Genomic DNA, 125,000 nt, shown 5'->3' with positions numbered 1-125,000 from the left:
CACTCTTTAACTGTGACTCTCTGCGCTCTACAGTGTCAGTAAAGCATTGCACATAATGTTGCTCCATGTAAAATACAAACCTGTTGTATAAAATAACACCTAATTGTACAGAGGACTTTCTTAGGACTAGACTGTAGTTCAAAGCTGTTGATTGTTCATCCTGCTTTACTGTAACCTGCTATTTCATCCCAATGACGGATATAGATTAAACCTTAGACCTTACTAATGTGTTAGTATTTGTATTTGATTGTATAGACTTTGAGGAATTGGGTGGTACATAGGAGTGTTTCAAATGTCCCAATAACTCCAGTAGTGTGCTAGAAGTACAAAAGTCAAATCTGATGGAAAAAACAAAAAGATATTGTTTCCGAAACATCGCTATATTCATGTTTTTATTATTATGACCGAATCAGTGATTTTAACCAGGTTTTGAGGACATCTTCAACATGACGCTCCCATCTCTTTCCTGTTTACATATGTTTCTTGTTTTTCTTGTTGTCTTCCTCATGTTCTCCTCCTCTTCCTCTTCCTCTCCTGCAGGTATGTGCTGTACATCCACCTGGTGATTAACGACATGATCATGCTGACACTTTCTCTGGGGCTAGTGATCGCCACCTACACCGGCAACCCAGGATTCATCCCCTGCTGCATCATGCTGGTCGTCTTAATCACCACCAACAGGTAGGTTTTCATCCTGGAATAATCACATGGGAGGGAGTCAGATCTTGTACTTGAGTAAAAGTAGAAGCACTCAGATCTTGTACTTGTGTAAAAGTAGAAGTACTTAGATAGTGTACTTGAGTAGAAGTAGTTAGATCTTGTACTTGAGTAAAAGTAGAAGTACTCAGATCTTGTACTTGTGTAAAAGTAGAAGTACTTAGATAGTGTACTTGAGTAGAAGTAGTTAGATATTGCACTCTTGTAAAAGTAGTAGTCAGATCTTGTACTTGAGTAAAAGTAGAAGTTCTCAGATATTGCACTTGAGTAAAAGTAGTAGTCAGATCTTGTACTTGAGTAAAAGTAGAAGTACTCAGTGTCACGATCTGTCTGTGTTGTGTTTTGTCTTGTCTTTTTCTGTCTTTGGTTTCCTGTTTTATTTTTGAAAAGTGTTCACCTCCTCCCTCCTCACCTGTCTCTTGTTTGTTTGATTAGTCATGTGTGCATTTAGGTTCTGTGTTTTCTGTTAGTCTTTGTTAGTTCCTTGTTGTAGTTTGACGTTGTTCACGGGGAAGAGTTCTGTTTTGCTCTGTCTTTAAGCCTTGAAATAAAGGTATTTTCTGTTTATCTGCATTTGGGTCCTGCCTGCTTCGCTCTCAACCCTGACAGAAGGAACTAACCAAGGATGGGCCCAGCAGATCCTTTTGAGTTGGAATTACTTCGTTTTTCCTTTTCTTTGGCTGGCTGTTCTGATAAGAGGAGGGGAGCGTCTGGAGTTCAGCAGTGAGAGGCTGCTCTGGCTAAGGCACACCAGATGGCTATGGAGAAGCCAGATTTAGTGAAATTCTTACCTGGCTGGATTTTGGATTTCCTCTCGGTGTGTTATCCCCTGCCTGCTAGCCCCAGCCATGCTGGCTCCCTGCCTCCCAATTCCCATTATGACACCACACGCATCGGTGTGTTCCGTCTGGAGTCAACCCTTGCTTCTGCCCCAGTTCCTGCTCCTGTCCAAGAGTCGTTCTCTGGAGTCTGGCTTTTGGAGGTCCACGGAGCCTCCAAACGGCTCCTAAGAGAAGGAGTTGCAGGTCCAGGCTAGCAGCCCTAGTCACAGAAGCCATGCTTTGGGCTCCAGTACAGGCCCCAGCAGCCATGGTTCCAGCCCCAGTTCCGGCCCCAGCAGCCATGGTTCCAGCCCCAGTTCTGGCCCCAGCAGCCATGGTTCCGGCTCCAGTACAGGCCCTAGCAGCCATGGTTCCGGACCCAGTACAGGCCCCAGCAGCCATGGTTTCAGCCCCAGTTCTGGCCCCAGCAGCCATGGTTCCAGCCTCAGTCCTGGCCCCAGCAGCCATGGTTCCAGCCCCAGTTCTGGCCCCAGCAGCCATGGTTCCGGCCCCAGTTCTGGCCCCAGCAGCCATGGTTCCAGCCTCAGTCCTGGCCCCAGCAGCCATGGTTTAGACTCCAGCCCCTCGTCTCCAGCCGATGCCAGCTCCCCGTGTCCTGTCGGCGTACCGGCCGACGCCAGCTCCCCGTGCCCTGTCGGCATTCCGGCCGACTCCAGCCCCCCGTGTTCTGTTGGCCAACCGACCGGCTCAAGTCTCCTCTCAAATTCCTTCTCAAGTCCCCTCTCAAGCCACATCTCCAGCTCCCTCTCGAGTCCCCTCTCAAGTTCCCTCTCGAGTCTCCTTTCAAGTCCCCCCTCAAGTCCCCTCTCAAGTCCCCCATCGAGTCCCCTCTCAAGTCACCCCTCGAGTTCCCTCTCAAGTCCCCCCTCGAGTCCCATCTCAAGTCACCCCTCGAGTTCCCTCTCAAGTCTCCTCTCGAGTTCCCTCTCAAGCCTCCTTTCAAGTCACCTCTCAAGTCACCTCTCGAGTTCCCCCTCGAGTCCACTCTCAAGTAACCTCTCGAGTCAACTCTCAAGTCACCTCTCGAGTCCCCTCTCAAGCCTCATTTCAAGTCTCCTCTCAAGTTCCCTCTCGAGTGTCCTCTCGAGTTCCCTCTCGAGTCCCCTCTCAAGTCACCCCTCCAGCTCCCTCTCGAGTCCCCTCTCGAGTCACCTCTCGAGTTCCCTGTCGAGTCACCTCTCAAATTCCATCTCTAGTCCCTTCTCAAGTCCCTCCTCTAGTCACTTATCTAGTCCCCTCTCTGGTCCCTTCCCGAGTCCCCCCTCTAGTCACTTCCCATGTCCCTTCCCAAGTCCATTCTCTAGTCCCATCTATAGTCCCTACTCAAGTCCCTCCTCTAGTCAATTCCCTAGTCCCATCTCTAGTCCCACCTCTAGTCACTTCTCTAGTCCCATCTCCAGTTCCCTCTCAAGTCACCTCTCGAGTTACCTTCTCGAGTCCCTCCTCTAGTCCCTCCTCTAGTCCCTCCTCTAGTCCCCTCTCTAGTCCCTCCTCGAGTCCCCTCTCTAGTTCCCCCTTGGTTCCCCTCTCGAGTCTCCTCTCAAGTCCCTACCCAATGTCCTGGTCCGTTGGAGGTTCCGCTGGGGGTCCTGCCAACTCCATGTCCTGTCCCGTTGGAGGCCCCGCCGACTACTCCTCTGCCGGGGGTCCTGCCAATCCTATGTCCGTGCAGTTGGAGGTTCCGCTGGAGGTCCTGCCAACCCTATGTCCTGTGCCGTTGGAGTTTCCGCTGGGGGTCCTGCCAACTCTATGTCCTGTCCCGTTGGAGGTCCCGCCAACTACTCTTCTGCCGGGGGTCCTGCCAATCCTATGTCCGTGCCGTTGGAGGTTCCGCTGGAGGTCCTGCCAACCCTATGTCCTGTGCCGTTGGAGGTTCCGCTGGGGGTCCTGCCAACTCTATGTCCTGTCCCGTTGGGGGTCCCGCCGACTACTCTTCTGCCGGGGGTCCTGCCAATCCTATGTCCTGTGCCGTTGGAGGTCCCACCGACTACTCTCCTGCCGGGGGTCCTGCCAACCCTGTGTCCTGTCCCGTTGGCGGTCCCGCCGACGACTCTTCTGCCGGGGTTCCAGCCCACCCTATGTCCTGTGCCGTTGGAGGTTCTGCTGGGGTTCCTGCCAGCTCCATGTCCTGTCCCGTTGGGGGTCCCACCGACTACTCTCCTGCCGGGGGTCCTGCCAACCCTGTGTCCTGTCCCGTTGGGGGTCCCGCCGACGACTCTTCTGCCGGGGGTCCTGCCAATCCCATGTCTTGTTCCGTTGGAGGTCCCGCCGTCACCTGTCTCGCCGGGGGTCCTGCCAACTCCTGGTCCTCTTCCATGGGGGATCCTGCCGAAGCCTGTCCCACCGGCTCCGGTTCCTGTCCGGCCGACACCGGGTCCTGCCCGGCCTCCAGAGCTGTCCCGTCAGCGCTTTCCTGCCCGGCCTCCGGAGCTGTCCGGTCTTCGCCCTCGAGCCCGGCCCCCTGAGAGCCGCAGTCTTCGCCCTCGGGCCCGGCCCCCTGACTCTTCCTTGGATTCTGCCTTGCTCCCGGGCCGTCCGCCCGAGTACCCCACCTTGGACTCTGCCTTGCCCCCGGGCCGTCCGCCCGAGTTCCCCTTTTTGAACTCTGCCTTGCCCCCGGGCCGTCCGCCCGAGACCCCTTCCTGATCCTCCGCTGTGCCCCTGGGCTGTCAGCCCAAACCTGTCCTCCAGACCCCCTCCACCCACCCTGTTGACCCTAGTTTTGTGTTTCTCTCTCCCTCCAGGAACAGCCCTCTGAATCTGGCTGGTATGGCGTTGGAGCGTTACATCGCCGTGTGTCTTCCTCTTCATCACGTCCAGATCTGCACGGTGCAGAGAGCCCACCTCCTCATCGCTCTCATCTGGCTCGTGTCCTTCATCCCTGCCTTCACTGACATCATCATCATCCTCATCACTCAGACTCTGTCTGTCTTCTCAAAGACGGTCTTCTGTAACGCCTCCTTGGTCTTCAACACACCGTACCACGAGACCCTCAGTCTAGTGGTGGAGGTATTTGTTATCTCGTTGAATTTCTCTCTGATATTTGTGTTTGTCACGCCTTTCCCTCCGGCAGTGGTGTAAAGTAACTAACTAAGTACATTCAGTCAAGTATTTAAGCACACTTTTGAGGTACTTCACTTGAGTATTTGTTCTACTTTGTACTTCTACTCGACTACAGTTAAGAGGTATATGGTGTACTTTTACTCCACTACATTTATTGAATAGCTTTAGTTACTTTGTAGACTTTTTACTTTTACTTCTTACATTTTGAACACAAATACCTGTACTTTCTACTTCTTACATTTTCAAAACAGGCTGGTTACTTTAGTTTAATCTGTGTTTGGTGGCGTGATCATTATTATTTAGAGTCATTGTGTCACGAACTTGGAAACACAAGGTAAAGCACTCAAATGCACGAACCGGGAGACAGAGATAAAGTATGAGTAAAATACTTTATTCCAAATAGGTTTACAAAAAAGAGCGACACTCTTAACGAGATGAAAAAAGGGCTCAAAAAAGGCACAAAGAAAATCGCTCACTAAGGTAGGAACAAAAATTACAAAGTAATTCAGGAGCATGAATCAGGCTTGAGACAAAATAAGTGATCGCTGGTACGCAGACTACTGGCATTGAGATAGGACAAGACGAACTGACACAAGGGAAGGGAAGGCTGGGGAATTTAAACAAGAGGTAACTGGCACAGGTGGAAACAATCAGGGGCGGGGCAGACGCTGATGAGAGCAGGAGACACACACAAGGATAGGGAGTGAAGGGATCTGGAATGAAACACAAAAGGTGAGCACCAAAATGAAACAGGAACTGGGAGACATGATGGAACACAACAGTACCCCCCCCCCCCCCCCCCCCCCCCCCCTAGGGCTGACTCCTGATGGCCCAGGCTGATCATACAAGTCCTGAATGAGGGTCTTGTTCACAATAAATGATGCAGGTACCCAGCATCTTGCCTCGGGACCATAACCTTTCCAGTCCACCAGGAATTGCTTGCCCAGACCCCTATTGTGGACCTCCAGCAGCTTACGGACCTTATAAACTTGACCACCTTCAAAGAGCTGGGGCGGTGGAGGGGGCTTGGAGGCGGGAACAAGTGTGCTCTCATACACTGGTTTGATCTTGCTGACATGGAAGGTGGGATGTACTCTCATAGACCTCGGAAGTCGTAGGCGCACAGACACAGGATTGATGACCTTGGACACCGGGAATGGACCCACAAACCTAGGAGCCAATTTATTGGAGGTGACATGAAGAGGTAGGTCCTTGGTGGAAAGCCAAACCTTCTGACCCAGTCTGTAGAGGGGAGCAGCCCTGCGATGGACGTCTGCTACAGCCTTCAACTGAGCCGAACTTCTGAGTAGGGACTGGCGAGCACCAGCCCAGATTCGGCGACAGTGTCTAATCATGGCATTGAACGATGGTACCGCTACTTCTCCTTCGTTGACTGAAAACAGCGGAGGCTGGTAGCCAACTGATCCTACCAGGATCAGTTGGTGCATTAACAGCTCGTGAATGTTTACATCTATTAATACAATCCTCCCCCACCCCTTAATTTTCCGGGAGCGCCAGTCAATGTGTGGGTTGTGGATCTTTAGCCATGGGAAACCAAAAATAATCGGGTGCTGAGCAGATTCGAAAATGTGAAACTGCAACATTTCTGTATGGTCCTTATTTACAGTGGTCTGAATAGGCTCTGTGCAGTGGGTAACTGTGAACAAAAGACGACCGTCGTAAGGCCCTGACACACCAAGCAGTCACCAGAGAACTCGCCGATGCCGACGCCGACTGTTGCGTCGGCGTGTTCTCCTGCGTCTTGGCCATGTGTCGCACTGGAACACACCGCAAAGACTTCAGCCGAGTATGTACGAACTGCGCATGCGTGAGTGGCAATAACTCTCCTTACCAGCAGGTGGCGGTAGTGTGTATTCGTCATTCAAAAGAGGGCAACAACCGGAAGACAGAGAAGAAGAACAGACGTGATATAAACAAACAACAAATAGCGTGTGCGTTCCATTTTCACTCTCGTCAACATGTTGAATCGGGCCGTGCGTCGGCCATGAAAGGCCAAATAAGGCGTTGTCACGGCCGACAGGACACACCAAATTTGAGTTTGGGCGACAGGGCACGCTTCGTCGTCCGACTAACGAAAACGGCCGATTTCGGCCTGGTGTGTCAGGGCCTTAAGGCACTGGCGTTAATAGGGCGGGATAGCGGAACAGTTTTTATCTTTAGCTGTTTGACTATGCCCCGGTCCATAAGACCTTCGTCAGCCCCTGAGTCTATTAGCACCCCTTGGTCAATGGCCTGATTGTTTATGAAAATGTTTACCTGGGTAACGGGACGAGGAGAAAAGTCTGTGGAAAGCTTGCTTACCAGCTCCCTCCTCTTGGCTGGTAAGCTCGGTCTTTTCCCGGACATGAGGCGAGTTGGTGATCCAGCTGGCCACAGTAGAAAACAGCAGCCCTCCCGCAGACGGCGCTGCCTCTCCTCCAGAGAAAGCCTGGTCCTGACCAGCTGCATGGGTTCGTCTGAGTCAAGCGGAGGCGCTGTCCTCCGGTGGTCCGAAGTCGTGGGCTGGAAAGTCCTTCCTGGTGGAAGGTTTCTCTGAGGGAAGCCCTAGAAACTGGGATGTCTGTCACCGGTGCGCAGGCGCTCTCTCTCCCTTTACTGAAGTCGGTTGTCGATCCAGATTGACACAGCGATGAGAGACTCCAGGTCCCGCTGCACCTCCAGAGGAGCCAGCTGGTCCTTTATCGGATCTGAAAGTCCAGTCATAAAAGCGTCACGAAGAGCCGGAATATTCCACCCGCTGTCCGCTGCCACTGTGCGAAACTCGATGGCATAATCAACCACCTGACGGTTGTGCTGGCGCATCTGAAGAAGTCTTCTGCTGGCCTCTGTAGCAGGCGACGAGTGGTCAAATATGCAACTCATAGTGTCTATGAAGTCGGCTATAGCAAAGCTCTGAGTCTCTGGACCATTCTGCAGTAGCCCAGGCTGCAGCTCTTCCCGTTAAATGGGACACGATAAACGCCATTTTAGCATGGTCTGATGAAAAAGCCCCTGGGTTGTGTTGGAAATGCAGATCGCACTGCACGAGGAAGGCTCTGCAGTTCATGAAGTCTCCGGAGAACCTCTCCGGAAGAGTCGGCCGTAATGAGGAAGAAACAGCCTGGATCGAATTGACAGCGTCAAGAGGATCCTCATGGGTACTTTTTACTTAAGTACATTTCAAAGCCCATAGTTCTTTACTTTTACTTGAGTATTTTTAAACATGAGTATCTGTACTTCTACTTGCGTAAAGGACGTGTATACTTTTGCCATCTCTGTTAATAAGTACTCCCCTCTTCCTCCTCAGGTGCTCATGTTCTCCTTCGTCTTCCTCACGGTGGTCCTCACCTATCTGAACGTGCTCCTCGCAGCTCGGGGGGTTTCAGGTGTGGGTCGAGCCTCGATGAGAAACGCCCGAAACACCATCCTGCTCCATGGGGTCCAGCTGGTCCTCTGCCTGCTGTCCTTCATCGCGCCCTTCATCAACCTCTTCCTCGTCTCCAATTGGCCCCACAAGAGAACAGACATCTTCTTCAGCACCTTCGTCTTCACCAACATTCTTCCTCGTCTTCTCAGCCCTCTCATCTACGGCCTCAGAGATAAGAAGTTCCGCGGAAACATCCGGAAGCATTTCTGCTTTAAAGGATGCAGGACAGTGGAGGAGAAGATGAAAGTACGACCGAGGAGAACGTCCAAACCGGCGATACACTGAGAGAGACATTCAAAGCTTTATTGTCATAGGCACAGCTACAGTGGAGATGTGGCAATGAAAAACTCAAGTCCCAAGCTCCTCCAACAATGCAACATAATATATAATAAGTAGGGCCGGGACTCGATTAAAAAAATTAATCTAATTAATTAGAAGCTTTGTAATTAATTAATCGAAATTAATCGCATTTTTAATCACATATAAATATTTGACCTAAGAACAGTGAGAAGGAATTTTTTTCACATGGATTTTAGTATACCATTAGGCGCATTCACACCGCAGTACTTTTCCCACAAAGGTTCATGAGAATTTAGTTCATGAGAAGTTGAGAACTCTTTGAACATGGGGGTGGATTAGGCAAATGAAGCCGCTGACGTCACTTCTTCTTCTTCTGCTTTGGGTTTACTGGCAGGCCGCAAACCACTTCACGGCGTATACTGCCGCCCAAAGTCCCCGGCCGGAAGTCCCCGGAGTTGGGGACTGGCTTCAGTAGAAGCTGCTGGGAGTCCCTGCAGCCTTCCGAGTAAATCGCCAGAACGCCGACACCTCCTCATCTCCACCGCTCCCATGTTTTATTTTGTGTTGCCATAAATTAGTCTCTCTGCGTTTCTGCGCAGGGCTAATGCTAATAATGCTAATGCGAGGATAATCAAATTCACAAAACTGTTTGGGAGTTTTACGGGGTGTGGTTTGCAATCCGCCCAGCCAATCAGAAATATAGCTCTTTTCTCACAAGAGAGCCGTACGAAAGTCCCTGCTCTCTAGCAGCTCTCTGCTCTCTAGCAGGGACTTTCGTGGGGGTAAAAAGGTTCTCATGAACTAATTTTAGTACCGGCTCTTTTTGGTGTGAACGTGATAAAAGAGGCTAACGTCCACGCTAGCTTCCACGCTAGCTGCTATATGTTTTGCATTGAGGTGATACTTGAGGCTTGATGTGCTGCGGTGATATGCGAATTCCTTTTTGCATAATTTGCACACAACCGTGCTCTTATCGACGCTTCCATCCGTCCGTTTTTTAAAACAATATATCCCACTGTTGTTCACTGTGGTTTGTTGTTGTCTGAAGTCATGAACGTTAGTTGGTGCTCCAGTATAATCGGTACGCCTGAAACTCATCCAGTGAGAAACGTTCCGCGGTGCAAAAATAAGTGCGATTAAAATGCGTTAATTTTTTTAACGCGTTAATTTTTGTGTAATTAATTAATCTTAATTAACGCGTTAAAGTCCCGGCCCTAATAATAAGACATAAAACAATAAAACAAATGTAAAAAAAAAAATCAAATCAAAACCTGGGATTTGCATGTTTAAATCAAGGCTGCAATTAAAGGTCCCATCATGCCATGGCCATTTCTACTGATCATAATTCCATTGTTGAGGTCTACTAGAATAGATTTACATTGTTACATTTTCCAAACTCACCTTGGTTTCTCACAGCATCTCTGTATAGTATGTGTGTTCACTCTCTGTCCTACACGGCTTGTTGGAGCTCCTGCCCCCCCCTCCCTATATGAGCCCACTGTGCTCTGATTGGTCAGCTCGCCCACTCTGTTCTGATGAGTCCACCACCGTTACAGAGGAACATCAGTGTTTATGTGTTACAATGGCGTTTGTTAGCAACCAGGAAATGACACCAGTAATGACAAACAGATGGGAATGCTGCGTGGGGTCTGGGTGGCCGTGTTGGCGGGACGTTGCGGGGCTCGCTGCTCCGCCCTTTGAGGCTTGAGGAGCCGACAGTGTGAGCTGGATTACTGGTGTCGTTTCCTGGTTGCTGCGTGGGGTCTGCGAGACAGCGAGGACACCCGCGAAATTCAGCCTGAGCACACACACGTGAGTGTGTGGCAAACTGTGAGCGGAGATCCACGCAGCTGCGGCTGAGAAAAGCTCTATGCAAGTCAATGGGACTCCCTGATAGTTGAAGATCGACGCTAAAGGTGCCCCCACTGCGTTTGATAGTGACGCTAAGGGATCCTGGTTTGTGTGAGGAGCTCCACGGATTGGTCCATCGTTACGTCACTTGGTTCCCGGAAGAAAAAAATGGAAAAAGAACAATCTCCAACGAGGCGTTCTGGGGCAGCACAGACAGGTATTTTCTGTGTTAGAGTTGTACTCGCTACAGGGTGTACTTTGAGGGTTTGTGACTCTGCAGACCGTTTACAAAGCTACATAACACACAGGGGGTGGTTTATCATACTTACACTTTTTTGTTCAGCAGGATCAGCTCTACATTATATTGTGGAAGAAATAAAAGGAAATGTTATTCAAGTTCTTTGCAAGCCTGGAAGTGGAAGCAGACACACACACACACACACACACACACACACACTTTAAATCAAATGTAAATATAATCCTGAATGCTTCAAAACATTTTAATTTCAAAGTCGGTAAATTAATGCAAATGTTGATTACGGGGGAACATCCTCACTAACTTTAATGATCAAAAGTTCACAATGCTCCTCACACACACACACACACACACACACTCACTCACACACACACACTCTCACACACACACACACACACACACACACACACACATTATAAAGGAGCTGACTGGCAGCTTTCATTTATTCGACTCTGTATAATTGTTACTGTAGCTAAAACGGCTAAATCGCTTTGAGAGATTTTAAATCTCAGATCTGCTCAGGCGAAACCTGCTTTACAGCTCTCAGCACTCAAGCCTGCATTATTAACATAGGCAGGGCCAGTCTATTGTCGCCCATCAGCTGTAGATAGTTAACTAATTAACTTCAGCTGTGAGAACTGAGCAATCAGGCGTCCATTTCGGGTAGCTCTTTCCTGGAGCGGCAGCTTCAGCGGCAGACAGGCTAAGACTGACAAAGACATTAGAGTCCTACGGGAGTCAAAGAGGAGGCAAATCCTACTCTGATCGAGCTGGTGTCTTATTTCTCTTTTCTTTAGTTTTCTAACCCCTCATGCTATAATCATGTGTATTTTCTCTATTCCTGTTCATGTGTCTTCTCGCAATTATCACTGGCCCCGTGTATCTCCTAATCGATATAACCGGCCTGCTCTCGTCTATCCCACGTGCTCCACTGAGATCCATCATCTAGTTTCAGGCGGCCTGTGGAACTGCCAGTCAGCTGTTCCTAAGGCTGACTTCATCTCTGGCTACACCTCCCTGCAGTCTCTGGATTTCCTTGCTCTCACTGAGACCTGGATTACTCCATCCAACACATCCACCCCAGCAGCTCTCTCCACTGCATATTCCTTCTCCCATACACCCAGACCCACTGGCAGAGGAGGTGGCACTGGTCTCCTGCTCTCTCCCAAATGGAGCTTTTCCCTCTTCAAGCTACCTAACTTTACTCCTTCCACCTTTGAGTTCCATGCCGTCACAGTAACCCATCCTATACAGTTAACCATTGTTGTTCTCTACCGTCCACCAGGCGCCTTGGGGGACTTCTTGGAGGAATTAGATCATCTCCTCTCACACATCCCTGAAACTGGCCCTCCCGCTGTACTTCTCGGAGACTTCAATCTCCAGATGGGGAAGATAGACGAACTAACATCTCTGTTAACCGCCTTTGCTTTCTCACTCTCTCCGTCCCCACCGACTCATAAAGCTGGCAATGTCCTTGATCTCATATTCTCAAGGAACTGCACTACTTCTAACCTCTCTGTAAACCCGCTCCACACATCCGATCACTTCTTCATTTCATTCTCTCTACCACTTTCCAAACATAACAAACTAATCTCTTCCCATCCTACACTTGTCCGCCGTAACCTTCGCTCCCTCTCTCCCTCTACCTTTGCATCGTCGGTGCTCTTCAGCCCTCCCTTCCTCTGATTCGTTCCAACTCCTGCCTCCAACTCTGCTGCAGAAACTCTCCTCTCTACTCTCTTCATCCACTCTGGACTCGCTCTGTCCTCTGACATCTCGGCAGGCTCGTCAGTCCCCTCCGGCTCCCTGGCTAAATGATGCACTGCGTGCTAATAGAACCGTCCTTAGGGCAGCAGAGCGGAAATGGTGGAAATCCAAACACCGTGATGACCTCCTAACCCAGGGGTGGCCAACCCGCGGCTCTCGAGCCGCATGCGGCTCTTTGCCTAGTTTCATGCGGCTCTTCAGTTCATATCTAATTGTATATGTGTGAGTTTGGGGGAGAGACACTGACTCCTGACTAGTGTTGCACGGTGTACCGATACTTGAAAGGTACCGCGATACCCTGCCGTTAAAAATGTTACGATTCCTCCGTTTCATTAGTATCGGTACTTTAAGAATGACGGGGGAAAGTACTCCGGTGAGAAAGCGCCGTTTTAATAAGAGCCGTGTGTGTTCAGCGCTCTGCTTCCACTCCCTGCACTGCAGCCGTGCCTGCAGTCCCGCCCCTCTTAAGCACGCTCTAAGTCCCTCCCCTCTCTGGTGCACGCGCTAGCTGCCAGAGCATGTGAGAAAACGAGAAGCATGGCTGCAAGTGGGAGTGCAACTGCCGCTGCGCCTCGGCTTGTTGACAAAAAAGACGCCAGAAGCGAAATTTGGAAGTATTTTAGCTATATCTCTGACAGTGAGGGCAAGCCTACGGACACCACGAGGCCTGTCTGTAAGAAATGTATTAATTTGATTTAATACGAATTATTGTCATTTATTTTATTTATTGTTCTCATTGTTTAAAAGTTTGTGTTATGGTTCTGGTGTGAAATAAAGCACAATAAATTACATTTAATACTGTTTCCCTTTTTTTAAGAAAAGTATCGAAAAAGAATCGGAATCGCAATTCTTGACTTGGTATCGAAACCAAAATGTTGGTATCGTGACAACACTAGCTACTCCTGACAGTTAAACCTGATATTTAGTAGGTCTGTTAAGTATTGAATGCTGATCATTCTGACGTAATTTGGCCGGTCAAAGTTGTTTGGGCTCGGATAAAATCGCTCCGTTACTTTCGTCCCGTGTTACTTTCGTCCCGTGTTACTTTCGTCCCGGCTCTCCCTACGTGTGTATGTGTGGTGTCAGGTGTCAGTATGAGAGGATGACAGCGCGTCTAATTTTGATGTGGCCCAAGAGCCAATCACAATAATACCTGCGATGCAGTGAACCAATTTGAGGGGGGGGAAACCTATCGTTGATTAAACACTATCCAGTGTTTCCCCTACCATTGTCTTGGAGGGGCGCTGCGCCCCACCAACGGAGCCCCGCGCCCCCCCCTGAAATTCAAGGTGTTTAAAAAATATATATAATTTTTTTTTTTAAATATATATATAGCACCAAATTCCAAATAATCTATAATTACTGTCACTTTTCACATTGAACATGTGCTCTTTTATTAAATAAACTAAACGCTTTCATTTTAAGTTGTGAGTTTAGTGTTTTTGACCCTAAGAAACACTATTAATCAATAACAATAATCCACAGCTACTCTCTCTGCTCCAGAGGATTTAAAAAATATATATCCCAATGCCACAAAGATCACATCAGTGACGTGGTTGAAATCTTGTCTCCAGAAAACAAAAAACTGAAACAAGCGGTATCAGTGACTGTGTGTTTGATGTGGCTCTTTGCAGAAACATAGAAAAAATGTGGCTCTTAACCTCTGACTGGTTGGCCAGCCCTGTCCTAACCTATCAAGCTCTCCTCTCCTCTTTCTCTGCTTCGATCTCTCAGGCAAAAAGCACTTTCTTTCAAGATAAGATCCAATCTTCCTATTCCAATCCTAAAAAACTATTTTCCATCTTCTCCACCCTCTTGGACCCTCCAAAAGCTCCACCCCCCTCCTCCCTTCTGTCAAGCGACTTTGTTACCCACTTTGAAAAAAAGGTTAATGATATTCGCTCTTCTTTTTCTGACTCACCTTTACTCACCACTGGGTCACCAGACCTTCCTTCCACCAACACACTGACCTCCTTTTCCCCTCTCTCTCCAAGTGAGGTTCTTACCCTCATTACCTCTGCCCGCCCTACCACCTGTCCTCTGGACCCTATCCCTTCAAACCTCCTTCAGACTATCGCTCCTGATATTCTACCGTTTCTCACCCATTTCATCAACACTTCTCTAACTTCTGGTCACTTTTCCAAACAGTCTCAAGGAGGCAAGAGTAAACCCTCTCCTAAAGAAACCCACTCTCAACCCGTCTGATGTTATAAACTACAGGCCTGTCTCTCTCCTCCCGTTCCTGTCTAAATCACTTGAACGCGCTGTCTTTAAACAACTCTCCTGTTAACTCCATCAGAACAACCTTCTGGATCCGCACCAGTCTGGTTTCAAGGCAGGTCACTCCACAGAAACTGCTCTCATTGCTGTCACGGAGGAACTGCACACTGCCAAAACTGCATCCCTCTCCTCTGTCATCATCCTGTTGGACCTGTCTGCTGCATTCGACACGGTGAATCATCAGATCCTCCTTCGCACTCTCCAAAAACTTGGAGTTTCAGGCTCTGCACTTTCCCTCCTCACCTCATACCTGAAAGACCGTACCCACAGGGTGACTTGGAGAGGGTCTGAGTCCGACCCTTGTCAATTAACTACGGGGGTCCCTCAGGGCTCTGTTCTTGGTCCCCTCCTCTTCTCCCTGTACACAAACTCGCTCGGATCAGTCATTAGCCCGCATGGTTTTTCTTACCACTGCTACGCTGACGACACCCAATTAATTCTGTCCTTTCCCCGCTCAGAGACCCAGGTCGTCGCACGCATCTCTGCTTGTCTAGCTGACATCTCTCAGTGGATGTCTGCTCACCACCTCAAGCTCAACCTTGACAAGACTGAGCTGCTCTTCCTCCCGGGAAAAGATTGTCCAACTCTTGACCTGACAATCAACATCGGCACCTCAGTTGTTTCCCCGACTCAGACTGCAAGGAATCTGGGTGTGACCCTAGATAACAACCTGTCCTTCACTGCAAACATCGCTGCTACAACCCGTTGCTGCAGATACACGCTTTACAACATCAGGAAGATACGTCCCCAGCTGACTCAGAAAGCGACTCAGGTTCTGGTCCAGGCTCTCGTCATCTCACGCCTAGACTACTGCAACTCCCTCCTGGCTGGTCTACCTGCATGTGCCATCCGACCTCTGCAGCTCATCCAGAATGCAGCGGCTCGTCTGGTTTTCAACCCTCCTAAATTCTCCCACACCACTCCGCTCCTCCGCTCCCTTCACTGGCTTCCAGTAACTGCTAGAATCCACTTCAAGACACTGGTACTTGCTTACCGTGCTGCGAATGGATCTGGCCCTTCCTACATCCAGGACATGGTTAAACCGTACACCCCCAGCGCGTGCACTACGCTCTGCATCAGCCCAAACGACTCGTTGCGCCCTCGCTGCGAGGGGGACCCAAGTTCCCATCGGCGAAAACACGTGGGTTTGCTATCCTGGCTCCAAGATGGTGGAATGAGCTCCCCATTGACATCAGGACAGCAGATAGCTTGCACATCTTCCGGCGCAAACTGAAAACTCATCTCTTTCGACTCCACTTCGAGCGTTAGAACTATTAACGAAGCACTTTTATACTAATAAAGGACTGGCTTATCTAAAGCCAGTTGAGTAGCACTTGAAATGTTTGGCTCTATGAAACCTGATGTACTTTATGATTCTGTTTTCTTCAAGGTTGTGTCTTCCTGGTCGAATGTACTTATTGTAAGTCGCTTTGGACAAAAGCGTCAGCTAAATGCAATGTAATGTAATGTAATGTAATGTAATGTAATGTAATATTATATATTTAAATGATAACCTAGTCCGGTACTTTTTATCCAAACATTAAGACTGTTCTCCTGATTCACAAATGTGTTAATAGATTAAGGATTGGACAATATTTAGAACTTTATAAGAAAAAATAGCAATTAGTGGACTGTGGTGAATTTCTGTCTTGTCCTCTATCATGATAGAGAAGTTTAAATGACAGCTTGATACAAATAAATCCATTATCGAATATTTTTCTTAATGTATTAATCCTTTATTATCACAGGGATGCCTTCAAGCTAATGCTTATTATTTCAGATTGTTTGTTTTTCACCCAAAACCGATATTTAAAATGTGTGTTTTACCGATGCAATAAAAACATTGTGAGATAAATTATCCAGTATATTTTGGTCCCAATTTCTAGGGTTGTTTTGATAATATTGGGGACTTCTAGGAAATATTGTTATGGTTTAAATAAGTACAGGCTTTTTGTTTGTGTGATAACAAAGGCTCTTCTTTCCGTACTGTTTCATGTTTTTGTGGAAAAGCCCAGTCTTCATTCAAATAAAGAAATAGATGTGTAGGAGAAGCTTACATGAGTGAACGTAACATATTATATTTACTATACCAGATGCTTTTTTCTACATTGTCAAGTGTCAACTCGACCAACCAATAGAGACATAGAGATTGGAGTTAAATTATTGAGCATTAATTGGATTAAAAAGCGTTTTCTTTTGTCATTCCCCTCACAGTTCCTGCTGGTTAGCGAAACGTTCACCACGATGTTCTTTAAGAATCTGATGGTGGTTCTGTTCTGGCTGCTGCTCAGCTACATCAACGGCAGCCTGGTCGCCACCTTCTTCAGACACCGGGTACACATCACACACACACCCACCCACACACACAGAGAGACACACACACAGAGACACACACACACAGAGACACACACACACAGAGACACACACACACAGAGACACACGCACACACACAGACAGAAACACACACACACCCACCCACACACACACAGAGAGACACACACACACAGAGACACACACACCCACACAGACACACACACACACAGAGACACACGCACACACACAGACAGAAACACACACACACAACACACACAGAAACACACACACACAGAGACACACACACACAGAAACACACACACACACACAGACAGAAACACACACACACACACAAACACACACAGAAACACACACACACAGAGACACACACACACAGAAACACACACACACACAGAGACACACACCACACACACACACAGACAGAAACACACACACACACACAAACACACACAGAAAACACCACACACACACACAGAGACACACACACACAGAGACACACACACACAGAAACACACCACACACACACAGAGACACACACACACACACAGACAGAAACTCACACACACACACAAACACACACACACACAGAGACACACACACACACACACACACACACAACACACACAGAAACACACACAACACACACAAAGACACACACACACAGAGACACACACACACAGAAACACACACACACACACAGAGACACACACACACACAGACAGAAACACACACACACACCACACACACACAGAAACACACACACGGACATCTGAATAGCCTATTTGAAGATTAACAACCATTTTAATAGTAATTTCCAGTCAACTGTAGTACAAACATTGACTCATTCCAGTTGCCTTAAATGCAAAAATGTGCTATTCGATATCATGTAAATGCAAAAGATTTGCAATATTTATATCCTAAGCAGTTTGAAGATGTGACAACAGGCTCTGGGAAAATGCGAAGGGCGTTTTTTTCCACTATTTTCTGACGCTTTAACAGATTATAAAAAATATCTGCAGCCCATTGACACACACACGCAGCCATCTGTCTCAGTAGAATTATGCAGTATATTTAATTTGTGTTTGCTGCTTGATAAGTGCTTGTATTACCTGCACCTTTTTAGTAAATACAGTATTTTTGTGGGTTTAATAAGGAAATGCCTCAAAGTTTGTTATTGTGAAGCAGCTGAGACAAAAACCCACACTCTTTCTCCTCTCTCCCTCTCCGACTCTCATTACCTCGCTCCACTACACTTCTTAAGTATAATATGCCTGTCTGTTCTTATTATATTATAGCAAGCTGAATATCCATGGGACATTTATAGACAGAAAACTGTTTAATTATAAAAAGAGACGTGTATTTTGTCTACTATATTTCATAAAATTGACATTGGATTTCTAAAAATGAATATGTGAAAGTGGTGTATTTTTTTTTTTTTTGCGTTAATTTACTTTTTTAAAAGCCTGTATGTGTACACAGTAGCTGATGAACATTATTAGTATTATAATATGTGTGTAAATTAGGTTCCTGTGGTGGCTGTGTAGGACTTTTTTTTTTCCACAGTGGTGTAAAGTCCTCACATTTATTATCATGAACTATGACGACAAATATTCAAAGCTTCATTCAGAAATTGGAAAAAAATTAATTTGCTACAGCCTTACATTTAATGTAAAACCAATGTATTCATATATCTGGAATATTAACTGATAATGATTTGCACTACCTATGGTTGTTTGTTTCATCACAGTTTTGTTAGAAACACAAACTCTCTGAGAATGTGTATTCTGCCTTAAAATGAACACAGCATGCTGATCAACCATTTTTAATAAGAAACTATTAATACTGTATTTCCATGACAGGTGAGGGTTAATCAAGAGTTGATTAAGGAAGCCTGCAAACAGTATTCTACGAGATCCTCTTAAAGGGGACATATTCTGCTGATGTTCAGGTGTATATCAGTTTGTAGTGTCTCTACTTTAAAGAGTCCTCTCCTGCTGATGTTCAGGTGTATATCAGTATGTAGTGTCTCTACTTTAAAGAGTCCTCTCCTGCTGATGTTCAGGTGTATATCAGTATGTAGTGTCTCTACTTTAAAGAGTCCTCTCCTGCTGATGTTCAGGTGTATATCAGTATGTAGTGTCTCTACTTTAAAGAGTCCTCTCCTGCTGATGTTCAGGTGTATATCAGTATGTAGTGTCTCTACTTTAAAGAGTCCTCTCCTGCTGATGTTCAGGTGTATATCAGTATGTAGTGTCTCTACATGTCTCCAGGCTTTAATGTTCAAAAACCTCTTTATTTTTCTCATACTGCCTGTGCTGCAGCCCCTCTTTTCCCCCTCTGTCTGAAACCAGAGCCCATTCTGCTCTGATTGGTTAAGATAACATGGATTTTAGCCTTTGCAGACCACAGAAAAGGGCTAATCCCAACAAGCATAAAAGGGCCCCTTTAAGAAACTAACACCAAGTTCATTTTAATATTGTTTTATTGATAATGAGAAGATAATTTCCTCCACACTCATGCATCCCTATTAAGGTTCCTGACACCAGAGATGGCAAAAGTACACACATCCTTTACTCAAGTAGAAGTACAGATAATCGTGTTTAAAAATACTCTGGTAAAAGTAGAAGTACTGACTAAACTTCTTTACTTAAGTAAAAGTAAAGAGGGCTTTGAAATGTACTAAAGTAAAAAGTACCCATAGCTAGCAGCTGCTTTAAAGAGTACCTGACCTCCCTTTATATTAATAGAACAATAATGTCATTGTTAGCTAATGAATGTTTCCATGCTGAACAACGGCAACATGACAACGTTTCCATTGGTCCCTCTTCTTTAGAGAAGACCAGGAAATGATGGATACACGGATCGTGTTCAAATCAATAGGCACGCAATGACTCTAAAGAATAATGATCACGCACCAAACACACATTCAGACTAAAGGAACCAGCTGTTTGGAAAATGAGAGAAGTAGAAAGTACAGGTATTTGAGTTCAACATGTAAGAAGTAGAAAGTACAGGTATTTGGGTTCAACATGTAAGAAGTAGAAAGTACAGGTATTTGAGTTCAACATGTAAGAAGTAGAAAGTACAGGTATTTGAGTTCAACATGTAAGAAGTAGAAAGTACAGGTATTTGTGTTCAAAATGTAAGAAGTAGAAAGTACAGGTATTTGAGTTCAACATGTAAGAAGTAGAAAGTACAGGTATTTGTGTTCAACATGTAAGAAGTAGAAAGTACAGGTATTTGAGTTCAACATGTAAGAAGTAAAAAGTACAGGTATTTGAGTTCAACATGTAAGAAGTAGAAAGTACAGGTATTTGAGTTCAACATGTAAGAAGTAAAAAGTACAGGTATTTGAGTTCAACATGTAAGAAGTAGAAAGTACAGGTATTTGTGTTCAAAATGTAAGAAGTAGAAAGTACAGGTATTTGAGTTCAACATGTAAGAAGTAGAAAGTACAGGTATTTGGGTTCAACATGTAAGAAGTAGAAAGTACAGGTATTTGAGTTCAACATGTAAGAAGTAGAAAGTACAGGTATTTGGGTTCAACATGTAAGAAGTAGAAAGTACAGGTATTTGAGTTCAACATGTAAGAAGTAGAAAGTACAGGTATTTGAGTTCAACATGTGAGAAGTAGAAAGTACAGGTATTTGAGTTCAACATGTAAGAAGTAGAAAGTACAGGTATTTGTGTTCAACATGTAAGAAGTAGAAAGTACAGGTATTTGAGTTCAACATGTAAGAAGTAGAAAGTACAGGTATTTGTGTTCAACATGTAAGAAGTGGAAAGTATAGGTATTTGAGTTCAACATGTAAGAAGTAGAAAGTACAGGTATTTGTGTTCAACATGTAAGAAGTAGAAAGTACAGGTATTTGAGTTCAACATGTAAGAAGTAGAAAGTACAGGTATTTAGTTCAACATGTGAGAAGTAGAAAGTACAGGTATTTGAGTTCAACATGTAAGAAGTAGAAAGTACAGGTATTTGAGTTCAACATGTAAGAAGTAGAAAGTACAGGTATTTGTGTTCAACATGTAAGAAGTAGAAAGTATAGGTATTTGAGTTCAACATGTAAGAAGTAGAAAGTACAGGTATTTGTGTTCAACATGTAAGAAGTAGAAAGTACAGGTATTTGAGTTCAACATGTAAGAAGTAGAAAGTACAGGTATTTGAGTTCAACATGTGAGAAGTAGAAAGTACAGGTATTTGAGTTCAACATGTGAGAAGTAGAAAGTACAGGTTTTGAGTTCAACATGTGAGAAGTAGAAAGTACAGGTATTTGTGTTCAAACATGTGAGAAGTAGAAAGTACAGGTATTTGTGTTCAACACTGTGAGAAGTAGAAAGTACAGGTATTTGAGTTCAACATGTAATAAGTAGAAAGTTACAGGTATTTGAGTTCAACATGTGAGAAGTAGAAAGTACAGGTATTTGAGTTCAACATGTGAGAAGTAGAAAGTACAGGTATTTGTGGTTCAACATGGAGAAGTAGAAAGTACAGGTATTTGTGTTCAACATGTAAGAAGTAGAAAGTACAGTATTTGTGTTTCAACATGTCAGAAGTAGAAAGTACAGGTATTGGGTTCAAAATGTAAAGTAAAAGTACTCCATCTACTTCCTCTGCCTGACATTAACATGTTATCCCTGATCCAATTTTTTTCTCATTTGTCTTCCTGCAGACTTTCTATGAAGACCCTCGCTACATCCTCTTCTATCCACATGGTGATAAACGACAGCATCCAGCTGACCGTCACCATCACGCTCTTCCTCCCTCAGCTACATCCTCTACCGGATCAACGTGTCCCTCTGCTGCTTCTTCATCCTGGTGGCCGTCTTCACCACCAGAAACACGCCCCTTAATCTAGCCAGCATGGCCATCGAGCGCTACATCGCCATCTGTGAGCCTCTACGCCACACACAGATCTGCACCGTGCGGAGAACTTACATCGTCATCGGGATGATTTGGTTTATTTGCGCTGCTCCAGATATCACCGATCTATTTGTGACGCTAGCAACAGAATCCATGAGCTTCTTCCACGAGTCGGTGTCCTGCTTGCGGCAAAACGTGTTCAAAGACCCGATTTTGGCTCAGAAAAGACTAGCGTTCGATGTAATTTACTTCTCCTGTGTGTTCCTGACGCTGGTCTTCACATATTTGAGGATATGTTTGCAGCACGGGCTTTATCGACGGATAAAATGTCGCGAAAAGAGCCAGAAACACCATCTTGCTTCACGGGGCTCAGTTGGCGATGTGCATGCTTTCCTACATTTCTCCGAGTGTGGAGATTGTTCTGAACTTGATCTTCCCCGGACGAGGGGTGGAAATCAGATTCGCAAACTACCTGATCGTCTATCTCCTGCCCCGGTTGCTCAGCCCCATCATCTACGGCGTCAGAGACAAGAAGTTCAGGAAGTACTTAAAAATATACTTTCAGTGCAACAGGTGCCGGGTCAACGTGAAGATGATGGTGGCCCCGGCAAACAGAGATGACGAGTAGAAAGTGCATGTATTTGTGTTAAAAATGTAAGCATTAAAAGTAAAAAGTTGTCAGAAACATAAGTAGTGGAGTAAAGTACTAATACCAGAAAAATGTACTTGAGTACAGTAACAAAGTATTTGTACTCCAGTACTTCCCACCTCTACTTCCTGGTTCCCTCGTCTGGAGGTCAATGGTTTTTTGGCCGTGTTTTTTTGGTTTTTAATCCTGAAATAAAGTCTGTTGTTAACACAAGCTGAAGACATCAAACGTTTTGTTTACAGACATAAAATATGTCAGTAAATACCCCACTGGTGAATTTATACACAGAGGTTGCTAACAAGTGTCTAAATGAGACGACTTAACGTCATCAAGCCCAACATTAGCCCCCTTTAGCTTAGCGGTGGTGACGTGAAGTCATGTGACCGTGCTGTAGTTCCTTTATAGCCCAACATTAGCCGCCTTTAGCTTAGCGGTGGTGACATGAAGTCATGTGACCGTGCTGTAGTTCCTTTATAGCCCAACATTAGCCGCCTTTAGCTTAGCGGTGGTGACATGAAGTCATGTGACCGTGCTGTAGTTCCTTTATAGCCCAACATTAGCCACCTTTAGCTTAGCGGTGGTGACGTGAAGTCATGTGACCGTGCTGTAGTTCCTTTATAGCCCAACATTAGCCACCTTTAGCTTAGCGGTGGTGACGTGAAGTCATGTGACAATGCTGTAGTTCCTTTATAGTTCAACATTAGCCACCTTTAGCTTAGCGGTGGTGACGTGAAGTCATGTGACCGTGCTGTAGTTCCTTTATAGCTCAACATTAGCCACCTTTAGCTTAGCGGTGGTGACGTGAAGTCATGTGACCGTGCTGTAGTTCCTTTATAGCCTAACATTAGCCACCTTTAGCTTAGCGGTGGTGACGTGAAGTCATGTGACCGTGCTGTAGTTCCTTTATAGCTCAACATTAGCCACCTTTAGCTTAGCGGTGGTGACGTGAAGTCATGTGACCGTGCTGTAGTTCCTTTATAGCCCAACATTAGTCAACTTTAGCTGAGCGGAGGTGACGTGAAATCATGTGACTGAGCTGTAGCTCCTTTTGGTTCAGAAATCATAAAGTGGTGTTAATATGTGGAAATTATCCTGCTGAACAAAACTTGTAAGTATCATAAAGGTTTGTTTGACACAGAGATCATTTTCTGACATTATCCATCCCATTTGCGATGCTACCTTTAGGGTCGGCCTACAAGGAAACGTCACTACAGCACAAACATTGCTGGAAAAAATATTATTTGTGTTTTTTATATGTGTATTTATTACAATTAATAAAATACAGTTCAAACTGAACCAAGTCATTTATTTTGTCATTTCTAAAATATGTATTTTAGACACATGTCATTTACTAGAGCACATAACAAAAAGCAATGTGCTCAGGGCCGCCCCTCCCTACAGGCCGATCATGCAGACTGTGTGGGGCCTGACATTGTGGAGGGAGCCTCACCTGAGCCTCAACAGAGCCGCACCTATGCGCTTATGCGGCGCAATTAGTGTGGCGCGGCACGGTTTCGCCGCTGCGAGGCTCCACTAGCTATATTTGACATTAACAAATGTAATGCTACAAATGTGCACTTTTTTTTTTTTTTTGAGACATATTCATTTTAAAGACGGCAAATTAATGCAAATGTTGATTGAGGGGGAACATCCTTGCTACCTTTAATAATCTAAAGTTCACAATGCTCGTCAAACACACACACGCACACACACACACACCTGGTGCTTCCTGAAGGTGTGTATCAGGGTGCCGTTGATGTAGTTGATGGAGATGCAGAGAACCGTCACGATCACATTCTTGTAAACGGCCGCAACGATGCTCCGACACACACACATACATACACACACACATACATACACACACACACATACATACATACACACACACACATACACATACACACACACACACACACACACACATTATAAAGGAGCTGACAGGCTGCTGGAGGAGCCAGAGACTCAGCAGGTGAGAGAGGGTCTCTGTTGCTTTATCTTTGAATATATTATATAATATACATTATTATTATGAATGCTTTATTTTCTTTAAGTTGCAGCTGACATGTGTTTCCTCTGTTCAAAAGAATGAAATGGTATTATTTTGCATTTTTGTATCAAACTTTCTAACTGTATTTATATTATGGATTTAAATGTATAAGTTAATACTAGGTGAACAAATAGTGAAATTAAATCGCATTTTAATCAATATTCTGAACTCATGCATTTATCATTTTCATTACAGACTACAGAGTGAACATGTATGAACTGCTGAATGATGTAAATTGGTATAAAATGTATGAATATAATGCTTTTTTATAATACTATACAAATACAGTCCGACAAAACCACTAAGTTAAGGTGCCTTAAATGTTTAGGTGTTGTTATATTTAGATTATAATTTCCTCTTCAAAAGGCCTTTAAAAGCCTCGAGAAGCTTCAACAAATGCAGAAAAACATTTCCTGATTGTGTTTTGTTTGTTTTAATATTTTATATCAGAAAGTAAAACAATAGAACAAATGATTTAATGTCACTTAAAGTATCGTGAATGTGTGTTTTGTATTGTCCTCATGCAGATGTTAACAGGCCATGAACTCCTGACGCTCTGTGGCTGCAAGTGTGTGAGCAGGTTAGTATTATAGCTATTATTATAAAAAGGTAAATATATCTGTGCATTTAGATTTGAATGTCTGTATTTGTTCACATTTGATGCATTTCAGTTGCAGTTGTACTTATATATGTTTAGTAATTGCAAGGCAGTAAAAAGCGTATATTTTAAATACATGCTCGTCTATATAATATACAGCTGTGTAATGTATTCTGTCTATTTCATGCATTATATTATGTTATAATTCATCTACATTCCTTAAGATGCTTGTGTGTGCGAGTGAAAAGCTTTTATTTAATATATGCATGTTCTTGTTTAAAATAAATATGGTAACACTTTAGATTAAGGTGCACATATTCACCATCAACTAGTTGTTCATTAACATGAGTCAAACTGCTAGCTTATTGGTTATGAACAAGACTTCACTTTAAAATAGGGAACATATTCTAAGTTACAATTAACACTTATAGTTTCATGTCTTGCTACACAAGAATAGACCATATTTGTTAGGTGTTATTAAGAGAGAATGCCTTATTAGGCCCATATTGAGCATATTAAGACCCAAACTCAAACACAACAACGTCCTTACTTACAATAAATAAACACTAATTAGAGGGTTATTAAGGACACAAACTCTCAACTAATGGCCTAGGAGAATATGGTCATGTAGAATAAGGCATTAAGTGCTTTATACTGACTGATAAAGAGCCAATATACTGCTAATATTCATGTTAATTAACAACTAGTTGATGGTGAATTTGTGTACCTTAAAATAAAGTGTTACCATAAATATATAATATGAGCAAATGTGTGTTTTACAATTGTTTGCTATTTAATATCTTACTCATCATTATATTAAGCTTACATGCAGGGCTGCAGAATAACACAATACATCAAATTATTATTTATTATTTTGACTATATTTGTACTATTTGAGGGAATGATAATTAAACATTATTCTCATTTAAGTTAAAAAATATAATGAAAGAATCACGGTGTGTTTACTAAGATGATCTGAACCAATTAAGAATGTTCTATCAAGTCTGTAGAATGATATTGATTTGTTAACTTCAGTCAGATATGTTGTACATATTTTACCTTTAATGAATATTGTTCTTATGTCCTAATGCACTCGTCTATTTTGCCATTTCAAATTTAGAGAATTGACTAATTGTTCAGCAGTAGTGTCCATAATTAGAATACATATATTACTATACTACTATCATTTAAATAAAAGGACCGAGCCTTCTCAGCGGTAGCCCCAGGCTCTGGATCGACCTTGTATCTTTTCTTATGTGTGCCTTGTATCTATTCTTGTATTTATAATGTTATGTTCATTGTGAAGCACTTTGGCAAACCCTCTGTTTTTAAAATGGAAAATATTGGATTGGATAATGTTATGGTAGTGTGTTTAACAGAAGAACAGATAACTATATATATTAAAATGACCTCAGTGTTATTTTAAATCTGCAGCAAAAAGGAGATTTTACAAAGTCCATAGAATTTATTTCAGATTTGTTTTACAGATCTTTCCCTAATCTAATACTGCACTGACTCATCTGGCCTTTGCACTCGTCCTTATAGCCATTTTGAATTACATTTTGATTAATGGTGCAGCCCTTACATGTGTGTAAAACCTCTCTGCTGCTCCACAATACTTCAGTCAGATATTTGTATATATTTTAGCTTTAATACATATTGTTCTAACTGCGATTTGGACGTTGCACTTGTCTATTTTGCATATACGAAAGAATATTGATCAACTGTCCAGCCCTACTGTCAATAATTATACAGTCATAGTGTCGTGTGTGACATAAAAGGAGTTCATTATGATTGAAACATATATTAAAATGATCAGTATATCGCACAAAAAAGGGGATTTTATTAAGTCTGTAGAATTTATTCCATATATTTTTTTACACATCTTGCCTTTAATAATGCGTTGACTTATCTGGATAATGCACTAGTCCTTATAGTAATGTTTGAATTAAATGTTGATTTATTGTGAAGCCCTTGTAGAAGAATATATTAAATTAATCATAGTGTTAATATTTTGCAGAGGATCTGTACTGAACAAGAGATTTCTGTATAGATATAGATTTGCCTGTCCCACTGTTTTGGCCAAACTTGACCCACTCTACCATGCTGCACTGCGTTACATATCAAATGCACCCGATAGGACTCATCATTGCAAACTGTATAGTAACTGGATGGTCCTCACTTACTATGCGTAGGATGCAGCATTGGTTTTTATTCATGTATAAAGCCATTTTAGGTAAGCTTCCACTGTACATATGTGCCAGATTTGCTCCAGTTTGTGACTCTTACAACCTCAGATCCAGTGCCTGGATACGGGTCCAGGTTCCTGCCGTGCGGACTGAGGCTGGAAAAGGAGTCTTTTTTATTATGGTCCTTGGTCTTGGAATGACCTTCAATCACGCCTCAAACTGACAGCACTTGTCCCTATAGCCTGTTTTAAATTGAAGTTTTTTGTCTTTTGTTTTCTTAGTTATGTTCTCTGTATTTTATATGTTTGTGTTATGTGTTATGTGTAACGTTGCTGCCTTCTTGGCCAGGTCAGCATTGAAAATGAGATTGTATCTCAATGCTTTTATCTGGTTAAATTAAAAAAAATGTAGAATTTATTCCAGATATTTTCACATATAATCAAATATTGCACTGACTTAACTTGTCCTTAAAGCACTTTTTAAATTTGATTAACTGTACAGCACTAGTATAAATGCATGCCTTAAAACAAGATATCAAGTGTGTGTGTGAGTGTGTGTGACCCCTCTCTCTGTGCTCCAGCAGGTTTATGAGCAGCTGCTGGAGATGCTGAACTCCTCTGATCCTCTTCAGCTGCTTCCAGGCAGTAATAACAGCTCCTTGCTGACAGGGGGCGCTGCTGTGAATCTGAACAAAGATGACTTCTCCAGCGCGCTCACCAAGAACATCGTGGCCATGCTGGTGTGGCTCGTGCTCAGCGTCATCAACGGCAGCATGGTGCACACCTTCCTCAAACACAGGTAACTGTTTATTCAAGATTGTTTGTGATGTGTACAGATCTACAGTGTAGTTATGACAATGGAGATCTTAGGTCACAGGCTCCTCCAACAGCGCAACACAATAAAACAGATAAAACAGTGCAAGTAAATAAAATAAAATATAATAGAAATTGTGCAGAATAGTCTATAGGCCTATATACAGTAATTGGAATATTGATATTTAAAAGTTGCAAACAGATGAATGTTATGGATGTTCTTTCAAAAGTTCAGGTGTTTAACAGTCTTATGGCCTGTGGGATAAAACTATTATTTCTAGTCTTTTAATTTCTCTTATGTACATTTCCTTGTCTTTTTATGCTGCTGCAACACAAACATTTCCCAAATTGGGATCAATAAAGTACTTCTTATCTTATCGACAATGTAATAATGGTATTGTTTTAAATCTATATATGTTAATTTACCTTTATAATGCTGCTACTTGTTCTGATACATTGGATGTTTACTTATTTGATTTTCATTTTCTTAATGTCAGCTTCTTTCATTCAGATGTTTTTCCATTTGATTTCCCTTTTATCTGAACTGGCCTCTTGCTATAACGATGTTCATGTTCCCGCTGTGGAAATAAATACGTTTTTTAACTCAGAATTTTAGCAGCTCTCCTGTAGTCTAAGTCTCTAACCTCTTGTTTTTCTCTGACTGCAGACTCTTCTATGAGAACCCACGCTACATCATGTTTATCTGCATGGTGATAAACGACGCTCTGCAGCTCAGCCTCGTTACAGCGCTGTACGTCGTCAGTTACATCTTCAGGAAGATCCACGCCTCCGTCTGCTGCTTCCTGGTGAGCCGTGCATCTTTAAGAGGCCCTATTTTACAATATATGTATAGAAGTTTAGCCAGTACTTCTACTTTTACCAGAGTATTTTTAAACACGAGTATCTGTACTAAAGGATGTGTTTACTTTTGCCATCTCCGTCATTATGTGTAAGTGATTCTGGGTTGAAAAGTATTGTTATTTTAATTAAAGACTACCTCCCCCCCTTTGTCCCCTCAGATAATGACGGCGGTCCTCACCACCCGCTCCACGCCTCTCATCCTGGCCGGCATGGCGTTGGAGCGTTACCTCTCCATCTGCTTCCCTTTGCACTACATCCACATGTGCTCCGTCCCACGCACCTTCCTCCTCATCTTCATCATCCTCATCCTCACCGCCACGCCCCCCCCTCACAGACCTGCTCATCACTGTCGTCCACCAGCCTCTTTCCTTCTTCAACACCCCCATCTTCTGCGACCACCCGCTGCTCTTCCGCCACCCGTCCATCTACTATAAGAACTGTGTGTTTGACGGGGTTTATTTGTCCTTCGTGGCTCTGACTCTTCTCTACACCTACTGTAAGATAATGCTCGCGGCCCAGGCTGCTTCTACTGGTCTGGCCTCGGTGAAGAGAGCGAGAAACACTGTGCTGCTCCATGGACTGCAGGTGGGTTTATGTAGAAAGATAAGAGAAGTACTTTATTGATCCCATTGCAGGTGGATGTACTGGAGATAACTCTGACACTTTTCTTAGGAAGGGCAAGAAGGGATACTAGTTTTACCAGGATACATGTTCTATCAGGGTTAGGGTTAGCTTCACAAAAGATCTTCTTTCCACTTTCTCTGACTTTAACTTATATTGCTGCTCCACAGGTGAAGAGCAAGAGGATACATGTTCTATCAGGGTTAGGGTTAGTTTAGGGTTAGCACAATTGAGGCAATGATCTTCCTTCCACTTCCATTTTTCTCTTAGAACTAACCCTAACCCAACCCAACTTGAAAACCAAAAGCGCCAAAATTGCCAGGAAAATCTTTTAAGATCTGTTGAAAAAAACATTATTTCATTTTTGAGACAAGAAATAAGGTTTTTCCAGGTGAAGAAAAAAGAGTTTAACTTATATTTTCACAACCGCTTCCCTTTAAGATTTAACAGGTAAATGTACGGAAGACGGCCACATGTGAAATTATTCATAGATCTGACCAACAGTTATTTTATTTATTTATAATCTGTTATTATTGTCAGTATTTAGAGATTTTGAAATCCACAGAAATCTGACTTTTTCTCAGATTTTTTGAACCCATCCCAAAACTGTTTCTCCAATGTGGCCCTAATCCTCTTCCTTGTCATTTGAATGTTAAAGTTGAAAAACACAAATAGTGGCCTCTCAATTAAACTGTTTACGATTAAAGATGGGGACTAGTAGCTTCATAATCTATACTTTAAATTATTTATATAATACCCTAGAAGACCACATTGTGTGTTGTAAATGTTGTAAATAACTAAATATACTTTTCTATTTCTCTGATTTTCTTCCAGCTGCTGCTGTGCATGCTGGCCTTTGTAGTTCCTTCCCTTCAGGCGGCTCTCATCTCTCTTTTCCCTCGCTTCAGTCTGGAGATCCGCTACATCTTCTTCCTGGTCGTCTACATCATCCCCCGTTTCCTGAGCCCCGTGATCTACGGTTTTAGGGACGAGCAATTCAGGAAGTACTGGACCCGGTACCTGTCCTGTCGGGGGAAAACTGTGTCAAGGGTCAGACCGGTGCTGCAGAAAGGGAACATGTAGGGGAAGTAGAGCGGCATAGTGATGGGAATTACGGCTCTTTGAAGGAAGCCGGATCTTATGGCTCCGTTGCTTTCAGAGAGCCGTTCAATTTGTTAAGGGGCGGGGTTCATAGGTTCATCTGCGAAATAATCACCTGGATAATCAAAGTCAAGTCAAAGTCAACTTTATTGTCAATCTTCCAGAGAGATCGAAATACTCACTCAGTTTCTCACAATCCCGAATATAAAACAAATGTATATAAAAAGATGTGTGCAAATATGTATATACTTATAAATACAGAATCAAAGACACATTTTTACATGTGCACACATTAAGACCTAAATAAAAACACAACAATCAATATATAAAATAACAGTCACTTCAATATTTGAGAATGTGCATTAGTGCAAGATTGTCCATAGCAGCGTAAAAAGAGTCTGGTGCTGGATTTGAGTGTTTTAGGCTCTCACCAAGTACGACTCGGTTACCTTCGTTCGTACCAAAGAGTCGTTCAAAAGAATCGGATCGTTCGCCAACATCACTAGCGGAGAGATGACGTATTGTTGTAGTCCGACCTGGAAGTTAGAATCTCCTCCGGGATTTTCACCATTGGATTTTGGACTATTGCAGAAAATAACATCTGTGGTTTATCATACTTACATGTTGTTCAGCAGGATCAGCTCTACATTATAATGTGGAAGAAATACAAGGAAATGTTATTCAAGTTCTGTGCAAGCCTGGTTTGTACATCAGCAGAAATAAAGCACATCATGGAAGTGGAAGAAGTTCTCTGTTTAATTCAATGTTAAGTGCAATACAAATATTGTGTTGCCAAAACCTTAACAGCCCAACCCCAGACAGACACACACACACACACACACACACACACACACTTTAAATCAAATGTAAATATAATCCTGACTGCATCTATACATTTTACAAAGTCAGCAAATGAATGCACATTTTGATTAAGGGGGAACATCCTCGCTACCTTTAATGATCAAAAGTTCACAATGCTCGTCACACACACACACACACACACACACATTATAAAGGAGCTGACCGGCAGCTGGAGGATTCAGAGTCAGCAGGTGGGAGTCTGTCGCTGAAGTAAGAAGTGTGAAACGATTTAATGTTGCAACGTTTTAAAAACGTACCGTATTTATATTGTGGATAGTTTAAATGTAAGGTATGACTCTAGGTGCACAAATAGTGAGATTAATTCATTTTAAAATGTCAAAGTTAACTTTCCTTAGATGTTTACATTTTGTTATATTTGTATTATAATAATACCGTTGTCTGACTGTGTTCTTCTTCAAAAGGCCTTTAAAAGCCTCGAGAAGCTTCAACAAAAGGCGGGAAAACACATCTAGATGTTCTGAGTGTGTTTTGTTTGTTTTCATATTTTATATCAGAGCGTAAAACAATAAATAATAAATAGAATGTTATTTTTAATCCCACAAAACCACTCTGTTAACATTCATTAGTTTACTTGTTGTTATATTTGTATTATTGTTATATAATGAACTGCTGCTCTTCCTGTTCCTCGTACAGCAGGCATGTTTAGAGCTCAGCTAAGGAGTTTGATTCACTAAAGAACAACGAAGGCTCTTATTCTCATTTCATCTGTGTTTTTGTGTCTCCAGCTCTGAGGACAATATGAACTCCAGCAGACGTTTCGACAGCTATAACGAAGCTTTCACAAAGAACTTCATCACCTTTGTCCTGGTATTCACCATCATCTGCATCAATGGAGCTTTTGTCTACACATACTTCAAGAGCAAGGACTTCCAGCGAGACCCCAGGTGATAAACAGATATGTGAACATAGTCACAGTAAAACAGATTGTACTTGATATTCAGATCTGCTTAAATGTGGAGGTAAAGGTTGGAATCAGCTGTTGTATTAATGCTTTGCTCTAAAACAAGTATATTCAAATAGATTGAAACTTTGTTTAGGTGACAGCAAATGTCCTTTTAACATATGGAAAGCTTGTCGCCCTAAAACAAGAAATACTAAATGATTGAAACGTGGGCTGCACAATTTGGAAAAAATAAGTATCTAAGATGAGTTGAATGATATTTCAACTGATTATTATTCACAATAATTGGAGAGATTGATCATTTCTGCAGGATATGAATGGCTCTGATATCTCTGCAGCTCCAAGGTTCTTCGTTAAACTTTGTATTTGTATGTTGCTTGTAAAGCACTTTGAGCACCAGGAAAAGCGATATGTAAATAACATGTATTATTATTATTACTATTTAAAAACATATTTAGCCTTTTACAAATATTTTTTATTTAGCCTTTATTTATACAGGTGTAAAATCTCATTGAAACTCGTATTGCACTTGTTCATATAGTGCATCATATATATATGAATTGTGCAGCCCTTATCAAATGTTGTTTTAGTCACGGTGATCCATGAGAGGAGATCATTCAGATTTGGATTGGATTGTAAATGTATTATCTCTTGGATTTCCACACGGCATCTATTGCACGTCTGTCCGTCCTGGGAGAGGGATCCCTCCTCTGTTGCTCTCCCTGAGGTTTCTCCCATGTTCCCTTTAAACTGTGGGTTTTCTCCAGAAGTGTTTCCTTGTACGATGTGAGGGTCTAAGGACAGAGGGTGTCGTATTGTCATACTGATATTCTGTACACACTGTGAAGACCATTGAGACAAATGTAACATTTGTGATATTGGGCTGTATAAATAAACATTGATTGATTGAGTTTCCAGAAAAGCGTTTTTTGGGTCCTTTGCAGTCTCAGCAGGGGTTCAAATGAAGAGGTTTAAACTGTGAACTAAATCAACACATTGCATGTTGATTACAATTGATCGGAGGCGTTATAGACACTGAGACATGAAGCTGCTCCGGTTTAAATCTGCACTAATTTAGATTTCTAGCTTTGCCTTCTCTTACCAGTGACTGCTGACTTATTTTACTGTCACTCTTTAACTGTGACTCTCTGCGCTCTACAGTGTCAGTAAAGCATTGCACATAATGTTGCTCCATGTAAAATACAAACCTGTTGTATAAAATAACACCTAATTGTACAGAGGACTTTCTTAGGACTAGACTGTAGTTCAAAGCTGTTGATTGTTCATCCTGCTTTACTGTAACCTGCTATTTCATCCCAATGACGGATATAGATTAAACCTTAGACCTTACTAATGTGTTAGTATTTGTATTTGATTGTATAGACTTTGAGGAATTGGGTGGTACATAGGAGTGTTTCAAATGTCCCAATAACTCCAGTAGTGTGCTCGAAGTACAAAAGTCAAATCTGATGGAAAAAACAAAAAGATATTGTTTCCGAAACATCGCTATATTCATGTTTTTATTATTATGACCGAATCAGTGATTTTAACCAGGTTTTGAGGACATCTTCAACATGACGCTCCCATCTCTTTCCTGTTTACATATGTTTCTTGTTTTTCTTGTTGTCTTCCTCATGTTCTCCTCCTCTTCCTCTTCCTCTCCGGCAGGTATGTGCTGTACATCCACCTGGTGATTAACGACATGATCATGCTGACACTTTCTCTGGGGCTAGTGATCGCCACCTACACCGGAAACCCAGGATTCATCCCCTGCTGCATCATGCTGGTCGTCTTAATCACCACCAACAGGTCGGGTTTCATCCTGGAATAATCACATGGGAGGGAGTCAGATCTTGTACTTGAGTAAAAGTAGAAGCACTCAGATCTTGTACTTGAGTAAAAGTAGAAGTACTTAGATAGTGTACTTGAGTAGAAGTAGTTAGATCTTGTACTTGAGTAAAAGTAGAAGTACTCAGATCTTGTACTTGTGTAAAAGTAGAAGTACTTAGATAGTGTACTTGAGTAGAAGTAGTTAGATATTGCACTCTTGTAAAAGTAGTAGTCAGATCTTGTACTTGAGTAAAAGTAGAAGTTCTCAGATATTGCACTTGAGTAAAAGTAGTAGTCAGATCTTGTACTTGAGTAAAAGTAGAAGTACTCAGTGTCACGATCTGTCTGTGTTGTGTTTTGTCTTGTCTTTTTCTGTCTTTGGTTTCCTGTTTTATTTTTGAAAAGTGTTCACCTCCTCCCTCCTCACCTGTCTCTTGTTTGTTTGATTAGTCATGTGTGCATTTAGGTTCTGTGTTTTCTGTTAGTCTTTGTTAGTTCCTTGTTGTAGTTTGACTTTGTTCACGGGGAAGAGTTCTGTTTTGCTCTGTCTTAAGCCTTGAAATAAAGGTATTTTCTGTTTATCTGCATTTGGGTCCTGCCTGCTTCGCTCTCAACCCTGACAGAAGGAACTAACCAAGGATGGGCCCAGCAGATCCTTTTGAGTTGGAATTACTTTCGTTTTTTCCTTTTCTTTGGCTGGCTGTTCTGATAAGAGGAGGGGAGCGTCTGGAGTTCAGCAGTGAGAGGCTGCTCTGGCTAAGGCACACCAGATGGCTATGGAGAAGCCAGATTTAGTGAAATTCTTACCTGGCTGGATTTTGGATTTCCTCTCGGTGTGTTATCCCCTGCCTGCTAGCCCCAGCCATGCTGGCTCCCTGCCTCCCAATTCCCATTATGACACCACACGCATCGGTGTGTTCCGTCTGGAGTCAACCCTTGCTTCTGCCCCAGTTCCTGCTCCTGTCCAAGAGTCGTTCTCTGGAGTCTGGCTTTTGGAGGTCCACGGAGCCTCCAAACGGCTCCTAAGAGAAGGAGTTGCAGGTCCAGGCTAGCAGCCCTAGTCACAGAAGCCATGCTTTGGGCTCCAGTACAGGCCCCAGCAGCCATGGTTCCAGCCCCAGTTCCGGCCCCAGCAGCCATGGTTCCAGCCCCAGTTCTGGCCCCAGCAGCCATGGTTCCGGCTCCAGTACAGGCCCTAGCAGCCATGGTTCCGGACCCAGTACAGGCCCCAGCAGCCATGGTTTCAGCCCCAGTTCTGGCCCCAGCAGCCATGGTTCCAGCCTCAGTCCTGGCCCCAGCAGCCATGGTTCCAGCCCCAGTTCTGGCCCCAGCAGCCATGGTTCCGGCCCCAGTTCTGGCCCCAGCAGCCATGGTTCCAGCCTCAGTCCTGGCCCCAGCAGCCATGGTTTAGACTCCAGCCCCTCGTCTCCAGCCGATGCCAGCTCCCCGTGTCCTGTCGGCGTACCGGCCGACGCCAGCTCCCCGTGCCCTGTCGGCATTCCGGCCGACTCCAGCCCCCCGTGTTCTGTTGGCCAACCGACCGGCTCAAGTCTCCTCTCAAATTCCTTCTCAAGTCCCCTCTCAAGCCACATCTCCAGCTCCCTCTCGAGTCCCCTCTCAAGTTCCCTCTCGAGTCTCCTTTCAAGTCCCCCCTCAAGTCCCCTCTCAAGTCCCCATCGAGTCCCCTCTCAAGTCACCCCTCGAGTTCCCTCTCAAGTCCCCCCTCGAGTCCCATCTCAAGTCACCCCTCGAGTTCCCTCTCAAGTCTCCTCTCGAGTTCCCTCTCAAGCCTCCTTTCAAGTCACCTCTCAAGTCACCTCTCGAGTTCCCCCTCGAGTCCACTCTCAAGTAACCTCTCGAGTCAACTCTCAAGTCACCTCTCGAGTCCCCTCTCAAGCCTCATTTCAAGTCTCCTCTCAAGTTCCCTCTCGAGTGTCCTCTCGAGTTCCCTCTCGAGTCCCCTCTCAAGTCACCCCTCCAGCTCCCTCTCGAGTCCCTCTCGAGTCACCTCTCGAGTTCCCTGTCGAGTCACCTCTCAAATTCCATCTCTAGTCCCTTCTCAAGTCCCTCCTCTAGTCACTTATCTAGTCCCCTCTCTGGTCCCTTCCCGAGTCCCCCCTCTAGTCACTTCCCATGTCCCTTCCCAAGTCCATTCTCTAGTCCCATCTATAGTCCCTACTCAAGTCCCTCCTCTAGTCAATTCCCTAGTCCCATCTCTAGTCCCACCTCTAGTCACTTCTCTAGTCCCATCTCCAGTTCCCTCTCAAGTCACCTCTCGAGTTACCTTCTCGAGTCCCTCCTCTAGTCCCTCCTCTAGTCCCTCCTCTAGTCCCCTCTCTAGTCCCTCCTCGAGTCCCCTCTCTAGTTCCCCCTTGGTTCCCCTCTCGAGTCTCCTCTCAAGTCCCTACCCAATGTCCTGGTCCGTTGGAGGTTCCGCTGGGGGTCCTGCCAACTCCATGTCCTGTCCCGTTGGAGGCCCCGCCGACTACTCCTCTGCCGGGGGTCCTGCCAATCCTATGTCCGTGCAGTTGGAGGTTCCGCTGGAGGTCCTGCCAACCCTATGTCCTGTGCCGTTGGAGTTTCCGCTGGGGGTCCTGCCAACTCTATGTCCTGTCCCGTTGGAGGTCCCGCCAACTACTCTTCTGCCGGGGGTCCTGCCAATCCTATGTCCGTGCCGTTGGAGGTTCCGCTGGAGGTCCTGCCAACCCTATGTCCTGTGCCGTTGGAGGTTCCGCTGGGGGTCCTGCCAACTCTATGTCCTGTCCCGTTGGGGGTCCCGCCGACTACTCTTCTGCCGGGGGTCCTGCCAATCCTATGTCCTGTGCCGTTGGAGGTCCCACCGACTACTCTCCTGCCGGGGGTCCTGCCAACCCTGTGTCCTGTCCCGTTGGCGGTCCCGCCGACGACTCTTCTGCCGGGGTTCCAGCCCACCCTATGTCCTGTGCCGTTGGAGGTTCTGCTGGGGTTCCTGCCAGCTCCATGTCCTGTCCCGTTGGGGGTCCCACCGACTACTCTCCTGCCGGGGGTCCTGCCAACCCTGTGTCCTGTCCCGTTGGGGGTCCCGCCCGACGACTCTTCTGCCGGGGGTCCTGCCAATCCCATGTCTTGTTCCGTTGGAGGTCCCGCCGTCACCTGTCTCGCCGGGGGTCCTGCCAACTCCTGGTCCTCTTCCATGGGGGATCCTGCCGAAGCCTGTCCCACCGGCTCCGGTTCCTGTCCGGCCGACACCGGGTCCTGCCCGGCCTCCAGAGCTGTCCCGTCAGCGCTTTCCTGCCCGGCCTCCGGAGCTGTCCGGTCTTCGCCCTCGAGCCCGGCCCCCTGAGAGCCGCAGTCTTCGCCCTCGGGCCCGGCCCCCTGACTCTTCCTTGGATTCTGCCTTGCTCCCGGGCCGTCCGCCCGAGTACCCCACCTTGGACTCTGCCTTGCCCCCGGGCCGTCCGCCCGAGTTCCCCTTTTTGAACTCTGCCTTGCCCCCGGGCCGTCCGCCCGAGACCCCTTCCTGATCCTCCGCTGTGCCCCTGGGCTGTCAGCCCAAACCTGTCCTCCAGACCCCCTCCACCCACCCTGTTGACCCTAGTTTTGTGTTTCTCTCTCCCTCCAGGAACAGCCCTCTGAATCTGGCTGGTATGGCGTTGGAGCGTTACATCGCCGTGTGTCTTCCTCTTCATCACGTCCAGATCTGCACGGTGCAGAGAGCCCACCTCCTCATCGCTCTCATCTGGCTCGTGTCCTTCATCCCTGCCTTCACTGACATCATCATCATCCTCATCACTCAGACTCTGTCTGTCTTCTCAAAGACGGTCTTCTGTAACGCCTCCTTGGTCTTCAACACACCGTACCACGAGACCCTCAGTCTAGTGGTGGAGGTATTTGTTATCTCGTTGAATTTCTCTCTGATATTTGTGTTTGTCACGCCTTTCCCTCCGGCAGTGGTGTAAAGTAACTAACTAAGTACATTCAGTCAAGTATTTAAGCACACTTTTGAGGTACTTCACTTGAGTATTTGTTCTACTTTGTACTTCTACTCGACTACAGTTAAGAGGTATATGGTGTACTTTTACTCCACTACATTTATTGAATAGCTTTAGTTACTTTGTAGACTTTTTACTTTTACTTCTTACATTTTGAACACAAATACCTGTACTTTCTACTTCTTACATTTTCAAAACAGGCTGGTTACTTTAGTTTAATCTGTGTTTGGTGGCGTGATCATTATTATTTAGAGTCATTGTGTCACGAACTTGGAAACACAAGGTAAAGCACTCAAATGCACGAACCGGGAGACAGAGATAAAGTATGAGTAAAATACTTTATTCCAAATAGGTTTACAAAAAAGAGCGACACTCTTAACGAGATGAAAAAAGGGCTCAAAAAAGGCACAAAGAAAATCGCTCACTAAGGTAGGAACAAAAATTACAAAGTAATTCAGGAGCATGAATCAGGCTTGAGACAAAATAAGTGATCGCTGGTACGCAGACTACTGGCATTGAGATAGGACAAGACGAACTGACACAAGGGAAGGGAAGGCTGGGGAATTTAAACAAGAGGTAACTGGCACAGGTGGAAACAATCAGGGGCGGGGCAGACGCTGATGAGAGCAGGAGACACACACAAGGATAGGGAGTGAAGGGATCTGGAATGAAACACCAAAGGTGAGCACCAAAATGAAACAGGAACTGGGAGACATGATGGAACACAACAGTACCCCCCCCCCCCCCCCCCCTAGGGCTGACTCCTGATGGCCCAGGCTGATCATACAAGTCCTGAATGAGGGTCTTGTTCACAATAAATGATGCAGGTACCCAGCATCTTGCCTCGGGACCATAACCTTTCCAGTCCACCAGGAATTGCTTGCCCAGACCCCTATTGTGGACCTCCAGCAGCTTACGGACCTTATAAACTTGACCACCTTCAAAGAGCTGGGGCGGTGGAGGGGGCTTGGAGGCGGGAACAAGTGTGCTCTCATACACTGGTTTGATCTTGCTGACATGGAAGGTGGGATGTACTCTCATAGACCTCGGAAGTCGTAGGCTCACAGACACAGGATTGATGACCTTGGACACCGGGAATGGACCCACAAACCTAGGAGCCAATTTATTGGAGGTGACATGAAGAGGTAGGTCCTTGGTGGAAAGCCAAACCTTCTGACCCAGTCTGTAGAGGGGAGCAGCCCTGCGATGGACGTCTGCTACAGCCTTCAACTGAGCCGAACTTCTGAGTAGGGACTGGCGAGCACCAGCCCAGATTCGGCGACAGTGTCTAATCATGGCATTGAACGATGGTACCGCTACTTCTCCTTCGTTGACTGAAAACAGCGGAGGCTGGTAGCCAACTGATCCTACCAGGATCAGTTGGTGCATTAACAGCTCGTGAATGTTTACATCTATTAATACAATCCTCCCCCACCCCTTAATTTTCCGGGAGCGCCAGTCAATGTGTGGGTTGTGGATCTTTAGCCATGGGAAACCAAAAATAATCGGGTGCTGAGCAGATTCGAAAATGTGAAACTGCAACATTTCTGTATGGTCCTTATTTACAGTGGTCTGAATAGGCTCTGTGCAGTGGGTAACTGTGAACAAAAGACGACCGTCGTAAGGCCCTGACACACCAAGCAGTCACCAGAGAACTCGCCGATGCCGACGCCGACTGTTGCGTCGGCGTGTTCTCCTGCGTCTTGGCCATGTGTCGCACTGGAACACACCGCAAAGACTTCAGCCCAGTATGTACGAACTGCGCATGCGTGAGTGGCAATAACTCTCCTTACCAGCAGGTGGCGGTAGTGTGTATTCGTCATTCAAAAGAGGCAACAACCGGAAGACAGAGAAGAAGAACAGACGTGATATAAACAAACAACAAATAGCGTGTGCGTTCCATTTTCACTCTCGTCAACATGTTGAATCGGCCGTGCGTCGGCCATGAAAGGCCAAATAAGGCGTGTCACGGCCGACAGGACACACCAAATTTGAGTTTGGGCGACAGGGCACGCTTCGTCGTCCGACTAACGAAAACGGCCGATTTCGGCCTGGTGTGTCAGGGCCTTAAGGCACTGGCGTTAATAGGGCGGGATAGCGGAACAGTTTTTATCTTTAGCTGTTTGACTATGCCCCGGTCCATAAGACCTTCGTCAGCCCCTGAGTCTATTAGCACCCCTTGGTCAATGGTCTGATTGTTTATGAAAATGTTTACCTGGGTAACGGGACGAGGAGAAAAGTCTGTGGAAAGCTTGCTTACCAGCTCCCTCCTCTTGGCTGGTAAGCTCGGTCTTTTCCCGGACATGAGGCGAGTTGGTGATCCAGCTGGCCACAGTAGAAACAGCAGCCCTCCCGCAGACGGCGCTGCCTCTCCTCCAGAGAAAGCCTGGTCCTGACCAGCTGCATGGGTTCGTCTGAGTCAAGCGGAGGCGCTGTCCTCCGGTGGTCCGAAGTCGTGGGCTGGAAAGTCCTTCCTGGTGGAAGGTTTCTCTGAGGGAAGCCCTAGAAACTGGGATGTCTGTCACCGGTGCGCAGGCGCTCTCTCTCCCTTTACTGAAGTCGGTTGTCGATCCAGATTGACACAGCGATGAGAGACTCCAGGTCCCGCTGCACCTCCAGAGGAGCCAGCTGGTCCTTTATCGGATCTGAAAGTCCAGTCATAAAAGCGTCACGAAGAGCCGGAATATTCCACCCGCTGTCCGCTGCCACTGTGCGAAACTCGATGGCATAATCAACCACCTGACGGTTGTGCTGGCGCATCTGAAGAAGTCTTCTGCTGGCCTCTGTAGCAGGCGACGAGTGGTCAAATATGCAACTCATAGTGTCTATGAAGTCGGCTATAGCAAAGCTCTGAGTCTCTGGACCATTCTGCAGTAGCCCAGGCTGCAGCTCTTCCCGTTAAATGGGACACGATAAACGCCATTTTAGCATGGTCTGATGAAAAAGCCCCTGGGTTGTGTTGGAAATGCAGATCGCACTGCACGAGGAAGGCTCTGCAGTTCATGAAGTCTCCGGAGAACCTCTCCGGAAGAGTCGGCCGTAATGAGGAAGAAACAGCCTGGATCGAATTGACAGCGTCAAGAGGATCCTCATGGGTACTTTTTACTTAAGTACATTTCAAAGCCCATAGTTCTTTACTTTTACTTGAGTATTTTTAAACATGAGTATCTGTACTTCTACTTGCGTAAAGGACGTGTATACTTTTGCCATCTCTGTTAATAAGTACTCCCCTCTTCCTCCTCAGGTGCTCATGTTCTCCTTCGTCTTCCTCACGGTGGTCCTCACCTATCTGAACGTGCTCCTCGCAGCTCGGGGGGTTTCAGGTGTGGGTCGAGCCTCGATGAGAAACGCCCGAAACACCATCCTGCTCCATGGGGTCCAGCTGGTCCTCTGCCTGCTGTCCTTCATCGCGCCCTTCATCAACCTCTTCCTCGTCTCCAATTGGCCCCACAAGAGAACAGACATCTTCTTCAGCACCTTCGTCTTCACCAACATTCTTCCTCGTCTTCTCAGCCCTCTCATCTACGGCCTCAGAGATAAGAACATCCGGAAGCATTTCTGCTTTAAAGGATGCAGGACAGTGGAGGAGAAGATGAAAGTACGACCGAGGAGAACGTCCAAACCGGCGATACACTGAGAGAGACATTCAAAGCTTTATTGTCATAGGCACAGCTACAGTGGAGATGTGGCAATGAAAAACTCAAGTCCCAAGCTCCTCCAACAATGCAACATAATATATAATAAGACATAAAACAATAAAACAAATGTAAAAAAAAAAATCAAATCAAAACCTGGGATTTGCATGTTTAAATCAAGGCTGCAATTAAAGGTCCCATCATGCCATGGCCATTTATACTGATCATAATTCCATTGTTGAGGTCTACTAGAATAGATTTACATTGTTACATTTTCCAAACTCACCTTGGTTTCTCACAGCATCTCTGTATAGTATGTGTGTTCACTCTCTGTCCTACACGGCTTGTTGGAGCTCCTGCCCCCCCCTCCCTATATGAGCCCACTGTGCTCTGATTGGTCAGCTCGCCCACTCTGTTCTGATGAGTCCACCACCGTTACAGAGGAACATCAGTGTTTATGTGTTACAATGGCGTTTGTTAGCAACCAGGAAATGACACCAGTAATGACAAACAGATGGGAATGCTGCGTGGGGTCTGGGTGCCGTGTTGGCGGGACGTTGCGGGGCTCGCTGCTCCGCCCTTTGAGGCTTGAGGAGCCGACAGTGTGAGCTGGATTACTGGTGTCGTTTCTTGGTTGCTGCGTGGGGTCTGCGAGACAGCGAGACACCGCGAAATTCAGCCTGAGCACACACACGTGAGTGTGTGGCAAACTGTGAGCGGAGATCCACGCAGCTGCGGCTGAGAAAAGCTCTATGCAAGTCAATGGGACTCCCTGATAGTTGAAGATCGACGCTAAAGGTGCCCCCACTGCGTTTGATAGTGACGCTAAGGGATCCTGGTTTGTGTGAGGAGCTCCACGGATTGGTCCATCGTTACGTCCCTTGGTTCCCGGAAGAAAAAAATGGAAAAAGAACAATCTCCAACGAGGCGTTCTGGGGCAGCATAGACAGGTCTTCTCTGTGTTAGAGTTGTACTCGCTACAGGGTGTACTTTGAGGGTTTGTGACTCTGCAGACCGTTTACAAAGCTGCATAACACACAGGGGGTGGTTTATCATACTTACACTTTTTTGTTCAGCAGGATCAGCTCTACATTATATTGTGGAAGAAATAAAAGGAAATGTTATTCAAGTTCTTTGCAAGCCTGGAAGTGGAAGAAGTTCTCTGTTTAATTCAATGTTAAGTGCAATACAAATATTGTGTTGCCAAAACCTTAACAACAGCCCAAGCCCAGACACACACACACACACACACACACACACACACACACACACACACACACACACACACACACACACACACACACACACACACACTTACACACACACACACACACACTTTAAATCAAATGTAAATATAATCCTGAATGCTTCAAAACATTTTAATTTCAAAGTCGGTAAATTAATGCAAATGTTGATTACGGGGGAACATCCTCACTAACTTTAATGATCAAAAGTTCACAATGCTCCTCACACACACACACACACACACACACTCACTCACACACACACACACACTCTCACACACACACACACACACACACACATTATAAAGGAGCTGACTGGCAGCTGGAGGATTCAGAGAGTCAGCAGGTGAGAGTCTGTCGCTGCAGCTGATATTAAGTGGTTCTTGTGAAACGATTTAATATTGCAATGTTTTAAAAAACGTTCTCACTGTATTTATATTGTGGATAGTTTAAATGTCATGTGTATGACTCTAGGTGCACAAATAGTGAAATTAATTCATTTTAAAATGTCATTTAAAGCAATATTCTGAATGTATGCATTTATCATTTTATTACAAACTACAGTGAACATTTATAAACTGCTGATTGATGTAAATTGGTATAAAATGTATAAATATAATGTTATTTTTATAATACTATAGTGTAAAAATAAATCCAAGAAAACCACTAAGTTAACATTCATTAGTTTACATGTTGTTATATTTGTATTATTGTTATATAATGAACTGCTGCTCTTCCTGTTCCTCGTACAGCAGGCATGTTTAGAGCTCAGCTAAGGAGTTTGATTCACTAAAGAACAACGAAGGCTCTTATTCTCATTTCATCTGTGTTTTGTGTCTCCAGCTCTGAGGACAATATGAACTCCAGCAGACGTTTCGACAGCTATAACGAAGCTTTCACAAAGAACTTCATCACCTTTGTCCTGGTATTCACCATCATCTGCATCAATGGAGCTTTTGTCTACACATACTTCAAGAGCAAGGACTTCCAGCGAGACCCCAGGTGATAAACAGATATGTGAACATAGTCACAGTAAAACAGATTGTACTTGATATTCAGATCTGCTTAAATGTGGAGGTAAAGGTTGGAATCAGCTGTTGTATTAATGCTTTGCTCTAAAACAAGTATATTCAAATAGATTGAAACTTTGTTTAGGTGACAGCAAATGTCCTTTTAACATATGGAAAGCTTGTCGCCCTAAAACAAGAAATACTAAATGATTGAAACGTGGGCTGCACAATTTGGAAAAAATAAGTATCTAAGATGAGTTGAATGATATTTCAACTGATTATTATTCACAATAATTGGATAGATTTATCATTTCTGCAGGATACGATAGGCTCTGATATCTCTGCAGCTCCTTTGTTAAACATCGATATATTATAAAACATATTTAGCCTTTCACAAACATGTTGCATCCTGAGATTTGAGTATTGCACTTGTCCATATAGTGCATAACATATATATTAATTGTGCAGCCTTTATCACATGTCTTTTTAGTCACAGTGATCCATGAGAGGAGATCATTCAGATTTAATTTGGATTTAGTTTCCAGAAAAGTGTTTTTTGGGCCCTCTGTAATCTCAGCAGGGGTTCAAATGAAGAGGTTTAAACTGTGAATGATCAGTCCATGGTATGTTCAGCTAATATTCTAACAGTGATAACCTTAGACTACAGTATTTATATTGTGAAATCTGAAAAGCTTTACTAAAGCAACACATTGCATGTTGATTCCAATTTATCGGAGGCATTATTGAAACTCAAACAGTTTAAATCTGCTCTCAACTGCTGACTTATTTTACTGTCACTCTTTAACTGTGACTCTCTGCGCTCTACAGTGTCAGTAAAGCATTGCACATAATGTTGCTCCATGTAAAATACAAACCTGTTGTATAAAATAACACCTAATTGTACAGAGGACTTTCTTAGGACTAGACTGTAGTTCAAAGCTGTTGATTGTTCATCCTGCTTTACTGTAACCTGCTATTTCATCCCAATGACGGATATAGATTAAACCTTAGACCTTACTAATGTGTTAGTATTTGTATTTGATTGTATAGACTTTGAGGAATTGGGTGGTACATAGGAGTGTTTCAAATGTCCCAATAACTCCAGTAGTGTGCTAGAAGTACAAAAGTCAAATCTGATGGAAAAAACAAAAAGATATTGTTTCCGAAACATCGCTATATTCATGTTTTTATTATTATGACCGAATCAGTGATTTTAACCAGGTTTTGAGGACATCTTCAACATGACGCTCCCATCTCTTTCCTGTTTACATATGTTTCTTGTTTTTCTTGTTGTCTTCCTCATGTTCTCCTCCTCTTCCTCTTCCTCTCCTGCAGGTATGTGCTGTACATCCACCTGGTGATTAACGACATGATCATGCTGACACTTTCTCTGGGGCTAGTGATCGCCACCTACACCGGAAACCCAGGATTCATCCCCTGCTGCATCATGCTGGTCGTCTTAATCACCACCAACAGGTAGGGTTTCATCCTGGAATAATCACATGGGAGGGAGTCAGATCTTGTACTTGAGTAAAAGTAGAAGCACTCAGATCTTGTACTTGAGTAGAAGTAGTTAGATCTTGTACTTGAGTAAAAGTAGAAGTACTCAGATCTTGTACTTGTGTAAAAGTAGAAGTACTTAGATAGTGTACTTGAGTAGAAGTAGTTAGATATTGCACTCTTGTAAAAGTAGTAGTCAGATCTTGTACTTGAGTAAAAGTAGTAGTCAGATCTTGTACTTGAGTAAAAGTAGAAGTACTCAGTGTCACGATCTGTCTGTGTTGTGTTTTGTCTTGTCTTTTTCTGTCTTTGGTTTCCTGTTTTATTTTTGAAAAGTGTTCACCTCCTCCCTCCTCACCTGTCTCTTGTTTGTTTGATTAGTCATGTGTGCATTTAGGTTCTGTGTTTTCTGTTAGTCTTTTCCTTGTTGTTCCTTGTTGTAGTTTGACGTTGTTCACGGGGAAGAGTTCTGTTTTGCTCTGTCTTTAAGCCTTGAAATAAAGGTATTTTCTGTTTATCTGCATTTGGGTCCTGCCTGCTTCGCTCTCAACCCTGACAGAAGGAACTAACCAAGGATGGGCCCAGCAGATCCTTTTGAGTTGGAATTACTTCGTTTTTCCTTTTCTTTGGCTGGCTGTTCTGATAAGTGGAGGGGAGCGTCTGGAGTTCAGCAGCGAGAGGCTGCTCTGGCTAAGGCACACCAGATGGCTATGGAGAAGCCAGATTTAGTGAAATTCTTACCTGGCTGGATTTTGGATTTCCTCTCGGTGTGTTATCCCCTGCCTGCTAGCCCCAGCCATGCTGGCTCCCTGCCTCCCAATTCCCATTATGACACCACACGCATCGGTGTGTTCCGTCTGGAGTCAACCCTTGCTTCTGCCCCAGTTCCTGCTCCTGTCCAAGAGTCGTTCTCTGGAGTCTGGCTTTTGGAGGTCCACGGAGCCTCCAAACGGCTCCTAAGAGAAGGAGTTGCAGGTCCAGGCTAGCAGCCCTAGCCACAGAAGCCATGCTTTGGGCTCCAATACAGGCCCCAGCAGCCGTGGTTCCAGCCCCTGTTCCGGCCCCAGCAGCCATGGTTCCAGCCCCAGTTCTGGCCCCAGCAGCCATGGTTCCGGCTCCAGTACAGGCCCCAGCAGCCATGGTTCCGGACCCAGTACAGGCCCCAGCAGCCATGATTCCAGCCTCAGTCCTGGCCCCAGCAGCCATGGTTCCAGCCCCAGTTCTGGCCCCAGCAGCCATGGTTCCGGCCCCAGTTCTGGCCCCAGCAGCCATGGTTCCAGCCTCAGTCCTGGCCCCAGCAGCCATGGTTTCGACTCCAGCCCCTCGTCTCCAGCCGATGCCAGCTCCCCGTGTCCTGTCGGCGTACCGGCCGACGCCAGCTCCCCGTGCCCTGTCGGCATTCCGGCCGACTCCAGCCCCCCGTGGTCTGTTGGCGAACCGACCGGCTCAAGTCTCCTCTCAAATTCCTTCTCAAGTCCCCTCTCAAGCCACATCTCCAGCTCCCTCTCGATTCCCCTCTCAAGTTCCCTCTCGAGTCTCCTTTCAAGTCCCCCCTCAAGTCCCCTCTCAAGTCCCCTCTCAAGTCCCCCATCGAGTCCCCTCTCAAGTCACCCCTCGAGTTCCCTCTCAAGTCCCCCCTCGAGTCCCATCTCAAGTCACCCCTCGAGTTCCCTCTCAAGTCTCCTCTCGAGTTCCCTCTCAAGCCTCCTTTCAAGTCACCTCTCAAGTCACCTCTCGAGTTCCCTCTCGAGTCCACTCTCAAGTAACCTCTCGAGTCAACTCTCAAGTCACCTCTCGAGTCCCCTCTCAAGCCTCATTTCAAGTCTCCTCTCGAGTTCCCTCTCGAGTGTCCTCTCGAGTTCCCTCTCGAGTCCCCTCTCAAGTCACCCCTCCAGCTCCCTCTCGAGTCCCCTCTCGAGTCACCTCTCGAGTTCCCTGTCGAGTCACCTCTCAAATTCCATCTCTAGTCCCTTCTCAAGTCCCTCCTCTAGTCACTTATCTAGTCCCCTCTCTGGTCCCTTCCCGAGTCCCCCCTCTAGTCACTTCCCATGTCCCTTCCCAAGTCCATTCTCTAGTCCCATCTATAGTCCCTACTCAAGTCCCTCCTCTAGTAAATTCCCTAGTCCCATCTCTAGTCCCACCTCTAGTCACTTCTCTAGTCCCATCTCCAGTTCCCTCTCGAGTCACCTCTCCAGTTCCCTCTCGAGTTCCCTCTCAAGTCACCTCTCGAGTTACCTTCTCGAGTCCCTCCTCTAGTCCCTCCTCTAGTCCCTCCTCTAGTCCCTCCTCTAGTCCCCTCTCTAGTCCCTCCTCGAGTCCACTCTCTAGTTCCCCCTTGGTTCCCCTTTCGAGTCTCCTCTCAAGTCCCTACCCAATGTCCTGGTCCGTTGGAGGTTCCGCTGGGGGTCCTGCCAACTCCATGTCCTGTCCCGTTGGAGGCCCCGCCGACTACTCCTCTGCCGGGGGTCCTGCCAATCCTATGTCCGTGCAGTTGGAGGTTCCGCTGGAGGTCCTGCCAACCCTATGTCCTGTGCCGTTGGAGTTTCCGCTGGGGGTCCTGCCAACTCTATGTCCTGTCCCGTTGGAGGTCCCGCCAACTACTCTTCTGCCGGGGGTCCTGCCAATCCTATGTCCGTGCCGTTGGAGGTTCCGCTGGAGGTCCTGCCAACCCTATGTCCTGTGCCGTTGGAGGTCCCACCGACTACTCTCCTGCCGGGGGTCCTGCCAACCCTGTGTCCTGTCCCGTTGGGGGTCCCGCCGCCGACTCTTCTGCCGGGGGTCCTGCCAACCCTATATCCTGTGCCGTTGGAGGTTCCGCTGGGGTTCCTGCCAGCTCCATGTCCTGTCCCATTGGGGGTCCCGTCGACTACTCTCCTGCCGGGGGTCCTGCCAACCCTGTGTCCTGTCCCGTTGGCGGTCCCGCCGACGACTCTTCTGCCGGGGTTCCAGCCCACCCTATGTCCTGTGCCGTTGGAGGTTCTGCTGGGGTTCCTGCCAGCTCCATGTCCTGTCCCGTTGGGGGTCCCACCGACTACTCTCCTGCCGGGGGTCCTGCCAACCCTGTGTCCTGTCCCGTTGGGGGTCCCGCCGACGACTCTTCTGCCGGGGGTCCTGCCAATCCCATGTCTTGTTCCGTTGGAGGTCCCACCGTCACATGTCTCGCCGGGGGTCCTGCCAACTCCTGGTCCTCTTCCATGGGGGATCCTGCCGAAGCCTGTCCCACCGGCTCCGGTTCCTGTCCGGCCGACACCGGGTCCTGCCCGGCCTCCAGAGCTGTCCCGTCAGCGCTTTCCTGCCCGGCCTCCGGAGCTGTCCGGTCTTCGCCCTCGAGCCCGGCCCCCTGAGAGCCGCAGTCTTCGCCCTCGGGCCCGGCCCCCTGACTCTTCCTTGGATTCTGCCTTGCTCCCGGGCCGTCCGCCCGAGTACCCCACCTTGGACTCTGCCTTGCCCCCGGGCCGTCCGCCCGAGTTCCCCTTTTTGAACTCTGCCTTGCCCCCGGGCCGTCCGTCTGAGTCCCCATCCTTGAACTCTGCCTTTCCCCCGGGCCGTCCGCCCGAGACCCCTTCCTGGTCCTCCGCTGTGCCCCTGGGCTGTCAGCCCAAACCTGTCCTCCAGACCCCCTCCACCCACCCTGTTGACCCTAGTTTTGTGTTTCTCTCTCCCTCCAGGAACAGCCCTCTGAATCTGGCTGGTATGGCGTTGGAGCGTTACATCGCCGTGTGTCTTCCTCTTCATCACGTCCAGATCTGCACGGTGCAGAGAGCCCACCTCCTCATCGCTCTCATCTGGCTCGTGTCCTTCATCCCTGCCTTCACTGACATCATCATCATCCTCATCACTCAGACTCTGTCTGTCCTTCTCAAAGACGGTCTTCTGTAACGCCTCCTTGGTCTTCAACACACCGTACCACGAGACCCTCAGTCTAGTGGTGGAGGTATTTGTTATCTCGTTGAATTTCTCTCTGATATTTGTGTTTGTCACGCCTTTCCCTCCGGCAGTGGTGTAAAGTAACTAAGTACATTCAGTCAAGTATTTAAGCACACTTTTGAGGTACTTCACTTGAGTATTTGTTCTACTTTGTACTTCTACTCGACTACAGTTAGGAGGTATATGGTGTACTTTTACTCCACTACATTTATTGAATAGCTTTAGTTACTTTTTAGACTTTTTACTTTTACTTCTTACATTTTGAACACAAATACCTGTACTTTCTACTTCTTACATTTTCAAAACAGGCTGGTTACTTTAGTTTAATCTGTGTTTGGTGGCGTGATCATTATTATTTAGAGTCATTGTGTCACGAACTTGGAAACACAAGGTAAAGCACTCAAATGCACGAACCGGGAGACAGAGATAAAGTATGAGTAAAATACTTTATTCCAAATAGGTTTACAAAAAAGAGCGACACTCTTAACGAGATGAAAAAAGGGCTCAAAAAAGGCACTAAGAAAATCGCTCACTAAGGTAGGAACAAAAATTACAAAGTAATTCAGGAGCATGAATCAGGCTTGAGACAAAATAAGTGATCGCTGGTACGCAGACTACTGGCATTGAGATAGGACAAGACGAACTGACACAAGGGAAGGGAAGGCTGGGGAATTTAAACAAGAGGTAACTGGCACAGGTGGAAACAATCAGGGGCGGGGCAGACGCTGATGAGAGCAGGAGACACACACAAGGATAGGGAGTGAAGGGACCTGGAATGAAACACAAAAGGTGAGCACCAAAATGAAACAGGAACTGGGAGACATGATGGAACACAACAGTAACCCCCCCCCCCCCTGGGGCTGACTCCTGATGGCCCAGGCTGATCATACAAGTCCTGAATGAGGGTCTTGTTCACAATAAATGATGCAGGTACCCAGCATCTTGCCTCGGGACCATAACCTTTCCAGTCCACCAGGAATTGCTTGCCCAGACCCCTATTGTGGACCTCCAGCAGCTTACGGACCTTATAAACTTGACCACCTTCAAAGAGCTGGGGCGGTGGAGGGGGCTTGGAGGCGGGAACAAATGTGCTCTCATACACTGGTTTGATCTTGCTGACATGGAAGGTGGGATGTACTCTCATAGACCTCGGAAGTCGTAGGCGCACAGACACAGGATTGATGACCTTGGACACCGGGAATGGACCCACAAACCTAGGAGCCAATTTCTTGGAGGTGACATGAAGAGGTAGGTCCTTGGTGGAAAGCCAAACCTTCTGACCCAGTCTGTAGAGGGGAGCAGCCCTGCGATGGACGTCTGCTACAGCCTTCAACTGAGCCGAACTTCTGAGTAGGAACTGGCGAGCACCAGCCCAGATTCGGCGACAGTGTCTAATCATGGCATTGAACGATGGTACCGCTACTTCTCCTTCGTTGACTGAAAACAGCGGAGGCTGGTAGCCAACTGATCCTACCAGGATCAGTTGGTGCATTAACAGCTCGTGAATGTTTACATCTATTAATACAATCCTCCCCCACCCCTTAATTTTCCGGGAGCGCCAGTCAATGTGTGGGTTGTGGATCTTTAGCCATGGGAAACCAAAAATAATCGGGTGCTGAGCAGATTCGAAAATGTGAAACTGCATAGTTTCTGTATGGTCCTTATTTACAGTGGTCTGAATAGGCTCTGTGCAGTGGGTAACTGTGAACAAAAGACGACCGTCGTAAGGCCCTGACACACCAAGCAGTCACCAGAGAACTCGCCGATGCCGACGCCGACTGTTGCGTCGGCGTGTTCTCCTGCGTCTTGGCCATGTGTCGCACTGGAACACACCGCAAAGACTTCAGCCGAGTATGTACGAACTGCGCATGCGTGAGTGGCAATAACTCTCCTTACCAGCAGGCGGCGGTAGTGTGTATTCGTCATTCAAAAGAGGCAACAACCGGAAGACAGAGAAGAAGAACAGACGTGATATAAACAAACAACAAATAGCGTGTGCGTTCCATTTTCACTCTCGTCAACATGTTGAATCGGCCGTGCGTCGGCCATGAAAGGCCAAATAAGGCGTGTCACGGCCGACAGGACACACCAAATTTGAGTTTGGGCGACAGGGCACGCTTCGTCGTCCGACTAACGAAAACGGCCGATTTCGGCCTGGTGTGTCAGGGCCTTAAGGCACTGGCGTTAATAGGGCGGGATAGCGGAACAGTTTTTATCTTTAGCTGTTTGACTATGCCCCGGTCCATAAGACCTTCGTCAGCCCCTGAGTCTATTAGCACCCCTTGGTCAATGGCCTGATTGTTTATGAAAATGTTTACCTGGGTAACGGGACGAGGAGAAAAGTCTGTGGAAAGCTTGCTTACCAGCTCCCTCCTCTTGGCTGGTAAGCTCGGTCTTTTCCCGTACATGAGGCGAGTTGGTGATCCAGCTGGCCACAGTAGAAACAGCAGCCCTCCCGCAGACGGCGCTGCCTCTCCTCCAGAGAAAGCCTGGTCCTGACCAGCTGCATGGGTTCGTCTGAGTCAAGCGGAGGCGCTGTCCTCCGGTGGTCCGAAGTCGTGGGCTGGAAAGTCCTTCCTGGTGGAAGGTTTCTCTGAGGGAAGCCCTAGAAACTGGGATGTCTGTCACCGGTGCGCAGGCGCTCTCTCTCCCTTTACCGAAGTCGGTTGTCGATCCAGATTGACACAGCGATGAGAGACTCCAGGTCCCGCTGCACCTCCAGAGGAGCCAGCTGGTCCTTTATCGGATCTGAAAGTCCAGTCATAAAAGCGTCACGAAGAGCCGGAATATTCCACCCGCTGTCCGCTGCCACTGTGCGAAACTCGATGGCATAATCAACCACCTGACGGTTGTGCTGGCGCATCTGAAGAAGTCTTCTGCTGGCCTCTGTAGCAGGCGACGAGTGGTCAAATATGCAACTCATAGTGTCTATGAAGTCGGCTATAGCAAAGCTCTGAGTCTCTGGACCATTCTGCAGTAGCCCAGGCTGCAGCTCTTCCCGTTAAATGGGACACGATAAACACCATTTTAGCATGGTCTGATGAAAAAGCCCCTGGGTTGTGTTGGAAATGCAGATCGCACTGCACGAGGAAGGCTCTGCAGTTCATGAAGTCTCCGGAGAACCTCTCCGGAAGAGTCGGCCGTAATGAGGAAGAAACAGCCTGGATCGAATTGACAGCGTCAAGAGGATCCTCATGCGTACTTTTTACTTAAGTACATTTCAAAGCCCATAGTTCTTTACTTTTACTTGAGTATTTTTAAACATGAGTATCTGTACTTCTACTTGCGTAAAGGACGTGTATACTTTTGCCATCTCTGTTAATAAGTACTCCCCTCTTCCTCCTCAGGTGCTCATGTTCTCCTTCGTCTTCCTCACGGTGGTCCTCACCTATCTGAACGTGCTCCTCGCAGCTCGGGGGGTTTCAGGTGTGGGTCGAGCCTCGATGAGAAACGCCCGAAACACCATCCTGCTCCATGGGGTCCAGCTGGTCCTCTGCCTGCTGTCCTTCATCGCGCCCTTCATCAACCTCTTCCTCGTCTCCAATTGGCCCCACAAGAGAACAGACATCTTCTTCAGCACCTTCGTCTTCACCAACATTCTTCCTCGTCTTCTCAGCCCTCTCATCTACGGCCTCAGAGATAAGAAGTTCCGCGGAAACATCCGGAAGCATTTCTGCTTTAAAGGATGCAGGACAGTGGAGGAGAAGATGAAAGTACGACCGAGGAGAACGTCCAAACCGGCGATACACTGAGAGAGACTGTACATTCAAAGATTCAAAGCTTTATTGTCAGAGGCACAGCTACAGTGGAGATGTGGCAATGAAAAACTCAAGTCCCAAGCTCCTCCAACAATGCAACATAATATATAATAAGACATAAAACAAATGTAAAAGTACAAATAGTGCAAGAAGTCAACCAAGGCCTGGGATTTGACCCTGTTTAAATCAAGTCAAAATCAAAGTCAACTTTATTGTCAATCTTTCAGTTTGTGTGTACAGACAGAGAGATCGAAATACAGTTTCCCACAATTATCACGCACAAGTACAGGCACGAGCAAAAAATAGGACTCAAGAGCACAACCAGGCAATAAGGTCTTTAGTCAAGCGTTTAATCCAAAAGGTACAAATAAAACAGGCAATGATCAAAAAATGTACTGACTTGAAGTAACGAAAAACAACCAACTAAGTTGGCGGAAAACTACTAGAGAAGCAACAAAAAAACAACCAACTAGGTTGGTACAAATGCTAAGCAGCTAGAACAATAGCTTACGTCAGAAGAGAAACATGGAGCACTTTCTGCTATACAGACAAGACCAACTGGCACTGACCAAGGAAACAGCACAGACTAAATACACAGTTGAGGAGTGATCATTAGGGACAGCTGAGGCTCATTGAGACCAGGCAGGTGATTAACAGGGAGCGAAAATACACAGGTGAGGGAGTGAGGCGATCAGCCAGGGCCAGGATGTGACAACAATCCCGAATACAAAATACCAATATATATATAAAAATATGTATACAAATATGTACATACCTGTATACACACAATCAACAGACACAGGCTGCTATTAACCATTAATGTCATTATGGATTAATATTCCTATTATTTTTGTCTACTGAATGTGAGAAAAGGTTTGTATAATCCCTTGCATCAAGACACTTATTTTTTGTATTACAAGTTGTCTGAAATTGTATGTTTAAATATGCAAATGTATGTTTTGATATGAAAATAAACATATATAAAACGTATTTTCCATTTTCTGCTCGTTTACTTTCCAGTCTACCCCAACACAGAGACATATTTTAATTCTGCATTTATTCAATAACAAAAGATGCAAGCTACTTTTCAGGTTTAAATAATGATACTAAAGATTCATCAACTTGTAAACAATGCTGCCTTTTGAATAGATTAAACTTGCCAGCAGTGAATTAACAAGTTAATATTAACTGCATCAGCTGTATAATATATACTTTATATATATTGTATTATAGAATAGAATATAATAGGGTCATTTAAACATTGTGGTATTACTACTTTAACTCAAATGAAATATCAGAATACTTTGTCCAACCCCCCCTGTGACTCAAAATTAAAAGAGGATGTAATACTATGTGTTGGCCACTAGATGGATCCACCTTCACACAATTAAAGTCAATTAAATGTAGCATCCAAAGAGGAAATATGAATTAAAAAAACAGACAAAGGCATTTCTGGAGGTACGAGTTCAGAAAAAGGTGTTTTCTCTAAAAATCTCAAATACAAAATAATCTAAGCTTTTCTGCACTTTGTTTAACATCAAGTGTTGGAGAGAAAGTGTTTATTCTCTGATGAGTAACTGAGGAAAATGTAAAGTCAGCTGCTGTTAGTGAGTGGGAAATGAAATCCCTTGGTTGCAATACAGCATGTCTCTATAGATGGTTGAGGCATAATGCTATACTTTAAAATAAACAATAATAACACTGAGGCCCATTTAATCACACCATAGGAGCTCACTCATTAAGTTATAAACACACACCTGAGATAGCAGGTATATTGCTCAGGAAATAAACTCCCATTAAGAAACACAATTTATTATTGTCTATGGAGATCTTACAATAAAGAAATATAATTAAACCTGATCTAAATTAACCACTGAGCGTCGCAAAGGCTCCATAAAGACAGTGTTGGTGCATGTTTAGCGCAGAGGTGTAAAGTACATTTACTCAAGTTCTGTACATAAGTACAAATTTGAGGTACTACTACTTCCATTTAATGCTACTGTGTACTTCTACTCCACTACAGTTCGGAGGTAAATGGTGTACTTCTACTCCACTACATGTATTTAATACCTTTAGTTCCTTCACAGATGTGGATGAATGATGTGAAATCTAATCAAGTGTTGAATCATACTTTAGTTCCACCTGGAGTAAATCCACCAGCTACCCTGCAGTATACAAAGTCATTCAAACTAGCTGCTCCTTCACCAGCTTTGAGAACACTTTCATGATCAATCATTATAAAACATATCATATATATTATTCTGAAATAAACCAATCTGCACAACGACTACTTTTACTGTCGCTACTTTCACTATATTTAGATGAGAATACTTTTCTACTTTCACTTGAGGAACATTTTGAATGCAGGACTTTTACTGGAACAGAGTATTCATACACTCTGGTACTTCTACTTTTCCTCAAGTACAAGATCTGAGTACTTCTACTTTCACTCAAGTACAAGATCTGACTCTCTTTTTTCCCAGAGTCCCTCCTATGTGATTATTCCTGCCGTACTTTACTCAAGGACAAGACCTGTGGTCTACTTTTACTAAAGTACAAGATCTAAGTACTTCTACTTTTACTCAAGGACAAGACCTGAGGTCTACTTTTACTAAAGTACAAGATCTAAGTACTTCTACTTTTACTCAAGGACAAGACCTGAGGTCTACTTTTACTAAAGTACAAGATCTAAGTACTTCTACTTTTACTCAAGTACAAGATCTGAGTACTTCTACTTTTACTCAAGTACAATATCTGAGTACTTCTACTTTACTTAAGTACAAGATCTGAGTACTTCTACTTTTACTCAAGTACAAGATCTGAGTACTTCTACTTTCACTAAAGTACAATCAGAATCAGAATACCTTTATTAGTCCCCCAGAGGGGAAATTCACGTAGTTACAGCAACAACAAAAAAGAGCCACCGCAGCTTAATGTTACATATGTTACATGCATTAAAAAGTATTTCTGATCTAAGATCTAAGTATTTCTGCTTTAACTCAAGTACAAGATCTGAGTACTTCTACTTTTACTCAAGTACAATATCTGAATACTTCTACTTTTACTCAAGTACAAGATCTGAGTACTTCTCCCTCCTCTGGTTTAGTGTAATAAGGTATTTCTTGATCGGAGAAGCGATCGTCTTCCGGAATTATCCGGAAACACCCGAAGATTTCCACGGAGCGAAGACAGAGGAGCCGATCTTCAGATGGAGGAAACTCGAAACACAGCGGACTGTTTTCTCTTCTCTTCATTTTCACGGGAAGACTTAACGTTGTCATTTTACGTGGTTTAGCAGAAGAAGCTCGCTGTTTTCTGTCGGTTTTTGTCGATTCTTGAGTGACATGTTGCCTGTTTTTAAGGAGTGAAAGTAAGAAACTTATAAACGCATCATGGGGTGAATGTGACTTCTGAGGAGGATGATCATCCGGTGACCAAACCACAGCAGGTAAGTGATAATAAATACTATTAATATTTCACAAACCTGTTGTTATAATGCAGACTAATAGATATATCTATGTACTGTATTTATCTAAAATTGTGATTTCTGATGTAACATCAGCAGCAGGTTATCAAGGCATTGCCCAGGGGTAACAAAAACACAGGAAGCATATCAACACTAAAAACACATTAACAACAGGATTAACATAAAACACGTGTTCAAAGAAGTGAAATTGATCATCAGAATATAGTGGTATCGTAATAATAATTGGCGTTTAATTATATATTTGTGTCTGTTTTGGTAAGAACTATTACAATGAAGGACTCTGTCCTTGTGAGAGATGTAATTAAGATGTAGAATTCTGAGTTTTATTACAGTAGAAATGTCAAAATAGATAATCTTTGTACAGCTTCTGCATTCACTGCTGTGTCTTAATATGTGTGTCTTCATGTTGTCTCCATGTTGTCTCCATGTTGTCTCCAAGTTGTCTCCAAGTTGTCTCCATGTTGTCTCCATGTTGTCTCCATGCATGTTGTCTTCATGTTGTCTTCATGTTGTCTTCATGTTGTCTCCATGTTGTCTCCATGTTGTCTCCAAGTTGTCTCCATGTTGTCTCCATGTTGTCTTCATGTTGTCTTCATGTTGTCTTCATGTTGTCTTCATGTTGTCTCCATGTTGTCTCCATGTTGTCTCCATGTTGTCTTCATGTTGTCTCCATGTTGTCTCCATGTTGTCTCCATGTTGTCTCCATGTTGTCTTCATGTTGTCTCCATGTTGTCTCCAAGTTGTCTCCATGTTGTCTCCATGTTGTCTTCATGTTGTCTTCATGTTGTCTCCATGTTGTCTCCATGTTATCTTCATGTTGTCTTCATGTTGTCTTCATGTTGTCTCCATGTTGTCTCCAGGTTGTCTCCATGTTGTCTCCATGTTGTCTTCATGTTGTCTTCATGTTGTCTTCATGTTGTCCTCCATGTTGTCTCCATGTTGTCTCCATGTTGTCTTCATGTTGTCTTCATGTTGTCTCCATGTTTGTCTTCATGTTTGTCTTCATGTTTCTCTCATGTTGTCTCCATGTTGTCTCCATGTTGTCTCCATGTTGTCTTCATGTTGTCTCCATGTTGTCTCCATGTTGTCTTCATGTTGTCTTCATGTTGTCTCCATGTTGTCTTCATGTTGTCTCCATGTTGTCTTCATGTTGTCTTCATGTTGTCTCCATGTTGTCTCCATGTTGTCTCCATGTTGTCTCCATGTTGTCTCCATGTTGTCTTCATGTTGTCTTCATGTTGTCTTCATGTTGTCTTCATGTTGTCTCCATGTTGTCTCGATTTTGTCTCCATGTTGTCTCCATGTTGTCTTCATGTTGTCTTCATGTTGTCTCCATGTTGTCTTCATGTTGTCTTCATGTTGTCTCCATGTTGTCTCCATGTTGTCTTCATGTTGTCTTCATGTTGTCTTCATGTTGTCTCTCATGTTGTCTTCATGTTGTCTTCATGTTGTCTCATGTTGTCTCCATGTTGTCTTCATGTTGTCTTCATGTTGTCTTCATGTTGTCTCCATGTTGTCTTCATGTTGTCTCCATGTTGTCTTCATGTTGTCTCCATGTTGTCTCCATGTTGTCTCCATGTTGTCTCCATGTTGTCTTCATGTTGTCTCCATGTTGTCTCCATGTTGTCTCCATGTTGTCTTCATGTTGTCTCCATGTTGTCTCCATGTTGTCTCCATGTTGTCTTCATGTTGTCTCATGTTGTCTCCATGTTGTCTCATGTTGTCTCCATTGTCTCCATGTTCTTCATGTTGTCTTCATGTTGTCTTCATGTTGTCTTCCATGTTGTCTTCATGTTGTCTCCATGTTGTCTCCATGTTTGTCTTCCATGTTGTCTCCATGTGTCTTCATGTTGTCTCCATGTTGTCTCCATGTTGTCTTCATGTTGTCTTCCATGTTGTCTCCATGTTGTCTTCATGTTGGTCTTCATGTTGTCTCCATGTTGTCTCATGTTGTCTTCATGTTGTCTCCATGTTTGTCTCCATGTTGTCCCTTCATGTTGTCTCCATGTTGGTCTTCATGTTGTCTCCATGTTGTCTTCATGTTGTCTCCATTGTCTCATGTTTGTCTTCATGTTGTCTCCATGTTGTCTCATGTTGTCCTCCATGTTGTCTTCCATGTTGTCTCATGTTGTCTCCATGTTGTCTCCAATGTTGTCTTCATGTTTCTCCATGTTGTCTCCATGTTGTCTCCATGTTGTCTTCATGTTGTCTTCATGTTGTCTCCATGTTGTCTCCATGTTGTCTCCATGTTGTCTTCATGTTGTCTTCATGTTGTCTCCATGTTGTCTCCATGTTGTCTTCATGTTGTCTCCATGTTGTCTCCATGTTGTCTCCATGTTGTCTTCATGTTGTCTCCATGTTGTCTCCATGTTGTCTTCATGTTGTCTCCATGTTGTCTTCATGTTGTCTCCATGTTGTCTTCATGTTGTCTCCATGTTGTCTCCATGTTGTCTTCCAGGTTGTCTTCCATGTTGTCTTCATGTTGTCTTCCATGTTGTCTTCATGTTGTCTCATGTTGTCTCATGTTGTCTCCATGTTGTCTCCATGTTGTCTTCATGTTTGTCTCCATGTTGTCTTCATGTTGTCTTCATGTTGTCTCCATGTTGTCTTCATGTTGTCTCCATGTTGTCTTCATGTTGTTCTCATGTTGTCTCCATGTTGTCTTCAATGTTGTCTCCATGTTGTCTTCATGTTGTCTCATGTTGTCTTCATGTTGTCTCCATGTTGTCTCCATGTTGTCTTCATGTTGTCTCCATGTTGTCTCCATGTTGTCTCCATGTTGTCTCCATGTTGTCTTCATGTTGTCTTCATGTTGTCTTCATATCATCCCCATGTTGTCTTCATTGTGTTTGTTGATGCGTTTTCACACCGCTGGGATTTGAAGCTGCAGTGCTTCCTTCGTGCTGAATTATAGATCAACCTTATTTCTGTATGTGCAGCATGGACCCTCCCCCGAGAGCTCAGCACGGACCCTCCCCCGAGAGCTCAGCATGGACCCTCATGTAATTATAGACAGAGAAAGAGAGGGGGAGATAGAGAGAGAGTCAAAGTGTCCCACTACTCTCTTTACCTTTGTTTGATGCTTGCAAGATGTTCAAGGATCCTAGGATCATGTTTTGCTGCAAAGCGTGCTGCAGTTGTAGCTTAGCTCATCACGCTCGTACTGTTTATTCTGCAACAGGAGGAATGTAAACAAACAACAACAATGGGGGATTTCCTGTAAAGATATTAATGGTGGTATTTTTAACATTGACAGGATTCTTATTCCCCCCCCCAAAAAAATAGTCAGGAAGTGTTGAGTTAGTTGGATAATTAGCCTCAAGCCTGTGTTAGCATGTCTTGTTGGAAAGTCAATCAGACGAGCACAAAAGGATGCAAAGACAAATATACAAAACACAAACAACCACAATGGACATAAAACGACTAAGTAGAAAGAAAAAAAACAGGAACAAACAAAAAACAACGCCTAAGAGACGTAAACATCTACAAATAGACATTACAAAAATGAGACACAAAACATCCACAAATGGACGTAAAACAAAACAGAGACGCAAAACACCAAGAAGAGATACAAAACAACGGACAAAAAGTTCTACAAATGGAAATAAAACAACAAAATAGACAATTAACTGAACTACAAAACAACTACACAAATTAGACCAAAAAGGAGTTTATGAAATGTTGGATCTGCAGACCTTATTCTAGATTGTTATCAAAGGTTAAACAGACAATATAGAGATCTTCAAAGTATGGCTATCAAAAAACAATATAACAGAACATGGAATAAATCTACTAAAATACCTTAAATCTGCTCTCATCAAACACAGCTTGAGTTATTAGTTACTAACATGCTTCCCACATGCCCTCCACTCCTCCTGCATGAAGACACATTTCTGCTGCCTCAGTGAACTGTGAGCACTTGACGGATTAAATCTGATCCAGAGACAGACGGTTATAACACCGTTATATCCACATTAGGTTAACACCTGTCTGTGAGGCCATTTCCTACACTCTGCATTTAGACAATATAACATTACATTATATCTGCACTTTACTGCAGCCTCTCCCTCGGTGAGCTGCAGATATTAAGATATATGTACACCAGGAGGCAAGGGGTTTCAGTTAAAGGGGTCCTATACTGCAGGAGAGGACTCTTTAAAGTAGAGACACTACACACTGATATACACCTGAACATCAGCAGGAGAGGACTCTTTAAAGTAGAGACACTACATACTGATATACACCTGAACATCAGCAGGAGAGGACTCTTTAAAGTAGAGACAATACATACTGATATACACCTGAACATCAGCAGGAGAGGACTCTTTAAAGTAGAGACACTACATACTGATATACACCTGAACATCAGCAGGAGAGGACTCTTCAAAGTAGAGACACTACATACTGATATACACCTGAACATCAGCAGGAGAGGACTCTTTAAAGTAGAGACACTACATACTGATATACACCTGAACATCAGCAGGAGAGGACTCTTTAAAGTAGAGACACTACATACTGATATACACCTGAACATCAGCAGGAGAGGACTCTTTAAAGTAGAGACGCTACATACTGATATACACCTGAACATCAGCAGGAGAGGACTCTTTAAAGTAGAGACACTACATACTGATATACACCTGAACATCAGCAGGAGAGGACTCTTTAAAGTAGAGACACTACATACTGATATACACCTGAACATCAGCAGGAGAGGACTCTTTAAAGTAGAGACACTACATACTGATATACACCTGAACATCAGCAGGAGAGGACTCTTTAAAGTAGAGACACTACATACTGATATGAACCTGAACATCAGCAGGAGAGGACTCTTTAAAGTAGAGACACTACATACTGATATACACCTGAACATCAGCAGGAGAGGACTCTTTAAAGTAGAGACACTACATACTGATATACACCTGAACATCAGCAGGAGAGGACTCTTTAAAGTAGAGACACTACATACTGATATACACCTGAACATCAGCAGGAGAGGACCTCTTTAAAGTAGAGACACTACATACTGATATACACCTGAACATCAGCAGGAGAGGACTCTTTAAAGTAGAGACACTACATACTGATATACACCTGAACATCAGCAGGAGAGGACTCTTTAAAGTAGAGACACTACATACTGATACACACCTGAACATCAGCAGGAGAGGACTCTTTAAAGTAGAGACACTACATACTGATATACACCTGAACATCAGCAGGACAGGACTCTTTAAAGTAGAGACACTACATACTGATATACACCTGAACATCAGCAGGAGAGGACTCTTTAAAGTAGAGACACTACATACTGATATACACCTGAACATCAGCAGGAGAGGACTCTTTAAAGTAGAGACACTACATACTGATATACACCTGAACATCAGCAGGAGGGGACTCTTTAAAGTAGAGACACTACATACTGATATACACCTGAACATGAGCAGGAGAGGACTCTTTAAAGTAGAGACACTACATACTGATATACACCTGAACATCAGCAGGAGAGGACTCTTTAAAGTAGAGACACTACATTACTGATATACACCTGAACATCAGCAGGAGAGGACTCTTTAAAGTAGAGACACTACATACTGATATACACCTGAACATCAGCAGGAGAGGACTCTTTAAAGTAGAGACACTACATACTGATATACACCTGAACATCAGCAGGAGAGGACTCTTTAAAGTAGAGACACTACATACTGATATACACCTGAACATCAGCAGGAGAGGACTCTTTAAAGTAGAGACACTACATACTGATATACACCTGAACATCAGCAGGAGAGGACTCTTTAAAGTAGAGACACTACATACTGATATACACCTGAACATCAGCAGGAGAGGACTCTTTAAAGTAGAGACACTACATACTGATATACACCTGAACATCAGCAGGAGAGGACTTTTTAAAGTAGAGACACTACATACTGATATACACCTGAACATCAGCAGGAGAGGACTCTTTAAAGTAGAGACACTACATACTGATATACACCTGAACATCAGCAGGAGAGGACTCTTTAAAGTAGAGACACTACAGTACTGATATACACCTGAACATCAGCAGGAGAGGACTCTTTAAAGTAGAGGACACTACATACTGATACACCTGAACATCAGCAGGAGAGGACTCTTTAAAGTAGAGACACTACATAGTGATATACACCTGAACATCAGCAGGAGAGGACTCTTTAAAGTAGAGACACTACATACTGATATACACCTGAACATCAGCAGGAGAAGACTCTTTAAAGTAGAGACACTACATACTGATATACACCTGAACATCAGCAGGAGAGGACTCTTTAAAGTAGAGACACTACATACTGATATACACCTGAACATCAGCAGGAGAGGACTCTTTAAAGTAGAGACACTACATACTGATATACACCTGAACATGTGGATAATGATGCCCCTTTAAACACGTTTTAAAAAAATAGGATGATCCACATTTCATCTTTATTCCATCAAACTCCACTTGTTGCTAAGCAATATTAAAAAACAACAAATAGGCCAAATACATTTTGTTTCTTGGCACTATTACTAACATGTTACTGCAATAAAAATATATTTTAGGAACACTTTGCGGCAGGAGAGCGACTTAAAAACTTCACAACACTTTTCACAGTTTGAGTTTGATATAAAGTTTGTTATTAATCATCTGTGGAGTGATTTCATTATTGTGTGTGTGCAGAGTGGGTGTTCAGAGGAGAGGAGAGAGAGTGGGAGTTTTGGCTGCTTCTATGTGTGCTTTTATAAACCTGATCACATGAGGACAAGATGCTTTTAGCCATGATAATGTTGATATGAAATCAATCCTCACAGAAGCACAGCTCTCTATAATCTGTGTTGTGGCTCATTTTACAGAAAAACACCCAAACTTCAAAGATCTGAAATCCAGTAAAAGCTTTTTGGCTCTCGACCAACACCGGCATGTTTTTGTTTTAACTTCAGAACGCCCCGGAGATTAAATTAGTGTCCGGAGTGCATTTAGCAGAGTAGCTGAAATGAGAGTGGCTGCATCTGAAAGCAGGGGCGGAAACATTGGGAGCAGAACATTAAATCTGCCTCTTCGTTGCCAAAAGGACGTCAGTTGCTTTTGGGAGATTTGCTGATTCAGCTTTAGATAGAGAAAAACTGGAACACTTTCATTTCAAAACAAGCAATATTTTCTGTCGGTGCCCCAAATGCATCTGATCTTTCTGAAGATGTGAATAATTTAAAGAGGCCCTATCGTGCTTTTTTGGGGTGTTACTTTCCATATAGTGTGTTGTATAGGTTTTTAGTGCATGTAAAGGGTTATAGACTATAATCTCAATGTTTCCTCCAGAGGGAGTTCATGATACTATGAAGTTGAATTATGCGATGCTTTTCCGAAATGCCTCCCAAATGAAATCTATATATTTTGAAGTCTCAGTATTTCCTTAAACAGTTTCTCATTTGGTTTTGTATTATTATCTTTCAATTGTTATCAAAGTACACGTTTTATTGTCTGAGCAATTCCAAAAGAAGCCCACCAGATGAAGCCCATGTGTCCTCTTGAAAATACATCTCTAAGAATCTAAATATACGTCCTCTGTAACTTCCCATTAAAACTGACACACAAAAGGAGAAAATAGTGCCTTTGTTAGGGACTATTTTCAGATTAATTCCAATGTAGGCGCTGTAGTCAGTATTTGTGTCGGCAGGACGGTGTGTGTGGGAGTCAATATAAACTACAGTGTGTGTGTTCATGGTTATGAACAGTGGCTCATTGACGTGCATCACTGGAGCTCTGTGGCAAACATGATACATCAGTCTGTCCGTCCCGGGAGAAGGATCCGTCTCTGTTGCTCTCCCCCGGGATTTATAACATTTTCCAGAATCAGAATCCCTTCATTAGTCCCACAGCGGGACATTTACAGTGCTACAGCAAAAAGTGCATAGCAGGTAAACAAGGCAAGCTATAATAAAGACTTAGCTCTAACTTATTAAATATAGAGAAGTGTAGCATACATTAGAAATATAATCAAAATGAAGACAAATAAATACACATCCATGGCTAAAAACGAGTTGCAGCTATCTAAAAAACAACAGCAAGTGACATAAGTAGCATATAAAGTGTATAGCACCTTCAAGGCAATTCAAAGTGCTTTACAAGAATGAAAGACATTAAGAAACATATTATAAAATGGCATTTAAAAACACTCATTTAAAAGCAAAGATAATAACATTTGAATAACAAAGGTAAATGAATGAAAGTTATTATGAAGAATTTCGGACATTTAAAAAATAAATGTAATTGTGGGGTTTCTTTGGGAGTTTTGCCATATTACTTTGATGGTTTAAGGACAGAGGGTGTTGTATTACATATTATGTAAACCCCGAGACAAATGTGTAATTGTTGGCTTCTTAAATGACATCTGAATGACTGATTGACAACACGTTCTGCCCGTGTCAGCAGCACCATGGTGAAGGAGCGGCTGCCCAGCTGGGTCCTGCAGGACTCGGACGAGGCTCTGGTCCACGTGAACGTCGGGGGTCTGAAGAGGAGCCTCTGCTGCGACACTCTGAAGAAATTCCCCGACACCAGACTGGGAAAACTGCTGGCCTGTGACTCCGAGGAGGACATCCTGAAGGTGGGTGTGCAACTAGTTTTTGACAAGAAAGCTACTGGAGACTTCTAGAATTGTGTGAGTAACACTGTGTTTGTAGACTTCTCTGTTTCAGTGTGTGTACTCTGTATCAATGCTCTGTAGTTGATCTGACTGAAATTGTGTTTTTAAAAACTCAAAACCGCTACAGCATCTGTCAGACAGAAACTTGGGAAAAGTCATTTGACTGAAACCTTAAAAGTGATCTAACTGACTACTAGGGTTAACTTTGATTTAAACATTTGTAGAATACTAAGAGCTTTATTGAGTAGGTGTAACTGTATTAAGGGTTAAACTCAGAACTTTATAACTTAGGGTTTAATGTAATTGACTTAAAAGACAATAACACATCAGGACGAAGCCAGTCTAGATTTCCTTTTGAGGGCCACCAGCTGCAGAGAGTTAACTAATTAAAAGGACGTTGCCCCACAGCTGTGAGAACTCAGCAATCAGGTGTCCATTTTAGGTAGCACTTTCCTGGAGCGTCAGCTTCAGCGTCAGACAGGCTAAGACTGACAAAGACATTAGAGTCCTGCGGGAGTAAGACTGGCAAAGACATTCGATTCCTGCGGGAGTCACGAGGGAGGCAAAGAGGAGGCAAATCCTACTTTGATTGAGCTAAGTATCGCTGGTGTTTTTTATTTCGTTTCATTTTTATTTGGTTGTTTAGCCCCTCATGCTATAATCATGTGTATTTTCTCCATTCCTGTTCATGTGTCTTCTCGCAATTATCACTGGCCCCGTATATCTCGTAATCGATATAACCGGCCTGCTCTCGTCTATCCCACATGCTCCACTGAGATCCAACATCTAGTTTCAGGTGGCCTGTGGAACTGCCAGTCAGCTGTTCCTAAGGCTGACTTCATCTCTGGCTACGCCTCCCTGCAGTCTCTGGATTTCCTTGCTCTCACTGAGACCTGGATTACTCCATCCAACACATCCACCCCAGCAGCTCTCTCCACAGGATATTCCTTCTCCCATACACCCAGACCCACTGGCAGAGGAGGTGGCACTGGTCTCCTGCTCTCTCCCAAATGGAGCTTTTCCCTCTTCAAGCTACCTAACTTCACTCCTTCCACCTTTGAATTCCATGCCGTCACAGTAACCCATCCTATACAGTTAACCATTGTTGTTCTCTACCGTCCACCAGGCGCCTTGGGGGACTTCTTGGAGGAATTAGATCATCTCCTCTCACTCATCCCTGAAACTGGCCCTCCCGCTGTACTTCTCGGAGACTTCAACCTCCAGACGGGGAAGATAGACGAACTAACATCTCTGTTAACCGCCTTTGCTTTCTCACTGTCTCCGTCCCCACCGACTCATAAAGCTGGCAATGTCCTTGATCTCATATTCTCAAGGAACTGCGCTACTTCTAACCTCTCTGTAAACCCGCTCCACACATCCGATCACTTCTTCATTTCATTCTCTCTATCCCTTTCCAAACATAACAAACTAATCTCTTCTCATCCTGCACTTGTCCGCCGTAACCTTCGATCCCTCTCCCCCTCTACCTTTGCCTCGTCGGTGCTCTCAGCCCTCCCTTCCTCTGACTCGTTCCAACTCCTGCCTCCAAACTCTGCTGCAGAAACTCTCCTCTCTACTCTCTCATCCACTCTGGACTCGCTCTGTCCTCTCACATCTCGGCAGGCTCGTCAGTCCCCTCCTGCTCCCTGGCTAAATGATGCACTGCGTGCTAATAGAACCATCCTTCGGGCAGCAGAGCGGAAATGGTGGAAATCCAAACACCGTGACGACCTCCTAACCTATCAAGCTCTCCTCTCCTCTTTCTCTGCTTCGATCTCTCAGGCAAAAAGCACTTTCTTTCAAGATAAGATCCAATCTTCCTATTCCAATCCTAAAAAACTATTTTCCATCTTCTCCTCCCTCTTGGACCCTCCAAAAGCTCCTCCCCCCTCCTCACTTCTGTCAAGCGACTTTGTTACCCACTTTGAAAAAAAGGTTGATGATATTCGCTCTTCTTTTTCTGACTCACCTTTACTTACCGCTGGGTCACCAGACCCTCCTTCCACCAACACACTTACCTCCTTTTCCCCTCTCTCTCCAAGTGAGGTTCTTACCCTCATTACCTCTGCCCGCCCTACCACCTGTCCTCTGGACCCTATCCCTTCAAACCTCCTTCAGACTATCGCTCCTGATATTCTACCGTTTCTCACCCATTTCATCAACACTTCTCTAACTTCTGGTCACTTTCCAAACAGTCTCAAGGAGGCAAGAGTAAACCCTCTCCTAAAGAAACCCACTCTCAACCCGTCAGATGTTATAAACTACAGGCCTGTCTCTCTCCTCCCGTTCCTGTCTAAAACACTTGAATGCGCTGTCTTTAGACAACTCTCCTGCTACTCCATCAGAACAACCTTCTGGATCCGCACCAGTCTGGTTTCAAGGCAGGTCACTCCACAGAAACTGCTCTCATTGCTGTCACGGAGGAACTGCACACTGCCAAAACTGCATCCCTCTCCTCTGTCATCATCCTGTTGGACCTGTCTGCTGCATTCGACACGGTGAATCATCAGATCCTCCTTCGCACTCTCCAAAAACTTGGAGTTTCAGGCTCTGTACTTTCCCTCCTCACCTCATACCTGAAAGACCGTACCTACAGGGTGACTTGGAGAGGGTCTGAGTCCGACCCTTGTCAATTAACTACAGGGGTCCCTCAGGGCTCTGTTCTTGGTCCCCTCCTCTTCTCCCTGTACACAAACTTGCTCGGATCAGTCATTAGCTCGCATGGTTTTTCTTACCACTGCTACGCTGACGACACCCAATTAATTCTGTCCTTTCCCCGCTCAGAGACCCAGGTCGTCGCACGCATCTCTGCTTGTCTAGCTGACATCTCTCAGTGGATGTCTGCTCATCACCTCAAACTCAACCTTGACAAGACTGAGCTGCTCTTCCTTCCGGGAAAAGATTGTCCCACTCTTGACCTAACAATCAACATCGGCACCTCAGTTGTTTCCCCGACTCAGACTGCAAGGAATCTGGGTGTGACCCTAGATAACAACCTGTCCTTCACTGCAAACATCGCTGCTACAACCCGTTGCTGCAGATACACGCTTTACAACATCAGGAGGATACGTCCCCAGCTGACACAGAAAGCGACTCAGGTTCTGGTCCAGGCTCTCGTCATCTCACGCCTAGACTACTGCAACTCCCTCCTGGCTGGTCTACCTGCATGTGCCATCCGACCTCTGCAGCTCATCCAGAATGCAGCGGCTCGTCTGGTCTTCAACCTTCCTAAATTCTCCCACACCACTCCGCTCCTCCGCTCCCTTCACTGGCTTCCGGTAACTGCTAGAATCCACTTCAAGACACTGGTACTTGCGTACCATGCTGCGAATGGATCTGGCCCTTCCTACATCCAGGACATGGTTAAACCGTACACCCCAGCGCGTGCACTACGCTCTGCATCAGCCAAACGACTCGCTGCGCCCTCGCTGCGAGGGAGACCCAAGTTCCCAACGGCGAAAACACGTGGGTTTGCTGTCCTGGCTCCAGGATGGTGGAATGAGCTCCCCATTGACATCAGGACGGCAGATAGCTTGCACATCTTCCGGCGCAAACTGAAAACTCATCTCTTTCGACTCCACTTCGAGCGATAGAACTATTAACGAAGCACTTTTATACTAATAAAGGACTGGCTTATCTAAAGCCAGTTGAGTAGCACTTGAAATGTTTTTGCTCTATGAAACCTGATGTACTTTTATGATTCTGTTTTCTCCAAGTTGTATTTTGTTGGACGAACGCACTTATTGTAAGTCGCTTTGGATAAAAGCGTCAGCTAAATGTAATGTAATGTAAATGTAATGTGGGTCCATTACTGGGATCTGTCTTATAAACAATAGATCATTTCCCAAAGATATTGAAGTGACTGTTATTTTGTATATATTGATTGTTGTGCTTTTATTTATGTCTTAATGTGTGCATATGTATAAATGTGTGTTGATTGTGTATATATATATAGGATACACATATTTTTATAGATATTTGTATTTTTGTATTCGGGATGGTGGGACACGGTATTTCGATATCTCTCTCTGTACACACAGACTGAAAGATTGACAATAAAGTTGACTTTGACTTTAATATCCCAAATCAAGTCAAAGTGAATGGAGTTGAATTAACTGGACTCTGAACTGGAACTGTTCTCATTTCTTTATCTTCCCTTCCTGCAGGTGTGTGACGACTATGACGTGCAGCAGAAGGAGTTTTATTTCGACAGGAACCCCGGTCTGTTTCCTTACGTTCTGCACTTCTACCAGACGGGGAAACTTCACATCATGGAGGAGCTGTGCGTGTTCTCCTTCAGGTCTGCATCAGGTTTACATCTGGACACAATTACACCAATTTCAGAAGTAGACAAATCAACTTCACCGGGCTTTAATGAATACTTATCCCACAAAATGACTATTTCTATAGTAGGTCCTTTACTAACCTTGCACACTCTGTTAACCTGAATGCCTTACTGTACATGCATGATGAAGGATAACTGAGTAATGTGTTGATGAGTTAAAGGCTTTTTACAACAGCAAATCTATATCAAAACGTTCATTTCAAATCACAATTCTTGCACATCATCGTGTGTTCTCCTTCGGGTCTGCATCAGGTTTACATCTGCAAGAAAACTTTACAGCCATTTCAGAAGCAGACAAATCAACTTAACAGGGTCTTAATGAATACTTATCGCACAGAATGTGTATAGTATGTCATTTAATACTTTAAGAAAACTTTCTTCAATGCCTTACATGCATGGTGAAATGTCTTGATGATTCGAAGGGTTTTTACACAGTGTCACGGGGTGAACTCAGAGGCATGAACATACTTGCCAACCCGTATGTTCTCCCGATTTCATTGCCCTCTCCCGGTTTCCTCCCGCGGTCATATTTCTCCCGATTTCTGACAAAATCAGATTTACTCAGGACTGTTTCCACTTTAATACAGCTACACCATTGTTTGGTTTCCATGGTAGCACGTCTCTTTAGTAGCGCGCGCAACTGAAAGTCTGAGAGGGTGAGGAGGAAGATATAGTCACAGAAAACAGAACAAGAATCGACAACTCGACCCCCCCCCCCCCCCCCCCCGCGGTGGTTTTGAAATGCTCCCGATTTCTGAGGTCTCAACGTTGACAAGTGGGCATGAACTCAAATGCACAACTCAGACTCAGACTCGGGTGGTATTCAAAAATAAAGACTTTAGTGGAATTAACACAGTAACAAAAACAAGAAACACAAAATCACTCTTCCGAGGAAAAACTAAATGCAATAATCGTGATCATGAGAAAACAGGATACGACCATGGAGCAGGCTTGAACGTGGTCATGAATAAGAAACGAACTGGCACTACAGGTGGGGACTAACACAATATATACACAAGGTGAGGGGAACAGGTGGAAACAATCAGGGCGGGGAAACCAATCACGAACACAGGAGACACATAGGGGCGGGGACATGGAGATCTGAAACGAGAGGAGGAATACTTATTACAATAAGACAGCGGGAACAGAACAAAGGGACATGACAACACTAATATAAAGAATAGACTTTCATGATAAGTTTCCGAGACATGACACACAGCAAATCTATGGCAACACTTATATTTAAAATCACAACTCTTGTAGTGTAATCCAAGTTATATATATACCCAGCCCAGTACTCTCATTACTTCACAAATACCTTAATGTCTTGAAACGTGTGCGAGCTCAAACTGTTTATGCAGAAGTGTTTTAAACAGTAAGTGTAGTGACCACGATATCCATTTGTTTTACTCTTTTGTCTGTGATTCACTCGATGAATAGACGCTTGTTGTTGAGAGAAGAAATAAAATAAACGTCCAGATGCGATTGAAAAGTAAAATATGCTTCTTTATTCACAAAAAAGCAGTGGAAAAAATGAATAAACGTTTTCAAACAAACTATTTCTCATATAAACTGATACTTCAAATATTAAGGGCAAAATAATAATTCATCTCGTTAAAAGCATTTTAATCAATGAGCATCGAATGGATAATTAAGACTGTGTGAGAGCTTTTAAAGGGATGTTTTTACACTCTAACCGGTGCTCACACTACCCTGATGTGTCTCGTGTTTCCCGGCAGTCAGGAGATCGAGTATTGGGGCATCAACGAGTTCTTCCTGGACTCCTGCTGCAGTTACCGTTTCCACGACAGGAAGCTGGAGAGCTCGCGTTACCACAGCTGGGACGAGGACAGCGACGTGAGCAGCGTGGACACGTCCGTGGACGAGATATCAGACCTCAACAGGTAGAAAGACTTCTTCAAACCTGTGAGTAGAGGATTAATCATGCAGCCAGACTGTTAGAGAAATCTCACTGGTCCCCGGCTTGAGCTTCAACCTCAGGATCCATGTATTTGTGATCCTCTCCAGAATGGAAGCAGTCACATAGCTATCATATGCCTAAAACAGTCCTGATGCTCTTCTAGGTAATCACACATCCTGTCATGAACACAGCTACAGTTGGGATACCTTTGTTATCATGTTACTCTCATATTGGAAGAGTACATTCAGTATTTTCCCAACACAGACTCACATCCACCTCCTCCATCCTCTCAGAGACATGAAGCACTTCCAGGAGTTTCGGCACGGGAATATCAGGAAGTGTTTGTGGCTGACGTTGGAGAACCCGGGGTATTCGATCCCCAGCAAGATGTTCAGCCTGGTGTCCATCAGCGTGTTGCTCAGCTCCATCGCCATCATGTGCATCAACAGCATCCCCGAGGTGACACACTCTCAGTTTCCATCGGAGGGGTTAGGACTGTGTATTTGCAGAGGTGGGAAGTAGTGGAGTACAAATACTTTGTTACTGTACTTAAGTACATGTTTCTGGTATCAGTACTTTACTCGACTTTTTACTTTGACTTCTTACATGTTGAACTCAAATACCTGTACTTTATACTTCTTACATGTTGAACACAAATACCTGTACTTTCTACTTCTTACATTTTGAACACAAATACCTGTACTTTCTACTTCTTACATGTTGAACTCAAATACCTGTACTTTCTACTTCTTACATGTTGAACTCAAATACCTGTACTTTCTACTTCTTACATGTTGAACTCAAATACCTGTACTTTCTACTTCTTACATTTTGAACACAAATACCTGTACTTTCTACTTCTTACATGTTGAACACAAATACCTGTACTTTCTACTTCTTACATTTTGAACACAAATACCTGTACTTTCTACTTCTTACATGTTGAACTCAAATACCTATACTTACATGTTGAACTCAAATACCTGTACTTTCTACTTCTTACATGTTGAACTCAAATACCTATACTTACATGTTGAACTCAAATACCTGTACTTTATACTTCTTACATGTTGAACACAAATACCTGTACTTTCTACTTCTTACATTTTGAACACAAATACCTGTACTTTCTACTTCTTACATGTTGAACTCAAATACCTGTACTTTCTACTTCTTACATGTTGAAACGTTGTCATGTTGCCGTTGTTCAGCATGGAAACATTCATTAGCTAACAATGACATTATTGTTCTATGAATATAAAGGGAGGTCAGGTACTCTTTAAAACAGCTGCTAGTTATGGGTACTTTTTACTTAAGTACATTTTGAAGCCCATACTTCTTTACTTTTACTTTAACTTCACGTTTTTTTAATCAGTGTAACGTGTGCTTTCTGATCTGATGTTCATCAATATGCAACGTCCATTTATCGGCTTAGAGGTCATTGAAAAAGACTCTTCTTCATTCTGCAGAACTTGCTTGAGAAACATCATGGATTTGAAAGTTTAAAGAGTTTAAAAGTTACCCATTGATAAAGGAGGACTCTGCTGGTATTTGGTGAAAAATAAGGTTGTAAAAAGTAGAATTGTCATCTTAATAAATAACCTCCCACCTGTTATCTTCCAGACGTTTGAAGGTGAAGGGAAGTTGATCGACGACCCGACCTCGCAGGCTCTGGAGGTTTTCTGCACCTGCTGGTTCACATTCGAGGTGAGGAGATTATAGAAATAAACAATGGTGCATACTGATACGATACAATTCCAAATAATACCATATGATACGATATATTACAAAGTGGTATTTGCATTCATCTAATTTTAAATAATACGATATGTTACTGTACGACACAATATGATATGTTCCTTAACGATATGATGAGATACGATACAACAAGATACGTTAGGATATTATATGTATAGTAATAACAGGTTATTATCGTATCAATGAAAGTAGAAAATCAGATCTGTTGTCTCCGTGTTTGAGGTGGTGATGCGGCTGCTGCTCGCTCCCAACAAGAGGAAGTTCTTCCACCAGCCTCTGAACATTATTGATCTGGTATCCGTGGCTCCGATCTACATCACGCTGCCTCTGGAGCTCCTGATGGGAGACGAGTCTGAGCAGGGAGACCTGGGGAGACTCATTCAGGTACACCTTATCATACTTTATAATGTACAAATAGTGTATGGATGTAACCTTTTAATGGGGAGACTCATACAGGTTTCTTTGTAATGTGTGAAGTAAAAACTTCTTTGCAGCAATGTTGAGCCAATCATCAAATGAGGGAAACTGGATTCGCCTGTCAATACACTGATATGTATTGAGAGACAGACAATTACATACGGCCGGGAGATCATCCTAGTTTCACACTGTCCTTGTGCTCCACCAAGGTAATCCCTGAACCAAAAGACACAAAACATCTAACCAACACGAGGAGAGGCGGGCTCCCAGAAAGCCCGCGTATACCTAATTAGTAGCAGATGTGAGACAATAGTCTACTTGTCTCAAAGAGATCCAGACAAGCCTCAACCCTCCCCCATGAATATAGGAGAAGCGTTTGACCTGTGACCTCAACTTACATAGGAGTCTTTGACTGACTACAAGCAGATGTTTGCAGTATCACAGATTCTATAAAACAATAAGAAACTCTATAAACAGATCAGATGAAAATATTCTCTTACATAATGTATGTAAACAAATTCAATTAATTGCTAAGCCGTTTTTCCCATACAAGAAAAGTGCAGATTTGTACATTCATAGACTTTGATATCAAACAAATGCAGGTAAAAGTACAGGATTGAATGAAGTGGAAGTATTATTAGCATGAAATGGAAATACTAAAGTACCTCGAATGTAATTTATTTGTGGTAATTCATGCCCGATCAGTGATGTGCAACTAACTCATCATAGATGGAAGCTTAATGGCTCATGCTTCATGTAGCTAAGACTTACTATATTTCTTAACACTTTTTCCCCGAAAATTACATTTGAACAAATCGTTAGACTCTGGCCCTAGACATCTCATCCTTTTGTATTTTCCCGAAAGAAATGTCTCATGTCCTTCACATAGAAGTCCACAAAGGTGGACAGAGAAAGCTGAGGAAGGTCCGAGTGTTTCTTACAAACAAACTTGAACAAATATAATTCAATCAGGAGAGACTTAGTTGAAGTTGATAACATTTGTATTGCCGTGTGGCAATAGTGTTTTTGGAGATTAGACCCCATCATACTGTGATGAATTAGGGGGGAGGGGAAGCCGACTAAAAAGAGAAACCCCCCCAGGGTCTAGACCAGAGGTTGCGCTAGACTTTTTCGCTGCCCGTCATTTTGACGGACAGGATCGCAACATTTCCGTCAAAATCATAGGTCAAAATCCATTATCACCCGTCGGCCTGTACACAACTCTACCGGGGGGCGGAGAGAGCACGCTCGTGAACTGTCAACGCGTGTTATGCATGCCCACAGCACCTCGCGAGAGCGCGCACAGCGTAAAGCAAATACTTTTGTTGATCTGTTCGGCAACGTTAGGTTTGGAAACGATATAATTTCCTTTCGGGCGGGCATGCATAACACAGCATAATAACGGAGCCCCGCTGCGGGGATACTTTGGCGCTGTTCTGAGTTTGTACTAATCTGTCAAAATGACGGACGGCTTTCAGATTTTTCCATCATTGTTAAAAATGCGACCTCTGGTCTAGACACTGGTGGTGGTGAATACTAAGGGAAAATAAAATCCGGAGTGATGAGGGTTCTTCTGGGCTGTCCTGCCTTGGATCTGAACAGCTGGAGGAGGGTTGCATCAATTCTCCTGAACGATGCTGACGGGGGAGAGAAGAGCGGATTTAAACGTTTTGCCTGGTGTGCTGATTGGCTGTGGAAAATAAGACGCAGCCGATTGGTTTAGCTGGGGTGAGTTGCGCCTTTTGCTAATTGAGAAGGGGGCGAGTGAGTGAGGGAGAATTGTGAATGAGAGCGTGGGAACCAGTCTTCCTGAAAGAATTTACGCTGAGCTTCATTTTAATTAAGTAGAAGTATTATTAGCAAGAAAGGGAAATACTCAAGTACCTCGAATGTGTACTTAAGTACAGTTATTGACGTGCATTGCACCACTGGATATGTTCCACATTTAAAGATGTCACTATCATTCAAAAATAATATCATGTTTGCTCTTTTATTTACGGCACACGTACGTTCTTCTATATCACATATTTACTGGATTGCTCCTCTCAAAGGTTGATATGTGATGTAACTGTAACACAGTGTGCTTTGTCTGATGTCTGAGGTTGTTGCATGTCCAGTTTTTAATTAATAAAGCCCAAAAAAACCTTTACATGATTGTAGATTCAATGGGCAATTTATATCTTGTAAATATCAGAAATGCACGTAACGTAAGAGGAATTCAGTGGCCATTATCCCGTAATCACCACCTGGGCTGCTGATGTTTTAAGGGTTTTTTGATGGTTAGAAAATGTAATAGAAAGCATGAATCTTGTCTCCCTTCATCTCTTCCCTCATGTCTCCTCTCAGGTGTTGAAGTTGATGACGGTCTTCAGGGTTTTGAAGTTGGCTCGACACTCGACAGGACTTCGGTCTCTGGGAGCGACACTCAGGGTGAGACGGACTGAATTATTTAACGTTTGACTTTCTGACTCGCGGCAGACCGACATGCAGTGACATTAAACCTCAGAGACCCTCAAGGAAGACAAAACATGATGCCATTGATTTTTTATTTTCTGTGTGACACTTTTGACCTTTTCTGCAGACGCTTCAGATAAAGAGTGATGGAACGATGTAGGAGCGAGCTGAAAAACATTGTTGTTGGTTTTGGATTTATGAACACACTACAGGAAGTTGGAGAGTGAAATATAAACAAGCCAAATAGAAGTTTTACAAATGCGATTTGTTTTAAGTTGAAACATAGGAACACTAGTTCCTACTGCAACAAATGTTGATATTTAAGATTGTATCACTGGATTTTTTAAACTATTGAATTCCTTTTTTGAGAAGACACCTTAAATCTATACAAAACTGGACCAGAGTGCAGCATTCCCAAAAAAAACAAGCATCTTTCCCGGTCCAATCTTAAGACCATCATTGTGAAAAAAATATTCACTTTTCAGCACTATAAAATAAAAACAAGTACTGGTTTAAAGTACTTGGTAGAACTTCCAAAAAATCCTTCTTATTTGAGACACTTGTGAGTCCAGGGGCGGACTGGGACTAAAAATCAGCCCGGGAAACTCGACCGGCCGACCGGCCCACTTCGGTACCGGCCAATCCGCCCCTGCTTGTGTACAGCTAGCAGCTAACCTCGGCTTAACCTAGGTTAGAGTTAGCTTGCTAAACCTAGCCAAACGTAGGCTCAGCAGCTGGCTAAATGTAGCTTAATTTAGGTTACAGCTAGCTGGCTAAATGTAGCTTAATTTAGGTTACAGCTAGCTGGCTAAATGTAGCTTAATTTAGGTTACAGCTAGCTGGCTAAATGTAGCTTAATTTAGGTTACAGCTAGCTGGCTAAATGTAGCTTAATTTAGGTTACAGCTAGCTGGCTAACCTTAGCTTTACTCAGTTTCCAGTAGCTAGTTGTCAACCCCTGCCTTCCTGTTTAATAGAAAGTGATTTGTTGTTATTGTAGCCTACACGATAACATCAGTGATTGTACGATACAGATTTAAATGTTACAGTCAATTTCTTCTTGCTCTTTCTTTTGCGGTTATTACCGATCAGTGCAACCCAACAGACATTGAAGTGTAATCGCTCCACTTCTTTGCTTTGTGTTTGCATGTAGCTAAGAATCTTGCACTTTTCAAGATTACATTTGAACTTACCACTGTACCTAAATATCTCATCCATCTCCTCACAGCAAATTGAGAAAGATGGCTTGTGTTTAAGTGGCAATCATAGACTCTAAATACCTTTGAAAATGCGTTTACAAATGAACATGTTTTTACATACTGCTACGTATAGCACCTTTTGAAGAATACATTTTGCTTTCTTGGACAAATCGAAACTAAAAAGATGTCCCAATGTTTGCTCATCAGTACAGCAGAATGTTTTATGGTCAAGTCAAGCTTTTTAGACTATCGCTAACTGTACCTTTAAATTCATATATATATATACGGTTAACATAACTAAGGCATGTTTTGCTCCTCAGTTCTGCAAACAGGGATTGTCTGGAACAGGACTTTTCCTTTTGAGCATTAATTATTGATGGAAATCTTCCAGGACTGAATCAGTGGAGTTTTGTTGTGTGATGTTATTATAGTGTACGATGGGAAGTGTATCAGTTACAGCAGCAGAGGCTCACAGAGCAGCGTCTCCATTACATCACAACGAGTCTCCCAGGAGTTCATGTGTCCCTCTTCATGTCTCAACATGAGCTCTACTTGCATGAGCTGTAATGTGAAAAGATGAATTATGATCTTAGATAATTTGTTTTATGTTTCACTGGATTTGGATGCATTTATATTTACATTAAGATCCAAGCAGAACTTTAATAAAAGCTCCTGGTTCGTGAGCGGCATCAAAAGTTATACACTGAGAAATTATCGGTTTCTTTACTGCATATCAACTTCATTTTTTCAAAGGCTTCTTCTTCTTTCGTGTAACGTTAGAGGTCCAACTCGGTGTCGTGTAGCCATGCCCGCATCTCTGGTCCTAGGTCGAAGAGGCTGGCTTCCGAGGGTGGTCTATATAAGGGGCAGATGGTGATTATATGGACAGCGGTCTGCTCAGGGTCACCGCACTCGCATGCCGCACTCTCCGCCAAGTCCCACGTCTTCATCGATGTTTTAAAGCGACCGACCCCAGTTCGTAGACGGTTCAGAGTGGTCCACTACCGGCGCGGTAGGTCGTCTCCTCCAATGGCGCCATCTCTTGGGTCCCAGATGTAACGGTGAATTCGGGAGGGCCCGGCTAGCTCCCACTCCTGCTTCCAAGCTGCTGCCAACCATTCTCTTTTCAAAGGCAATGGAGGTTTTTAAACACAATATTCAAAGTGTTCTGCTCCTCACAAACAAACACAGATTTACTCTGGAGCCAATTTAGGATTTAATACTGCCACTTCAGTCAGGAGAGATTTCCTTTGTTGTTTAAAGAACATTTATTTACGCCTGCGCCATACGATGGAAATGTTAATAGTATTTCCCGATTAGACCCCGATCCTGATATCGTATATCTTAAGGGGGAAATGCAGCCGTGAGCATGATAGCACATTTGATGAGGAGGTGGGATGAAGAGGATGATGAAGATCTGGATTTGATGAGGAGAAGGGATGAAGATCTGGAATTGATGAGGAGAAGGGATGAAGATCTGGATTTGATGAGGAGAAGGGATGAAGATCTGGAATTGATGAGGAGAAGGGATGAAGATCTGGAATTGATGAGGAGAAGGGATGAAGATCTGGAATTGATGAGGAGAAGGGATGAAGATCTGGAATTGAACCATTTTAAAGCTTGACTGCAGCACGGTGATTGGCTCCTGGAGATTGTGGTGAAATGTGATTGGTTCAAAGACAGTGCCCATAATAAGCTGATTAAATGCAGCTAAGGAGTGAATTAATGTAGAGCCAGTCTTCCTTCCTTGAACTTGCGCTGAGCTTCATTTTGTTTGCCTCATCTTGGAAGCATGCTTACAATCTGGCTCCTGGTTTCTACGCTTTTATATGATCAACGGCCACACACTCATATACAACTGATAATAAAACATTTTATTTATATAGCACACTTTAAAAACAACGTCATCTCAAGGTGCTTCACAATGCTATGAGGAGAAAATACAATAAAATAAAGTCATTTATGGAACATATTGAGTAAAATATGGTAATATAAAAAAAGTTAAGAACATATAAGGTTAGAATACAATAAAGGAAAGTCAGTAAAAAAGTGGTGTGCAACAGTTGGGTCTTGAGGCTTTTCTTAAAAACAATATGACTCATTTTGGTTATTTCTATATCAATCGGACATGAACGTATTTTAGTTTTTGTACCTTTGATATAACTTGTGGGCAGTTTTAATGAGAATGATATATAAATATAACATATACATATATTTCTTTATGAACTTCCACAATAAAATAAACCTGTTTTTTTTTTGTCTTTGTTTATTGGGTTTTTTCAAAAGCATACAGTTATTCTGTCAGAGCATGTATCAAAAGTAGGTAAACAAATCTTCACTTTATAGAAAAATAGGTAGAGTTACAATGTAAATACTGCTTAACACCAGGGCAACTAAATCCCACACAGACAGAAGACAGACAGACAGACAGACAGAGAAACAGACAGACAGAGAAACAGACAGACAGAGAGACAGAGAGACAGACAGACAGAGAAACAGACAGACAGACAGACAGACAGACAGAGAAACAGACAGACAGACAGACAGATAAACAGACAGACAGACAGACAGACAGACAGACAGACAGACAGACAAAAATGTCAATAACTTGTTATGCTTTAATTTGCAGCCATGAAGAGCCTGTGGAATTATTTGTACTTATATTTAAGGAGTGTGTTTCTGTGTGTTTCGTGCAGCACAGTTACCGTGAGGTGGGCATCCTGCTGCTGTATCTCGCTGTGGGAGTCTCCGTCTTCTCTGGCATCGCTTATACCGCAGAATATGAAACGGTAACATTAAACGCTTAATCTGTATTTCATATAAAAACATTTAACTTATTTTTATGATTTTTTATTTCCAGTGTCTGTAGGGTGTTTCTAAAGAAAAATTATATTATTTATTTAACAACGTTTCTATAAGTTTGCAAAGACAAGGACATGAAAATGTATTAAAACTATAATTGTAATAATAATAAGATAATAATATAAAAACTAGATATTGTTGATAAATGAATAATAATTAAATAATACAAATACAATAATAATCATAATTCTAATATTAATCATCTTAAAAATAATATTTAATATTTATTGTAATAATAGTCATATGAATTATTCATAATAATGTAATAGTAATAACAATAATTAATGTTATAAAAAATAACAATATTTTACTAGTTCAATAATTAAAAAAATTATAATCATAATTTTAAAAAATGGTAAAAAAAAAAAATTGTTAAATAATATTTAATATTGAAATGATAATGATTACAAATTGTAAATTGATTCTAATCCTAATAAGAATAAAAAGAAACAAAATGTAACTAGTTTAATAATAAAGAAAATACAAAATAACAATCAAAATACAAAGATAGTAACAAATAAATAATATTCAACAATATTTGAATGATTTAATACTAGTTCTATAATAATGATGTTAATGCAGACAGTACAGTTCTGTAACTTCAAAATCCCATGGCTTTTTAAACATTTGAATGTTTTTCTTAACCTCCTAACAATAAAGCCCCCTCTGTTTCAGAACGTGGGTCTGGAAACCATCCCGGCCTGCTGGTGGTGGGGCACCGTCAGCATGACCACGGTGGGGTACGGAGACGTCGTTCCCGACACGGTGGCCGGGAAGCTGGCAGCGAGCGGATGTATTCTGGGCGGTACGTTGGTGGTGGCGCTGCCCATCACCATCATCTTCAACAAGTTCTCTCACTTCTACCGCCAGCAGAAAGCTCTGGAGGCCTCGGTGAGGAAGAACCACCGGCGGAAAATCAACATGAGCTGCGAGAAGGAGCCAGAAGAAGAGGAGGAAGAGGAAGAGGAGGAGGGGGATGATGATACTGATGACATGGAGGAGGACGATATCGACTATGAGGACGATGGAGGTGTGATTAACTACAGCTACGTGGAGCATCCATCTTACTCCTCCACACTGAGGAGGAAGGAGCTGCATCAGCTCTGAGGAGTGGTGGACATTTATCGAGACAAACTAACAAATGATAATAAAATGTTGAGGAAACCTTTCCGTTATACTGAAATTAAGATTCTTGGGATTAGACGGTCTTTTAGGGAGTTTATTCTTGCAAGAAGGTCAATCGTTACAGAGTCAAGGACGATAGACTACGAGGACGAAGGAGGTGTGATTAACTACAGCTAATAAAGTATGTCTTCTTCTTCTTCATCCATCTTACGGCCTGTCCACACTACAGCTTCAAAAAAAGCTTGGAGCTGGGCTTGTCTGAAGCTCGACCAACAACCAATCACATGAATCTCCCGCCCCTGACACACAAGCAGCGGTTTGATTGGCTAGAGCTTGTACTGGCATATTATTTGATTGACTGACGCTTCCACCGAAAGCTTCAGAAGCTTCAAAAGTTGAACATTGCTCAACTTTTGCAGCCTGAAACGCCAGGAAAGCTCCGCTCTGCTTCCCACAATGCAGTTCGGCGAAAAGTGACGTCACCCCATTCAAAGTGAATGGGCAGACGCGTTGGAAACCGTTTTTGAAGCTATCGAAGCTGTAGTGTGGACAGGCCGTTACTCCAACATACTGAAGAGGAAGGAGCTGCATCAGCTGTGAGGAGCCGCCATTTTAACTGTTTCCAAACTCCAGTGGTTATAATAATGCAAGTCCTTCTCAGAAGCAAGAAATGACAGTACACACATAAAAACCATCTGACCATCAATGATCATGTTGTTTTAAAAATACTGGAACATTGCATCCTTTTAAGGGTTTTATAATAATCAGATTGTCAACGAAAGAACACAAAAAAACACATTAATGTAAGCAGGTCCATAGAAGCTCCGAATAGTGTTTTCATATAAAAAAATAGAAGATATTAAGTCAGATTTCAACTCCAATATGTCCAGTTCGGTTCTTTTCGGTAATTTTATTTCAAAATGAAGACATGGACAACACATTGTAGTCAAATTGAGGAGGAAGAGGAGGGGTATGATGCTACTGATGACATGGAGGAGGACTATATAGAGACTATGGAGGTGTGATTAACTACAGCTACTTGGAGCATCTTACTCCAACATACTGAAGAGGAAGGAGCTGCATCAGCTGTGAGGAGCCGCCATTTTAACTGTTTCCAGTGAGGGTTTTCAGCCCATTAAATGGACGTTATTAACTTTCATGTGAGTCAAGGATTTGAGGCGATACTCTACCTGCTAGTTTGCTCAGAAGGCCTTTATCTGGTTAACTGACCCATCTCGGGGGAATTTAAAAAAGGATCACATTGTGTTTCTGATGGGAGCAAAGGATGTTAAGGGACGTCGTATAAAGAGCGTTAAGATGGATCAATAAACACATGACTTTCACCCTTGTCGGACGTTGAAGCAAATGTCCGTAGTGGCCAAACGGCGGTACTACAACTTCCCTGTGAGTCCGCGACATCCTTAGGCCCAAAAATACTTTTTCCCATCGGCTTAAATTGGGAAAGAGACGTCTGGAAATCATCAAATCCTTCTTTCTGTGACCTACATCAACAACCCAACACTTTTATAGCCCTTGTTTAAATCATTAGTGTCTAGAAGTTGTAAAATGCGCTTAAAGCTGAATCAATTTCTCTTTAAACATCAATGCTTCCACCCAGGACAAAACACGTTGACTTCAGACTTAAGTCACGTACATTATTAGCGAAACAGACTTAACTTGCTCAAGTTATTTATATAGACTAGACCAACTATAGCAACGTGTAGCATCAGCTGTGAAGAGAGCCGATTAACACTGTTTTCAGAAGCTCCTTTGAGTGTTATCAGCCCATTGAATGGCTGTTATCACCGGTGGTAATAATGACGGTTTAAGGAGAAAGTCAGGTGACTAAATATAAATAGAAACGAAGGAGGTTGAGATGGATAGCTAACTTTCAGGTAAACTTGAAAATGTGTAAATTGTGCAAGTACGGAAACTTACGTACTTTACTTAAATACCTGCTTAGGTCACGCCACAATGTACTTGTTTTAACCCAAACCCGGATATTTTACTAAACCTTACCAGAGTTTGTTCAGGCCCCAAATCCCAATTTCAATCCTGCATGAACACACAGTCTCTCCTGAATGCTGGCAGCAGTTTTGAACCAGATTAAAACACCTGAAGTGTAGCCCTTATTAAATTGGTGCAAACACGATTGACTAAATCTGAGGGAATTATAATTAATATATTCAAACTTAACTGAGGAAGTTTTGTTAACAGCGTGTATTTTTTTCTCGATGGCAGTAGGGGCAGATGGCTCCGTCGTAGCATTATAATGGTGGTAATGACAACTCAAATTAGGCATTTAATAGGCTAATACAATTCAAAATGGTGGTTTAAATCAAATTCAAACCAAAGTGAACTGATGTGGAATGTCATGAGGGATCTTCTGTCGCTGCATGACTGAGAGGAAACAACAAATAACTCAGCGATGTTGGATCAGATGCCTTAAAAAAGAAAGAAAGCGTCCATCTTGTAAATGACTCTTTGACGTTAAATGACGAGGTGGATTATAAATCTGGATCTTCCAATGACAATCTGTCTGTTCTTCTGTGCATGTCGGAGGTTTCGAGATGGACAGTATTTGTTCTGATGCTTGATGTGATTTCCTCTGTGAAAAACATGAATGTGAAGAATAACGTGAACGATGTAAGGCCTGCAGGACTGTGGGAGTGATGAAGTGAAATAGCATGCACACAAATGAAATAAAAATAATATCATGATAATCTGAAAATTACTTTTGTGGGAGAAGTTGAAACAAGAGGTTTTTGAGAAGGTGATTTTTGCGTTTGCAGACCATTTACATGCACTGAAACCTATAGAACACAGGGAAGAACCCCAAAAAGCATAATAGGGGCCCTTTAAATAAAAATAATACCTTTTTTATTTTTCTAATATTTCCGAGTGAATCCTTTATTTTGCAGACATGGCACTTTCAGCACATTAAACAAAGTACAGAACAAGTTGTGTGATAAAGGAAAGACAAATACCCATCCCCTATCCTATTAGGTTATGTTCACAGAAAAATATAAAATAATACAAATAAATACAAGAAAAATAAATAACTCACATCACAAAGTCACAGGTAACAGGAATACAAAACATTCACATTGACCCTAGAATAATAAATAACTAAACAAACAATTAAGAGACGGGAGAACAATAAGGTTTGAGTGAAATAATGAAACTAGCAGACATATATTCAGCATCTCTGTTCTTATAGAGGACTTTTGGCTTGAGTTCAGTTCCTTTCTGTGAGGATGTTGGAGTGGAGCCACAGACTTCATTAGAGGAACGACTCAGATGATGGATCACTGCCGTCAGTCTGACATTTAATATGACCACACTAAACGCACTCTACTATAGTAGCCTAGGTGTATCATAAACTGCTGAGCACACACACTTCCTGAAGTCACGCCATGGTTTCCATTTGATGTAGTTTGATTAAAGAGGCCCTATTCCTGCTTTTAGGGGGGTTGTCCCTCTCCGTTAGTGTTTTATAGGTTTGTGTGCACTGCCAGAACAAAGTGACTTCACTAAGGAACACGTTTTATTTGCTAGCGCTCTAACACAGTGCTTCTCAAAGTGTGGTCCGTGAGTGTATTGGTAACATTTCACATTAATTAATTAATTAAAGTTTCCGCACTCTCGCGGGAATATCTCCGCAATGGAGCGAGCTTAAGTTTCACTTTGCATGATATAGCCCCGCACAACACCTTCATCACACATGTTGCCACATGTTTGTACCATTTTCAGGCGATTTGTAATCTGTTCTAGAAAAACGATTTGTTTTTGGATATTTGTGGAGTTAGGTGGTCCGCGAGTTTTTTTTTATTGGTTAAGTGGAACTTGGTATGAAAAAGTTTGAGAAACACTGGTCTAACACATTGTACGTGGTAGGGTAAGGGGCGGGACATCTCTAAGCGGTGGACCAATCCCAATAGAGCCGGCCAGCTAACCAATCACATCATCAGCAGGAGAGGACTCTTTAAAGTAGATACACTACATACTGATATACACCTGAACATCAACAGGAGAGGACTCTTTAAAGTAGAGACATTACATACTGATATACACCTGAACATCAGCAGGAGAGGACTCTTTAAAGTAGAGACACTACATACTGATATACACCTGAACATCAGCAGGAGAGGACTCTTTAAAGTAGAGACACTACATACTGATATACACCTGAACATCAGCAGGAGAGGACTCTTTAAAGTAGAGACACTACATACTGATATACACCTGAACATCAGCAGGAGAGGACTCTTTAAAGTAGAGACACTACATACTGATATACACCTGAACATCAGCAGGAGAGGACTCTTTAAAGTAGAGACACTACATACTGATATACACCTGAACATCAGCAGGAGAGGACTCTTTAAAGTAGAGACACTACATACTGATATACACCTGAACATCAGCAGGAGAGGACTCTTTAAAGTAGAGACACTACATACTGATATACACCTGAACATCAGCAGGAGAGGACTCTTTAAAGTAGAGACACTACATACTGATATACACCTGAACATCAACAGGAGAGGACTCTTTAAAGTAGAGACACTACATACTGATATACACCTGAACATCAGCAGGAGAGGACTCTTTAAAGTAGAGACACTACATACTGATATACACCTGAACATCAGCAGGAGAGGACTCTTTAAAGTAGAGACACTACATACTGATATACACCTGAACATCAGCAGGAGAGGACTCTTTAAAGTAGAGACACTACATACTGATATACACCTGAACATCAGCAGGAGAGGACTCTTTAAAGTAGAGACACTACATACTGATATACACCTGAACATCAACAGGAGAGGACTCTTTAAAGTAGAGACACTACATACTGATATACACCTGAACATCAGCAGGAGAGAACTCTTTAAAGTAGAGACACTACATACTGATATACACCTGAACATCAGCAGGAGAGGACTCTTTAAAGTAGAGACACTACATACTGATATACACCTGAACATCAGCAGGAGAGGACTCTTTAAAGTAGAGACACTACATACTGATATACACCTGAACATCAGCAGGAGAGGACTCTTTAAAGTAGAGACACTACATACTGATATACACCTGAACATCAGCAGGAGAGGACTCTTTAAAGTAGAGACACTACATACTGATATACACCTGAACATCAGCAGGAGAGGACTCTTTAAAGTAGAGACACTACATACTGATATACACCTGAACATCAACAGGAGAGGACTCTTTAAAGTAGAGACACTACATACTGATATACACCTGAACATCAACAGGAGAGGACTCTTTAAAGTAGAGACACTACATACTGATATACACCTGAACATCAACAGGAGAGGACAGCTTCACTCTTTCTTTTTTTTCAAGCTAAGGAGCCAAAATCAGCGTTTCTCTAACGGGGCTGCAACAGAGGGGTTTGGAGGATTTCTAAAATGCATGATCTGTTTGTGTTTCATGTTTTTATATATTTTTATATATCTGAGACCCATAATTGATGCCTAAAAATAGCATGATATATATAATATATATAATATAATATATATATAATAGCACCTTTAATACTGTTAAAATGCAAAAATAAAAGACACAGAGGTGAAACGTTCCTTAGCTTTTATTAGACAGGCAAACAAAATACACAAACCAAACATCAGTGATTGTATGAACGACCTCTCGGCAAACTTTAAGGCGTAAAATAAACTTCAGAAACTTTTCAGGCGTCAAACAAGAAGTGCATCTTGCATCGAAACATCGGAGAAAATAGAAATGTTGCACAAAGAGGAGGCAGAGAAACCGGTGTTTGAAACTTTTTTGCTCCACTTCTCCTTGTTCTTATAGTCTATCTGTTGGGGTTATTTTATATGGACACCAATGATGCCTTGCATTTAAACACTTTATACTCACACTGTTTGAACTCCTATGTCCTATCACTGAGAGTTAGTGGACCAAAGATAGAATATAGAAACAGCTGAGAATGAAAATCAAAAAGACAGTGATATCTTGGCAACTAAGAAAATGAATAAATAAACACTTGATATGTTTCAGCAGGATTTAGACATTTCACTGATTCACTTATTAAATAAATTAAAGCCTATAAGTGATTATACGTAATAAACCTGACACAATGTTACCGTAATTCAGATCATTTTCACAAACTGGCGATGATTCTTTGAACACGTACCTCTCAGTGGTTTGTTTGTATTTAATAACAAAAGTTAAGAGAATCACTTAAAGCCAAAGAAGCATTTAGAAATGTCCAAAAACATCAGAACATTTTCATATCCAGTGATAACGACTTGATTTCTGATGCCAGATTTCACGATCAGCACCAAACATCAGACATCATATTATAACAATCAATGCTTTTATTTTAACCAAAGGAAATCTATAATTAGGGCCATTGTAGGTTCAAAAATAAATATACAGAGCCCCTGGAAGGTGATCATATTTCAAGAAACAAATTACTGAGGGTTGATTACGAAACTCACGATTTATGAGAAAAATATATATTTTTTCACTTTTTCTTGCAAGTTTCTACATTTTTAAGCTCGTAAATTCACACATTTTGACTTAAAAACTCGTATTTTTCACTAGAACTAACCCCCTTCTCTATTTCCTTTTCTATTCATTTATTTTGACCTCCAATGGCTCCAACATGCCGTCGTATAAAATCCTCACATATCAGATCACTGTCAGAAACAAAACAGCAGAACATCCAAACAATAAAAACAAATCCCTTTTGTTTTTGCCTTTTCACTCTTTTGCTGCTTTACCTGAACTCACGACAGGATTTATCAAAGGTGAATATTAAACTGTGTTTCCCTGCCGAGCCTAAACCTTAACATATATTCAAAGGAACGCCATGTGTCAGACGAAAACGAAATAAGGCAGACAGAAAAATCCCTTTTGTTTTGTAACGCAGAAGAGAACAAGACTTGTGCTCATGAGAGAAACCGTGCACACGAACGAAACTGAACCTCAAGCTGAGAGTTTATCCCCAGAAAACATCCGACATGCTTATTGTTTAAATATAACTTAATAAAAGGCGTCAAGTTTCTGTCATTTAACCCTTTAACTCATCGATTTAAACCTTACAGATACAGCTGTTGTGCTCATTTATAAACAGACTATTATTTTACACCCTGAGGAGTTTCTGACCTGAGAAGCTGGTTTTTAAATCTGTTTAAATCAAACCAACCTCCTGCTCTTCTGTAACCACTAAACCTACGTAGAAAAATAGAAATGTTTCTGTGCTGCGTGTAGAAAACAGAGCGTCCAAAGAGGAGCTGCCTTTTTATTTTTTCGATGTCGTTTCAGTGCCAAATCAGAAATAATAAATCCTGGGAATAAAAGCTTTGTTGATCCCAGTCCAGCTCTTTGTTTTGAGCTTACTGCGGGGAAAGAGATGATGGACACGGGGAGGAAACTCAAATCAAACACTGAGGACACTGGAGGGGATTAAAGACCCTTCAAATATTAATGCGGAAGAAAATCTGAACTCCAAAATATCAAAACGTTCAGGTGTTTCCAAAATATTGCCTTTAGAGAGAGACCATTAGCTAAGTGAATGATCCAGTTATTTAAGTTAAGATTAGAGCGGCATCTTACAATAACATAACACTTTGCTTTTAATATTTAATAAATGGTTTATTGATCTTTTAATCTTGTGCTGGAATTTTTTAGAACTATAACGTGACGAGTAATCAACGCTGAACTTAAGAAAAGGTGCTTTTGTAATTAGATTTAAGGGTTTAACTTAATCAATGCGACTGATCCAAAGCACTGGGTCTCTTCCTGCATCAACACTAGTTGGTATTTTCCGCTTTTTCTTTTGTATTTTTAACTCTTTTAAGTCGAGGGAAAGACGCTTCTCTAGACCTTCACAGTCTAAAGTGAGAACACTGAGCAGCAACACTGAGAAGAGACATTTGCGGACGTAAAGACGAGTACCTTAGTCGAGCAGCCAGCCGTTTAAATGATATTGTACCGCGCGGTTAAAGAGATTTGAACAATCATCACTGTGGTTTAAGACAGCTGTGTAACAAACAGAGAGAGTCCAGCGGATGGGAGACCAAATATACGTTTCAGAAGCGTCTTTCCTGAAATCGTTCATCCAGGAAAAAGTTTTTGAAGACTCCAAACAGGCAGAAATATTGTCATTAATATCCTGTCCAAAAGCTCTTTGGAAGTTCTTCTCCAGCAGTTCGATCATCAGAAGTCTTCGCACAGTTTTACACATCTCGACGTCTCTTGAGCAGATATTTTGAACGATCCTCAGCTGTCGTTTGTTAAATCTGCCGCAGAGAATAACGAGATGAAACCTCCGACTCTTCCTCCTCCTCAGAAGTTCTGCTGCCGCCGTTTCTTGGCCTCGATGGCGTCCAGGATCGGCTGCCTCTTGGTCTGATATCGCTGCCTGATCTCCTCGATCTCCTGCTCCATCTGAGGGTCCAGAGAGGCCAGACGCAGCCGCAGCTCCTCCACCGTCCACGAGTTCACCTGAACACACACACACACACACATTAAATCATCTTCATATTTATCTTATACAGAAATAACACAGTGTAATGACCGCTGATTATTAGCTAACATTGCTAAGTTCCTAAAACTGGAAATGAGTCAGCATCTCAGCACTTATGACTCCTTTGAGTCAAAGTCATTGGTTTTCTGAATGTGTGTGTGTCAGGGTTCCTGCGGGTTTCACCAACTCAAATTTAAGACCTTTTAAGACCACTTTGAATATAATTTAAGAACTATTTCACGGCAAGAAACTATGAAGGAAAATTGCTATGAAAGAAGAAATACGTCCCATAATGACTTGCAAAGTAAATGTATTCACGTTCAACATGAACACTGAACTGTGTTTGACAAAAACCAGAAAGAAAGAACTGCCTAACCGTGAAAGTGTGTGTGTGTGTGTGTGTGTGTATGTGTGTGTGTGTGTGTGTTATTGTGTTGTGTGTGTTGTGTGTGTGTGTGTGTGTGTGTGTGTGTGTGTGTGTGTGTGTGTGTGTGTGTGTGTGTGTGTGTGTGTGTGTGTGTGTGTGTGTGTGTGTGTGTGTGTGTGTGTGTGTGTGTGTGTGTGTGTGTGTGTGTGTGTGACAAGAGCTATCTTCTGAGCTCTGTTCCCTTGGCTACAATCTTTCATCGTTGCTGTTGTAGGATTGGTGTTTAGCGTCCACAGCACCTCCGCTTTTTGGGTTGACGTAGACCCAAACGTCGCCCGGAGGCAGAGGTCGCGTTAACCAAATATCTTCCGTCTATGACGATTTTTTTTTAACAATGACGGAAAAATCTGAAAGCAGTCTGTCATTTTGACGGATTAGAACAAACTCGGAACAGCGCAAAAGTTTCCCCGCAGCGAGGCTCTGGTGTTCGCCGTGTTATGCATGCCCGCCCAAAAGGAAATGATATCGTTTCCAAACCGTACAGATCATTGACATGTCTGGGAGCTTTTGGCTTTACGCTGTGCGCGCTCCTGCGAGGTGCATGCATATCTCGGCGGGCATTCATAACACCGCCGCAATGGTTCACGAGCGTGCTCTCGCTGAAGCTTGGTTGCTAGGTTACTAGCTGGGTGTTCTCCGATAAGGGGCCGGGGGGATGCAAAGTTAGTGATTTATTTCAATACAAATTGTTGGGGGAACTGAAAGGCTCTTACCGTACTGGTTACTTTGCAGCCCGGATATTTCCCCCAAAACACATTTAGACGCGATCGCTACACAGAAGTACCTTTCAAATCCCATCATGTTTAAGACCTTTCTAATAACTACTTTGAATATCTGCTTACCAATTTAATATCATTTTCAAAAGCAGAACGTTTTCAAATTCACAACCTCAAAGTTTTTCAGGTAACCTTAAAAAGTCCCTCTTAAATCGAAACGACAGGTTGCTGCGTGTGTACTCAGCCTCTCCTTGTTGTTGGTATCATTAGCCTCCACTAACGGACACTGAGGAAACACTTTGAACTTCAAAAAACTCCTGAGATGATCGAGGTGTCTGATAAGTGTTTCTATTTCAGTCAGAGTGCTGCAGCTGCTGATCGACACTAAATCTCTTCCACTCCGAGCTGATAGGGACCTGATGTGTTTTATTCCCCCCCCCCCACACACACCTCGGGGGGGATTCAGCCTCTCAGCTTTTACCAGCAGCACTCCTATTTATGACCCACAATCAATGGAGGTAAAATAACACTGAGGTCCTGCAGAGAGAACGTGAGGAAAATGGAGAAAAATGTTCGTTACAGTTTTCTAAAGCCTTTCAAGGACCCTATCGCCAAAAAGTGCACCATTTAGTCCCTTTAAAATCACATAAAACAAAGAAAAGTAGAAGCTATTAAAACTTGACAAGCTAAAAACAAAAGGAAGAATAATCCCAGTGGGGTTTTTGCCTCTTCCTGCGCCGTTCTTCATCTGTTATTTGTTACGTTTGTGTATTGTTTAAGTGTGGAAACAATAAAATACACATTTTTAGCAAACTGAAAACCCCTCCAATGGAAAACCCTGCAATGAAGCTCAGTCTAAAAAACAGCTTTCCTAAAATGTTCATACATGATTTATTAAAAAGACATCAGATCACACGCGTCCATTCAACCAAAACTAAACCAGCGTGGTCTCTGGGAGAAGGTCTGTTATGAACGATATTAGAGCAGCAGTCTGAGAGATATGGATGGACTGATATAACCACAGTCAGGAAAGCAAAAATCTCTTAATTATTATTAATAGTTTACCAGAGGTGTATCGATACGTGGGTTTTAATTTAACCAGTAGATAACGTTTGGTACGCCAAGTGACCCAACAGCTGTTTTACAAGCCAGTAGGTTCAGTAATTGGGAATCTTGAGAAAGTAGCAGGTGTATGATTGATATTAAACGTTTCCAAACTAAGAAAACCCTGATCAAAGTTGCCTAGCCAGTAAAGCCCCTGTCACACTGTCCCGAAATTGACACCCGATGGACACACGATAAAGGAAATGTTCAAATTCTGCTGTGATCGTAGCAACATCGGGCCATTCGTGAGGGCATCTTAAGCCTTCGTATGACCGCTGGTGGAGTTTCTCAGGCTCCGGCAGCAACTTCGTGAGCGGCAACTTCGTAAGGCACTCGTTAGGGCATCTTGTCAAGTCGTGTCATCTTCGTGTTATCATCGGTGCCATCGGGCATTCGCCTTCACTCTGATCGGGGCGAATGCCCGATGGCACCGATGATAACAAGATGCCCTCACGATGGCCTTACGAAGGGAAAAATTGACACACGAATTCAACACGAAAATGAACCTTCTCAAGGTCCTTCGGCAATTTGACAGGAAGTTGACAGGAAGTTGTTGTTATGGAAACAACATTACGGATAAAACGTAATATTTTCTACATATAAAGACGGATAAAGTAAAGAACAAAGTCTGAAAATATCAGTACAGTATCATAGTACTGTAACATAATTGTTTTTGGTACTTTCATTGCAGTTGTATGTCTTAAATGTAATGTAAATGTTGCCTTCGTGTGTGGTTCGGGGCCATCTTCGTGCGAAATTCACAATTCCATATTCAGGAGCATGAGTTATAACTGGATAGTTCTGACAGCTCATTACTGGTAGGATGCGAATTGGTTAAGCCCGGATGAAACTACAACTGGTCATCATGAGAAGCCAACAAAATAATAATATAACAACAGCTCAGTGTTGCCCTCTCTCTTGAGCACTGCAAGCAGCTAGCAGCACTAATTCCTTAGATATGTCCCGCCCCTAAGCCTATCACGTACAATGTGTTGTAAAGGTCCTTACACACCAAGCCAATTTAGGCCATCGATAGATGTCGATCGATGTCTGGCCGTCGATGAGCATCCTGTCGCCCTACTCAGATTAGTGTGTCCCGCACCGTCGTGTCTTTTCGGCCGTGCCGACACCTTCCGCCGCCGATTTAACATGTTCAATCGGGAGGCTGTCGGCAAAGGCCGTCGGCCAAAGAAATCCCTCTGATTGGCTGTTCAGCTAGCGAATCAGTGCATGAGAAGCTAAACGGAAGTGAGGGACCCAAACAAACGATTAAGAAGGCACATCTGAGGTTTCATTGAACTCCAGCTCTCGACTCAGGTTCGGGAAAGCCCCGTGAGCTTCTCGCTGTAGAGTGAAAATGGAACGCACACGCTATTCGTTGTCTGTTTATATCACGCAGTCTGTTCTTCTTCTCTCGGTTATCACGCAGTCGGTCTTCCGGTTGTTGCCTCTTTTGAATGATGAATACACACTACCGCCGCCTGCTGGTAAGGAGAGTTATTGCCACTCACGCATGCGCAGTTCGTACGTGCTACTTGGCCGTCGGCTGAAGTCTTTGCGGTGTGTTCCAGTGCGACTGTTGGCCAAGACGCAGGAGACGTGAGGCGACACAACAGTCGGGTCCGTCGGGACGTGTTCTTTGGGGTCAGTTTGGTGAGTAGGCCCCTTAAGAGCACAAGTGATGTCACTTTGTTCCAGAAGTAAACAAGTCCAATCGAGGCATTTATGAGGATATTTATATACAAAAAGATTGGGTATCTTAGCTGTATTCAAGCACATTCATTTGTGTCAAACTGAAGCTGGATATATCTGTGGATACACTTAAAATATGTAATCTATGACCAGAATGTGTTGGATAAACAAAAACAGCCTCGCACTGCAGATCCAAAGCGAGCCAAAGTAATAACTAGTGCTTTAAGAGTGTTTATCGCTGGGTATATATGCGACAACACAGCACAGTATGAGCAGATTTACTCTGAATGTATTCTGTATTTATGCTGTATGTCAGATATGCACTGGCCGGACCATGAGTTTATTCAGTGGTTTGTTTTGAGGTTAGGTGTCAGATTACGGGTGTCAATTAACACACGTATCTCCAAAAATGGAAGTGTTTCGAGCCCCGAGCATTTAACTTAATCTGTTGTGTCTGCTCGGTTTAAATAAGGGCAGCCTAGTTCAGGAATTACATTTAGATGAAGCACTACATTTACAGACATTAGTGTTCATATTTAATCGTTTCAACCTCTGGGGTTTCACTTTCTGTCGGGTTTTGTTAGACGAGATTTCCGCCGAAGGACGGAAACGAGGAGTGAGAGGACGGACGGAAAAAAGAAAGCCAATAAGGGACAGAATAAAAATATAGGACAGAACGGAGCAATTAAGAGGATCTGATGTTGTACGTCTGCTGCTTATGAATAATGCAGGTTAGTGCTTTTTCTGCTGCATTATAATACCAGTGAGCTGGGAGAAGCACAAGAAGCAGATACAATGGTAAATATTAGAAAAGGCGTGTGAAAATAAACTTTACACATGTCTTACAATGAGGGTTTTCTACTATAGTACAGTGGAAGTGGGGTTGCTATAAGAGAGATACACTTAAATCAGGGGTGGGGAACCTTTTTCCTCTCAAGGGCCATTTCAATTTTTTCAACATCCTCCGAGGGCCGCACAAATTATTAACCTCTGCTTAAAAATCACAGCCCATTTCATTTGGCCTTTCTTTCATACTGTGCAAATAAAAAGCAACCTCTAAATCCAGATATATTGCCATGACTCGCGCATGCATGCACGTGCACGGTTGTGGCATGATCACCAAACAGAAAGATATGGACACAAGATGTGTGCAAATGTATTTAGTTTCCTATCCATGTGGACATGATTGAAGTGGGGGGGGACCTAACCTCCTCTAGGGCGATCCAGGGGGGCATGCTCACCCGGGAAGATTTATTTTTAAATATTGAAGTTGAAAGCACCAATCTGGTGCACTTTGAGAGCAACATGAAGAGATCTATGGAAACATCTCTCAACACCCTTTTGAAACAGAACTGGAAGCAGATTTACTTTTTCTTTATGGATATTTTACAAATCACTCCCCTTTCAAACTGTATTCTTGTTTATTAATAACAACTTTTTTTACTGTCATATAGTATTTTATACCTGTTTACTTAATTCTCTTGTTTTTTGATAACTATAATGATCATATAAAGATGTGCCTTTAGAAAAAGAAAAACTCCACTGGTTGTGGAAAAAGCTTCTTATATCCGTTAGCATAGCTAGCTAACCAGATGCTAATAACAACAAAGTTATTGACTGTATGCTCAGTATGACAGATGAGCAGATCGCCACTGGGCTTTCAGCTAAAGACACAGCCACGCAGAAACTGCAGCATGAGTACGGACCGGTATGGATTTATGGGTACTGCCATTTTTTGGAGTCCCGGAGCGTTCTGGTGCTCTCCGTCAGAATTGCACCCCCGTCAGACGAGACATATACCACGTGATGACACGTTAGGCTCGTGTTGTGTTCAAGGACCCTGACCGTTGCCAGGAAAAACAGGCACTCGCTTGTTTAATTATTTTGCAGTCTAGATTTCTTTAATTTTTTTCTTTTTTGCGTGTGTTTATAAATTACCTCGAGGGCCATACCAAATGGTCTCGCGGGCCGTATACGGCCCGGGGGCCGGAGGTTCCCCACCCCTGACTTAAATAGTGAAATAAACCACTCACTGATGCAGAAATCTAGTTTTCAATCAGCTAACACTAGGATATATTTTGTCACACTACATTAAAGGAACATCTGGAAGCCAAACACAGAAATAGCTCAGCATTCAGATCTAAAATTAAAGAGTCAGCATGAAGCTGTCAACAAGCTGCTTCAAAGTGTTAAAGACGCCACGATAAATTAACTACGCATTCGCACATGTGAAAGTCTAATGGGAGAATGAATTCCCCCGAGAGGGATTTGTGTCATCAAGTGAATCCGGTTTAATTTCTACTCGTAATGCTTCAAACTAGGGCTGTGCAATTAATTGTATTTTAATCTCAATTACGATTTTGGCTTGCAACGATTACGAAATCTGCGCAATCGAAATAAAACGATTATTTTTGCTGCATTCCCTTTCGCAATAATGCTCTCAATTTCTCTTGCGTTATACATCCTGCGTGCGTATTCACCCCTCCCTAAAAGCCCTCTCGGCCAGGTTGTGTTGTGACTTGCAGTCCGTTTAATAAATCCATATAAACATGTGTGAAGCTGACCGTTGTGCGGCCCGACCAAGCAAGGAGGCAGAGGCAAAACGTCCAAAACACAACCCGGTGTGGGCATTTATTACTCACGGGCACATGACACAGCCTCAATCTCGCTGTTCACTAGAGCACAGTCACCAGCCACAACGATCTCACACACCAAACAAAACAGGAAACACAGAGCCTAAATACCCACACTAATTAACCCAAAAAGACACAGGTGAGGGGGGAGGAGACAACACAGGGCACCAGGTGCACACAATCAACAGCAACAGACATGGGGAAAGGGAACACTTTTCAAAATAAAACACATGTGCAATATGCAAAGCCCGAAGCCGTAGCTGCCGTGTCTTTATTCTCACCATTTTTCATTATGGTCCTTGGTCTTGGAATGACCTTCAGTCAAGTCTCAAACTGACGGCACTTGTCCCTATAGCCTGTTTTAAATTGAAGTTGTCTGAGGTCCTTACCACCAGCTGCTCTTGCAGTAATAAGTAGTGGCTTTCTTACCGTCCCAAATGTGCACAATGTAGTGACTGCTTTTCGTCTTTTTGTTTACTTAGTTGTGTATTTTATATGTCTGTGTTATGTGTAAGAATGTGTAACGTTGCTGCCTTCTTGACCAGGTCAGCATTGTAAATGAGATTTTGTCTCAATGTTTTCATCTGGTTAAATAAAATTCTCCGGTCCTCCATGCTCCGGTCTCTAGCGTACAGTCAACTTTTACTAACCTCGTCAAGCCGGAGCCTCTCAGCTACTTCCGGTTTCCGGATAAGGGGTTACCAAAGAGAGAGTACTGCGTGAAGCAGTTAGGGCTGTCCCGAATACCATTTTTCGGACTCTGGATATTCGGTAGTAAGCAGCAGCGAATATTCAAACATTCGGCCCGCGCGGGGGGATGCGTAGTAATCGGCAGCGTACCGCTTCAACACATGTGTTTTGGTTTATTCACGGCATTAATTTTGTTATTCTACAGTATTGTTGTTTTATAGTTATTTGTTAATGTAACCCAATTTGTGTTCTTTGACATTGAAAAGGATATTGCATTGTGTTTGTTACTTTCGTTGCAGTTGTATATGTCTTAAGTGTAATTTGGCTTGGCTTCCTATTTATGGACATGCTGTTATTTTGAAGAAGAGTTAGCGCTGTTGACAGGAAGTTGTTGTTGCTATGGAAACAACGTGGATGTTTTCAAAGTCAATGAATAATCGTATTTAATAATCGTGATATCAATATTGACCAAAAATAACCGTGATTATGATTTTTGCCAGAATCGAGCAGCCATACTTCAAACTAAATTCAAACCGTTTATTTATTTCTAGATTTACGTTCTAATGACCAGCAGTTTATGTTTGCTCCTTTCACACAAAGTACAAGTGGTTTAAAAGTTCAAACTAGTTTTTAAACTCGATCCAAATAGATGTCAAACTTGTACGAGGACAACAAAAGGACGTCTGTATATAATATATGGATTCATGATGAGCTAAGTTATGTGACGCTGAGAAATCAATGATGTTATTAACGAGCCTCCCAGAACACCTTAATCTGTGTTTTTGTATCTGTTTTTTTGGCCATTTGTTAAATAATTTAAACTCAGAACTGGGTAGCACTTCTTAGGATTGACAAACATGTATTTTGTATCATAAAAGGTTTGAATTATGAATCAATGTGGGACCTTTGTGGGAAGATTGATTTATGAAGACATTTATTAAAACCTCATTAATAGCGGCTAAATCTGTTGTATTTAAAAAAAAGAAAATGAATATCATGTTATTATATATAATAGACAATCATGTGTTTGGTATTGCTTTAGTCATTATAAGCCAGGCTTGAAATAGTACATAATAATATATCAGGGTATACGCAGGAATCCTGAAGTCAAATGTAAAACCTTTTAAGATCTTTTTTAAGACCCTTTTCATACATTTTAAGACCTCATCGCCACTTGGAGTTTTAACCGGTTACCTTGGCGACACACTTTACCTCACATATACAGTATTGATTGTCCTTCCTCCTTATCTTCCAACCATTTGGACGCAGACTTGCATTTCCCCATAACGATGTTGTTTAACAACCGGCGTAAACGGACCTTCGCACTATCAAGCAGTGAGCGTGCGATGTCCTGTTCAGATGACGTCACATCCAACGGGATGCCATCAATAAACTACACAGAATCACACTACACACCTACGCAATGATTACATTCAGGCAGACTGTAGAATATAACCTCTTTGGACAATTTATATACTTATTGAAAACAAGCTACAAAATGGAATACCTTGGAAAATGCAGTTTCATACTTTTGAATAGCCTTAATTTTCGCTAAATTGATTTATCAACTTTTAATACTTTTTAAGACCCCGCGGACCCCCGGTCTATTAAACACTACATATTTCTCATAAGATAGTATGAGTGTATCTTTAAATTAGCTCCGCCAGACACACTAGAACTGTCTGTGTCTGTGCGTGTGTGTGTGAGGAGGTGCTATGTGTACCCGTAAGGCTGCTGCTTAGCCGTGTGGAGAAGGAGATGCTATGTGTTCCCCTGAGTGTTCTGTGCTGCTTAGCCCCGATATATTTGATTCCCTGTCTTATGTAATATAATTTGTGGAACCAAATAAAGTATTCAAATGTGTGAGAGAGATATATTATGTCATCTGAGTGTGTGTGTGTGTGTGTGTGTGTGTGTGTGTGTCACAGCAATGTGCAAAACACCCATGTGTGACAGTGTTCATGTCCACAGAGAGTAGTATTAAATAACCAGTGAGTGTTAGGGTCATCCTGCGGTGAGCTGTCACTGTGTGTTAGGGGGGTGTGTGTGTGTGTGTGTGTGTGTGTGTGTGTGTGTGTGTGTGTGTGTGGTAACCCAACTTCACTATGAGAGCAGGAAAGATCTATTTTATCTCCCTTTAATGATTAAAAGTATCCAGAAATTATGCCTTACTGTTGGAGAAACAGAAGTGTTCAGTGACTCTGAGCATGTGAAGATGCGCAGCAGATGGGTGGTCCTGGGAGAGAGGCCACTTCGTATTTATAAAGGTCATATTTAATATTTAATACCAGCAGCTGCAGCCATTTGTCCAGCTTAAACGTCTGTGGGCAAAACAACACGCTGCATGGACCTGCTGTTGGTTTCTTTATCCTGTTAGCTGATACAGTCATTTGCACATTTTAAGCTAACCAATGTAGCAGCCAGATCTGTCCTGTGCGTTTTGGTATATTTGGGCACTCAAAGACAGTATGTTGGTACATTAGCCACAAATATAACTGTTAATGTGTTAATGTTGCCAGGGGGAAAAAAGGGTTTGTTGTAAGGTAATCTCTCTGCAAAATGTTACAGCTACATTAGCCTGGAAGATAGCAATATGGGGCGCTGACTTTGATTAATTGAATGTCTATTCTAGACGATAAATAAGATAAGAATGCAATGGCTGAATTCAAGGTGCAACAGCATCTGCTTAAAGTCATCCTAGGCTGCAAAATAAAGCTGGACAAATGAATAATTAGTATGTGTGTACTCTGTGTGTGAGCTAGTGTTGAAGACTGTTGGCTCTGGAAGACAGCTGAAGAGTGTGTGGATACTAGGGCTGTCCCGAATACCATTTTTCGGGCTCCGGATATTCGGTAGTAATCAGCAGCGAATATTCGAATATTCGTTCCGCGTGGGGGAAGGGGGGGGGGGTGCGTAGTAATCAGCAGTGAACCGCTTGGACACGTGTATTTCGGTTTATTCACGGCATTCTTTTTGTTATTCTACAGCAGGGGTGCCCAACCTTTTTTGAACCGAGAGCTACTTTTAAAGTTGCCAGTCTGCCGAGATCTACCAGTCCAAATAGAGAGGCGTAGCCATTACTGACAGCCTCCTACCAGGTAAATACACACTTCTACTTGTATAAAACTGACCTTTGTACGATTAATACTTCATAAAATACTGCAGATCCTTTATCTTACCTCTTTCTAATCTACACACATACAAGTATTTAACTGAAGTTACACAACAGTGTTGTTGATAAAGAGTTGGAGTTTATTCACACGTCACTACAGTGGGTAATGTTTTCAAGAAACATTGAACAGTGCTGCCACATATGACACAGGACAAAAAGAAAAGACTCTGAACCCTTTCTTTGCCATTATATAAAAATAGCGTTGCTACAAAAGTATAAATGAGGCTTACTAATAAGACAACTCAGATCTGAAGCTACACAGGAATCTGCTGCCAAAGTGCAATAAAAAAGACAAAATTAATAGAATCAAACCCTTTTTTTGTTGCATTTTAGTAGATTATAAAAATAAATACCTTTAAAATAGGATGCAAGCAACACTAGTTTCTTAACCTGAATTGATAATAGACTATAATCAATTTAAGTTTGCATTCTTATACCATTTTGTACAATAATTACAATGAATAAGTTCAAGCAAACTAAAACTTACAGCTGATTAATAACGGTATCTAACTTGAGTTTTTATTATATCAAAAACCTGTTGAAATGCTACTGTTATTTTTACTGTCCCCAAAAGCGCGTTGGCAGCCTCCAGGAATGCTTCTTTCACAACTTCGCCTTCTTTTAAAGACTTCATGTGTTTCGCAAGAACGTGACTGACACGATAAGATGCTATGGTAGCAGCCTTGCTCTTGTTGCTGGGCCTGGTGAAAATGGACTACTGTGCATTTAGCTGTCCTTTCAGGCCCCTCCCCTTTTGGAGCGTAGGCAGAATTAGGAGGGAATTCCGTCTCGTAGCGTTTGTGCACTGTTTTGAAATGCCGCTCCTAAATTACCCTTCTTCGATAAAGCCACGCTCGCATTGCAGATGAGACAGATGGACGTTGAATTGGAATAGATACACAAATAATCATCCTCCCACTCGGAGTGAAAATTATATATTTTGGGCTTTTTTGCTTCTGCCATAAGTGCGGTCTTGTGTGTGTGCGGACTGTCACTCCTGTTGACTAGTGATGTGTCGGTCGCGAACGAGCCGGCTCGAAGACGGGAGCCGGCTCGCACCCGCGAACGAGCCGTTTTTTGTTAAGTAATACAAGACAGAATGATGATGATAGTGATGATCTCCGCGCTATAGCTGCTCCGTGCATGCATGCAGTGACATGTAATATACAAGGATTAGAGACTGTTGGATGCTGCTGATTTGAGAACTGCTGAGAACTGCTGTTTTGAGAACACGGATAATGTCAACAAACTATGCCCACTGCCCACCAGCCACGCCCCGACACATGGGGTCACGCCGGCCAATCACAAAGCTTTGATGCGTTCAAGTGCATTATTCTGGCACAGGAAGATTATAGGACGTTAACGATAAAACAGAATATTGTTGTTCTATTTTTAGACACATCTCGCGATCGACTGGTTGGGCACCCCTGTTCTACAGTATTGTTGTTTTATAGTTATTTGTTAATGTAACCCAATTTGTGTTCTTTGAAATTGAAAAGGATATCGCATTGTGTTTGTTACTTTCGTTGCAGTTGTATATGTCTTAAGTGTAATTTTGCTTGGCTTCCTATTTTGCATGGACATGCTTTTATTTTGAAGGAGAGTTAGCGCAGTTGACAGGAAGTTGTTGTTGCTATGGAAACAACGTGACGGAGATTAATGGAGAAAAAGTAATATCTATATATAAAGATGGAGAAAGTAAACTATAGCGTTTATGGTTAAGTGTTAGCACCCCCCGAAGAGGCACAAGCTCTTACGTCGATATTGGAGATTTCAATCAATTAAAAAAAAAAAAAACGGAAAAAAAAATATCCGAATAACGAAATTGAAACCCGAATAGTACTCCAACGAACGAATATTCGGATATTTCGGGTACAGCCCTAGTGGATACCTTCAGAATGCATCACCGCGGTATACTGACTAGTGATAATGTACTTCCCAGTCAGCACATTCACTCTCTATAAAGTTGTGCAATGATGATTTATTTTATGCTGAACTTGAAGCGGCATCTCCTTTGTTCTCAATTAAAAACAATGGTACCTTTCCGTTGTGTTTTAGCATATTGCAGAAAATAATCTCTGTGGCTAATGTTGGGCTATAAAGGAACTACAGCACGACATGACTTCACGTCACCACCGCTAAGCTAAAGGCGGCTAATGTTGGGCGTAATGACGTTTAGTCGTCTCATTTAGAACTTGTTAGCAACCCCTGTTTTTAAATTCACCAGTGGGGTATTTATTTACTGATGTATTTTATGTCGTATAACTAAATGTTAACTTCAAGACTCACCACTTCAAAGTCTCCGTCAGCGGGCAGCTTGCGGTTGTCTGCGTTGTTTTCTCCTCTTCCTCCTCCCTCGTTGTGACTGTTGGCCTCCTTCTCTTTCTGCTCAAAGTACTCGAGGAAGGACGGCTTGGACGGCTGCATCGTCTCGTTTCTCCCTGTTGGACACATCAACATTTAATCCATTACAGCGGGAACACAGGAATCATTCTGTGAGATGATGGAGCTGAGCCATGTTTGTAGTTTGTGTCAAAACACAAAGGCACATATATCATTTATTATACAGAGTCAAAACACATGCCCCTTGAAACAGTTTATATCCACACTGTTGCATATTTTGATAAAAGTATCAGCTAAAAGACATGTTAAGTAGAGTTGTGCATGTCTTCTTCATTGGTATATTGGGTAAAATTTCATACTGTTGGATGAGGGACGAAGAGACTGTGTTCAAACATGGAAGATATTTAGTTTGAAAGATATAAATAGACAAGACATTTGACACATTTTTCTGTGGAGATAATCTACATTTACTTCCAGTCACTTCCTTATTCTTAGAAGCTTCTTGAGGAAAGGACTACTTTAACATTCGGTCACATCATGACTCAAGATATATTTTAAGTAGTGCAGGGTAATTCAAACAAACAGTGCCTAAAAAAAGGCCTCATTTGGACTTTAATAGGTTATTTCTGCACCCAATTGAACACACTAAGTGGAGATTTGTGTTTGTTTGTAAATCAGTGTCAACCATCCAGGGAGATTTAACATTGCAAAGACTACAAAACATAGATAGGTCAAACATAGTGGAGATTTTCCTTGTACATCTACACACCCAAATATAACTTCATATAAGAAGTTACGACAACAGTGAATCCACTTCTTTTTCAAAGGTGCAGATTTGCTATCCTCCCAGATTCCTATTTTCTGTTCAAAAAGCAAAATAAAGAGGATTTTACCCTTTTTTTTAAAAAACACACCAAAGCACTCTCTTAATGTATAATTTGTTTGCAAAAACTGTTATAGAGGGGAGAGCAGCAGCGTTTTGCACAAGCGGACTTCTATGAAATGAAGGAGGAAGCGTTTGAGTTTCAAGGACCAATCAGAACGTCAGTAAGTGTTTCCTAGAAGCACTCAGGAAGTGCGCCGGACGCTGAGGCAGATATCTGTAGTGGCCACGTGGCGGTACTACAACTTCAGTCCGTGACGAAACTGGGCCGAAAAATACTTACCCCATTGACTTGCATTGAGAAAGAGGCGTCTGAAAATCAGATTATTATTTTTTAAACTAAATAAACTAACTAGCACGAACAATTGTATAGCCCTTAGTTGAATCATTAGGTTTTTTAAGTTGCTTTTAAAGCTAAATCCAGATTTATGTTCTCTTTCGATTCATTCTACTGAGCCGAAAGCGGGAGATCAGGGGCGGGGCTTAATGACAGGAGGCGGGGCTTGAGAGGAAACTCAACTGCGCCGCTCTATGAGCGCACATTCGGGGTGTTTCTCAATGTCGAGTAAAGCTGCTCCAGAGCCACTATTTCAAGCACACTACGTCATCGAGTGCCACCGAAGGCCTGTTCCAATGTCCAGCATACTTGGAATTCTACCGAGCCTGGCGTACTTCGTTTGGAGAGATTTCGAGGCTGCACATGTGTAGACTCTGGTCTTAAAATCCTCACAATGCTTTGCGCACGGACCAATTTCCCCAAATCTGTGGCGGAAAATGTAAGGCGGGGCCTCTCTGACGCACACGTGCACACTTGCTCGCCTGTTCCACTCTTTGTTTTCTGAATGCCAGGATGTATTCTTGCCACGCTTCTGAAGCAAGTGACTCGGAAGACATGTGCTACCAAGCAAGCGTACTCTACATTGAGAAACACCCAAAGTACTTCTGCTCTCGATAGCAAGGCATGATGGGTAATTTGCAGAGGTGTGGACTCGAGTCACATGACTTGGACTCGAGTCAGACTCGAGTCACACATTTTATGACTTGAGACTCGACTTGACAACATCACAAAAGACTTGCGACTCGACTTGGACTTGAACACCAATGACTCGGGACTTGACTTGGACTTGAGCCTTCTGACTTGAGGTGACTTGCTACTTTAATTCAGAGGTCTCCAACACGCCGATCGCGAGCTGCCGTTAGAAGAGCAGACTCCCGTCGGGGAAAGCAGAATCTTCAGCCGCTCCTACTCTTGCTGAGAATCCTTGCAGGCAGGGGCGGGTCTTTATTTAGCTGGGCCACCATGCGGCCAATCATATGCGAGGACACACTAGGATCATACCATTATGTGAAAGAAGGGTGGGGGCACAGCATGTGCAGAGCGACGGGGAGACGGGGAACCGGATTTAAATGCAAGCGCGTCGGAAAAAGTCAAGAAATGAGCGAAAACCGAAAAAATAAGCAGCATCTGGCTGCTTGTCAATGATAATGGAGAAAGCAAAGCTGAGTGCAGGATTTGTAAAATGAAAATAACCTTCAGAGCAGGGTTTTTTTTTGGTAACCACTCAGGATTTATTGTCAGAGGTGGGAGAAGTTCAGACAATTAAAAAAAAAGTTACAATCAGGGTTCCCGCGGGGTCTTAACAAGTCTTAAAAAGGTCTTAAATATGATTCAGAAGGTCTTAAAAATTATCGGATTTGAAAGGTACTTCTGTGTTGCGATAGCGTCTAAATGTGTTTTGGGGGAAATGTCCGGGCTGCAAAGTAACCAGTACGGTAATAGCCTTTCAGTTCCCCCAACAATTTGTATTGAATTAAATCAACATGGAACCAGTAATCACTAACTTTGTTTCCCCCGGCCCCTTATTGGAGAACACCCAGCTAGTAACCTAGCAACCAAGCTTCAGCTCATGTAGCCTATCTTCGAATCTACTTACAAATAAATATGGGTAAGTGTAAATTCAACCGTATTTGGTTGGAAAACATCTAATTTAGTGCTTAGTTGAAACCAGTGGAGGGAACGTGTTTGAAGCCCGCTGCACCTTTTGCAAAATAAATTAGTGTTTGTTTTGCTAATGTAGCGTTAGCTAGTGCAGCAGCAGCTAATGCAGCAGCAGCTAATGCAGCAGCTCCCGCAACAACACCGGGGGACCTCCGGGCGAAGTTTGGGTCTACATCAACCCTAAAAGCGGAGGTGCTGTAGACGCTAAATACCGTAACTAAACACCAATCATACAACAGCAACGATGAAATAGTGTAGCCAAGGCAGCAGAGCTCTGAATATAGCTCTTGTCTCTCACACACACACACACACACAACACACACACACACACACACACACACACAACACACACACACACACACACACACACACACACACACACACACACACACACACACACACACACACACACACACACACACACACACACACACACACACACACACACACACACACACACACACACACACACACACACACACACACACACACACACACACACACACCCACACACACACACACCACACACACACACACACACACACACACACACACACACACACACACACACACACACCACACACACACACACACACACACTGCTCGATTATGGCAATAATCAAGATTATGTTGGTCAATAATTAATATCACGATTATTAAATATGATTATTCATTGACTTTGAAAACATCCATTTATTGAACTTTAAAACAGATAATAATTTGAACAGTATCTTTTTAACTGTTGATTACCCTGAACGTATAATTCAACTGAAAAACCAATACAAAAATTAATTAAATAAATGATACATTACTAAAAAATTCATTAGATCAAATATGTTGTGGTGCACTGTCACAACCTAGCAAAGCAAAATAATCGTTTTTTCCGATGTTGTTTTCGTAATTGTGGCAGGCCAAAATCGTAATTGCGATTAAAATATGATTAATTGCACAGCCCTAACACACACACACACACACACACACACACACACACACACACACACACACTCAAGCACACACAGACGCACACACATACACACTTTTTGTCTAACACGCTAACACAGTTCTGTACTGTTACGCTGTTGTGTTCAGTCATTGTTCTTATGTTGAACATGAATGCATTTACTTTGTAAGTGATTATGGGACGTATTTCTTCTTTATATACATTTTCCTTCATACTTTATTGCCGTTAAATAGGTCTTAAATCCTATTCAAAGTGGTCTTAAAAAGGTGTTAAAAAGTCTTACATTTGAGTTGGCGAAACCTGCAGGAACCCTGTACAATAAAAAGTCCTGCATTCAAAATGTTACAAGTAAAAGTACAAAAGTATTAGCATCAATATATACTTAAAGTACCACAGAGGGATCTAGATGCAGGTGTTCTTTTCCCCATAGAGACCGCCTCGCTGCACATTATCCCTTGCATAAAGATAGATTGTGGGTCCCTTATAACATGTTGTACACAGTGGAAATAAACATTCTGGTTACCTCAACATCAGGGATCTTATTCATTAAACTCCTTCTGAATCAAACCGTCACGGTAGCCTTACCTTACTGATCCCTCTTAAATTAGAAAAACACACGTTACTTTACCAGCAGAGAGAAAATTGATTATTAAATTATTAATGTGACTAATAAAGAGCTGTTTGATTATTAAGTATTATTCTGTTGATCGATGTCATTACATTTGGTGAAAAACACATAATGACTTGTTTATGACTCGTTTTGTCAAAGTTTAGGACTTGACTTGACTTGAACTTGAACTGGCCCATCCTGACTTGAGACTTGACTTGGACTTGAGCGCAAAGACTTGAGACTTGACTCGGACTTGAGCGCAAAGACTTGGTCCCACCTCTGGTAATTTGTGACGTTTTGCTCAAGAGTCAGGTTAATCGTGCATCAGCACCAATAAACAGCTCTCAGGAATGAACAAGGCCTTCAACGCTGTATCCAGTTCTTAGAATGCATCAACGGTTTCCTCTGAATCCATCCTGAGCACTAACTTCCATGCTGCATTATTAAAGAAGCTATAAGAGCGGAACAACATCAAGATAATATATCGGAGTGAACTCTATTGAAGTGTGGATCAATACGGGTTAGCCACACGAAATGAGTAGAAATACAGACTCATTAATAATGGTGACAAATCATTGAAATTAAAGGTTATTCAAAATGTCCTTTCAGCTTTTTTTATAATCAATAACCATAATAATGGTGTGTGTCATTTAATTAAATTAACAAAGGAGTTGAACTACAGTCTCTCTCCGCAGAAACATTATTCATTAGAACATAGAACTAATCCATATTAATTTAAAAAAAAGGGGTTTAAAAGCATTATACTACCAAAAACAACAACTAATCAGTGTTTGTTTGTCTGTAAATGTATAAGTACTGAGATGATTAAAACATTTGTGAGTTTTCCTATAAACTACACAAAAATTAAATCACTTAATCTAAAAAGTAGACATCATATTTAATATATTTTACTACTTTTTATGGGAAAACAAAGTTAGCTTACTGCGTTGTGTCTGTAAATGTGATTAGATGATTAACAAAACCTATTTAAAGTTAGTTTAAAGAGCACATAAAAAATAATCATATTCAACAGGGTTTTATATAAAAGCAAACCGGGCCAGATGACAGAAAATATGCAAAAACATGGACTCAAATGTAAAAGAAAACACATTTGTGCTGCATGTTTGTAGTTATTGAGTGGGAGGATGTACTAAGTGTGTGTGTGTGTGTGTGTGTGTGTGTGTGTGTGTGTGTGTGTGTGTGTGTGTGTGTGTGTGTGTGTGTGTGTGTGTGTGTGTGTGTGTATTTTATGTACATGTGTGTGGTAAAGACAACCCCTATAGAGACTGTGCATCTTTATTTCCCCCCAGTGCAGCTCAGTGTCTGATGCATGGCTTTAATAAGTCGCTGTGCTGTAAACAGAGGCTACTGCACAGAAGACTCCTCAAGTATTCACTTTCTACTATGCTCCATTACGCTAACCATTATATTGTGTTCTGCCATTAAGATTATTCACAGATTTAAAGCAAACATTTTGATCGTCACTTGAATGTTATAGCATCTCTCCGGTTCCTTTGACAAAAAGCCAATGGAATTTTCCCACATATTATCACCACTTGATGATTTAAGAAGTAAAAAGCTAACGTTGGGCTATAAAGGAACTACAGCATTGTCACATGACTTCACGTCACCACCGCTAAGCTAAAGGTGGCTAATGTTGGGCTATAAAGGAACTACAGCACGGTCACATGACTTCACGTCACCACCGCTAAGCTAAAGGAGGCTAATGTTGGGCTATAAAGGAACTACAGCACGGTCACATGACTTCACCTCACCACCGCTAAGCTAAAGGCGGCTAATGTTGGGCTATAAAGGAACTACAGCACGGTCACATGACTTCACGTCACACCGCGAAGCTAAAGGCGGCTAATGTTGCGCTATAGAGGAACTACAGCACGGTCACATGACTTCACGTCACCACCGCTAAGCTAAAGGTGGCTAATGTTGGGCTATAGAGGAACTACAGCACGGTCACATGACTTCACCTCACCACCACTAAGCTAAAGGTGGCTAATGTTGGGCTATAGAGGAACTACAGCACGGTCACATGACTTGTCACCACCGCTAAGCTAAAGGCGGCTAATGTTGCGCTATAGAGGAACTACAGCACGGTCACATGACTTCACGTCACCACCGCTAAGCTAAAGGTGGCTAATGTTGGGCTATAGAGGAACTACAGCACGGTCACATGACTTGTCACCACCGCTAAGCTAAAGGCGGCTAATGTTGGGCTATAAAGGAACTACAGCACGGTCACATGACTTGTCACCACCGCTAAGCTAAAGGCGGCTAATGTTCGGCGTTTAGTCGTCTCATTTAGACACTTGTTAGGAATGGGACCATCCGAGGGGGCATGTGAACGTAACATTTGGCATTGGCGGAGGTCTGTGCTCTCTAAGTGGCATTCTGGATAATATAGAGCTGCTTATCAAACTTTAAACAGAAAGACATCTTGGTAATGATGATTAATGCAGAGAGATTAAGTGGTTGGCTCACATTAGCTAACATCTCCTCTCTGATCTCACTTATTCTCTGTAGTTTGTTGTCATTCGGGCACACCATCAATCTAAAGTCTGCCTGACTGTAAAAGTATGAATGTCTGTGTATTCTCTGTTTGGCTGTCAGGTGTCTCCACACTGCACTAAACTGCCAAGAGAGCAGACCTTTGAGAAGCCATTGTTTGAGGCGAAGACCCAATATGGAGCCGTCTCAAAATAACCAGATGGAAGGTCAGAGCCATAAAGGTCCATCATCTAAGGTGGCTTTGATTTGAGTTTGGTATCGGGTGTTGTTGAGCAATTATCTGACTGTCAAAGAGTTTTTCCAACTGTGCGTCTTTTTCCTGCAAACCTGCTGTGCTTTGCTTTTCCAACCCCATGTGGAGGCAAGCGAGCTCCGTTTTCTTTTTTTTAATCGACTGCATGCATGGTTTCCTGTAGTGTAAAGGTACTCATTACTGTGATGATAATATTGCAACTTCTTCAAAAAGGTAAGAAAGCTCAACGTTTTTAAAATGAGGAAACGTTTTTATTTTTGTTGTTATTCTCTGTCTGTTGAGTTTTTAGAAAAGCGCTATATAAGTGTCATGTATTATTATTATTAAAAGTCCAGAGTTTGTCGGCCACTTCAGAAAGAAAATGTAAATTCTCTGCTTATATTGCAGGAGAAAAATACTTAATTAAAGTCTCCTCCACCCCATTTGTCTTCATCTCGAATGAAGGATATCATGATGTTCCTTAAACTGGAAATAATTTGATTTGACAGTCATGTATCAGCCCAGAGATGTTATTCTAACCCTCCCTTCTCATTTAATAGAGTTACTGTACTGTTCTGTACGAAATGTACTTCCACTCCTGTTCCTAAAGGCTGTTATGTAACAAAGTCTATTGCAGATTCACACAAATATGTTGAGCCTCATGGACTAAAGTTACGACAAAAAACAATGGTGCAGGGATGACAATGTTTTTTTGTAGGCTGACTGAATGTTAGCATCTCTCGACAAAAGCCGATGGGATTTCTCGATTGTATTTTGTATTATTGCAGAAAATAATATGATACTTGCACATTTTGCTCAGCAGGATAATCTTGAAGTATTAGCATAATTTTTTATCATTTTTGAAGAGTAAATGCAATCACCAGAAGTAATCCAGCTTCTTCTTAAAACTTCATAGCCACAACATGAGTGGACTGGAAAGTATTTAAATGTGCTTATGCAGGATGTGAAGGTTTTACTTTAAACTCCACCCTGAAACCGTAAGGAGTCAAGTACTTTAACTTTTGAGTGATTTGACATAAAGAAGCACTTGATCTGTTTGACCGGACATGGTCTTTAGTGTAGCCGAGCTTAAATGTTTAATGAACACCCACCACTTAAAGTAAGTCAAACGTTTGAGCAGATACTCAAACACAAAATCAACATTTAGTCAGAATCCCATCTCTCTATAACGGAGACACAAACCTTTTGATGCGGTGGATGATTACTTTTACGTGGACCTTTTCTCCTCCTGCACGGAATTTTGTATTATATATTTTATTTTTCTCGCTGCATTTTTCTGATTGATAGAGACCGAGAAAAAGTTGAGGAGAGCTTGATGAAACTTCAAAAGTCACAAGGTTCATTCTGATGTGTGTATTGATTTATCGGCTGAGTCACCGCCCGCACCCAGTTGCCCTTTTTATAATGAAATCACTTTTCTCATTTAGGCCTTTTTCCACATTCTGACAGCCGATGAGGAAAAGCATATTTTCTGTTTCATATCATAATATTATTCTGCTGATCTTCAGGTGTATATCAGTATGTAGTGTCTCTACTTTAAAGAGTCCTCTCCTGCTGATGTTCAGGTGTATATCAGTATGTAGTGTCTCTACTTTAAAGAGTCCTCTCCTGCTGATGTTCAGGTGTATATCAGTATGTAGTGTCTCTACTTTAAAGAGTCCTCTCCTGCTGATGTTCAGGTGTATATCAGTATGTAGTGTCTCTACTTTAAAGAGTCCTCTCCTGCTGATGTTCAGGTGTATATCAGTATGTAGTGTCTCTACTTTAAAGAGTCCTCTCCTGCTGATGTTCAGGTGTATATCAGTATGTAGTGTCTCTACTTTAAAGAGTCCTCTCCTGCTGATGTTCAGGTGTATATCAGTATGTAGTGTCTCTACTTTAAAGAGTCCTCTCCTGCTGATGTTCAGGTGTATATCAGTATGTAGTGTCTCTACTTTAAAGAGTCCTCTCCTGCTGATGTTCAGGTGTATATCAGTATGTAGTGTCTCTACTTTAAAGAGTCCTCTCCTGCTGATGTTCAGGTGTATATCAGTATGTAGTGTCTCTACTTTAAAGAGTCCTCTCCTGCTGATGTTCAGGTATATCAGTATGTAGTGTCTCTACTTTAAAGAGTCCTCTCCTGCTGATGTTCAGGTGTATATCAGTATGTAGTGTCTCTACTTTAAAGAGTCCTCTCCTGCTGATGTTCAGGTGTATATCAGTATGTAGTGTCTCTACTTTAAAGAGTCCTCTCCTGCTGATGTTCAGGTGTATATCAGTATGTAGTGTCCTCTACTTTAAAGAGTCCTCTCCTGCTGATGTTCAGGTGTATATCAGTATGTAGTGTCTCTACTTTAAAGAGTCCTCTCCTGCTGATGTTCAGGTGTATATCAGTATGTAGTGTCTCTACTTTAAAGAGTCTCTCCTGCTGATGTTCAGGTGTATCAGTATGTAGTGTCTCTACTTTAAAGAGTCCTCTCCTGCTGATGTTCAGGTGTATATCAGTATGTAGTGTCTCTACTTTAAAGAGTCCTCTCCTGCTGATGTTCAGGTGTATATCAGTATGTAGTGTCTCTACTTTAAAGAGTCCTCTCCTGCTGATGTTCAGGTGTATATCAGTATGTAGTGTCTCTACTTTAAAGAGTCCTCTCCTGCTGATGTTCAGGTGTATATCAGTATGTAGTGTCTCTACTTTAAAGAGTCCCTCTCTGATGTTCAGGTGTATATCAGTATGTAGTGTCTCTACTTTAAAGAGTCCTCTCCTGCTGATGTTCAGGTGTATATCAGTATGTAGTGTCTCTACTTTAAAGAGTCCTCTCCTGCTGATGTTCAGGTGTATATCAGTATGTAGTGTCTCTACTTTAAAGAGTCCTCTCCTGCTGATGTTCAGGTGTATATCAGTATGTAGTGTCTCTACTTTAAAGAGTCCTCTCCTGCTGATGTTCAGGTGTATATCAGTATGTAGTGTCTCTACTTTAAAGAGTCCTCTCCTGCTGATGTTCAGGTGTATATCAGTATATAGTGTCTCTACTTTAAAGAGTCCTCTCCTGCTGATGTTCAGGTGTATATCAGTTGTAGTGTCTCTACTTTAAAGAGTCCTCTCCTGCTGATGTTCAGGTGTATATCAGTATGTAGTGTCTCTACTTTAAAGAGTCCTCTCCTGCTGATGTTCAGGTGTATATCAGTATGTAGTGTCTCTACTTTAAAGAGTCCTCTCCTGCTGATGTTCAGGTGTATATCAGTATGTAGTGTCTCTACATGTCTCCTTGCTTTAAAGTTCAAAAAGCTCTTTATTTTTCTCATACTGTCTGTGCTGCAGCACCTCTTTTCACACTCTGTCTGAAACCAGAGCCCAGTCTGCTCTGATTGGTTAGCTGGCCGGCTCTGTTGTGATTGGTTAACCACAAAAAAGCCTCTTAAATCTCATATTTTTGTTTTTTTAAGACATTTAAAGACAAAACCTCAAACTTTGAGACGTTTTTTTTTTTACTTATCTATAAAAAAGTATCTTCATATTGTTCTATAACGAAGATAATGGTTAGTTCCAGTTTTACTACATAGATATTAAAAGGTTTAGAAAGGTTGTCCGACTCCCTGGTAACAGAAAAATAACAAATACATATATGATAAAAAGGAATACAATCTGTGTTTTGGTCATTATTGTTTTGTCCCTATCAACTCTTTACTTTGTTCCTCCACCAGATCCGATGTCTTCTCACCATGGGGATGTTTACTTTGAATTACAAAGTGTAAATGTGAGGGTTAGTTTTCTTGCTGGAAGTTTCCCTGTCGATAACGAAGCTTCCCGAGTGAGACATTTAGTTTTGGTGGGATTCAGCTCAGTGGCATCATTAGAGTTAAAGTCTCTAACTCCAGCAGTGCGGATGTTTTATTCATCCCGCATAAGTGCGTCTAAAGACGGCTCAACATACATTTGTAAAAGGTTTTGCAAAGTTTGAACTCAAAGCTAAAGCCAAAAGGAGAGAGGACTGCCATCTGCTCCAAAACAAACATGAGTAGTTGTGAGCGGGTAGAGACAGCTAAATCTGTTTTTACTAGACCCCTAGTAATAGTAACAAATATATATACACTATTTATGTCGAGTGTATGCAAGGTTCACATCACTGTTTGTTCCTTTAGGTAACTCTATAAGAAGATGGAGACAGCGCTCAGAGGAAATCATTTAAAGATGAGAGGACATTGCTAAGGCTCAGAGGAGGGAAACATTTAAATAAGTAATTAAAGTCAATATAATGGTTCCCTCTAATTGCATCTTAAAGAACAAATGGAAAGTCTTGTTTTATGTCTGTGTGTCGGGAGACTGCCAGGCAGTAAAACTAACTACATGTTTAAATAAAAGCCTTTAAATAATACCACGAGCTTAGCTGCAAACAAGTCTGGAGATATATTGTAAAACAGCAAATACATCCGTCACTAACAGGGATTAGAATCACTTTTGACGTCTCAATCTGAGCCTGTGAATGGACATTTCTTTTCCGCTGTCACAGTTAATCTATTTTACTTTAAAATATCCTGCAGAGATCTGAGAAAACTTCGTGAAAAAGGAGAATTTCGCCGAGTTTTCAACCTTGGTATTCAGCTCAGTTTAAACTAAAATGCTTACAATAGAATCACTGAGCAGAAATATACAACTGCCTGGTTCAAAAAATAAAGTCGCACACAATATTTTTGTTGTACCGCCTTAAGCTTTGAGAACGGCCCGCAGTCGCCATGGCCTCCTTTCAATAAGTTGCTGCAATGTTAAAACAATCATTTCTGTCCAACGTTGCATTCATTTTCCACCAAGATCTTGTATTGATGAAGGGAGAGTCTCAATGGTGCTGAGGGGGACAGGCAGTGTGGTAAGTTATATAATATAACCTGTAAAATACCCGTTACTGCTGCACAATTAATATAAATATTATGGACTAGTGCAATATTTAAATGTCCTTAAGCGGAATAATTGGTCAAAATATGTAAAAATATCTGAATTAATCTACAGACTTAGAATGTGTGCTTGGTAGGCAGCGTTTCCACCAGGGGGGGTCTTGCCGTCATTTGACGCCCTTATTCAGTCCAAAAAAATAAATAATTCGAGAGAAGATCGATTTTTATCGCTTGAAAAATGACGAAAAGGAAAAGGGCAAGGACATCCTTCTGTTTGAGGGGCAAAGGAGTCTGGTTGGGATTAATTTTCACCGCCAGCAAAGCGTGTTCCTGTGACGGAAAGTGTACTGCCGCGAGCCTTGACGTGAACTGCGAGCGCCGGCGAAACTGAGGCTCCGTGGTAAACTGTGGTAACATGAAGAGCCGTTTAGGAGCCGAAAGAGCCGTCTCTTCTTAGTGAGCCGAGCCAAATGATCCGGAATTCCCATCACTAATACGTAAAGAGATAGTATCTATACGACGGCTCAATTCAAAATGCAAGTCACGTGACACGACGTTAAGGCAATTAAGGTACTCAAGCTTTATTTCAAAGCCTTGCGTCCTCATGGTATATCGGTGTATTACATGTTCTTTGACCATTTCCTTTCATAAGACAATTTATGATCCTACTTATGTCACCTTTTCATGTTTAAATGGCCTTTACCTCCTTGGTAGTGTCCTTTTTCTTGAGCGACGTTTACTTGGTGATTTGTACGAAGCAATTAAACAAAGAGAGGGAGTGGACATGATGAACGTACTGCAAAATGCAAAGACAGATATATTTCTGGAACATTTTTCAACTAGCCCGACTCTAATGTCACTGCAGCTTGATGGACCTCATGTAAAGCCACATATTCTTCTAAGTCTTCTACGTAGTAAAAGTACACCAATCCTTGTCTTTCAGTCAGAGAGGAATGAGAGTGAACGTGGATTCTACTCACAGAGGCTAATCAGTGTAAATTAAAAGGCTTTATAATTCAGGACCATTACGCAGGATCGATATCTGATCCTGATCCTTGCGGTCCCTTCAGCGTCACACTGAGGCCATTAGTTTGGACACACACACTCAGGCATTCAAAGACACACACATACACACACACACATGAAAACACACACACTGCAGGATATCAGGGTCCTGATGTGATTATAAAGTCTAAATGTTCCTGTGTTAATGCGGTTTGAACTGCAGCAGAGGAGATCTATACTAACTCAATATAAAGACATCAAACAGGAGACAGAGTGGTGTGTGTGGGTGTGTGTGTGTGTTGTGTGGTTGTGTGTGTGTGTGTGTGTGTGTGTGTGTGTGTGTGTGTGTGGTGTCAGGCATCTATAAGTAGTCACTGTGCTTTGGTCGGGGTAAATGGATGGATTAAAAATAGACAACGAATTTTTTTACTGTCCATTTCTCAATTTTCTATTCATGATGATTCTTGACTTTTGCAGTTTTTATCTATCTGTCCATCCATCTAGCCAATTAACCCGTTCCTAAATACACTGTTGTAGGAGGGCAATGCATGATGGGAAATGTCCTCACTCACCACCTTAAAGGTCCCATGTCATGCTTTTCCGGTTATTACCGTCCCCTTGTGTGTTATGTAGCTTTCTGCATGTGAACGGTCTGCAGAGTCTCAAACCCTCAAAGTGCACCCTGTAGCGAGTAAAACTCTAACACAGAGAAGACCTGTCTGTGCTGCCCCAGAACGCCTCGTTGGACATTTCTCTTTTTCCATTTCTTTCTTTCGGGAACCAAGAGACGTAACGACGACCCAATGGACCAGTTGGTCCAAATGGACCGGTCCGGAGCGGTTACGTTACGTCCGAAGAGCCGTTACGTTACGTCCGAAGAGCCGTTACGTTACGTCCGAAGAGCCGTTACGTTACGTACGAAGAGCCGTTACGTTACGTCCGGACCAATCCGCGGACTTCCTCACACACACACACACACACACACAATCTTTTCTCAGCTGCAGCTCCGCCGATTTCTCAGCCTGAGACGCGGCGAGGCTGTGAGTCTGTGTGTGTGTGCTCACAGCCAGGCTGCGGGTGTGTGTGTGTGCTCGGGCTGGTTTTGGGCTGGTTTCGGGAGCTCCAACAAGCCGTTTAGGACAGAGAGTGAATACACATACAATACAGAGATGCTGTATGAGAAACCAATGTGAGTTTGGAAAATGTAACAATGTAAATCTATTCTAGTCAACCTCAACAATGTAATTATGATCAGTAGAAATGTCCATGACATGGGACCTTTAAGATTCCTGTACTCCTGTCAGTCTAATGCAACATGATACACATGGCTTAAAACATAAAGCTCACTACATGTGGTGTAGGAGTTTTAATATTGTGACATACATCCACAGTGGCATAACAGGAGCCAGATAAAGATAAAACACACACACACACACACACGTCTTGGCTCATCCTTTCCAACATCACCCAATACATCCAACGCTCACCACTCCCACACTGCAACCACAACACTCTGATATCCCTTAATAGATGACACCAGGAGAGGGTAACGTATTCAATGTATTAAACTTTTTAAATGACCACATATATGTATTTTTTATGGAGGGAAAGGGATCAACAGTAGATTCCACGGAAACTTATGTGACAGCAGGAGGATTAATAATGTGCAGCTCAGCACTCGAGTCCACTTTTTCTAGTTATAAATCTGTAATATAAATGGTGTTCTGGTGAAGAACATTATAATGATATACTTAAGCAATAGCTCACGACAGGCCGCGCTATATGCTCATTATGTCACAGCTAAGGGGCGTGGTTCGGCCCGCCGCGAAGCGGTGATATAATGAGCATATATCACGGCCTGAAGTGAGCTATTGCTTTTATAAAACGGTTACCAAGTGTGGCAATATGAAAGAAAAATACACACTCTAATTTAAATAGTTTTTATTAGTAAATAATGATGTTCAAAATAAAATAGTCCCTCCGTTGCCTTCTACACGAAACATAGTGCGAGGTGGTTGCTATGCAACAACACTAACAGCTAGCGAACATATTACAGAGAGCGTTTATTTGGCTATTTATTTACATTCATGTGTATGTTGCCGTTTATTGTGCAGCCACTGAGAACCTGTCCAGCATCAGTAGCATGCTTACGAGGTTACTTGTATAGGTTGAGGTTGTTCTGTTGCTTGGCGTGGCGAGAATATTGCTCCACTTTCTCCGGTCCCGGAGATTGGGCTTCCAGTAGCTCTGGAGAGAGCTTTCTCACCTGTGGCCACTAACGCTCATCATGTCTCTGCTTTGTTTCAAGACCCGCATCAGAAAGCTTTTGAATGGTGGTACTTCTCCAGTTGGTCTCCCTGCTCTTCACGGAGCTCTGCATGTCGTCGTTTAGGTGCTTTTCTTTCTGGAGATAGGCACTGCTCAATCCACTCCTCCATAGTAAGGCCCCCCCGGAGGTCGAAGTTAATCTTAAATGTTTCCATTTTATGTTTTGTAAGTTTGTTTCGTAACGGAAGAAATGTAAATATATTTATAAAACTGACAAGTCAAATCAAGCAATCTGATTGGTCGATAGCGTTTTTGCGGACCTCTTTGATTTAAGCAATCATACACGAGAGGCCGTTCTTGAACGTCATTATTGGTACGACAGTACTGCGGCAGGACCGAGGCGCTTGCGCCGAGGTCCGTACGCCTGTCCGTACGCCGTACGCCTGTCCGTACGCCGTACGCCTGTCCGTACGCCGTACGCCTGTCCGTACGCCGTACGCCTGTCCGTACGCCGTACGCCTGTATTGTTTTCAATTTATTGAAAACAATTCTTGAATTAGGCTATTTAAATATCTGAGTAATCACTGTGTGGGATTAGCGGAACAAATCAGATCAGGCTGTCCATGGTGCTGAAACATTTTGGGTTCAGAATGAAGGTGGATGTTCATGCTGCCATTAAAAGTGCAATTCTTGAAACAGCTCTCCATGAACTCCGTGCCAGACTTTTTTGCAGGTGGTGCTGTGGTGTTCACGGGTAGGACTACGTTATCGGAAGAGCTTTCCTCCAGTGGCCGTTTCATGGCGTGTCCCGGACCGGCAAAAAGCGCGTTGCTCCACATCTTTCTGTCTGTGTCCATGTCCAACCATTCATCAATACTGAGGCCCCCCAACAAATCAAAGTTAACTTTAAAATCTGACATTTTGTAGCTACCGATTTCCAACGAGAGACAATGTATAACAGTGTAACGGCTGTGTGTCGCTAAACGTCGCTATGGAAACCACACGATGTAGGCTCATGGAAGTAGTTTCGGTGGGCTTGTGGCGTGTGTAGGCCACTGGATACTTTGTGATTAGGCACGTTCTATTTGATCGTTGTTTGATCGTGGAATCAAACACGCCTATTGACCAATCAGAGAGCTTGCTCAAACCTATGTGTTATAGAATACAGATTTGAAAACATCGTTGCTTGCTTTAAAAGTAGCACAATTAATTATGTCAAACCTTGGAAGGTATCTAGATATCCGTGCCCTAATGCCAAAGGAACTGCACACTGAATATGTGTCGCCATTTGATGTCTATGTCTGGACCGCTGCGTGAAAAGGAGGGTTTCTGCCCGTTACTTCTCCGCTGCTTTCTTGTTCCAGTCTGAAAAGCATTCAGCCCAACTGTATACTGTTTTTCTCAGACGCGGAGGGATACTGACTTGTTGTGAAAAGTAACTTACAATTCTACCCGTGGTATACGCTCAGTATATCACGGCTAAGAACCAATCAGATTGCTTGATTTGACTTGTCCGTTTTATAATATTATGTCTAATGTTTCTTGCAGTAACTTTGATATTAAAGCCATTTTCTTAAACATATATTGTGCAAAATTAAACCATCAAAACCAACTAAAGAATTGATAAATATTGCCGTAAGTCTTTCAAAAGAGCTAATTATGACACCAACACATTGAGGAGCATAAAGTATGTCTTCTTCATTGCTGTGATTTAGTTTCAAACACATGACATTTGACACGTACCTATATTACTTAGTGTTTTTCCCTATACGGATATTCTGATATTGCAATACATGCAGCACTGTGGAGATGGCCCACAGTGCTGCATGTATGTACGTCGCTTAGTATAAAAGCCTCTAACAAGTGACATGTAATGTAAATGTAATACATGTTATAGATGTTATATCCACCCTCTTAGTATATCTATTTTCCTACTTTGTAACCACAGCAGCCATTTCCCCCAGGATTAACTCAGTCTTATCTTAAATTAAATTAGACCTGAGCTGAGCCCGAGTTCAGGCTCATCTCTTCTGATATCTGTCAAAAATCCATTCTTAGCTTGTCATATTATTTGTTCTTATTATTTACCAAGTGCTTTAAAATACACCACCTGAACCGGAGCAATATAAAAGACTGCAATGTATAAACAGCCTGGAGAGGTTTAGGAATGATGTTACCATTACAAGTTCCCCTTTGTGCTTTTGACGTGAGGTGAACTCTTCTAGACTGCAGTAAACAATCTGTGTGGACCAATGTTGGAGAGGGTTAGGGTATGTAGTACTTAGTGAGCTGACCACCTCCTGTACACACACACACACACACACACACACACACACACACAACACACACACAACACACACACACACACACACACACACACACACACACACACACACAACACACACACACACACACACACACACACACACACACACACACACACACACACACACACACACACACACACACACTACACACACACCACACACACACACACACACACACACACACACACACACACACACCACACACACACACACACACACACACACACACACACACACACACACACACACACACACACACACACACACACACCACACACACCGACACAACACACACACACACACACACACACACACACACACACACACACACACGTTGTCAGAGATGGTCACACAGTACCCTCTAGTGGATAAAAGGGAAACTGCACTTTGTTATATGTTGAAAATCAGCTACAATTTGGGGGATCTGATGAAGCGTCAGCACGTTAAGGGGCCTACTCACCAAACTGACACCAAAGAACTCACACAGACGGACCCGACTGTTGCGTCGCCTCACGTCTCTGCGTCTTGGCCAACAGTCGCACTGGAACACACCGCAAAGACTTCAGCCGACGGCCAAGAAGCACGTACGAACTGCGCATGCGTGAGTGGCAATAACTCTCCTTACCAGCAGGCGGCGGTAGTGTGTATTCGTCATTCAAAAGAGGCAATAACCGGAAGACAGACTGCGTGATAACCGAGAGAAGAAGAACAGACTGCGTGATATAAAACAAACAACAAATAGTGTGTGTGTTCCATGTTCACTCTACAGCGAGAAGCTCACGGGGCTTTCCCGAACCTGAGTCGAGAGCTGGAGTTCAATGAAACCTCAGATTGGCCTTCTTAATCGTTTGTTTGGGTCCCTCACTTCCGTTTCGTTTCTCATGCACTGATTCGCTAGCTGAACAGCCAATCAGAGTGATTTCTTTGGCCGACGGCCTTTGGACATGTCGGCACGGCCGAAAAGACACGACGGTGCGGTACACACCAAGACACACCAATCTGAGTAGGACATCTATAGACGCCGAAAATCGGATTGACGTGTAAGGACCTTTGAATGTCACACTGGTGCCATCACTGATACTAAACAAAAACATTTCAACTCACTTGACTTCATATTTCATTGGCGCTCACCAACTACAGCATGTCATAAACACTTCTAATGAAAGACCATTGATTTGTAATAATGAGTTTTGGTTCATCATTAAAGCCAGATGTATTGACAGCCTGTGTCCACACTTCTGTTCCTCATCAGGTTGTTCCTCTTACAGTAAACTGAGAGCCTATTCCTGTTCATGATGACCTTTATCTGAGCGTTATATCACAGCACATCAGGGTGTATTAGGTACAGTAATAAAGTGGCATGTGATTACATTTTTCACTCTACTACAGGATTTCAATATCTGTAGTTTGTTTGTAGTTTCAAAGTTGTTATAAACAACAAATACATTGTTTAATAGATTGAACTGCCCAGTAGTTTATAAAGCAGTTCAAATAAGCTCCACATTTGCCAGCTTTGACTTTAAACTATTTTAATCTGATGCAGTGATTACGATAAAGGAGCGACTCATAATTTCTGCAACATTTTTCTTAGTAAAATTGAAGAAATACATTTTAAAAATACCATAGTGTGATTTTTTAGGAGAATTTGTCCCAAACAAGGATTTTGAGAATAACGAATTGTGCGCTGGGACTTAGTATTTTAATACATATTGAGCTTTTAACAAATATTGTGCTTCCTACGAATACTGCACCATTCCAATTTCGATGATATTTTAAATGAAGTGGAGTGGAGAAGTGCAGTCTCACTTCTTCCAAAACTGATCATTCTTGACTGATAGACTTTATACGAAAGTTAAAAAGTGTCTTACTCTTCATGGTGCCGGCCTCTTCATCGTCCTCATCGTCAGAGTTGATGACCATGGTGCCGAGCTGTGACTGCATGGTGTCTTCGTCGTGATGAGAGATCATAGTTCGGGCCGTCCCGCTGAGCGAATCCGACAGAGACCCTACAGCTCGGATCGTTCCGGAGTCGCCGGTTCTCGCTCGAACCATCGTGCCTTGATCCACCTCGTCCTCATCCTGAGACACAGCGGGGAATAACACAGGTCAGAGGGGAGGTCTCTTGAAGGTCCCCTATTGTACTGTTTCTCATCAATATATTATAGGTCTCAGATAAATACAGAGCCTGTCTCTGATTGGCTGAAACACCAAACAGATCATTGCAGCATTACCCATAATCCCCTCTGTTTCAGCCCTGTTTCCAAAGTGCTGATTCTCTGTCTGTTACTTTAGATGAAAATAAGGAGCCCCTCCCCACGCCCCTCTGAGAGACATTTGGTTACAAAGAACTCAATGGTGCTCTAGGAGGAGATTCAGGTGATAAGGTGGGGGGGGGGGGGGTTACCTTGGTTGCTGATTGGCTAATGGTTACACAAGACAAAACATCGTTATGACATCATAAAGTGGCCAAAATCTGATCAACTCATTTTCAGACAGGTTTTTATATAAATGGATCAAAAAGAGAGAGAATCTTTGTTCCTGAAACTTTCAGAGTCTCTTTCCACAGAGGGGACACATGTTGATGTAGAAGAGACATGAAGAAGAGGGGACACATGTTGATGTAGAAGAGACATGAAGAAGAGGGGACACATGTTGATGTAGAAGAGACATGGAGAAGAGGGGACACATGTTGATGTAGAAGAGACATGAAGAGAGGGGGACACACATGTTGATGTAGAAGAGACATGAAGAAGAGGGGGACACATGTTGATGTAGAAGAGACATGAAGAAGAGGGACACATGTTGATGTAGAAGAGACATGAAGAAGAGGGGACAGGTTGTAGGGGGGGGGGGGGGGACATTGGGGGGGGGGGGGGGGGACACATGTTGATGTAGAAGAGACATGAAAAGAAGAAGGGGACACATGTTGATGTAGAAGAGAACATGAAGAAGAGGGGACACATGTTGATGTAAGAAGAGACATGAAGAAGAGGGGACAACATGTTGATGTAGAAGAGACATGAAGAAGAGGGGACACATGTTGATGTAGAGAGACATGAAGAAGGGGGACACATGTTGATGTAGAAGAGACATGAAGAAGAGGGGACACATGTTGATGTAGAAGAGACATTGAAGAAGAGGGGACACATGTTGATGTAGAAGAGACATGAAGAAGAGGGGACACATTTGATGTAGAAGAGACATGAAGAAGAGGGGACACATGTTGAGTATAAGAGACATGAGGAAGAGGGGACACATGTAGAAGAGACTGAAGAAGAGGGGACACATGTTGATGTAGAAGAGACATGAAGAAGAGGGGACACATGTTGATGTAGAAGAGACATGAAGAAGAGGGGACACATGTTGATGTAGAAGAGACATGAAGAAGATGGGACACATGTTGATGTAGAAGAGACATGAAGAAGAGGGGACACATGTTGATGTGAAGAGACTGAAGAAAGGGGACACATGTTGATGTAGAAGAGACATGAAGAAGAGGGGACACATGTTGATGTAGAAGAGACATGAAGAAGAGGGGACACATGTTGATGTAGAAGAGACATGAAGAAGAGGGGACACATGTTGATGTAGAAGAGACATGAAGAAGAGGGGACACATGTTGATGTAGAAGAGACATGAAGAAGAGGGGACACATGTTGATGTAGAAGAGACATGAAGAAGAGGGGACACATGTTGATGTAGAAGAGACATGAAGAAGAGGGGACACATGTTGATGTAGAAGAGACATGAAGAAGAGGGGACACATGTTGATGTAGAAGAGACATGAAGAAGAGGGGACACATGTTGATGAAGAAGAGACATGAAGAAGAGGGGACACATGTTGATGTAGAAGAGACATGAAGAAGAGGGGACACATGTTGATGTAGAAGAGACATGAAGAAGAGGGGACACATGTTGATGTAGAAGAGACATGAAGAAGAGGGGACACGTGTTGATGTAGAAGAGACATGAAGAAGAGGGGACACATGTTGATGAGAAGAGACATGAAGAAGAGGGGACACATGTTGATGTAGAGAGACATGAAGAAGAGGGGACACATGTTGATGTAGAAGAGACATGAAGAAGAGGGGACATATGTTGATGTAGAGAACATGAAGAAGAGGGGACACATGTTGATGTAAGAAGAGACATAAAGAAGAGGGGACACATGTTTGAAGAGAAGAGACATGAAGAAGAGGGGACACATGTTGATGTAGAAGAGACATGAAGAAGAGGGGACACATGTTGATGTAGAAGAGACATGAAGAAGAGGGGACACATGTTGATGAAGAAGAGACATGAGAAGAGTGGACACATGTTGATGTAGAAGAGACATGAAGAAGAGGGGACACATGTTGATGTAGAAGAGACATGAAGAAGAGGGGACACATGTTGATGAAGAAGAGACATGAAAGAGGGGACACATGTTGATGTATAATAGACATGAAGAAGAGGGGACACCATGTTGATGTAGAAGAGACATGAAGAAGAGGGGACACGTTTTGATGTAGAAGAACAT

The 125,000-nt window shown here is 42.9% G+C and overlaps 4 protein-coding genes and 3 pseudogenes across 5 annotated transcripts in view; 6 read left to right on the top strand and 1 right to left on the bottom strand.

Annotated features, from left to right (window-relative positions):
* Nucleotides 1-8,436, top strand: part of LOC117562362 (odorant receptor 131-2-like) — a 9,520-nt gene extending 1,084 nt beyond the window's left edge. The window contains exons 3-5 of the mRNA XM_034240182.1: nt 541-681; nt 4,304-4,568; nt 7,930-8,436. Coding sequence (XP_034096073.1) covers nt 541-681; nt 4,304-4,568; nt 7,930-8,334 — 811 coding nt within the window. The 3' untranslated portion in view covers nt 8,335-8,436. The remainder of the gene's footprint in view (nt 1-540; nt 682-4,303; nt 4,569-7,929) is intronic.
* An 8,160-nt stretch (nt 8,437-16,596) lies between these two features.
* On the top strand, nt 16,597-22,329 carry LOC117562361 (annotated as a pseudogene).
* A 5,552-nt stretch (nt 22,330-27,881) lies between these two features.
* LOC117562399 lies at nt 27,882-31,264 on the top strand (annotated as a pseudogene).
* Nucleotides 31,093-41,800, top strand: LOC117562359 (odorant receptor 131-2-like). The gene is made up of 5 exons (XM_034240181.1): nt 31,093-31,097; nt 32,187-32,345; nt 34,031-34,171; nt 37,794-38,058; nt 41,408-41,800. The coding sequence occupies exons 1-5, from the start codon at nt 31,093-31,095 to the stop codon at nt 41,798-41,800; spliced, it is 963 nt and encodes a 320-aa protein (XP_034096072.1).
* Nucleotides 41,801-43,762: 1,962 nt separating this feature from the next.
* LOC117562379 lies at nt 43,763-53,954 on the top strand (annotated as a pseudogene).
* Nucleotides 53,955-56,461: 2,507 nt separating this feature from the next.
* si:dkey-43k4.5 (potassium voltage-gated channel subfamily S member 2) lies at nt 56,462-81,780 on the top strand. 2 transcript variants are annotated; one of them, XM_034240221.1, is made up of 10 exons: nt 56,462-56,685; nt 65,189-65,363; nt 69,569-69,702; nt 71,487-71,651; nt 71,962-72,127; nt 73,292-73,375; nt 73,649-73,810; nt 76,190-76,273; nt 80,192-80,284; nt 81,033-81,780. In XM_034240221.1, exons 2-10 carry the CDS (start codon nt 65,193-65,195, stop codon nt 81,462-81,464), a joined length of 1,491 nt encoding a protein of 496 aa, XP_034096112.1. In that variant the 5' UTR covers nt 56,462-56,685; nt 65,189-65,192; the 3' UTR covers nt 81,465-81,780. The 2 variants fall into 2 exon arrangements, with proteins under 2 accessions (XP_034096112.1, XP_034096111.1); XM_034240220.1 differs by having other exon boundaries at nt 65,186-65,363.
* Nucleotides 81,781-87,084: 5,304 nt separating this feature from the next.
* Nucleotides 87,085-122,560, bottom strand: LOC117562384 (serine/threonine-protein kinase 3/4-like; the record flags this gene model as incomplete). Its single annotated transcript, XM_034240216.1, is given in 3 exon segments — nt 87,085-89,987; nt 102,733-102,884; nt 122,350-122,560. Coding segments are annotated over 3 exon segments (522 nt in total), but the record flags the coding sequence as incomplete, so codon positions are not given.
* Between the last annotated feature and the right edge of the window lie 2,440 nt (nt 122,561-125,000).

Source organism: Gymnodraco acuticeps, unplaced genomic scaffold, assembly GCF_902827175.1.
Source record: "Gymnodraco acuticeps unplaced genomic scaffold, fGymAcu1.1, whole genome shotgun sequence".
NCBI lineage: Eukaryota > Metazoa > Chordata > Actinopteri > Perciformes > Bathydraconidae > Gymnodraco > Gymnodraco acuticeps.
Note: the sequence above shows the minus strand (reverse complement) of the source record. Positions and strands in the feature narration are given on the sequence as shown.

Bases quoted from the DNA above. Each gene is read 5' to 3' on its own strand.
- LOC117562359 (XM_034240181.1), top strand. The intron at 34,172-37,793 runs GTCGGGTTTCAT...CTCTCCCTCCAG, and splicing joins GTCTTAATCACCACCAACAG to GAACAGCCCTCTGAATCTGG. The intron at 38,059-41,407 runs GTATTTGTTATC...CTTCCTCCTCAG, and splicing joins CCCTCAGTCTAGTGGTGGAG to GTGCTCATGTTCTCCTTCGT.
- si:dkey-43k4.5 (XM_034240221.1), top strand. From the start codon at position 65,193: ATGGTGAAGGAGCGGCTGCCCAGCTGGGTCCTGCAGGACTCGGACGAG. The intron at 71,652-71,961 runs GTAGAAAGACTT...CCATCCTCTCAG, and splicing joins GAGATATCAGACCTCAACAG to AGACATGAAGCACTTCCAGG. The intron at 80,285-81,032 runs GTAACATTAAAC...CCTCTGTTTCAG, and splicing joins ATACCGCAGAATATGAAACG to AACGTGGGTCTGGAAACCAT.